The following is a 135,354-nucleotide window of genomic DNA, read 5'->3' on the forward strand; positions in this document are numbered from 1 at the left end:
GAAGAATCCGAGGAACTTCAAATGGACTCTGTGGGTCAGTATTTTGCTTCACTGGTATTTGCCTGAGCACCTGCTATGATAAGATACATTTTCCATTTAATCTGGGCAATACTTCACCCACCTTCCGATCCATTTGTGCCTATAACTCCTGTCAGTTGCAAATTAAGGAAAAATATTACCCAGTGTCCAAAACAAGCTGCATGGCTGGCTCTAACTAATTTTCTAGTATGGTTTTATGCAAATGCACATTCTAAAGCATTGATTTAGCTAAACATTTGCACAGCCAACACTACTCCTGGCAATCATTGATATAATATTCGTTTCATATTTCCATGAAGTAAAGAAGTTATTTTACTTAACTACAGAGATTAAATGACTGGCTGACAGAAATGCAGTAATTTTGTGAAAATGCCAAGAACAGAACCCAGGTCTCCTGACTAACCCCACAAAACCATTCTTCTGGGCATAGTGCACTGCAGCTGCACGTTTCAAATGCAGAAGTTAATTACTCTCATTTCTTATCCAATACAACCTAACTTTTCTTCAGAATTAAAACTAATATCGTGTCCTAATACAAGGTAACTTTCTCATTGTTGAATTCAATTATTTTATTTCAGGTGTTTTGTTGTTTGAGGTTTTTTTAATAAATCAGAACACCATGGCATACCTTATATTGGTTGAATGTATGGCATATATATGTTGATTATCATCATTAAACTTTAGTGCTAACAGCCGTACCAGCTTCCCAGATAGTTTCCTCCCTGTTCTTACCATTACCTGCTGTCATGAAATGAACCGACTAGAAGAGGCTCTGATACATGCAATCTGTGGTTAGACCATGGGTTTTGAATCAGAAGTACATTTAAGGACCACAGGTAGAGAAGTCCACAAATACCAAGTTATCTATCCCAATCCAATAAATGTGGAGTATGAGGCTGCAAAAATCAGGACCTGTACACTCAAGGAGACTGATGTCTGGAGAACTACAGTCATCAGCACACAGCTGGATAACAATGTCAGCATTTTCCTGTAACTGAATCAGAAACAGCAAGGGTCCTGCTGTTATATAGGAAGATTTCCATGGCATCTATTTTTTTTCATTTCTGCTCAGCTAAAAACTCAGATTTCATACACCTTTTCACTAAAAGCCTCCTAGTACAATTCAGATCTATGACTAACATGTTAAATTATAACTAATGATTTTGATCTTTGCTTTCTCCAAAAGAAATTATCTAATTATTCAGAAAGCTCTGAATAATTATCATGTACAAGCCAGGCCTTAACACCTTAAATTAAGGTATCTGATATCTGGACAACAATTAAAATTTCTTGGTACATGAAATAATTTGTTAGTTTTCAGACATTAGCATGTCTTCTCTTTAATGCATTCTTTCAGCATCTTAAGCTTGCATATATAAAAATATTTAAATCACCTCAATACGTTCTTCCTGTATATGAACATTACATAGCTGCAGAAGTTACATTTGCTTTAGTTTTCAATCTGAATAAAGACAAGCCAACTGGTTATGATCTTTTCCTCCTGGTTCATTTACCAAATCCTTTTAAAAGACAGAAAGCAAACACACAAAGCTGGCAATGAATATGAAGCTTCTTCTCCCCTAAGCCCGATTAAAGGAAGTCATTCTGAAGTTAATGTCAATGGAAATATCATGGAAACATGACTGCTTGTGATATTTCCAATGGAAATACCAAACAAAGAACTATCCAAATACTACTTTCCTGTAAATATCATAAGGATATTTGCTGCTCAGCTCAGAGGTAGGAGGATAAAATGGAAAAGAGGAAGAACAGAGCAGAAAAAGGAAAGCGAAGTAGGAAAACCAAGCTGTGGCAGAGAGCATTTTGAGGATACAAATGTACAGAAGCAGAAAAAGTTCTCAGGGACTCGCAGTGAACTTTAAAGGATGGATAAGATTTAGAACTACATAGGAAATTAGTGAAAAGGAGGCAAGTAGAGAAGACTGAACTATTAGAGTAGCAGCTGGAAAATCATGCTTCCCAAAGAGAAAAATACATTGCTGCTTCTGGGATGGAAAGAACAGAAGTAGTGGATGAAAGTAAAAGATTAGAGTATACAATCAGATTTGAAAATGTAACTGTCACTTCAAAATTCATTCAGTTAAGAGGACTATTAAAATACAGTTTGAATTAACAGAAATGTGTATTGCTAACGTGCATTAATGTGGATAAATGGTAATGTAAGAATGGTCTTTAAAAACATTTCAACAGTTTCCTGCTGCTTAAATTAACAACTTCAAGAACATGGTTCTTTTCCAGCTTTTAATAAATTATTTCCTTCAGCAGATGACTTGACATGTAATCTTTAACTTTACAGACACTTATCACGGGAATATTAACCCAGTTCTAGTGTCAATCAAGCTATCACTAACAAGTTGTGCCTACCTGAACCGGTGGTATAGTCTATCTCCACAATTGCAGCAAAGCCATGGAACAGTAAGTGGCAAAACACTGTGGATCTTAGTTATCCAACTTATTCCTTTTCTATTTCGTATCTACTCGTCCAAAGAATAGGATGATTCTAAAATAGCAGATGATAGCAAAAGTGGGCAAACCAACTACTTCAACACTTATTTCAATATCTAGTAGCACATTTTAAAAGTTTAGCTTTCACTTTAATGCCCAGTTTGTCTCTAGGATATTTAGCAATCTTACAGTGATTTGAATAATTCCCTATTTTTGCTGTTCACCTGTTTTGCTATTCATACACCTAGAAACAGCAATAACAGTATGAAACTGATTTGAGTACTGAGTTTATGGCCACATCTAAAGAGTGGCTCTCATAATATTTGAACTTTCAGAATGTACTACCTTAATTTTAAATCTATTTCTGGAGCCATTTTCAAAATCCAATATTAATGATGGATTAAATTTCTACAGGTATTCATTGCAAAACCTTGGCAAAAATATTCCATAACCCTGTGTCAGTTTTAAAGTAGCAAACATGATCAGAGGTAGCCGCACATCAGCTTGGAAGAAATTGGACCCTCAGCCACACTGCCTAACATTTTCTTGTTTGAATTAAAGTACGGATTTCCAACTCCCCTTGGAACAGGAAGTCTGAAAAATAAAAATCCCTACAATTCTCATAATTTATTAACAATCATGATATTAAGAGAACAGTTTGCTGAAACTGTGCTATTTGTTGATTCCATTCACGACCTGAACTTCCTTTCATCTTTTCCTAAAGTTTAGAGGGTGAAGGACCAAGATCTTGGGTGATCAAAGCTTCCCCAAAAATACTAGAAAATAAGACTTAATAACAGTCAAAGACATCGTACGTCTTCATTTTCCATCCATATCTGAATTAGAAACTCATCTGGACAAGACGGAAAAATCCTCCATGTCTGTTCTTGTGTTCTTCACATACTTGCTGAGAAGTGGCAAATGATATGAAGTTAAAACCTGTCAAAAATAGTTTTTCTAATGAAAGAGTAACAGAGCAGAGGCTTGCCAAGGTGAGGAATCATAATTTACATAGACACTGTTTTTTTAAAAATTAATTTATTCATGGTTACTCTTGTGGGGTTTTTTTTAGTTCATAATTGCCATGAGCATTAACAACCTCAATCTCAATCTGGGAGTCTACTGCAGAAGATAATATTTTAAAATATTAGAATAAAGAAAACAGTGGTGTTTATGGAGTTTCATTGCTTTGCCTACTATTTTGCCAGGATGTAAAATCTCTGATACATAGAAAATTAAAAGCAAGAGACTATGACACTGAGAGGGATAAGACATACTGGGAACTGGCGTAAGAATGAGAGGTAAGAAGATACCTTTTAAAGCTCTTCAGAAGTTATATGTATTTACACACACACACCCCTGATATGCATACATGTATAATCTTTACATATGTCACTAATTCAAACCAGTATATACACATTTTACTATTTTCATGCATGCATATTTTTTAAGTATATATATAAAAGTAATTTTCTTGTCAGTGTTTTCTTGTTAATGTAAATATATTGCAACACTTATCTTGATACATCATCCGGGTAAATCATCCCAGAAGCCAAAATATATTAATGAGAGAAGAGAGAATGTACAGCCCAAACGCTTGTTGTTTTTCTTAGTCCATCCTACACATGATAAAAATAGCAATGGGCATCTTTAGATGCATATTTAAAAGCTGCATTTTCAGCTCCTGTACAGAAACAAGACAACATATGAAGAACTGTGGTTATCATTTAATTTATTTTGACATTAATCCTTTCCAGATTATTAATGTTGTATTTTTCACTACTATTATGTAGGTGTATAAGAATTTATAAAAACTTTTTGTATGTAAAAAAAAAAAAAAAAGCTGTAGAGTGAGAAAAAATCACATTCACAAATGAAAATTATTGGTATTCAACTGCTGTAAAAAAATAAACTGAACACTTAACCAATTTTGTAGCATGGGTTAATAGTGCAGAACTGTGCACAAATTGCATGGGAAGGATTTAGACATTTCAGAATCCTTCTGATTGCGTACGTAGTGCAAAATGCATTCCAAACACTATTGATAAAGAATAAAGCTTTACATAGTACAACGAATGCTCACAAGTTACTGAACAAATGTTTATAATAACTTATATTTAACTGATAAATAATTATTCATATTACAATTCCTCCTGGATGTCTCACACACATGCAAAAAAGTCCTGCAACCAAGGCCAGAAACTCTAAAAGATCATGTGGAAAAATGTGGAGAAAGAAAGCAGAAAGAACATTTCACAAAACATGCTATAACCAGAACTGAGAAGAGCTACGTCTTCAGGCTGCCAGTTGCAAGCACCATCAGAGAATTCTGCCTCCCAGCTGCTAACACAGTAGGCGATACTTGTCTTTGTTTCTTGACAAAATTAAATCCAAGTTAATACAATTACAAAATAAATATACATTACGTATTAAATACATATATAAAATAAATCCACAACACAGATTAAATATAAATTAAATCTTATGCTCATTTCCAACCTCACACTATGCCAAAACAGTGGTTAAGACCTTCCTGCCCTTTAAATGCATTCAAGTACATAATATCTTCAAAAGGATTTCATTTATCATGCTGAGATGAAAAAAAAAAAATTACCTAAATTATAGTCTTTGGTGTTTTCTCTGTATAGTTGTCTGCACCAAGTTGAGAATATAAACCAGCTACAAAACAGCTCAGAGGTGCACAATCGTCTTTAGGATTCATACAGCATAAGTGGTTTATTGATCCTCATGTTACGAGATACCATTTAAGACAGAAGTCATCCCATTTTCAAGTACATACTTTACTAGTTCAATAAATGTTTCTATACTTTCATGATCAGATTGCATAAAGTAGTAGCCACTTTTCCATATACCTTGAGGACTGAGATTCATATCCATTGATTGAACTGCCTGTTTCATTGATTCAGTCAAATTTTCTAATAAAAAAAGACATGCTTATTGTCCTGATTGAAATGTGGAGTGTAATAATATAATTCACTTGGTTTGGCATATATTATCAATGTCTTTCTATTGCTCAAACCGCAATAATGCACTGCCAAATTAGCATTTGCTACTGCAAATTCAGCTGCTATTTTCTCAATAAGGACAGGTTTAATGACAAGCTCTAAGAAAGCCCAGGCAACTACTGGAGATTCATCAGTTCAGCATAAGCATCTTGGCACATAAATCCTTCTGGAGTGTGGCTCTGACTGCCAGTTCAGAGTTCGCACCTAGCTTAAGGTACCGGGCTTTTCTCCTCATTACTACTTATATGGCTCAGCAAAGAAATTAATTCCTTTTTTTGACTAAGTTCACCAGGGTTTTTTTCACATTATACCCATAATTAGGTACATCTGCTAGTACATCACACAGTTCTCCCTTTAATCAAATAACTCACAGTCCTGCCTTTATTTACTACCTGCCCAAACAGACTATATGTACACAGATACATATGCACCCAACCCCAGAACTGCTCTGAGATTTCTAAATTCTTAAAGTTCAGCTGCATGATAAGATGGCATTTTCATATTAAGGGGACAAAAACTATTCTGTAAGCCACAATTCAGCTCTCCCTACTGTAGAAATTGACATGAACAGATGGAATCACATCCATTTTCCCACTTTCATCAACACTGTCAAATAAATTTAAGACATGAATAGTTAATAGAATAAGTAGTTGAGCTGACAGCACATCTAATAAATCAACCAGGTATCAGCTGTTTTGCGAAAATCAACAGCTTGACTGGAATAGCAACAAAGATAAAACTTGACAAGTAAAAGCCTTAAAATGAACAGCTGATTGAAAAAAAAAAAAATACCCAGCAAGGCAAGAAAGATCGGAACATAGCTGTTCAACTCTGCAAAGCAAACAACTACCTTAGTTATGAATTATTTGATTACTTGTGACTTAAAAACAGCTTCAAAATAAGCTTCATTATTTTATCCTGAGGCTTGCATGGTAAATAGGAATGGTCTGGTTGACAATATCTTTAAATACCTGTGATTTCTATTAAGCATTCATAATAACCACATGGGCATAACCTTTCTAGGAAAAATAAACTGCTAACTGAAAATAATAAAGCTACAAAAATGAGAGAGGCACACACCTACATCACGCAAAAGTTATTATGTGATGTGGTCACACATACCATTCTTTGAACAAGAATGCACCTGCATTCATTCCTGATAAAGCACAGAAATGAAGCAAATGGCTACTTACATTCAAGACTAGACACAGTTGATCACAATGGAGATGCAAGTCGATAACAATAATGGAATTCTAAACCTGAAGCTTTCCTTAAGCAGTTCTATTTTCTGGATTGAGGTGTTCAGGAAAGGTGACATGATTGTAAAATTACCTTTCAGTCAGTCTCCAAATACCTAGAATTTAAAAGTCTGAGACCCATAGTAAAAACCTACCATTTTTTTAGCATTACCTTCAAATTACACCAGGGCTGCTTCTCCATATTGTCTTGCAGTGCAAATGTGAAAAGGTTTGCACCAGAACATATTAAACAAGAGATAAGAACAATAGTCCTTTAGAAATGGAGATACTAGGAATCTGGGTGGCTCTTCATTAAAGTCAGAAATTAATTGCTCTAGTGAAATTCATCCTCTAAGAAACCACGTAAAAAGACAAAAACCCACCAACTACCTTTTGCCTTTATCATACACCACTGGTGGTGTTTCCCAGCTGGTTATCCAGTGACACATCCAGACAGCACAAATCTGGCAGAATCCAATCCTCCATTCAGCCCAACGTGACATTCAGAAGGGAATGTGAATCTCTCCAATTCCTGCATTTAAGGAAACAAGTTTTACTTTAGTCCAAGTCTGTCACAAACCAATAAAACTTTACCAAACAGTACTATTGTCTAACTGAAATATGGAAATATAATCCAAGACTAGCTTGTGACTAGACAAATAAGTTTACAGCCAAGTCATAAACTGTAGGTCAGCAAGTAGCCCAAATCTCTAACATACTTCTCTGGCTTTAAACATTCTACAAAACAAAACAGAAAAACAGCTTTGGGCCCATGACCCTTTCCAGTATTTCTAGAAGTATGCTGTCTTCTCTGTTACCTATTGGGGGCAATTTAGAATTAGCCACAGTTGTCCCAATAGACACTTAAAATCAGGAGACTGACCAAACAGAGATGAAAAACTGCAACATATTTTCATTCTGTCCAAGACATTCCATTATTAGCATTACAAATGTGCAAAAATTTTTAGACAAAACAGAACACTGAAAGCAGAAATTCATAAAAAAGATATCTTGGAGATGTTCTGGTCACTTAATCTTACCAAAAGCTGACACTCACTCCCACATTATTTCCATGTTACTTCCACATGTAAGAGATCAAGGTAAGAAGAGATGACAGATCACAAGAAGAACTCACATAAAAATTAATTAATTTTCCACATTTTTTTTAATCTATAGCTCTACAAAGTCTACCAGGTCTAACCAATTCTCAAACAAGACGGAAAAAATAAAGCTGACAAGGTTAATGAGAAAATTTAAAATATATATACAGAACACCATTACGAAGAAAGAATTACACCGTGTTGGAAAGTCAAGCAAGAGTAAGTTGCAGATACACATGTACTAGAATTAAATCAGCATTTAATCCTTTAGCAGCAAAACAGCAGTGAGCACATACTGTTGTTTCTAAAAAGAAATGGTGCTTTAAATTGAATGTCCCAAAATCTAAAAAAGGAAAAAATTCAGTACCAAAACATTTGACTGGTGCCAAGACCATCCTGTAATACTTGTTGCTCTACTATATAGCTGAGGAATTTGTTGTGTGATGGTAAGAAGGGGGTTAAACTACCAGAAGTTTAAATGTGCCATGAAGCACATCTCATTTAAGTGAAGATTTCAAGTTCAGGTCTAACTTTGTAATCCTCAAGAGAATCACAGCCTCCAGTTTCATTGCTTCCTCACGACATTAGTTTCATGGCCTTCTGCGTTCTGAGGCAGGAATGGTACTTTCTGGGTTTTAGAGCACATTGTAGAAAAATGAAATAAAGAAGTAGAAAGAACAAACTGTTCTGGATAATCTGTCCTGCCACATATTACCCTATTGCCTTCAGCAGGAGAAAAAAAAAAAAAAAAAAAAAAGAAAAGAAAAAAAAATCTCAAACAAACAACAACAACAGAAAACCCAAACAACCAAAACACATACCAACCATATTTTTTTTTATTTTATTTTTTTTTAGTCTTTTGGAGTAAGAAGCCCAATATGGTTGCACTTGACTGTGGTGTTCCCAGGATTACATCACGTAAAGAGCAGCAATCAGTCCACAATGTCTGTGACTTTTGAGTTTGCCTTTACTTTCTCAGAAACGAATGTACGTACAAAAGCAGTAAGCGCATCACTTAAAGGCTCAAATAAGAGGACCTGGATCTCAGTGCAAAGAGAGCCCATCTCACTTTCACAGCATTCAGAAAGTCAGCTTGGACTCTGCATTTTTATTTATTTTTTTTTAAACACAAATAGAAACCATGTTAAGTGTGACTCACAGGTCATAATCAGATTGTAATCACAGTAATGAACATATTATATTTCTTCTTACATGGCTAGTAATCATTGTACCAAAATATATGCATACATACAACTCGCAGCAAATTCAACTACACTATCTAATCAAGGGAAATAAAAATCAAGAGCCCTGCATACCAAATATATACCAATATATACATGATTTTATATTTTATTTTCTCTACCTTAAAACATGTCCTTAGTAGTTCCTACACAAGCTAGCACTTACTCACAGACAAGCTGTTGTTTTATGACAACAGCCAGCTGTGTTAAGTGAACACCTACAGGTTTTCAGAATCAGTGCCTGCAAGGTAGACCACACACAAAAAAAATCACCTTTTCTGTCTAGCAGCTCAAAATACATTGAAGGTGTTAGAAAAATAATAAATAAAAATCTATAAGCTACACACAACTGAATAGTAAAAGACAGTTTAGCTCAGCAAAAAAAAAAAGCTACTGAAAACAGCATAGGCCCCTGAAGATATGTAACACTGAAGTACATTCTCCTTGTGGAGCTGTAAGCATTTGAGAGCTATTTACATCTTAAAATTAAAAGCAAAAGGAGTCAATGAAACAGAAGGCAGACAGCCAATCTGCCAGTAAACTCCCATTTGTAAAAAAACAAACAACAACAAAACATTAAAAAAAACCCCACAAACCACACCAATTTGGATTTCCAGCTACAATACATGCAAAGTTCACAACAGTTCCAAAATCAACCTAACACATCATTTTCTTCAGGTAACTTAAGTAGAAAAGGAACTTGACTTCCTTTTGTAGTTAATGATTTAGCAATATTAAACCCACTAAAGCATTCTTAGCAACATTTTGCTGTCAGTAAGCACGTTAGGTCAAACTGAGTCATTTGGGATCCCATCTTCATCATACTTGCTTTCTGATCAAGCCAGTGGACCCTTGCAGATCTACTTGCTTGCTCACAAAAACTCACTTCAGACAAACTCTACATGAATTCAAAAGCTGCTAGATTCAAAGGTTCCCTTCTCTAGAACCTGCCATTAACCATACAGGAAATGTTTTACCTTTCTTCTTTTTTTAATGCTTATTTTCCTAAGACAGTTGGGAGATATAAAATGTAGATGGGGTTTATATTCATGTATTCCCCAAGTTCACTCATTTGTGTGTCAAGAACCTTGATTTAATTTCATCTTGAAATTGATGCTGGCTTCTTTTTGTACTAATAAAAAAAAAAATCTCTTATTCCAACATTTCAGTGTTGCTGATGACCAAAAAATACACCATCAAGGTACCAATTTAATGAAGCCCTTCTTATATACCATAAAGATGGTGGAACTGACAAGGCTACATAATTAGCAAGCTGTACCTTCACATACTTGTTGCCTGAAGAAGAAACTAAAAACCTGTGATATCTCTCCACATATCAGCAGTCCTTTCACCAGTACAAGTAAGGTCCCAACTTGCATACTGATTCATATTATGTAAATGAATTTATAGATAAAAAAGAAAAATACCTATTCTGATGCAAATCACACTCAACACATAAGCAGCGGGAGCAACTGAAGCCTAAATGCCTCTTCTGTTTTTTTCACAGGAAAAAAAAAAAAAGTTAGGGAAAAGCTGTTTGAGTGTCCTCACTGATGTTGACACGGAACCATGAGAAATTTGAAAGAAAAAACTCAAACCAAACCAAACATTTAGTATTTGCTTTAGTCTCTGCTTGTTTAATATCAATATGACAGCAAGCAGCTGCCCCTCATTATGATCACCAAGGTTTGCTGCATATTACCTGCTGTAAGTGTACAACAATAATAGCTACTTTGGTCATCGTTATTACTGCTTTTAATAGAACAGTACTTCAGTGATGCCATCTGAAGATATGAACAGCTATCTTCCCCATCCCCAGCTCTCATTTACAATAGAATGAATGAGGTTAAAATGCATGTGGGCACTGCTGCTGAGGAGGGAATCACAGCCACAGTGTTCCCAAAGTAATTCCTTACTGCTGGGTACTGTGTAGAACTCCATCAGTATCAAACCAGCTACTGGAGCCTCAATTATAAGCTAAAGACACCGCCTCTCTTTCCTGACCTCTGCAGAAGTTCAGCTAAAGTAAAAGAACAGTTTGAACCTAAATGAGGTGGAAGAAAAATACAGGCCCCCAAAATGCATCTTTCATACATTCATTTCAAGCAACAAAAGAAAATTTTAGTAAATAATTCAGTAAATATTACTGAACACACAATTATTTTTTTTGAAGTGGCAACTCAGTAAAAGAAATCACTAGTAGTAGGGAAGCAGCCCAGTATTGCTCTGATGAGAGCTGTGCCAAAGCACAGATGGTGTTATAAACTTTCCAGATATAGAGTGTGGGTTATTTTTGCCATTTTGCACCTGCATATTTCCTTCCTAAAAATCCTGCAGAAGAGCAAAAAAACTCACAGCTTGCTCCTCATGCAAAAAACCCTCTCTTAATATTAGTCTCCCCCTCCATCCACTCTGCCCGTTATATCTACAGAGGCAGAACAAGCTATGAAAAATCAAGCACACTATGTTTACTAGCTGAGCCACAAAAGCAAATTATCTTTTCTTCCTGGCTCTAGGTGTCAAGCCAACGGCACAGGAACCCAGCAGCATAGGGCTGCCCTTGCCTGGCAGACAGCTTAGGATGGGGTAGGCAGGACAGCAGCCTGGTTACGTGTCAGGAGGGAAAATCCAAAGGAAAATTCTAGGAAGCTTGGAGCGCTGGAAACTGCTAGAGCATCTTTGAGTATGTTGACACCACTCAATGCAATGCCACGCAACAGTAGCAGCAGTTAGAGCTGAAAGACAAATTCAGGTGCAGGAGGCAGTTTACGCAGAGGAGAGAAGCACTCTGCTACAGGCAATATACTACCCTGCGTTTTGCAGAACTGGTGCACTCCTAACCAGTATTACATGTCATTGCTACCTACCCGGACACATTTACTGACTACACCAAGCCTACCAGAGAGGAGAAAAACAGCCCACAAAGACTTAGTCCTCATGTACACCACGACCGCTTGCATTGGTCAGGCGAAGCAAAAGGCTCCGATTTCCTCACTCCTTTCCCTGCATGCTGACACCTCTGAGTTATTGACTCATCCCAGGTGATGGAACTTCCAATAGTAGGAGCTTGATTTCATTTCTAATTCCTTGTGCACACATAAACTTCGTCTAGCCAATATAAGCGAGTATATGCCAGGACAAACTCCTGTGAGGACATCTTCAATTTTAGTCTAATTTAATGGATTATTACATTTTAAGCTAACAATGTTCCTAGCTGATTTACACTAACTTGAAATAAACTTAGTTTATGCTGAAATAAGAGTGGCTGTGCAGCCTATTGGCCTCGTTTAATGAAACGGATTTTAAATTACATCTTAATTTAAAAAGGTACAGTAATGCATATAAACAAGCCCTAAGTGATGCTTTGAATACAAAGATAAAAAGAATGAATATAAAAAGCTACGTGCATTGCTAGATAGTACATCTCAGCTTCTCAAAGCCCAGCTCTGAAGAGCTCAACATCAAATGTGACCTGGTAGTTAGTCAAGAAGAGTAAACTTAGAATAAGAAACAAATTAATTAATCTTAATTTCTATGTGGATTGCCTTTAAATTATGCAAATTCAAAGACTCAGTATTTCTCCAAAACTCAGTCAAAAACAGGAAGGGCACATACATGAGACTACATATATTTGCTCCAGTGTGGCATGGGGGAAGCTGTCAAATTCATCACCGTGAGCTTTGTTCTGAGTTTAATCTGAGATACCATCAATTTTGTACTGGAAAGCAATCAGAGAATAGAAGCAAGAGAGACTGGGATTGTGTGTTTACTCTGTAGGTAAAAGTTCTGAAATTCTGTCTTTTAATTGTTTGGGGTTTGGACCAAAGGAAAAAAAAAAAGAAAAAAAAAGGAAAACTGTAAAAGTAGGGTTGATAGTTATGCATATAAAATAAACAGAATATTAACTACTTTGGCTCAGTTTACTTAACTTATGCTGTGTTTCAAACAAGAGAAGCTGGTTATTAGCCATTTCTGGAATCTTTATGTCCCCCAAGATTTAGTTCATTATGCTGAAATAGAGCGCAAATAAAATATAATAAGGAGAAAATGATGGTATAAAACATCGTGCTGTACTTGGGAGAAGTAAGACTAGCTTTATCTTTCTTCTGCAATGCATGTGCCGTTTTCTTCTTAGAATGGGTTCATATATAATTTTAAGAGTTTAGAAATAAAGCTTTCCATTTTACTATCTGTTTAATGTCAGCTGCTCACTATTTCATGGTAGGCATTCTGACACTGTAATATTGCAAGACAAGATACTCCTACTACCTTCCTAGTTTAGTCAAAAGTGGTGATCACAGACCTTAAGGTTGACCTCAGACTTTGAGAGCTAATTGTTTTCTTTCTTTATACATTTTGACTCTAAATGAATACAAGTTTTTAAACAACAAATAAAATAATAAGAAAAAAAAAACACACACAAAAAAACCCCAAACTTGCTCCTCCTTTCCACAGATACATAAGAAATGCTCATTCTTGTTCTCTCATGTCCATGTTTGGGCAAAAGTATGCAGATACAGGGTATGACATTTTCATCTTTCACAGCTAAGGGCAGGTCTTGTAACACTATAAGGAATAGCTAATTAAAACAGATGAAGACTTACCCCTAGATACAGTCCATACCAGTTAAAAAAAAAAATAAATCATAATTGTATTATATTTGTGACTCTTGGGAAAACTGAACTGCATTAAATTATATTAAGATGGTCAATTAATATACGTTAGATGTGAGTCTCAGAGAAGAACAAATACCACAGCAAACTACAGTCACCCTGTTTCTTTACTGAAGTCTCCCACTGCTCCACTGCACTAATCCAGGTTTATGGCTGCTTTGCATCACCGGAGCAGCACAAAGTAGCCAGAGCATATCAATGAATATGGCCTAATACATTTAGCAGAATGTTCTTGGGGTTTCTTAACCTGTTTTGGTGCCTGAAGAAGGGACTGTGAAACTCAGCAGTGTATTCATCGAACACACAACAATTTGGATTAAAACTAGGTAACACAGCAGGCAAAACTTATTAACCTAAATTCTTTAGCACTATCAACCCAGGTGTTATCACAGACAATTTTGCTCATTCTTTATCAGGCTTCCCCCCGCCCCCCGCCCCCCCCCCCCCCCCCCCCCCCAATTCTCTAGTTCTAATTTGGTACATGATTATAGATAATCATTACTGACATCTAGCATCACAGGACACACTGAAATCCAGACCACCTGTTTTCCACATAACTTCCAACATCCTATACCTCAGATACCAAAAATAAATAGGACCGTCTGTTCTCCAAAATAAGGATGGCCTCGAAGCACTGAAAAACAACTGGTTATTTTGCAATGCAGCTCTCCATTATCACCTATATATAGGTTCTTCTACACATTCAGAAGCCCACCCCTAAGCACCCAGCTCCCCATAAACTCTGCCCGAGTTCAGAGAGAAATGAAATTCCGATTCTTTTGGAGAACTCCCTGGAGGAAGGTGAAAGGCCAAGTTCAAAGAACACTGAACACACAGGTGTGGGGGGTGCCTGCACACACTCCCACATTTAACTCCTGTGAACAGCACCAAGGCCCTCACAGAGTAAAGCAGAAAGGGCCTCTTACCCCTAAAAGAACCCAAAGTGAGGAGCCCAAAGTGCTGTGCCCTTCCAGATAGCTACTTTTAACCGGTGCTTTGTCCAGGCTGGGCCTTTAGAAGGTCTGACCCTCAAAACCGGTAACAACTTGGAAATGTAGTTGGTACAGCAAATCACTTCTGGAAAAAAAAAAAAAAATATAACCATCTTTTCACCCCACTCCACACTGGTTATACCACAGAAAAGGGCTGCTGCTATATAGACATAGTGCGAGCCTCTCCTTGATGCAGGAGAAAGGCACACCTGCAGATCACCTTCCAAAGGCCTTTCGCGAACTGCAGTTGAAGTAGAAAGTAGGAGATCTCTGTGCATGGCCACTAAGGCAGCCCCTTGTTAAGGAAGGCAAGCCCTCAAGGCTCAGCCAAGCGGGCAGCCCTTCCAGCCCTTCCTGACACCGGCCACCAGCCCCCTCAGGAGGGAAAAGGCCGTGGCGGGAAGAGGCACGCAGAGCGGCCTGAGGCTGCGTGCTGGGCAGGGCACCATGGCGGCGGTCACCTCAGGCCTCCCATCTCAGCTCTACACCCTTTCACAGGCTGGAGCTCTAAAAGCACGGAATTTCACCCAGAAAACGCTGACAACAGAGCAGCGGACAGAAACCTACTGTTGTGTTTGCAACTGGGGACCCATTCCACGTTTACCGTCTTCACATCTAAACTGTTACTTGCATTTCCTAAATTGTTGAGGCCAGTAAAACTTGGTCTGAGACAATTTGTTTTTACTGTTCGGCTTCCATTATTTATATTTGATGGCTGCATATTTGTTATTTCTGCTGTTGCTGAGGTGACAAACATTTTGAGGAGGAAAATAATTAGGGCAGGAGGTAAATCACCTTCCTAGCATGTTCTCTGAGTAAAAGTTAAAGCTGATTCCTGTTGAAAAGCTGACATACTCTGCAGTTTAATCTTGAAACAGATCCAGCAAGGTAAAACAGTGTCAGAAGTTCAAGGGCTTGAGCTGTAGCCAAGAAAAAGGAAAGCCAGCCAAGGTGCTACACAAGAACATACACAGTCTGTGAATAAAAGCAGTATCTGTCCTTTCATCTGAGCAGAGCTGAGGAGAAGCAGGTAAAAAAAAAAAATCCCACTAGCTATGTGACTTAGCCAAGGCATAGCAGAGCGTAAAACATCATGCAAAAAAAGTACTAAATTTCTGTCTTCCTGAAGAGGTCTGAATTTAAACATTTGAATATTTTACATACAAACAATATTACCCAATGCTCAAGACACCAAAACCAGGAGCCAAACATTTAAGTGCTGAAACCAGCTACAATTTATAGAAATTGTTTACTCTGGAAATTCAGCATAGGACTCCCCTAGGGAGACCTGGGATGTCTAGTTCTGTCTTCCCAAAACTCCAGCATCTGTCAAGATGTCTTTACACACAGTTCTCAGTAGGATGATTTATGCCACTTTTATCAGAATATCATCAGGAATTGCAAAAGCTGAGTCAGTTCACAGCTGCAGACAGCCAGAGAGACAACCTCTCTCTTGTTGCTATAGCTAGCAACAGAAGATGAAGGAAAGCCATGTAAAGCTGGAAAGTACAAATTTTTTTCTAGAGCTGTAAGACCATATTAACAACAAAGTAATGAGAACGTTGCAAGTGGTATGGCTTCGGGCCCAAAGTATGGTTTAAGTCATAGACTGTAGCAGTATGAGACCACTCTACCAAATGACCTAAGTACATAGCCTCAAGAGATCATTGGAAACATGTGAATTACCACAACCATTGCCTCTCTAAACTGGCTTCTTTGCTTTCTTTGACAAGTTTTTTTTGCTTTTCTCAATAGAAGAAAAAAACAACTAAAATATTCAGTTCTGTACTATTTGCAACCCAGGATTTCTTCTGTGCTCTCCAACGGTGAGATAGTGAAGGATACTACTGTTATTCTTGTAAGATACCAAAGGTGGTGAACTCTCAATTTTTTTACCTAAGTGACTCTCCTTCTAGTTCCATCTTGTTCAAGAGAACTTTTGCAGCATCACAGAGCCCTGCTGAATCCACTAAGGTTCTGGAGTAGGAACACTGAATTTGATTTGAATAGTGCATTCCCATGCACTGCTATATACTTGGTAACAATGATAGATATTTCCTTTGGTAAGAAGAAAAAAGTAGAATGAGGTTGGGAAAAACAACCAAAAGAAAACCTAGCTTACTATTCTTATATAAAAGATATATGTAAGATTTTTAAAGAGCAGCACAGAAGACTTAAAATTTCTAGTTCAAAAATCTGTGCATATAAAAAAAAAATAATCACACATTGATCGATCTAGGGCCTTTCATTTATCATAACAAGTTTGGAGTAAGCCTTAAAAATGCTTTACAAATGCATATTTTGGAAATAAGTTCCTCACACAACTACAAGAGATTACAATGCATGGCACATTTAAAAATATAGCCCACTGTCTTCACTGAAAATAATTCTCAGATGTTTGTTTAGAGGTAAGGCATTATCCAAAAGACTTTCAATGGGGAAAAGATGAACATCAGCAACATTGTTAAAGATAAAAATAGACCATGTTAATGGATAAACAAATAGAGTACCTTGGGGTTTTTTGTTGTTTCTTTAATTTTGGCTTATTTGGAATAACTGTGGAGATGAATTTAGGTTTCAATTAATTATCATCTGCTCGTAAAGAAGCTAAAGAAGTCTTTGATCTTAAAGAAGTCTTTCTATTCCAAGTCAAAGACGTGCACAATAAGAAAACAAAGTACATAAAATCGTGCTGTATCTTGTTAGTAACACATGAAAGGTATGAAATCAACAAGCCATGGTTTCATTGTACGGCACATGACAGAGCCAAGATTAGACAGCTGGTCTGCCTAGGCATGCGGCTAAAATGAATCACAGCCACAATATTCACCAGAGACAGCCACAGTCCAGTTTTTAGACAACAGTTTTAATCTTCCCATCTCATGCAAATCTGACCTGACTGCCAGTCTCAAGGCTGAAATTTAGGGCCCTGGTAATGCATTATGCATTGCTATACATTAAATTCCTGTCCCCGTTTCAGTTGAAGGCAGCATCTAAACAGCAAATATTAATGTACATTCCTTTATCTCTGAAAATAATAGGATCAAACTGGCTGTACGCAGCTAAATGTGCAAAGAATAGTTCCAGGTCAATTGTGTATGACTTGTTTCACTCCTAAGCAGGATTTTCCTATAAATCTAAATCAACATAGTTGCAATTGTTCTTTTAATTGCCAGCATTCATCAGCCTTCTGGTCAAAAATCCACAAGGCAACAACTTGTCTCCATTTATGATTACCATCCTTTCCTTGCATGTGTTTTTCTCTAAACTAGCAGAACAAATAACTGTGTGTAGGGTTAAGAGATTAGCTCTTCAAGCAGTTATACTTTAGCGAAAAACAAAGCCACCAAGCTAGAAAAACATTAAGTCAGAAGAGTATATTTAGTTCAGGCAATCACTTATAAACCATTTTATGTTTTAAAGTCTTTTCTTTTGCTAAGAGACACTGTGTAAATGAAACTGCTTCAGATCTAAGACTGGTTGTTATATTTCTGGTCTGAGATTTCCTGGGCATAAATATATGCAGAAGAAGAGAGCACAGCTGCTCTGTACCATGCAGTAAATCCAGCACTTCAGAGATACATTGGATTTGCTGTATATGCACAAATTAACTATGAGTCTTATGCTTTCTTGAACAGCCAGAACTCCTGTAACTCAGAGACAGTCTGCACAAGCGTGGCAGACACATCCAAGATTTCTATAGCTGAACAGGTCACTTAACAGCTACTGCAAAGCAGCTATGAAGGATCAGATTGCTTCATGCCGAACACCCAGACAAACACAGAGTATCCTCAGAGCATCCATCTGAACAACAAGAATGATTCCTCAGGCCATTTTTGAATGACATTTGGAAGAACAGAATAAAAAAAAAATAATAAAAAAAAGACTTCTAAGGGTAGGACAAACCCAGGAACACCAGTTACACAAACAATCCAGTTCAAGTGATTGACAGAAGCTGAACGCAAACCTAAGCTACAATAGCAAAGATGGATCAAATAAGATTTATTTTCATAACAGGAAAGGTCCTCTTTTGGTTTATGTCCCCATGCATTTACTTGGATAGCAAGAGACAGGGAAAGATACCCATATGATTTTTAAAATTAGAAATAACAGTCAAAAAAGCCAAAAAGATTAATAGAGGTTGGCATTACTGCAGGATGGCATCCCTTATTAATCTGTTTCATCACAGCATTTTATATAGCAAGTGGGAAAAAAAAGGTGCTAAGAGGAAGTTAAATCAGTGGGTCATATTACCAAAAATTCATCCATGGAATATTTCAAAAATTTAGGAAAAACAAACACATGAAAAAAACAAATCCAGATTCAAAAAGCTCACCCATCAGAAAACTGTGAGATGCAAAACGAAACACTGCTTTAAGCTGCTGTAACTGTGCTCCTTCAAGTTCTTAAGGCCTTGGTCCTTCATAGAATGCATTACCTTGCTTTCTTTGCTTGCAAAGTCTAAAACAGTAGATAAAATGATGTGGTCATTACTGTTCCTCACTACATCACTCTTTGTTCTGTTTCAAGAACTTTTCATAATCTGTACATGATAAATTGTCTACAGACTATCCAGGAGTTCAGACAACACTAGATGGTGGTGTGATGCACTGCTTTTTTTTGATTGCAGACTGATTCATTCTTTTGGGGAAGTCATAATGAATTTTCATTTTGATAGACTGCTGTTGAAATAGTTGGGATGGCTTGTTTAAGAAAAAAAAAAAAAACAAACACAACAACCAACACACACACAGAGAGAGAGATTTAACTCTGCATTCTCCTATTTCTTTAAATGCTACTTTGATTATATTCACTCTGTCCTCAATTGGGTATGGTACCCTTAGGTAATTGATTTACAACTGCAAGATGCGAAATTATACTCTTTCTCTTATATTTCCCCATCCTTTAAAAGTTTTCTATACCATAAGAATTACCACTGATATTTTCTAAAATTTGAAAGAGGGGAAAAAGTATGGTTAAAAGTTTTGCTTCAAATTTTTATTTTTATGACAAAGACCTGAAAATAAACAAGAAAAAGAAACCTTGCTATGAAAAAAGAATGCCTTGATGAATATACCTAATTTTTATAAATGTAGATAGAAGACTTTGGGGATGGGTTTTGAGTTCCAAGATTCGCAATACTGTGGATCCTGGGGCTTTCTGCAATAGGAACCATCTACACAAAGCTGCCACACCTCCCCATATATTTCATCTCTAAGGAAACACAGCACTTGCAAAAGATATAGCTGGAGAAACTTACTGCTGCCATCAGAGCTATACACTAGGGGAGAAACAAAAGAGTGCAAAGGTGCAGAGCGCCACTGCAATGGATGGCCAACCTCTTGGCCTTGAAACTGTTACGGACATCAGCTATCCCAATATATGAAGATGGTCTTCATACCATCTACAGAAAGATCTCCTAAAAAGGAGCAGTGTACAGCAAAACTATGTTTCATCCCCTATCCTTCCCAGATCATCTATTCAAATCTGTTTGATGTAGAAAAAAAAATATTTAAAAAGATCTACCATTACTTTGTGGTCACTCTTATGTGACACTGAAGGAGCAAATTAACTTTTTAAAGGTCAGTTTTAGCTACTCATAGTCATGAAAATTTCCATGAAATAGTTCATGGAAATTTAAATATCATTGTAGTAAAAACTTTAATTTGAAGTAGCTTACTAACATTTTTCTCTTTCTAAAGACTTAAAGAAGGTGAAAAGTTTCATTTGATTAGTTTTTGAGAAGTTTATTTGCATGTGTTCTACTTTCTTCTTGAACAAGAAGAATCTTAAGTTTCCATGACTGTCAGGCCATTTTAATGAGTTGAAGAAAGTGTTTTCTTATAAATTATTCATCTCCTTCCTCTCCTGTTTTTTATTTTCCTCTCTTCTTGGTATATTATATTAATATTCTATATCCTCTACAACAAAAATCCTTACTTCAAAATTACCACATTTGACTTTTCCACCAAAAAACATATAATAAATGAAATGCTGTACAGAATCCTGCCTGCAATTTCAATGCATTGTATACAATTTCATCCTTTTTCATCTGTCTTCTTTTTTACTTTTTTTTTTTTTTTTATCTGGTGGGAAGATTAAGTAAAAAGAAGGCATGAGGGAGGGATCAGAGATTCTGAGATTGATAAAATAGCCCTGGGAGCGCAAAGGTTCAGAAAACTGCTAGTAGTCTTGTCTGCAGCACTAGCTAACGCCACATGCTTCAAGTGAAATATCTAATATTGTCAATAACCATAAAGGATCTGGCTAGTATAGAAAGAAAAATCACTGAACCTGTCTAATGATCTATTTATATCCTGAAGCATGAGAACTAATAGTCTGGTAATTTTATTCCAGCTAGTGAAACAGCAGACTGTATTCTTATACTCATGACAAATGAGTTTACCCCACCAGTGATTCAGATGGTCATTGGGACAAACAGAGATGAAGTAGTCTTAGCCAACAATAAACGACTCCGTTGCTTTTGGCTAAGTAGAACAGACTTTTAAAAACATGTTTCCTTCATTATACTAGCTATTATAAAGACCATCACAGATAGTGACGTCTTAACACAAAATAAGCAGCTTAACAATTTCAGTAAACATTAATGCTACTTATAAGTCATTCAAAAACATTCATGACTATCAAACATATATTGTAAAGGTTACACTTTACAGGAAAGCGATCACACAACTCCCAGAAGGAGATGCTGAGCTGAATTACTCAGAAACTTATCTTGGTTCCTTGAAATTATCAGAAGGTGCCTAAAGCTAGTAATTAGTACTTAGATTTCAACATCTTCGCTTCTCTCCCACTATGAAGATTATTGTGTCCTGTTCTTTCTGGGGATTTATACTCATTTATATTCTAGGGCTCATCTCTTAAGAGAAACAACCCCAGCATGAAGGAACAATGAGTAGAGGCTACACACTGAGAAGGGTCTTAGAATTCACTAGTAAACCACAAAGCAACTAAGATCCACAAGTGCCAAAAGGTCAGACAGACAAAAAAACCAAGGAGTAAGTCTTAGACATGTTCCAGAATTGAGGAAAAGATATAATCAATAGAAATGTCAAATCCTGTAAATCGATTTGCTATGACAGTGCTTGAGGCTCGAGGATGGGGCATGGGAAGGAAAGAAGCAGCTGAAGCTCCCAAGAGTGCACACACTGTATATTAGACACATACAAGACAATGGAGTGATAAAATTTGTACAAAGAGAAGAAGTCATCTAACAAAAAACCCACAAGAACATAATGATAGCAAAATGCACATTAAACCAACATCCTATGAGGAGTAGTTTCATTTATTGTCAGGCTACCACAGGTACAGCCCCCACAAAGTACCAGTATCTGGAGCAAGTCACTATGCAAGTCCCCTTAATATAAAAAGTTCAGATTTTATCACAGTATTACTACCTGGAGCAGCTTAAAGTAGTTAAAATGTATGTTGTACTCTCAGCTTACCACACAGGAGCACATAAAACTGCAGAAAAGTTGTCCATAGTTTTATGAGCTTACCTTTATCAGGCTATCTGTGCATCTTAGCAAAATGATTATAAAAGTATTACTCTAATTCCATTTCCATCAATAACAGTAGATCGTTAAAGTTACAGAAAGGCTGGGAGACAGCTCCTCTGAAAGCAGGGACTTCTGTTCCCAAGCGTGACTGTCACGTCTTCTGAAAATATTCCATTTCAAACTAACGTAAACCAGCAGACTTTATGCCAATGCATTTAAAAGACTCCATCCTATGCAAATAAAAGCTCCACTTCTATGCCCCGGCTGAGGTAGTAAATCTATTTCTATTAAACAGATTGAATTTCTTTCGATTGTTCACCGAAAAATTGTGGGTTTTTTCTTCTCCATTCACTTCACACTTTTTTTTTTTCCTTCCAGAAGCGGACAAAGACCTTTCCTTAGATTTTCCACAGCATATACAATCCCTGATTCTTAACATTTAATTTCCCAGTTTGCTAATAAGAGCCCAAATGCCTACTTGAGACAATCTCCTACAGTCAGACAATCAGAGCTGTTCTACTTTCTTCTGAGCTTCACACAGCTTCTCTATTTAATTAACTTCAAGTGCTGTATTCTCCAAGGAAGCGGAGGGAGAGTTTATTAGGAGGTGTGGTATAAATTACATAGTAATTTGAACAGAGTGGAAATGCAAGACAGTTTGTGTGCAAGAAATCTTTCTTTAACGTACCTACTCCTTGAGTGGCTAAAGGCCAGAACTGGGTTTCCAGCTCTTGTTTACAGCCACATGGCAGCATGATACCTCAGCAACTCTAGCTATTTGTTCCATTAGGTATGCACACAAAGGCAGGCTCCCAAAGGCTTTGTACAGACTTTTAGAGCTTAAATCAAAACTACCATCCAAAAAACCGCCATTCTCAGTCGTTGCCTAGGTGAGAAACTCACAGAATCTCCCCTTTTGCCTGAAAGCTTGTAAAGTTGCATCTGAAGGATCCAGCCCTTAGGATCCAGATACACAAATCCCAAGCCTCTAATTAAGCAGAGGGCCTCTTAACACCCTTGAGACCCCAATCTATTAAACATGCTCCAAGAACAGCTAATAGACAAGAACAACTGTATTGGCTTTAAACGATTGGCAGAGTATGACTTCTACACTATTAGATAATAGCTTAATAATTAGAACAGCCCTCCAAGGAAGTGAAAAAAGGTCAATACAGTCTTCTTCCAAAAAGGATTCAAGACCACATCATTCACTGATGATGACAATTGAGCATCCTGTAGAGTAGGCTATTGTCAAAGAATGAAGAGGAAAGCAAATCTTTTTGCAAAATCATACAGAAGTAACGCACCGCAAGGAAAGAGTGTCAAATTCACAATGATGCTGCAAGCTTTGTGATTATGACACCCTGCCAGAAGGTGGAATGGTGACCCTAGGTCTGCTCTCATTACCCGTTTTATACATCTTACGCTACACAAGCATTGGGTTAAGGCAGAAAACTCACACGAATTCTTTTTGAAAGTTACAACTAAAACTACAGCTTCCAACACAGCTACGCCTTTACCGCCGGAGTACCACCAACTCATTCCTTCGGAAATGTGAATTTATACTTAGGCTGAAGTACTTACTGGCTGTAAGAGGCAGGTTCAAGGCACCACCTTCAACCATACTTTAAAATAGTAAATCCTGTTCAACACTTCTTTAAGAAACTACATAAGCACACACAGTCTAAGCAGAGAGAGCAAGTAATACACACAAAGGGGAGCCAAGCAAAGTTTACATCTTGAATAGCTACAAAAAGCAACACCATCAAATCCATATATACTAATAACTTATTGTTCTATCAGCAATCAGTTAAGTAGAAACACAAAAACGTTTGCAAAATAATATGGCTATATTCTGGTGCAAGTGGAAAATCTTCATGAATTCCATTTTATTCACAAGATTAATTTTAACTGTCAGTATTAACATGATGACAAAATGTAAATTATTTGGGAAGCCTTTCTCAATCGCCACATAATTATAATGGGGGATAATTCTCTTGCATCACGTTCATTATTAGAAAGAATAAGTAAATAAATCTATAAAATAATTTATTCTGTTAGTTGCTGGGAAACCTCATTGTTGATATGACAACCATGGCACAGTAAACCAGATTACAGCTTGCTTCTGATCTGTGTATATTCTACATTTTCATTAAGGGAAGTGTTTTCTATCTGCTATGCTATAGTGACACCTACAGAAAAAAAAAATGTTTAAAATGGGAGACCTGGGAAGGAATTGGATAAGAAACAATTTTTAAGTGCTGCATAACCACACTTTTGTATGCATGCAAAATGTATTGTTTAAAATCCAACAAGGAAGTTTTCGAATACTATGTGCCAGTCTCTTAGGACCCAATTTATAAATGTTTTCATAGCAGTCATGTCAGAAAATCATGCTAATAGCAAGTTTCCAAGCAAAGTTGGTTATTATAATTGCTGAATATATGTTGCTAACATTTCTTCAGAGGCATTAATTTTTGCAGTTTTCAAAGGATCAGTACCTTTTTCCCTGTAGTGCTGCTGAATTTACAAAGAGGAGCATCTTCAGAATCTCCTATTGATTTTGTATTGTTGCATTAATGTTGTACAATGTATTTTCTCTTGAAAATGCACTCAAGACTTTGTGTCTGCTTTTGCAGAAGGAAGGAATGTTCCTTTTTTCCAGGTGTCCTTTCCTCTAATAACTCAAAGTCAAATGCTTTAGGAAGTTATGCCACATCTTTTGAGGTTGACATCTTCAACATCAGAAGCCATTTTCAGTACTCAATTTCACTTTAGTATCATATTCTTGAATACTCAAAGCCTGACACTTTAAACACAATTTCCATTTTCAACAAAAATCTGGCAATACAACCTCCTCTTTCTTCTGCTCTCTTCCCAGTGGGCCTTAACACTTTTAGATAGTATAGTTAATGAAGAGTTAAATGGCAGCATGACATCAAAAGCTTCTATGAAGAGGTCTATTTCTTTGAAGGATAGAAAATCTTGAAACAATTTAAATAATACCATCGTCACATTTCCCAATATAAAATTACAAGTAGTCTATTTTAAAATTAGTATAATTTTCCTGGAGAGGAAATTCAGTACCAAGGACAGTACTAAGCTTCTGTGACAGACATGCAATATCCAGAATAGTCCTGTTTTTTTAAGAACTAGAAAACACATGTCCCTAAATAGGTAAGATTATAAGATACAATGTGTTAACAAATACCACTTTGGCATATCCATCAGACAAACAGATTCTGCTAGTCAGAAAGAAAAAGATGTTAGTGATATGCAACCTCAGCATGACAGAAATCTTGCATGGGCTCAGAGATTCACATGACGAGGGATAACAGTGAATAAACCACACTCTAGAGGTACGACAGATCAAGGAATCCATTTCATTGACTTTTCCAGCATTCTCGCTTAATAGAGGCATCCTGGGTGTAAGCATATTTTGCTTTTTAGTTAATAACAGTTCCACAACCAGAAGGGAAAGACTGTGTCAGGTTTTTTCTCCCCCATGTTCAAGGATATAATCAGCCAAGACTTAAACACCTGGACTTGAGCCTAAATATAACACAACAAACAGCTCTTGCAGTTGCCTTTATTCAGTCCTATTCATTTAACCTATTCCTTTAGGATAAAATGGATATTTTTGGAGTTTTCTTAATTAGCTTGACCTCAAGTTGTGCCTGTCCTAGACATATGTAATTGCTAAATTGTACAGATGACATTTATTTGCACAGAGCAGCCACTCTCATTAATCTGAGTAGACCATAAGGATACTAAGCAGTGCTTGATACTAGTCTTAGGGCTGCAATCTTTCCAGGCTGGCAGCAGCAGGTCTCTGCAGAGTTCCCAGTGAGTCTCGAAATAAACATAAATAGCCACAAAAAAAGTTACCATCCATAAAACGTTGCTTTATCACTCCCCACACTTAAATGTTTATTCAAACTCACAGATGGTCTTTTCTAAATCAAATGATAAATGAAAAGAAACAATAAGGAAGAAGGCTACCCCTATAAGAGATAAGGGTTACTTCCTACCTCACTCCCTACCCAAACTGAAATGGAAAAGTTGGAACATATAAGCAAGACGCACAGATGTTTTTGACAGAGACAGACACTGCCTGTGAAGGACAGGCAAGGACTTTTTGCTGTGTATAGCAAGAGTTAAAACCAACTCCATTATCTCCTTCCTTAGAAAGCTCCTCACATTCCACCTACATTAAATTGCTCCCTGACTTAAGTAATCATCTCTTTCAAGCCCTTAAGCAATAATAACTGACTGGAGCTAGGGTGAGTGAAAACCAAATAACATCAGTATCAGTGGAGGTAGCACAGCAGAAGCAGAGGTATTTCTGATATCAGCAAGTGTATAAAACATTTGCAGTTTAGAAAGGAAGGAGTCCTTTTACATATTACAGAGACACTGCAGCTAAAATATTAAAAACTTGAGTGTTGCCCTAGGCATCCTAAAGTTTGTTGTACGACATAATTCATTTCAACAATTCTCTCAGACATGGAAAGCAAAATTAAATAAATAAAAAATATCAAGTCAGGCAAACGTGTTCTTGTGGAATCCAAATCCGCAGTTCAACCAAAGTGACAGCTCTCATCTAGACCCCTGTTCTGATTATCTCTGCTTTTCCCATGGTGGCAGCAGCAGCAGCTTTTGGAGCCGGTGTTGTGCCATGGCAAGCTTCTGCCCTAGCACAGGGAATGAAATAGCTCCTCCCTTCTACAGCTATTTGCTGGTGTTGCCCCTTATATCCCCCATATTTGAAAGCCCTATGTCATCTGTCTGGTCATATCTCTTCATGCAGCTGTATCATGGTATTTATAAAGAACTGTATCGCTGTAGTTAATGCAGTCAAATGTCTGAGTGGATGCTTGCATATTTTAAAGCACTGGTGTCACCAAGTGTCCACCATGCATCAGATAGTATTGTCTCTGTCATTGCATTTTTCATTTACTTCAGTATCTAAAGAGCTGTGACTGCTTTTGGATCAAAAACAAGGGCTGCCTCGAGGCCCCTGCTTTGCAGCTCAACTCTCATAAAAGTATTGCTGCTTTAGTTTCCATTATCCTTTCTGACTGCTTTAATTTTGCATGCATTTTATGCTGGTGAAGTGTCAGTTATTAGGTTTCCTCCTCTCCTAATCCTTTTCTGTAGCCAGGAGAAAAAGTTGGTGTAGTATTTTCAAACAGTATCCTGCAGGAAGGCTAAAATAAAAAGTAGAAAGTCTGTTCCCAGCTGTCTCACCTAGGTCTTTTGTAGCACCTTTTAAATTGATCACATCTGGGTCTGTTTACAGCAGTTTAGCATGTTATGCACCAGGAAATGAGAGCTTACACAGCATCAGTCTCATGCCTCTGCTGTAAAATGAGCTTTTCCCTTATTTTGGTTTGGCTCCTTCTGCTCTTCATTGTGAGGCTTTGGACTGTGGATACCTGGAAAGGGCTGATCACACCTGTGGCAGCCAAAATATTAGCACCTCTAGACAACGGCATCATTTCATCTTTCCTCAAAGCAATTCATCTTGGTGGCTTTGTTCACTAAAAGGGCTTTCAGGTTTCACTTTCTGACTGAGGTGAATTTTTGTGTCAGAGGAGTATTTCAACCAGTTCTGCCTCTTTTTATCATTCAAGATAGGAATAAGCTTGTTTAATTCAGTTCACATTCTTTCTTTTATTTCATTTTCTTTTCACAAATCAGAGTCTCAAGTTCCATCTCAACATTCAAAATACACTATAAAAATATGCAGCACTGATCTAAAGAAAACACACATAAAAATTCCCCCTCTATATTTAAGTGCTCCTAAACAGTAATTCCATTCCAGGAAAGTCCAAGCAGAGCTTTTAACCTCTCCTTTATATGCTGCCTGTACATAAACACAACATCAACCACCTCACAGACAGGACAACAGTGCACAGGATTAAGTGTAGAATTTCAACTTCTGCTATAACACCACCTTCAAAGTTTAATTTTCTCAGTAGTTCTGTTTTCTCAGAGACCTCACTATCACTTCACTACCATATCTGAATACATGGATTGAGACACTTTCAAGAAGTGTTAGACCAAGACAACTACTGAGGGACATCTGTTTCAAAAGCTTCTGAAAATCCCACTCCAAGGGCCCTCTGAAATCCACCATTTATATTACACATGGAAGCAGATGCATAGTAACACAGTGCAAAGAGACTGTGACATGTGATCCCATTAGCCACATAGAACATATTGCACAGAATTCAATATTATATATTGGACATAAACCTTCTCAGCTTTCAGAAGGCAAATGTCACACACCATACGCCTCAACGGGCCAAACTGGAAGCCTTACAAATCATCTACAGACAGATGTGTTTGGTGCTGAAAGGAGTCAAAAACTTACACACAAATGAAGAATATTTTTTGCCACCAGTGCAACAAGTAAGCTCAGTAGAGTTGAGTCCAGGAAGAACCTGATAAAGCAAGCTATTCAAATGAAAATATGCCATCCCACCAAGGGAGGAAGGAGAAATGTCTGTAGTATCTCAGATAACCTCTCTCTACCTACTGCTCTTACACAGTTTCAGTCAACCTTAGCCAAACACTGAGCAAGCAAAAGTAGTTGAATAGTTTGAATCTGATCAAAAAGCAAGAGAGCGCACTGCATCACAGGCATACTGACAGCATTATTACTCCAGGGACTTGGATAGCAACCGAAGAAATCAAAACCAATAGTGTAAATATTTTAGCTGAAGATCAGGACACCTGGACCACATTACAGGTGAGAACCGACCTCACAAAAAATTGGAACCAGTAAAACCAATGTTTAAATTATTAAAACCAGAAAACAATATTAATAACATTAGCAAAAGCTAAGGACTGTTTCATTTTAGTGTCTAAAAGACTAGTCAGTCAGGTTACGTTACTTTTAATTTTGCATGCAATGGGACATAACTCCACCTTCACAGGAGATGAAAGTAGCAAAGACGACAGCATGAAAGGCAATTTTCCTTCTAAAACAGAGCGCAGCAGTCATTCTACAAGCCTACTGAAAGCCTTATCTAAAAAGAAATCAAGATTCAGTAACTCCAAATCTCTGAATTAAGCACCCAGCTGTTGCAACAGGCCCGAGATCGTGAGCTAGTCCAAGGGAATCATCCTTCACAGACAAATGAGTGCTCTCAAGATTAAAAAATAAAAATAAAAGGTTTGCAGGTGGCCAGCAGTAAACGGGATATAAATCACATTACAGAATTGTCAAATGCAATATTAACTGGTCTTTATCCAATAGTAGAAGATGATTCTCTCCACAGTTATGTTTGCTTAGGAAATTACAGAAATCACATCCCTGAAAAATACAGACATTCTTTATTATCTATTGAATGGTTTTAGATTTGCAACATAATACAGCCTCAGAAAGTAATGTAAGCTAAACCACTCCTTTAGCCTAGGCACAGAGTGTTTCCAGTTTCTGAACTACTGGTAAAATGTTATTCATCCTTGCATGAAGTTGAACACTGGATAGTGACAAAATCACTTAGATTCCATTTAGCCACTTAAAGGTCTTTGTCACATGCTACAGCAGACCATTCTTCTGTAGTTAATTTTCTTAATTTAGGTACATTTTTACTTTAGCACCTGTCTTAAAACCCCAATATTTAAAGCATCTGATTTGAATAAGCATCAAGCTTTATTGGAGGAATAGAACTGAGAAACTATACACCAAGTTTCCCCAAAATTTACCAACTTCTGTTGATGTGAGCTTCATTCTTTCTCAAACTGTGCCATTATATATTCTTAACACTTCCTTGATGCTTTGTAGCATAATTTTCCATAAGCAGCTTTGATCAAAAGCATCCAAAAGTTTTCTTCTAGCTCTGCCAAATGCCAGACTACGCATCTATGTAATAAATTAGGAATTTTATGAGCATTATACAGTCAGTCTTCATGGAAACTCAAACTCATTCGCTTCATCATGTGGATGGCTGCATTAAACCTCTTCTAAACCATATAACTACGTTACTAAGCAGTGTACTAACATACTTCCAATACCAAACATAGCTGTGTTCATGAAAAGGTGAATTAGTCATATGCTACTATGACGACCAAGGGGAATCTCCTGAGAGTCTTATCTTTGATCAGTTTAGCAAAGTACTGTCTTTTGGGTCTTAATTGCTGCCTCTCATTAGATACAATGGATTGAAAGAAAAGCACTAATGGAGAGAAAAGAACCATCTAAACTAAAAATGCTATTTAAAAAATGGACAAATAAATTAAATAAAGTCAAAGTTAACCTGGAAGAGAGGTGAATGTTCCAACCTGACCCTTAGAGCAGTGAGGTTCTGGAAGTAGCTCCCAAACATGGTATCAACAGCAAAAACCAACCAACCAATAAGAAAAAGAGGGGAAAAAAAGTTGTATTTTGCCTGCAAAATAAGAGTTAGACTTGCTGATATGGGACCGCTTCTTCTAGGACCTCTAATGGAGAAATTTTTTCCTGGAGTGAGTAGGAAGGGAATTTGAATCCTCCTTTTAGAATCACATCAACAGTACCACTGCATACTGAATGATGTACCATAACTAGCATCTACATAGAGAATTACATGTGTGGCAGCTTGACCGCCATTCAGCTAACATTTTCAAGGAACTATAGACAATGTTTTTCCCCAACTGGCAAATGTAAAACTCATCCATGACGTTGACTAAAGTTTCTTCCCACCCACAGACAGTAATTTATTTATCAATATTCTATTTCCTCTGTCATACAATCATTTATGCAAGCTTCCACAGTTAGTTTTGATTAGAATATTCTGAGTCACTTTGTATTTACTTCCTTTTCCAGATCATATTTGTTATAGTTCAGGCCTTGCAATTGTCCACCACAAGAAAAAATACAAACCTGTCTTTCAGTTCCCCCCTTTTTTTTTTTTAAACAAGTTACAAATGCATAAAAAAACTGCTTTTTAATTAAATGCTTGTTCAATTTCCTAAAAGGTTTCTTATAATTTTTAAGAGGCTTTTTGGAAAAATCTATGCACAACATGTAAATTATGCCACCCACATCAACATACTTGTCAACTTCTCTAAGGAACTATGATCTTCCAGGTACTGTTTATCTTCATAAAAGTTACAGTGATAATTCTCCAACATATGCTTATCCATTCCTCTGACTAGCTTACTTTTTTCTTATGCTGTACTAATAAATCAGACTTATTTGTCTTTGAATTCAGCTACACACTGGAACACTAAAAAGGCTAGTGTAATAGTTACTCCCTGCTATTCCTTCTGCACTGAGGCAGATTTAAGTGGTACACCACAGCAGCAGTCTGGTAATTTCACATTTTAATTCCCTTAGAAGTAGTGGGTGAAGACCATCTGGTCTTCGTGAAGTGTTACTGCTCAATTTATTGATTTGTTTCAAAACCTGAGGATTGCTAAAGAGTTGTGTTGCAAAGGTCAATTCAGCTCAACAAACCCTACAAAAAACTCACATCTTGCAATATCATTTATCTAGAAAAACTCAACTACAGGTGTGGCACATTTTTTTCTGCAAGACATACATCATTTGCTGTCTTTCCAGCTAGGTTAAGTGAGGTAGGTAACATAAGAGAACTTGACTGAAGTCATAATACTAAAGCTGCTATACATTCCACAATCTTTCTACAAATCATTTGCCTTTATTAGGTCATATACACTGCTTCTATACACACACACACTGAAAACATATGAACATAAGGTTAAGCATCTATAAATAATATTGCTGCTCTTGCAATACATAATCTTTCCCTTTTAAATCTGGTTTGCCTATGAAAAAAATGAAACAGTTCCTTAGTTTCACCATCATATACACACACCGTATGCATTCATGCAATTAAACCTTCTTTCTTTCTCTTCCCTTGTCATTCCCTTCCCTAATTCCCTCATCTTCTAATAAATAACCTGGAACTCAAGCTGATTTTAATAAGGCTTTGTCTACCAGATGCTACTTTTATAATAACCCTATTTAGGTAAAGCATTCTCATTTCACTGAAAGGTACACATCTTCCAAAGTTAGAATTCATACAGAAGAACTTTGTTGCATGCTTCTTGTGGAAGCTTTTAGTTCTTGACTTTCATACACACAAAAGCATAGCAATTGATTATTTTGGTTTCCTGAGCTGAGATCTATCCAAAGTGTTTAGAAGGCACTCGCAACAGCCCTGCTGAGGGCTGCCTACCGAGGAGGAACACTGATGAACAAAACAAAGGCTGAAGCCAGAGAGCCTGCTGAGGAACAGAGGCCAAGGCACTTCCTAACAGTAGGGAATCAAGAAAAAGATCAGGAGAACCTTCGCTTGACTGCAGCAATGGTTGGAGTGGAGGAAGTAGTCGGGTGGGGGAAGAAGCCTGGATACATCAGTCCTGCAGCCCAGAAATCTCTGTAGCAAGTGCCCAAAACAGAAAACTTACTGTAAAAGACCAACTCCACTGTGCAAATCAGCCACATCTTTTTCTTGTCTCTTCTCTTCTCCCCTCCAGTTTGTTCTTTACCAGCTGCAATTGGAAGGAAAAGATGAGATTAAAGGCAAGAACCAGGGTTTGAGGAACAAGCAGTAGATGCCTCCTATAACTGAAGAGAAAGGAAAAGGAGAAGGAATTGCAAATGTTTACACAATAAGGGTTTATTTGCTTTACCTTGCAACATATTGCATCTTGATTAAGATCCACTACTGGGACAAAAGGGGGCAAGGGCAGCAGGAGAATACGAACAGAAAGCACAAGAGAATGTGGGAGGAAAGTGGGCTAGCTGTCTAACAGTGTTCAACACCCACAATACTTTGCATAGAAGGTTTTGGAAATAGTTTATTCAGAAACCTGGATAAAACTTCGGCTGTTTACTGTCAAAAAGGATTACTGAAAAAGTCATTTCTAATAAAAAAATAATTTCACTAAACAAAACAAATAAAAGCAGCTACAACATTCCTCAGTTATCTTTTATATAACATGAACCCAAGAATGGAACAGCTGCCACATTTGGCTGACAATTTGGTTGACATTTTGACACATTATTCAAATTCAGAGCATTTTTCTTCTTTCTGAAGCAAATAGATTTTGCTTTAAATAGCCCATTTCATGCAGTGATACTTGCAGGCACAAATCCTTGGTTGTCATTCATGAAAAAAACGTTTAACTGATTTGTAAATTATGAGTGACTTTTAAAAGCACAGAGAGATTTTCACATTATAAGACAACAGAATTTTAATCAAAAAGAAGAGTCAAATATAGAACAGAGATCACCAAAAGGAGACCTTATGCTCATTTCTTAATTAAGAACAAACAGCAACAGCACACATCAGGATACTTAGCACATTTCAGCACACTTTTCATCAAGTGCCTACTGAACTCCTGGACACAGCCGCTGACATGTTACACTCCATGAAGGAAGTGGGCACCAGCCATACGACTTAAGCTCTGCAACATGAGCAACATTTGTAGAAAGATCCTGTAGAAAACATGAAAACATGAAAGCTCTGTCAGAGAATTCACTCATCTCCAACTTAGCTCACTGTACAGAAAACAAATGCTGCCAGTAATATGCATACTTCTCTGTTATGTTATTCCTCTCAGAAATTTTTCTAAGTGTGTCAGTTTATTCCATTTGGTTTCTTAAGTTTGTGCCTATATCCATGCTTAACCTCTCATTTTGACTCAAAACCTGTTGTGCAATAACATCAAATCTTTCTGTGCTGTTGAAAGTCACTCAAAATTAACAAATCAAATATTTTCACATGAAAAAAAGCCCATGTCTAGCCTCACAAGGCTTAGCTCCCTTTTCTTACATTCACACAGAGACATTTTAAGAGATGCTAAAACATCTTTAAAAGGCATTAACTTAAGGCCTGTTAACCTTTGTGGAAGCTGAGAGACTTTCAGTACAGAGGCACACATCAAACTAGCATGGGCAATGATGATGGTAATAGAACTGGGGGCTCCCAAGACAAAAGCAACAAATGTGCTCATCTCTTCTGGCTTTTCAAAGATGATTAAATACCTCTCTTGGAGGAAGAATGCAAAGGAGTGGCCATTAGGGCTTCAGAGGTTTTCCATTGGAGCTCTGCCTCTTCCCAGTAGATTTTTCCTGGACAGGACACCCGGCCCTAGACATCTTCCCTCACTAGATGAACTGCTATTAAACGTTACTGCACTTACTTTGTTGTTTTCTTGCTTTCCAGAATACACAGCAGAAAGCAGTAACAGAGTTTTAACACCAAGCAGGAAAAATACTGCATTACTCTGACAGTGAATTTCCTATGCCTTGGCAGACTACTTTACACTGTTAATACCTTGGAGTGGCCCATAACTTTTGCTATATGTTTTAAATTGATTAGCTTCCTAGGCTGATTTGGCTTCTGAGACAAGTTTTGACAACATGCTGAGAGTACAGCTGTCTGGGCAAGTTATCTGCAACTAATGAAACTCTACAGTTATTTCTTTTTTCTGATATTTGACTAAATGAAAAAAGGCTTTTGTTAAGTAGTAGGCATTCCATTTTGTTTAAAAAACTGTCAGGAAATAAACCTCATCATTCTTCAGCTGCCTTGTTAAATGTAGATGCCATACAAAGCAGTAATGATAAACACCCTGCAGACAGATCTAAGTTCTGCAAGTGAAAAACAAACCCCACTGCTCTGAAACAGTTTGTGTAGTGTGATTTTTTATTTTTTTTTTAAGCATACACAATACTCCCTACATGCTGTGCTATAAGCCATGGTCCTAGTATGGCTACACAATCTTCAGTTCTGCAGCTTTACACTGTAGGAACACTGTAAATACAAGAGACAATGTAGAAGTTGAACATCGTAGCTTTTAAAGTTTCAGCATAAATGCTTCAGGGAAGTGGAAGGAAAATGGTTTACTTTAAGATTATTGGGATATTACACACTTAAGTTATATAAGCTAACTCATAATCTTTCCTGGAATTACATTGCCAAATATATTCAGGTAGAAAAATTAACATGTGAAATATTCCCTGGAAAGCTATTTTGACTTTCAGAACAGAGTCATCTCATGCAGCATGAGAAATGTTACTTGGTGATGCTTATCTAAGAAAGTTAAGCAAGTTTTAATTTGTACTGCAGAAATGAACTGCATATAACTATAAAACACTGCCTTTTGAAGTGTTGTAAGTCATAAATGTCTGTTAAATTATGAAAAGATACTTCATGTTCTCAGTGCAATATAGAAAAAAATACAGGGTAATCATCACTTTTCTGTATTGGTTTTTGATTAAGTGAACAGCATTTGAAACTGTAAACTCTTCAGAACAGTAATCTCCTTGTTCTTTCAAGCAGTCTGTAAAACACCAGGACAATTTCCAGTGCCCTTTAATAAAATTTACATGGTTAATTAATGAAATTTTCCATGAAAAAAGGTTTCTGCCAACAAGGCCTAAAAAAGTTCCTAGTAAAACTAAAGCTAACACAGCACCAATGAATTCATAACTATGAATTTTATTTACCATTATTGCTAGTTACTCTGTCTTAGCTTTGGCCTGGCTAATAACGTCATGGTGACCCAGTTCTTAAACCTTCAGCCTACTCAAAAATTTAATGATCTAACCAGTTCTTCTACAGACAGCAGAAAACGTCTGTAAAAAATGTAAACCAGAAATAATATTCCACACAAAGCAGGTTATTGTCTCTAGTCATACTGCATTTCTTACAAACAGAGCAAATTCTAACCTATTTAATTTAACAATGTTTTTCTGTATTGGCTATGAAGCTTTCCAGCTTGAAAACTGAAAAAATCTCATTAGCTTGCTTAATATCTGCATTGACATTTTAGTTCAGTGCTGTTCTACCATCAAAATGGAAGTGGTTTGGGTTTTTTTCCCCCATTCCTATCTCAAACCCATACAAGGCATGCAATTTCAAAGCATTCAACAGCAAGTAGTTTGAAAAGGGAAATAGAGCCACATGAAGGTCACTGAGGATTGTTTATGTCCAGTTTTAGTTTTCCCACTCTTGGCTACATCACAAGGAGGAAAGACTGATTTATAACCGAGCTCTTATTAAATACTATACCTTTCTGTATGGGAAATACTACTTTACCTACAGCCAAGCTAAAGATTTTATTTCCTTCCACATTAATCCTGGAAGCACTGCAAATAAGCACAAGAAATTTAGACAGCAGAATGTGAGAACTTCTTCACTGTTGCTTTTAGCACCTACTGTGACAATACCTACTAGTGATGAAATTTTGCATGTCTGGAGAATTATTTTAGAAGTCATAGAATAGCTTTAAATAAAAAAGATGGACAGAGGTTTATAAAAACTGGGTAACCTAGAAAGATTTTAATGGTTAGAAGTGAAGCCATTCACCTAGTCACACTGGGCACAGAATATGTTCTCTGTACCAGAACATTTTTTTGAAAATTATTTCCTTAGCTCTATATTTCTCAGACAGTTTATTAACCTGAACCCTGTCTCCTACACCTGAGAAAGTTCACAGCAGTTGAAAGCCTTTGGAAATTAGTTCCAGGAGCTCTTCTCTTAAGAAAGAGCACATGGGGGTACAGCTCTTGACACTCCAAGCCCCAATTTCCAGGCAATGCTGTACATGAGGTTGACTGATTAGGGTGAAAGCAGATGAAGTCCAGTATGCAGCAGCTAATGCAGGCAGTAGAGTCCATTACAGTGATGCATAAAGATACCGCATTATGTCGTACGTTTTATACAATGGATTCCAAAGTCATTTAAACAGTGAAAGCAAAAATGTGACTAAGAACATTATGTGCTTTTTCACTGGCAAGACTCCCACAGACTTTATTAAGAACAGATAGGCTGTCCCTAGATGTTCTTAAGATTTCATCATTCAAAATTAAGCCATTTGCATAATCTGTGCTGAAAGGGAAGCCAGAATATTCTCTTCTTTTTACCAATGGTAGTGAAAAGTAATCAGAGTCCTTATCTCTTTTCCTGTTTTGACCTTCTCCAAAAAAGATACACAATAAAACCAACCTGCCATCTTATAAATGCACACAAGCTCTCAAAGTCACCTTTAAAAATGGAAAAATTAGAAAGAAAGAAAAAAATGGGGAGATGAGCGGGAGAGGAGAGGTTCTGTCTATAACTGTAGCTCTTTCTATTTGAAAATCTGTCATCTGTTCTCTCGCTCCTTTCTGGCCTGCTTCTCAGGTCCAACCTTTCTGAAGCACAGGCCATCTCACCTACAAAGAACGCTGCATAGCAGAAAAAGGCTTTCACCTTCGTTAACATGTTTTAGGTCTGTTCTCACAGATATACTAATGAGGCAGGGGGGGAGCAGAAAAACACCCAAGAAACAGTGTAAGAACAGCTTAGCCACGAAAGAAATAATCTGTGAAAGCTTAATGATTGGAATTAAAGAGGACAGATGATATGGTACCTCTTTGCCTCAGAAGTTTCTGGGATTTTTAAAAAATGTTCTTCGTTCTTTCTGTTGCGTAGCTGGCATTCTAATTGTGATCATAAAAGCTATTTTACAGCACTTTAACAGCTAAATGCAAATAACGCCAAGAACAGTAGCTGTGTTTAAAGCAACATATAATTGCTCTAATTGATAATTTAATAGTAATTCTAATGTAATATAGCAAATAGGAAAATAAAATATAATAGTGGAGAAAGCGTATATGTATTTGGCGAGCTACAGTAGCCAGACAGAAATGATGCAACTTAGCATTATTTTTTCAGGATGTTTCATCGTACGTTAAGAAAAGTGCTCATATTTTTCCAACAGAGACACATCCAATTAACTTTTCATCAGGTTTCCCTGTAAAAATGATTCAACCTTACGATAAAAAAAAGGAAAATGCTTTGTCCAGGGCTCTGGTGCAGAAAAAGCATAGTTTGTGTACACTACATCATGGGCAACTATATTTGTAAAAAGATTAGACACTACCACAGATGAGCTCTCTCAGCCTCAACCGCGAATCTGTACCATCACCAGGTCATAGTGACACAGGCTCAAGGACTGTTTCCTTCCAGGTCCTGTGGTCTTGGCCTCCTTCACTTTATTATTTCCCATTGTTGTGGGAAGTCTGAGCACAGAGCACAGCGAGCACAGGCACAAAGCAAGGAAATACAGTTTCTGCAGAGAAATACATCAGTACACAGAACAGAGGTTTAGATTCAAAGAACCATTTAAGGGCTACAAATACCTCTTCCCCAACAGATACTTGGACTGATTTCATTCAAAAGCTCTAATAAAGGTTGTCCTACACTTTCTCCAATTCCTGTTTCTTATCATGTAGGTTTCCAAATTAGACAGGCACCCTCCTTTAAAACAGGCATTATTAGTCTTCCAGTTAGTTGAGAAACTGAATCTGTCCGAGCAACATAACTAGAGAAATACTTTGCCACCTTTTTTTCTCCCCTCAAAGTAGTCTTCTAGGAAGAAAAACTGCAAAGTTGAAAGCCATACTGGCATGTATTCCATGGTTCAGCAGAAGAATATAGATATTTTTTTATTCCTCTGTCCTACTCATTTCCTTATCACATCAAGTTCATCCTACAGAATGGATTGCCCAATGTACAGCCATTTATGGTTATAAACAGAATCTTAAGTCAGTCTAAGCATAATTCCCAATTCACAAGGATCACCTCTGCATCTTTATGCAACTATTTATTTAAGAGTTCCTGCATCCACTGCCATTATTTTATGGTACAGAAAAACTTACGAGAGCAGAAAACCATGGAAGGTCTCTCTCTCCCAAGGGACTAAGGAGTTCCTGTAGCAAGGAATTTTCAACCTTAGACAGATCTATAGTAAATATAACACATGAAAGACTCACACCAAAGTAAAAGAAATTGATGGGCTTCTATTTTTCCTTGCAAAATAGTTTTTAGAAAGAAACACTGCCAAAAACCCCCCACAAAATCCTAAAAATTATGTTTCTGTTCTTCAATATATTAATACTAGGTAATTTTTATGATATTAGGTTCAAAAAAAATGTTTTATGTACACATCAGACCAAATCCTGAAGGATTTGCCAAGCGGTTTTTGTTGGGGTTTGTTCTTTTTTTTCCCTCCAGACTTTTTAGTTAAGCTAGTATATGGAATCTAATTTTAGCCTACCAAGGTTTCACACTTGCTACTGCAAACTCTGCCTTATTAGCTACCACTCAGAAGAGAACCTGAAATGATCTGTTGATACAGACTCCAAAACCCGAGCCTGTGCAAGCACCATTTTTGACTGAAGTAAAACAAAACCACTGGAAAAGATACTCTGCTGAATATTTATTCCTTAGTATCTCGGTTCTATTTCCTTTGGAAATCAGCATTTGAAATCCTTCTGTTTTACTAAAATCAAAGATAGCTTTCTTGGAGGGTCTTTACAATCCTCAATATATAGAAAATTAGGTTTGGTTTTTTGAAGCTTCCATTTCTTGTGCTTGTTAACTGATCTGTAATATTAACATAAAGTGGATTATCATGTTTTCCTCCCTTACAAAAAGCATAAGCATATTCAACAGCCTAATTAATCCTAATCAAATAGAAAGTCACGGAACACTTCTCTTGACCAGTATAATTCAGAAATGCCCTTGTCTAGATGGCTTGCAATTTGCAGACTTCATTTTTCAAACGAAAAAGACAGATGCATTTTTCTCTGATCTAAAGGGTCTGGGTAAATTAAAACTAATTAGGTTTATGTATTTCTGATAATTGAATGAGATGCACGTAAGCTATATTATGATGGAGAAAAGAACAACTCTTAATTTTTATAAATGAGATGCAGCAAAAGACAGCATCTTAAAATCTATTAAAGGTTAGAATCAAGCAGCAAAACAGAGCTCTGCTTTATTAGAGGGAGTCTTAAGAGTATGTACCAGAGTCCTTTACGGTACCACCCCAAGCAGAGTCACGAACAGTGTTTTCAATGTAATTCATTCATTGCCAGAACTGATCAAAATGAAACATGAACAGGAAAGTCTCAATTCTCACTTTCAAATCTTAACACAGTCTTGTGTGTACAGCCGACTACATCAGCAGAAGTAGAAAGCACTTCATGGGATAAGTGCCCATCCTATACAGAGAAAAAAAACTCAAACAACAAAACCCAAACCCAGTTAGACATTATCAGGCAGCCAGCCAAATGGCAGCCAATTAAAATATTTCAAGGACTTCCAGGTAAGTGCTTTAGAAATAAGTATTCAACTGAAGTTAACAGCTGTTAAGTTTGTCTGTATCTTGAGAACAAGGCACACTCATGGCACACTCATTTTACACTGCAAATTTGCTCGTTAGTGGTCATGGAAACACAGCTGTTTCCTGATAAGCAACTACAGAGATGCACATGAGAACCTGGCCTGGCAACACAGCACCCTGGATGGACAGTGCCAGTCTGATGCTGCTCTGCTACAGACTCTGTGACCTTCCCTGAAATGCACTAAGATACCTAGAGGAAGATAAGGGGAATAGAAGTCTTGGAATTATAGCACTTGGGAATAACACAAATTTCAACATGATTCCTTTATCATTATGCTGGATCCTTCTCTTATGGCAAGCTGGAAGAAGAACTGATATTTAAAACATCAAGATACAGAAACTGACTTAATATTTGGCAATTTGCTACCAGGTAGATTTACCTGTCAAAGCCATCCACTGGTGCCAGGCAATTTGGTAGGTACACAGAGAAAGGTAATTTCAGGAGAACAGCATGAGCTCCAGTTGCACCATCACTTTGGGGTATAAGAAAAAAAGAAATACTGGCGGGTAGGAAAGAATTCTATGATGAACTGGGACTAGGACTAGTGAATCTCAGAATCTCAGTATATGGGTCGTCTCCCTATCAGAGATAGGCAGAAGATCTCTGTGAAGCACAAGGGTTCCTCCAAGCACATAGAAACACCTGATTATTGCCAGATTAACCCTCACTGTTTAGATCAGCAATGCTCTGACATGTAAACTGCACAAGTCTGCTGCTCTGGTACAGGTCATAAAGCTTGACAACGGACAGAAGATTCTTACCAGGTTTTCATCCTTAAATTATTCCACGCTCTTGTACTAAATATGTTTGCAACAATTTTCTGAGCAGAGGAGTGGTGGAGTCAGATTTTTTCCCTGGGTCTCACACCAAGCTCTTAAGAAAAAAAGAAAAAAAAAAAATGGGGTGAAAAAAGCTGAGAGCATTGGAATACTAATGTTTAAACATCACACACAAAAATCATGCCTCATGTATTTTCTTTAGCTGAAAGGACAGAAAGGAAACTTTTGTTCCCAAGATAACAAAGAAACCCTCAAAATCTAGCCAGTAATCCAGTCTTTGCCAGGTTCACCCATTCTGGTACTGATAACCACCAAAACCAGTAAGTCCACCTGCCCACCAAACAGCCTTTTACACCAACGTATGTTATACTGACAGTTGTTGGAAAAGAGAAAACGGCCACATTCAAAAAGGCAAAAAAACCAGAGACAGGCCTGTAGAGTCTGCCAGACTACTGAAAAGTAGGCTGTCCACATGAATCCTTGAATACTTTAACATACAATGAAGGTGACATCCTCTTTCAAAATCCAAACTGATTTCCAAGTTAATTCATAGGATTTTTGTTTTATAAAATCACATTACCAAAAAATGTACACAAAAAGATGCATAGACTCACCCTAGAAGGTAAAAATAAAAACAAACCAGTCTTCCACTTTTTCTCTCCTTCTTTTCTCTTTCTCTAAATGGGCAGAAAAGATCATTTTCCTGTGCAAAACCCTTGACACTTGGGTTTAGCTCTAGCCATCCCTAGAACAAGCACAGGAGCAAATTAAAAAAAAAAAAAAACAAAAAACAACCCAACATAACCATTTGGACACTGTATTTGTATCAAGGCAATAAATGTAGAGAAGTACATTAAACCAGATCCATAATCATAAGCAGCAAGCTTTCAACACTAGGTTTGTTCTATTTGCAACAAAAACCAAACAATAAATGTCACAGAACTGCATCAGTTGAGGTGCTTTCTTTGGTCTTCTGGTTAAGATAAGAACTGATATCCTATAGGGGAAAAAAAAATTAAACACAAGACAGACATGTTCAAGTGTGTCAAACCTAGGAATACCAAACCAAAATGCATTTAAATGATCACTGACTAACCAAAAAGATTACTACTACATTGAAGGAAGCTCATTTTCAACCCTAAGTTTGTTATAAGTATTATCAGAAGCATTTTTTTCTTTCAAGAAAAAGAGAAGGCAGGGGAAAGCTGTTAAAAATGAGGTGTTTAAAACAGTCAGTGACTTTCTAGTTACCTCCAACAAGCACAAACACAAAAGATTAACCTGGCTGCTGAGGGCTCTAGGCATACACTACAACAGCACTTGCTTCATCAGTTTTCTAGTTAAAAAGGGCTGGGAACAGCATGGAAGCAGTCAGCCTATCTGCACAAAGGGAAATGAGTGTAATAAAAATATTTGGAAAAATAACTCAGAAAGAAAAGGTTATAATCATAACAGAAAAGCACTGGCCTTAATCTACGAAGGAGAACACCTGCTTTCTGACTTTATTCTTAGAATTTCTGGCAAAGAGCTACTGTAATAAAACATCAATATATGGTAAACTCCATAAAGAAAACTGAAGTGGAAAATATGCCCTCACCTTAAAGACAAGAAATGAGGCAGGAAATCAAATCAATGGCCTGTTCAGCCTGACGGCTCTAGTTTTTTATGAATTAGGGCTACTGAAGTACTTTTTCCTGTACAAGTGTTGAAAAGATTACTGAGATGTCTAACACGAGCGCATAATTGATGGTGGGGACAGACGACAAATGCGTACTACATTAGAGTCCTACGGCGTGGGGAGAATACAAACAAGTGCATGTTTAATTGTCAGGAGCTAAATAATACATCGGAATGTTTCCACTCATACATTAATAAAGGTCACTCACCACCTCTGAACACAGAGCCACAAGGTTTTCAAGATGAATACTCTAAGAAGTCTTTAAACATTTGAGGCTATAAACAAAAATAATTACTTAAAACTATCTACATTTCCTAATTAACTAATTTAGTGATGGAAATCGTGACCTTTAATAAAAGGCCTCTGACATGAAGTTTCATAACTTACTGATCACTGTTGCTGTCGTAAAAAACAACCAAAGTAGACACATAAACCTTTCATTAAATATAAAATGGGCAACAACATGGTTAAAAGTATGTACAGTGTTTCTCTCTGAACTTCATCTTCTATAAACTCCTGATTTAAAGCAGTTATGAGAGAACTGTGGAACACAGATGGAAGATGTAAAGCTTCTCTTTCCGTATGAAAGTTTGGTGAACAACAATAAGCATTACAGTCCTGTCAGGTTATTCACCTATAAATGGGTAGGAATAATTGTCAGACAAAAGCTTTTAATTAATTCCACTTTCAAAATTACCCAACACAAGTTTTTGTGACTGCAATCTGATACACTCTTTTTGATTAAAAACGAGGGGCATGTGGAGAGCTTTTAAGTTGCTTTGAAAAGCATCTTAAAAACCACTGTGGAGGAAACTAGTACGAGAAGGAAAAGATCCGTTCATCACATTAAAATAGAATATGATGAAAGAATAAAACATTAAAGAAAGTTGAAGCTTGAGGCTATGTCTGAGAATCCTAAAGATATTACCAAAAGACACTACTTAAATCATTTCCAAACTGTAACTTCCTTCCACCTCCATAGAAAACTATTGAACTACTGGGTACAATTAAGCACCTCCTCAAAAAGAGAGCAGAAGGCCACCAAACCCTCTTTACATTAGAGTACCGTGTCAGCATGTAACAGCCAAGTGACTTTTTACAGAAGTTATATTAATTGCATTTAACCTTACATTAACTGGGAAAGGGAGAAAAGGAGGAAGAAACCTTTTTATAGGCCACAGATGCAGCAAGTTCAGAAGTACAGTTAAGGCCTCACCCTGATCAGAGAAATTAAAATGGTTTGGTGAAATTAAAACCACCCAAGATCATCTTTTAACTGTATTTCCTCTTTGTTCTCTTAATCTTTAAAGGCCCATAAGATAACAACCTACAGTACAGCTGATTGGCGTGCTGAACATAGATCATTCTGAATTGGCATGTTGGAACAGCGGAAGTAGTACAGTGCAGAAAGGACGGACTTCCCATCGATGCTGAGCAGAGGGAGCAAAGTTTACTGCCAGTATATGCTACATCCTTAAATGAAGAAGAAAGGAGTCTAGCAGGAGAAGTAAAATATACTGTATCAAACTGTTAATTTCTATTCTGAAAGGCAAAAGCCCCTTACTGGTAAAATATATAATAAGGAGTAAAGTATACTAGACCTATCATGCTTTCTACCATGCATCTCATCACATAAACTTGGCCATATTGAGATCCCCAATTTAAGAACACTCCATTAACACCCCTTGCACATTACCTTCCAGCTTGGTAATGTAAAACTGCATTTGGAGACATAAAAATCAATCTTCGGGCAAGGAACCTTATATTAAATAAAATTTGATGAAAAAAAATCTTAAAACATAATAGCACAAGACCAGTTTTCTTTTATTCTGTTGATTCTTCATACTAATAAAAGTCAAAATCAAGAGGGTTTTAAGAATTTTTATTGACAGTTTTACAAAATAATCCTTAATAGATAATATCTTGAGCAGCACTCAAGACACCTCTTCGTCTGCTTCTTGGTTTTGTTCGATATGCAAAGATAAAAATTGCATTAAGTTCTTTGCATGTTCACTGTAATGCAAGAACCTGTTGCTTATCCTCCAGAATTTCTTCCTCATCATCCATTTGGCTTTCATCCCAGCCCCTTGAAAAAAAACATAGCACAGTGATTTTCAGCAGCTCAAATTCCTCAAGCTACTCCGCTTTAAGCCTTAGTGACATATGTTCACATACATAGCACTAAAAGGCATGAAAACAGCTTTTGCCATATATTTTGCAAGTATACATACAGCTACTCTATTCACTTTTCCCCCAGTTTTTGTCACATACATTGTCAACTCTTAAACAAGCAGGAAGTAAACAACATTGTCACTATTGCGACATTAATGGAGAAATCCCTAATCCTAGAACAGGTAAGCTAGGAAAGTAGGTCTCATATGTACTATCTGCACTACTTAAAAATATTGTTTAGTTTTCTACTGACCTGCAATTTCAATATTATGAACACTGTAAAAAAAGCCAACCAACCAGAAATCTCTGAATTAGCTGTATTCACATAGCACCTAGCTAACCTCACAGTGTCTCACTGATCCTTACTAATTATGAGAACATATTTAGAAACCAAAGGCATACAGAATTTTGTGGAACTTCCTTGATTCCAGTCATCTCCTTAGTCTCCAAGGCAATAGGACAGTTAAACATTGAGTTAAATGTTATCGGCTCACCTGCTCACAACTCCTCTTTTTCAAGGTACCTTTCAACCAAAAGAACTTTGATGTTTTAAGAGATGTGCTTTATAGATCTCAGTGACGTATATTAACAAAAGCTAATGCATTAAAAAGAAACATAAGCCCAAAATTTATGGCTTGGAGTCTCAGCAACAAAATATATCACTTAATCTGAGCTGCCTGAGACTACTGGCTTGGAACACCTAGGTACACAGTAAGTCACGCTAACATTTGCAATCAGCATTGTAAAGTGCAGTCACAAAGTCAAGACAGTTTGTATTTCAGTTTTGGCAAGATGTTTGGCACATCAAGCATTTTACAATACCACAAAAACAATCTCAGCACGTTTAATTTACCTAAGAGTATCAAATATGCTGTGGTCTTTTACCTCCAGGTTTTTATGGAAATCTGTAGTATTTCTACATATCTTCTCTGAGTGTCTGTGGAAGGAGGTTACATCTTCAGAAGTTAAGCTGTAATGTTTTTCAGGACCTGAAAAATTTTAGGTCATTTCAGGAACAAATCTAAACAACAAAAAAATAAAGCAGTATCTACAATATCATTTTTAAAGAATTTCACAATATCAACAAAAACTTGCCATGAAAGTCTCAAAACAACTCTAGCTGATGAGGGATGTTATGACAAGCCCTCAGATAAGTTATGACTTTTTATTTCACGGTTCCTGTATCATTATAAGCAATGGAGAGGATTTGCTTTAAGATGTTTATGCCAGTGCAATATGAAACCTTATATATAGGGCCCACTAATACTTCTGCAACCTCAAGATAGAGTAGCAAATGTAGCACTCGGGTAGCTGACTAACGATAGTATGTATTTAAATGAAGTAACAGCATACATCCCACATTCATTAATACAAAAAGATCATACCCTAGGGTCACAGTCTATGCTGCTTAAAGGCACACATGCAAGTATGTTACTGTTTTCCCAGCTAGCCAGAAGTTCACAGCAGAGACATTTAAGTGAAACAAAGCGCAACAAAGCCTGTGAAGGGTCTGGAGAACAAATCTTATGAGAAGTGGCTGTGGGAATTGGGGGCATTTAGCCTGGAGAAAAGGAGGCTCGGGGGGACTTTATTGCTCTCTACAGCTGCCTGGAAGGAGGCTTTAGGCAGGTGGGCGTCGGTGTCTTCCCCTAAATAACTAGCAACAGGACAAGAGAAAACAGGCTCAAGCTACACCAGGGGAGGTTTAGATTGGATATTAGGAAACATTTCTTCACTGAAAGCGTGGTCAAGTATTGGAACAGGCTGCACAGAGAAGTGGTGGAATCATTGTCCCTGGAGGTGTTGATGCGGTGCTTAGGGACATGGTTTAGTGGTGGGCTTGGCAGTGTTGGGTTAGTGGTTGGACTTGATGATCTCAAAGGTCTTTTCCAACTTAAATGATTCTATGAAAAGCATGCCAAGGAAGCGGAATGAAAAAGGGAGAGAAAGAATGGGGCAGCTGAACAATAATCTCTCTCCCTATTCTTCTCTGAGCATATTTATCATGGATTTCATTCCTCAAGCACTGACAAGAGAAACTCTTCCGAAAACACATGGGTTCTGAAGAGTGCGTATATATTAAGAGACAGCTGTCCTGAAATGTGGTATTTGGAAGCCTCAGAAAGGCTGTATAAGAGCTGTTTGAAAAAATACAGCAAAACCTAAAGGTATAAACATTTTAAAAGATAGAATGCTCTAGGATCATAGCCAGGACCTGCCAATACAAAAGCACCATAGCAACTCATAAGGGACGGACCGTGGTACAGCCTAAGGGATGCAGTCTATCAAGGCTGCTTATGGCACAAAGTGTCTTAGGCACTTGACCTGTCTCCTTGTTGAGATGGAACAGAAGCATCCCAATCATTTTTCTTTTCTTGTATTCAAAGAACAAAACCAGAATTCACTCAATTCTGTTCAACCATAACCAACTGACCTTGCCTGCCTGCCACCTCCCCCACGCTCAAAAAACAAGGAGATGGCTTAGAAAGACAGAGGAAAGGAGGCTGAGTCAACCCCAGAATGAGAGGTACTCTGCCTTATTAGTGGCAGTTCTCATCAGGACAGATTTATAAAATTTCCCATCCGTCTTTCCCCCTTCTTGCTACCCTTGCAGCAAATCACATCTAGCTTTTAACAATATCTGGGGTGTTCATTAGTAAATATACAAGGAAAGGATACCTATTTAAAAGAAACACATGATCTGAAATAGTAACCTAGCACATCCTGCAGATTTCTGCAACAAAGTGGAAGAGGTAAAAACAACCTAGAAGTTCCATGAAACAGTTCGCTTCTACTAAATTACAGGTAGGTTAAAGTCCAATTGAATGGAAATAAATCACTGTTCAAACACAGAACTCTTGCATTTTCAAGTAGTTTAGTACATTCTTGCACCAAAATCAGTTAGATCTGAGAAGGTAAATGGAATAGCTACTTGTTTTCATTATGCTACTTGCAAACATGAAGCAGGGGGGAAGCAGTATTGCCCCTACCTGTGTAAGTTAGTAATTCTTTTTCCAGAGTAAGTAGGGCTTCTTGGTCAGCAACATATTCCCAAAGACACTCATCTTGTTTAGTCACATCAGCGCACTTTCGTTTTGGCGTCGCAGTATTAAGTGTCAACATATGCGTAGGTGAACTCTTTGGTCTTGGTTGAGTGTTTGTTGTACAATTTCCAGTCAGTTTAGAATGTAGCATATTTGTTGACCAAGGTCTTCTAGAATCATTCCCTGAAGTAACAGAAAAGGTCACAACTTCTAGTAATTCAAGATTTCACACAAAAAAAGAGTATTTGATTTCGGCTCATTGATGACACTAATTAAATTATGAATTGATCTGAACAGATTATTAATTTTGCTTAAGATTTTAGATTATTAAATGTTAATAAAGTAGTTATAATTGTATTTGAAAGTAGCACCTCATACTTCAGGGGCATCTTTCAGAAAAAGAAGATAATTTAAATATTACATGTAATGACAAAGATTTTGGGGGATGAGAGAGACTAAAAATGTGTGCAGAAAGCTTAAAACTTTGGTTCTCTCTTTATTTAATTTAAGGTAACAGGAAAAAAATATAGACACTTTCAAATATTTTCTGGGATCCAAAACTGACAGCTTCAATTCCTGCACATAGCATTTTTAAAATTAAAATGCCAAATTGGTTGCTTAAAATGAGAGAAATAATCTAAGCTACATTACTTGAATGGAGACAGTTGAAACAGAGAAAAGTAACTAAAAAGCACAGATGTAGCTGTGCATTACTTGTTTCCTTCTTTCTTATAGTTCATGTAATAAGACTTATTTCAGAGGCATGAAGAAATCTTTCATTAGATCAAAGCCATACCGTACTGGATGCCGCAAAACACACAGCAATACATAATCTTGTTCTAGACAGTTTACTATCTAAATATTCAAGCTAAGAGGGGAGTAATGGGGTAGAAACTAAGCACAATAAAAAGCATTATTAGTGAACAGCTGGAAGAGATAATTTTCAACTCAAAGGCCATTCTTATGGAAACAACGCCATTATACCCAAAATACCAATACATAGATGAAGATATAAAAATCACCTAAACTCAAGATAATCATCCCAGACAGCACCTCTACGTTTTACACAAGAAAAATTAAACTATAGTAGGACCTCAAAGTTGTCACTATCCTTACCTGGGTATGGCCTCCACGGTACCATCAAAGGAGAAATTCTATTTTGAGCCTCCATAGGTTTATTCAACTGACTTTCTAAGACACCTTGAACTATAGTCTCATCAGCATACTCACTTAAGCTCCTTTCAGTAATCCACCTTCCATTTCCTGAAATTTAAAAGTATTAGAGGAAATTATTTGCAGGTTTTGTGTTAATATGCATTTCCTGTTACTATAATTTGCTGCATTTAATGTGTGTGATGTAAAGAAGTCTTGCAACAAGCTTTCTACACAATGAAAAAAAAAATCATATATAACACACTAACAAGCTTAAATTCAAGTTGTATACTTGATTAAATTAATATTCATGTTCACCAATCAGATGTTGTTTCATATACACCATTAAAAGCAATAGGAACCTACTGGAATCACGCTTTCAGGGGCCACAGAGAAGCATATAAATTTATGGCACTATATTTATGTGATTTACTTCACGGTAGCATGTTTATCCTTTCAGAGCACCAGTTGTGTGTGTTGGCATGACTGTTACCCCAAAGTGACTTCTAGAACTAAGCTAGACCAAAGTTACATGAAGAGAAGGATATCTTACAGCAACAGCGATAAATATGTCTATTGATTGAGGAATTTATTTGTACACCATTACCTGAAAATGTTATACGACTGTCCACGGAGCTAGAGTTAGCACACAGTGAAGAACGTGCTTCAGAAATTACTTGTTTAGGGTTTGTACCCACAGCAAAGAAACCTTCAAGTCCTCGATACCGTGTAGAAACGGATTTCTGTCTTTTGGCTACATCCTGTAACTTGAATAAAACACAAAGATATTATAAACAGGAAAAGAAACAGGCAACTTCATAAGTTGCCCTTGCAAGTTATAATTATAAAATGCCCACTTAATAAAATATGGAATGATTCTGATAGCCTGGTGGAATACATATTCATAAGGATGCTGGTATAAACTTCAATTGCTAATGTTGTGGCAGTTTGAGTCTATTCTACTGTGGACATGAAAAGCAGTTTTTCTTTGTTTTCACTTATCTTTGTGTACACCAGCTAAAGTACTGTTTAACAATGCCTCGAAATCAAATGTCCCAACCTCCTCTATGATTTTTTTTGCTTTCAATTTTATCTTCAGCAAAAGAACATTTGAATAATTTAGGTTAGATTGACTGACAATCAGTCAAGAGGTGAAGTGACCTTGATAATAAAGTGGGAAGAGCTGCCTTCTCCCCAACACACCTTTTTTGTGTATCTGAGACTAGTTTGTTCTTTCTTTTGCTTTTTTTGAACATTAGCAGAAGACTGACAATACAAAGTGGAAAGCACAGAGGCCTTCAACCCCTACATATGAAATATGGTAGGCAGTGCTAAATCTCTGATTAAAACTATATTCTTGATTGTTTTGGGGTGCAGTTTCTGGAGGAGAATGGGGAAAAAGGGTGGAGTATTTAATGGTAAACATTATCTCAGCTGATTCAGGAACACTGTATGTTGCCTCATGCTAAACAGGTAAAGTAGATTAAGCAACATAATTTATCTATTTAGCAATCAAAGATATAATATTTTACCGCTGAAGATGACGTAGTTACAGGCAAAACCAAACTCTGACTATTGCAGACACTACCCAGTTCTTGTGAATCTTTATTGGTTTGCTGCAGTTGTGCCTCAGGCAGATATTTATTGCTCATTAGTTCAGCAGGGTTAGAGATCTCAGGTAGTTCACAGGAGCCAAGTGATCTTCTCATAGTCTTTAGTTCAATGCTCTCCTTTTGCAACGTGTTTCTTTCAAGATGACTGCAGGCAACCATTTTTTCTACAAAACAAAATCGTGAAAAGAGGAATTTTTTTTTTTAAAATGGAAATAAATATGAATTACAACCTGCAAGCCTATTATATTTTCTTCATGAACTTCATATATGAAACCTCCATTTCAGTTACCCTTAAGCCATAAAATTAAAAATTAGAAGAGTTGACTTCCATTAGCTTCCTGTCTGATACCCAGAAATGTCAACATACATAGACTAGACTTACCAGGTAGCAGTACCAGTTTCTTATCTAACACATATCCTGTACATCATTGTCCTATGAAAACATTAAATTTTGATAATAATCTTAACACGTTTCCAACTACTACTTCAGGCTAATGTAGGGGTTTTTTACATTTACAATGCTATAATTTAACCAGAGCCAGTGTAAGAACAGTAATACCAGCAATTTCATAAAATTTCCTTAAAAGCAGTATAATGGTTTGAAATATACTATCAGGCTGTGAATGACTCTGCAAGCTGTTTTTCTTTGTTTATACAAGACATAGCCATTTAATTTTTTTATCCTGTGCCCAAAGAAGTACACAAATCACATCATATTAGTCAGTTCTTGTTTGCTTTTTCACATTTGAAGACTTAAATAAGCAGTTTCTTGAAGTAAGCACAATAAGAACAAGTGCTACAGTCTGAAGTGCTGGAGCAATTGTTCAGTACTTGCAAGAAAAAAATTAATTACCCTTATGTTCTAAATATTTCTTAATATTAAAAAGTAACAATATATTCTGCACAGCTTTAGGACGCAGAGTAAGATCTTTAGGACTCCTTAAGCCACAAAATAAAGCTGCTAAACTTTCATGGTGATTTTACTGACATGCAACCAGCACTGGAATACTCATTCAGAAATTATGATCTTTCATGTAGAACAGGTAATCATTTATACAGTTTCTCAACCTATCCACATAAAAGCATTTTTCCACATAAAAAGGACATATGCCGTACATTAAATCTAATATACTACAGAAAAACTGATTGTAAGACCGCTCCATCTGCTTATAACGGGTTTGTGTTCAGTATAAAACTCATTGAGGCAGTCTCTTCCTCAAATTGGACTCACAGCTGTGAGATTACTGTCACAAAGTATGGCTATCATTTCAAAATAGTTTGCACAGTCCATCGAATTGTTGTCAAGAGACCTGCATAGCTCAGGGAATGGTATATAATTTAATGACTTTTCATCATTTTTTTTCAATTATCATAGTTGACCACTCCATCCTGTATGAGAATGATAAAACTGCATACGCTGAAGCATATTGTACAAGTAACTTTCAAAATTTACCTTGAGAAATTTCTTCAGAAGAAACAGGGTTTCTGTCAAGAGGAAAAGGTAAAAACATTGAGCGTCAGTGGAAGTTAAACAACAAGATTACTTTCTCATTACGCCTACAGTTTCTTTTGGCAAAAGTGTTGGTACTGTGTTGTTCTGATCTGCAACTGCTGAACCACTTTGAAAGAGAGGAAGGAGGAAAGACCAGAAGATTACTACATAACAAAACAGATCACATCTAAACATAAATAAATTTTGGGAGATCAGAAGAATTGCACATGTATCATTAATTATTAGGACTCTTAGTTTTGCCTGGTATTACAAGATTAGTCAAGCAAGAGTATCTTAAAAGTACACAACACGGACCAATTACAGACTTGCCTGTATGCTAGTCCCTGCTCCCACTGGGATAAGAACGTACAAAAGAGAAATTCTATTTGTAATTCACGACATACATATATAAAGAAATGTATCTTACATGGTTCAATATTGGAGCAATCATGCAAACAAAATAAATTTCAAAGTGATGGCTCTCTAGTTACAGGAAATAAATATACCTTGGTGGCTCACTGACAAAGTCAAAGACACAAACTTACTATTCACTAACTTTAAAGTCATGTTGTATGCCTGTTAACTGCCAAACTGTTCTTAGAATGTCTTACAACCTAGTCATCAAATCACTAGGTCATTCAAATTAAAACTTTCAAGGACAAAAAACAGCAAACACAGACAGGATTCTTGGAAGAAAAGCAAAGGAAGGGAAAGCAGTTAAAGCAGGGTTGTGATACTGGCACAACCTACGTCTTGCACCACAGACAGGATTTCTATCTTACCATGCCTTAAAGCAATTTACAATTTACAGTCAAGGATTCTCCCCTTTCATATGAAGTCTGACTGTCTGCAAATAAAAGCAACTGTTTCTTAGGAATGTAACTAAATCACAGGATAGGATTATTCCCTTCTCTCTCCCAAGTAATCTCTACTTTTCTGATACCTTCCACACTGCTTGAGTGGTTCAGTTTTTCCTTGCTTATTCATTCCCATAGCCCCAGCTTCCATTACCAAAAAGTCAGATGATTCTTCCAAGTCCTTGCCATAAGACTAATTACAAAAACAAAACAAAAACATATTCAACAATAGATTGAAATTATATTAAAAAAAAACCAACCAACATTGACTCAAGTGATTAAAGACCCGTAGATTTCATTTTTGTATAATTTCTGTATAGTAAGGGTCCCTTAACACAACAGGTAAAAATTGCAGGAAACTTTTGGAAAGATAAATTTTCCACATTTGTATGGAAAAGATAGACAATGTGCCAATGCTTTTTTTTTATTAGAAATTATTTAATTGTTGATATGTTAAACATTTGAAGTGGAAACATTTAAACAAATCACTGCAGATCACTTTGAAGATTTATGAAGCCCTTTATTAAATACTTACATCATCAAGGAATTCAATTTTCAAAGAGGACTCTGAACTTTCAGAAATGGCGTTGGGTACTTCCTCTCTAAAAACAGATGTCCAGTATCTCCTGACCTCTTCAGCTATGACATATAATTCATTAGATGCATTTCACTTTTTCCTGTTCAAGATACACTTATAAAAATGCAAACTTTTAATTTATTACAAAGTACCATAAATTTGTTATTTCCTTAAGCAGAAATTGCTGAAGTGTGTAACTGTTCAGTAAACACAGCAAAAAAAATCCCAACAACCCAAGTATTTAATAGTTAGATTCAATAAACAGAAATCTATTACACCTGTTAAGTCATCAACACCATCATCATCTCCTCCTCCTCCTGCAACAGCAGCCTGATGTACACTCAGTGTTTGCACAGGCCTTAAATCTTTAATGCAACTACCAGAAATTCGATCAACAGGAGTTCTAAAAAAGGAGAAGAAATCAATTTTAAATAGTCATCATCTTTTAATATATATCACACCACAGTCATTAAAAAAAAAAAAAAGCCACACTACTTTGTGCAGCAGTATTAACTGCTGCTGAAAAGCAGCAACTCCTTAATTTCACTGAGATGACCTCACACCTCAGGGACTAACAAAACAACTCTGTAGTGTTTATAAAAGTATCCTGAAGATTGTACTTCCTTTTCTCTATAAAAGCCCTGTAGCAAACGCCCCAAAATCAAGCAACTAACTAAATTACCAGTCTTCAAATTCTACAATAAATTAATAGTAAAAGAGAATCCCTCCAAATACTCCCTGTTCAGTTATTTGAAATATTAAGTCATCAAGTCTGGTTATAATGGTTGTTTTATGAAAATAAAGCACCCTGTACACAGTCACCTTAACTTCTGATAACATACCTAATATTTTAAGTTTCAATGGAATTTTTGTTAATGCTATTAAGTATTTCTTTCATTAGTAACAACAACTTCAACAATACCTTCTGTATTTCTTAAGCAAGAGTTTCTCCATGTAGCTCAGGCCATCCTTCTTGAATTCAATTTGAATAGGTTCCTTCATAACAGTAAGATTGGCCTGTACCTCACAAATTCCCACAGATTCTATTGGAATTATTTAAAAAAAATTAAAAAAAAATGTATGCAGCTATTCAGGTTTATAAACTTGCTGTTTAGCATTTTGAATGAACGTCACACTAGTGGTCTATGCCTGGTTAAGTCTTTGCATAATTCCAAATTTACATGGCCAGTGGTATTATATTTACACAACACAGTCAGTAGTGGGGATAGCCACTAAAAACTCACATATTACAGCCTCCTACATAAAGGAAAATTACCACATCGGAGGCAGGGGGAGCGGGCAGGGGAGAGCAATCCATGACTCCAGAGATAAAAATCCCACCATATCAGAGGAAAGAAGGAAAAAATAATAAAAATTTAAAAGTCAGCATAATATTTTTAATACAAAAATACACAACGACTGAACATCATTCATGGACTAATACTTCAACTGATTGCATCTTTTCACTGGGACAAAGAAGTGAGAGCCTGTGGAAGGCAAGCAGAAAGTGCACTTTGCTACAACATAGGAAATCCTGAGCCATGCACATTCCTTGACTCTGTTGAAAGCTGCAACTTCATGCTTGAGGATTCCAGTTCATATTAAAGTCTCATGTGAGAAACAATGCCATAAAAAGGTACAGGGACACAAGCTAAACAATCTGGGCAATGCCACAGTTCTTCATAAGAATTGGGATAAATACTAATCTGCACATTATTAAAAAAAAACTTCAGAGGTTGTTAATTTATAAAGGAACACAGAGAGAAAACGTACAAAGAAACATTTGCTATTCTAACAGAACATCTACCTTCACAATCAAAAATCTGCTAACTCACCAAAATGTTTTCTAATGTTTTTAAAATGCCATTAAAACAGAACAAGTCGTACCTGATAGGACCTCACTGGCACACAGTTGTTCTCCTTCCCTCCACTGAAGCAAAGCTTCCTGAAAAGACTTTGCAGATTCCTCCTCATTAAACGTTCCATTTAGTAATAATCCTTTGTCCTGAATTTCAAGGTCTGTACAGTTTGATTCTGAGGACAGTTCCTAAACCAGTTCCACAACATAATTAATACAGCACATATGATAATAATCCTCTCCCCAGCTACAGACAACAGCAACAACATTTTCAGTATCAGCTATGGAAATGCAGCTCCCTATTTTCTAGGCTTAGTCTTGCTAGCTACCCTGTTAATTGAGATCACTCAGTTTTTATGTGGTCTTGCTCACTGCTGAATTACAATGCTCTATCAAAAATCAAATAAGGTACACAAAAATGTTTGTATAAGCATACAAAAAAACCCATTTAACTTAAATGCTTGTAGTAGGCAGAAAGCAGTAGCCATGGACAGTCCACATCCTATGTGATCGGATGGCTATTATATCAGACATGAACAGGGGTCAGTGGGCTGTGCAAGTCTGATAGCCTGATCCCTTCCTTGGCACACTCAGAAAAACTTAAGGCCACTTTACCTAAGATGTCCTAAACAATAAAAAGAATACTTTTTCCTGCACTGTACAGTACCTCAGCACTACCTACTGACACCAGCAGAGATGAAAGCTTGTCTAATATGACCTGATGCTTTCTATCTATTTTCTTCTGCTCATGATTAATTTTCAATTCATTCAGATTTACTTCCTTGATGAAGTCATCAACAACTTCCAATTTTCCAGCATGTACACTGGCTTCTGTCTGTTATTGAAACATTATGAAACCATTAATTTATTATAAACCTACTCAAACTTTCCATCAAACAGCATATTTAAAGCAGGTAGGTAACCACATATTGAAGAGTAATGGTGACATAAACACATAATCATTTCAATAATCAACAGTGTGCAAATGTGTGAGAAAAAATTCAACAATCTGAATATTCCATTAGGTACCACACAGGACAGCCCAAGTGAGGCATTTCATGCAGCACGTATCATTTAAATTTATGAGCTATGTACTTTATTAATGAAGTTCTGCTTACTGAAGCTCTTCAGTAGACAGAAGCACATCTGTAGAGGTCGTCAACAACAGGAAAATGTTCATTTAGGGGACTAATTGAAATACCAATTCACACAAAAAAAATAGCCCAGGAAAGTCCAAATTACAATGAACTAGAAGAATTTGACTGAAAATAGCTACAGAAGGAGGGTAAGTTTCACTCACACTGGGACTTTACTGCTTCGCAAACTTTATTAGAACAGAGAAAATTGCTGCAGAAATGTAATATGAAGATTTTGATTACCAACTCTTGATTGATTCTCAAGCAAAAATAATAAATGTTTTATATTCATCCTTCCCCTATGCCCCCCTCCCTATGCACAGAAGGAAAGATCCTTTGTCTATAAAATCCTCAAGTAAGACACATTCTTACCATGAAAGTACAAGAGCAGAAAAGGTACAGGCAGAAAGTGTAATCAAAGTCAAACATGTCAAGCAGCCATTGCAAAAGTAGAACGTACTCACATCTCCTCCTTTCCACCTACTCTACACTCTAATCAACACAGAGACTTTGCAGTTGCTGGTTGCACATTAAGTGGTATTTGTGACTTGCCAGTACACAGGGCAACTGCCCGCTGCAAACAGTGGTTACTGTTTCCCTTCGGCAGCCTTCCGCCAATTCTTACATTGCAATGCAGGATGCGTAAGGTTCAAAGTTTACCACATGAACATGCGTGCTTTGCCTTTTTCCTCAATCCTAATAGGCCACAGTCATCCACAATTGACAGCAATTCTGCTTTCCCCCGCAACATCACCAGCATGCTGCTAACACACGTGGAGATCACAGAAGCATACACTTAAAGAGGGGAATTTCTCTCTGTAACTGCCCTTCTCCTTGGCTCGTTCTGTTTCCTACAGCACATACATTCAAAAGTACATAGCTAAAGATTGGGTTTTCTTTTGCACCACATGAAAAAATAATCTTAAGCTTACAGCAGAAGTCACATTCCTTTGAAGGAGGTAATTTAATTGATGCAGCTTGATACATCTGCTCTCTTTCAGCATGCATACTTGCGTTATGTATAGCTCTTTTTGGTACTCTGGCACACGGTACATAGTAGCAGATCAATATTTGAAAGGCTCACCCTGCTGTGTTATTTGTATAAACATGAACATCCTCATTGAGATTTTGCTCAGTCACGTCAAAATACTTAAGCAAGAACTGCAAAACTGATTTTAGAGAATACTTGCAAAGCTTATTTGTTCCAGCCTCGTATTAACCCTCCCAGCATCTGAATTCAGACACAATTTTTTCCCTACTTCAGTGTCTAACCAACCTAAACTGGTTAGGCATCAAAAACATCTACTCACAAAGCAGCAGGCAGGAAGGGGGTAGGAAAGAGTGCAAGGCAAAAGCAACATGACCCATCAAGAAAGCTGGAAAGCACTTCTCTGGATTCTCACAACTAGTGTGATTGCCTGGAAATTTTCTGGTGCATATTTTCTCTAAAAACAGCCTTTCCTCCTCACTCAGACAGCTAAAACTATTTTGAGAATTACATAACCTCACTTGGTCTGTAATATCCTTCTCCCTTTGAAAATGTGGAATTACAGCTACTGTTTTCTATTCCAAATGCAAAAGACATCTTTTGCACCCCTCTACTCCCTGCACCCTTTCGTCAGCTCCCTTTATTAATAGAGGCAGTTTCTAATTAGTTTCAGGGCAGGACTGGAGTAAAGAGGGAAGATGAAAAGGCAGGAAGGGGGAAGGACAGAGAGAATCATGACAACTAAGGTGGAATTCTCCTGACACAGACGGAGTGATCACAGCACTCCATGATTCTCTGTTTAAATCCTTGTACTCTTCCACTGAAATGCTGTATAATCTTTAATCCCCACAAATAAACTTGCAACATCTCAACCTAGTTTGTTTACCACCAAAAATGAGATAAGTGGCTTATCGCTTTAAAAAAAAAAAAAAAAAAAGATAACACATTACAGATGTCAAGACTTATCATGGTTATCTTACTACTGCCATCACCCAGTTTTCAGTTCTGCGTTTAAAAGATCTGCTACACTCTTAAAAAAATATATATCCTACACAGTCTGCATTTAGATGCATGTGGTGAAAAATTTTTATATCCGTGCAAAACAGCTCATGCAAAAACTTTTATACCCACTGCAGAACTCAGGATAGCACATCATCACAAAAAGATTATTTATTGCTGGCTTTTTGTTACTCACAGGATGGCATTTCCTTCTGTAACTGCCTTAAATTCTCACCTGAAGTTTTTCCATCAGATGTTGTAATCTTTCTACTAACATACTGTAAGCAAGGATCATTTTGGCAAGGATGTATTTATCAGACCAACAGCTTTAACAATTTACTGCATTAATAAAAGGACTGTATTTCTGGGAAGAAAGAATGAGATCATCAAATAAATTTTAGCAGGATAACAGAACGGCATACCCACTGACATCCTCAAAAAGTAAAACCTGCCTTCATGAAATCATGAAAATTTTGGTAGAACCAAAATAGTTAAATCAACTTACACTCAGTCAAGACCCTATCTACATTTTCTATGTTTATGTTAGCTTGCATTCTCACCATAAAGTAACTTTGATTCTTTGTAATCGTAACACTGAAATAAGAATCCAAACATTTTTTCATAAACTATTCCTGACATGGCGTCTCTTTGATTCATTAAATACAGCTACAAAACAGTCATCATTAACACAGGAATGAAAGAAAATGAAAACAAGCATAATAATACAAATTCAAAAAGGTATTAAATAAGTAAATAGTACCGTTCATCAAAATCAAATTTAGAACAACAGTAAGAGAACGAAAACAGTGGGTTTGTCCAAAAGATAAAATCAAAAATAATGTACGATTTGGTCCATAAAGGAGTTGTTACAACCCATTTATGAAATGCAATCAAATATTATGCATAAGAAATTTAAGTTTGTTACAATTAAGTGTTATACAATAATTCTAGGAGGAAACTTTACTACTGTAATTATAAAAGTATATTTTTTTTATTGTTCCATAAGACATACGCAACAAAGCCGTATGTTAGAAGCTGAGTATTACTGTGCTGAATATTAAAATTACACACAACTTAAGTCTCCACTGTACTGTATAACATTTTACTTTCATCACACTTCACTCCTTTGGGACTGGAATCCAAGTATGAAAGAATCAGGAATGCCAGAAGTGGCATCTGACACAATTATAAGTAGGAATTCAGAGTTTCAAGGTTCCTTATAACTGTATTTAAAATACACGCAACAGATTGTTAAATATACTCACACGGGTATATAATAGTCTTTGACTAATGAACAAAGACCTTTGACCATTTTTAGTACTTACAACCTATTTTTTTTCTAAACTGCCTGACATCCAACAATTTGGAAAAGTTTCAAATAGACCAGTAAGAGTATCTCAAAGAGCCTGTGTAAAAACCTCCTGAGCCAGCAATTCGCCACCTATTTCCAATCACATAACACTACCGTTGGTTCAATGGAACTCAGTTTTCCCGAGGCATGCATAACTATAAAATCCATCAAGGTGCAAGGAAAGACAGCGTGATTATTCCCTGCCCCCCTTAAGTATTGCAACAAACCAGCTACGCTATTTGCTTCTACCAAAATTCTTTTAACTGAACAACTTTCCACTGAATAAGAAAGTCACACGGGAGAGCCTGAAAGCAATCCCTTTGAAACATGAGCAGTGCCAAAACAACTCGTCCTTATCCAGCGGTTGCCCTAATCTTACAAGCGCTGTTGGTGAGCCGGGTCCAGTGGTGAAGCACTCGGGAGCACAGCCGCACCGAAAGCGCGGGGGGGCTGGGGGGGCATTAAGGCAAAAGCCAGCCGTAGTCCGATGCAGCACCGCAGCAGCGATGCCTGGCGCGCAGCCCCGCGCAGAAGCCGGGCAGCAGAGGGAGCGCAGCAGTGAGACAAGCGCGCCGAGAGGCGGCAGCAGCCGGCGGGGGCGCAGCGCGGCCTGCGGGGGCACAGCGCCGCCTGGCGGGGAGTCCGGGCACTGCAGCAGCGGCGCCCCCCCGGCCGGGTCAGCCGGCCCGCCCCTCCCTGACAGGTAGCCCCCCGGGGGGGGGGGGAGGGGAGCTGCCCCGGGGGGCGCTGCTCAGCCGGCTGCACAGAGTTCTTAACGTCTTCGTCACTGCGGCTTCGGCAGAACAAGCGACCGGCTCATCCAAAAGCCGGGATTGACGGTACAGGTGGGATTCGCACGTTAAAAACTCGCAGGGGGAAAGAAAAATAAAATAACATGAAATACAAATCAAACGGCACAGTTTGCACTGCTGGGGATGTTCGCCTTTGCTGCACACGGGGCATTAATTTGTAACTTAGTGTTAATGAAATTGAAATTGAGGGGGGCAGGGCAAGAAAAAAACCCAACACAATAAACTGACAAAACAAACATCACGGTGGCTTTGATGTTGGATAATTCTAACAGAAATTTAAAATCCACAGGTATTTTTTTCTTAAGGAAAACCATTCAAAAGACACACACAAATAAAATACACGTTCCTTTTAGTTTGAGTGTTAGCAGCTCCAACTGATTTAATTTGCCATAAAAGCAACACAAATACACTGTGGCGTGCATTACAAAGCAGCGAGAGTGTTCAGGAATTTTCCCAGAGAGGTGCTACTTTTGGAAAAATAAAAATGGTATTTCTTATTCAACAATGGAACTACTCTATTTGCACAAGTTACTTCAAAAATCTAATAGTACGAGGCTACGTCACATTTTGGAGGCCAGGTTTCCAGTTTATACTTGGTAAAAGGCAAAAATCTACTTACTAAATATATAAAATCACTTATAAAATCACCTCCTATTTGATAATACTAATTTCCACTTTAACATAGCCTGCAAGTGACAGAGAGAAGTCAGAACTAAAAATGTGTCCTGGTGCTTATCAAGGTATTTAAAATTACAAAATATTCATGGGCCACTCAATTTTGCCCTATTTGCCTGTAACCATACATCTTCTTTCAATCCTACGGTAGTGTTCTTTAGTTAAGTAAGAGATCAGTCTCCTTCAGTCACATTCACGTGCTGGGCAGATTAATAAAAATACAGCTTAAAGAAACTCCCTGTTAAAGAACAGTTCTGATAACTGTTAAACAGCAGTTCTGATAACAGAATCGTTTAATCTGTTTCTTTGCCATTCAGGGACATCAGCATATAAAACCTCCCATCACCTTGTGCACCCTAAGTAGTTATCACACAGAGAAATCCTAGAAATAAAGTGGGTATCACCAAAATATTTCGGGAAACAGACAAGAAAAAACATGACTATGATTTCAAAACCAGAAAGATAAGATATGCAAATAAAGTAGGATCAAATTGATCTCAAATATTTAAGTAACTTTTTCCTCTAAGGTGCTGCACATCTAGTAGTTGCTACAGCACCTCAAGCTGACCATCTAAGAGAAGTCTTATTTTTCCCAGCAGAACAAACTGCAAAAAACTTCACCAGAAAAGCTAAAGCTAAAAGTTCAAATGAGCTCCTTGACTTCATAATTTCAAAGTATCAATACTGCCATCAAAATGATTCCTTTCTATGGAAGGTGCGGAGTCAGGTAGGACGACGACTTCCGCAGACTACCATAATACAGCTGCACGGTACAGAAAAGTTAACATCTGGAAAGGTAACATCATATTTAGACCTGCACCTATGTTTTCAGCATGCTTCCGTATATAGGTCTCTTCCATAAAGGAGCCTGGATGTGAGTTCCAGGTCACCTTGTCTGTGCAGAACACACATAGCTTATGACCTGGGCACACCCCAGGTAACTCATTTTACAACTTATTGCTCCATATAACATATGTATGTCTAGATACTGTCTATCTATAAAGCTCCTATACATACACATTATGTTCTGTTATAATTTTTCAGCCATTTACTTACCAGCTGCATGCCCTTAATTTCACATAGTTCACATGCTATCCCCTTCACTGCAGGTTTTTCAGGAGCTACAGCGTTTACCACTTCATGCTTAAAAGGTTCTTTCACTGGCTCGGGGGGGGGGGGGGGGGGGGGGGGGGAGGAAAAAAAGAAACAAAATAAACCCCATACAAACAACAACCAAAAAACCCCAACCACAGTACTCCAGTCTCTGATTTCTTTATTGCTTAATTATAGCAGCTTCCAGCAACCAGAACCTCTGCCAGAAGTTTGTGAGTTTTCATTTAGTTAACAAAGTTGTCTACCTGGAATCTGTTCCTTGAGTATTTGAAACTTCATTTTTCCCGAAGAAGCCTATATGGAAGAATATTTACATATATAAGGTGCTAATGAAAATGAATGAAATTAACTTTTACAGAATTCAAATAATAAAATTTCTAGGAAAACATCTAAGCATGTATTTAAAAAGAAAACTCTATGTGTTGCTCATGACAGCCATGAAATCTATGACCAGTTTCCCTCCCCATTCATGAAATGACATCATCCTTGTCTGCCCAGCCAGGTACGTGGTGTTTGCCACAAGCACAGACCTGCAGGACTTCCATAACCACCGTGACTTAAGCTCAAATGTCAAGCAGTGAAGTCTACTGCACATATGTTTACCTATAGTTTGTTACAGAGGGGAGGTGTTAGCTTGTTTTCCTTCTTCTCCTCATTACATGATCTACCACCCCAGTAACTAATAATTGTCAACATTTTTGCTCCTCAGTTTTTCCCCTGCAGATGGAGTCCACGCTGCATCCTCACTTCTGCCCCACTCCTATACAACTGCAGGCATTTTAATTTCACCCTTTTGAAAATTCTGCTCCATGCATCTTCTCCTTAGCCATCACAGCTGAAATCTGAAGTCTTTGAAGTAGTAACAGCTCTGACTTAACTTGTCTCAGAAAAGGGGAAAAAGAAAGAGGTGGGTGAAAAAAAAACTTTTCATTCTGATCCTCTCTTCCACTGACAGGCAAGTAGGCAATTTTATTGAAATTGAGTGTGTTGGCTGAGAAGACCTTCACACCCAACTGCTGCTGCTTCAAAAGACTTCAAATAGCAACTGCGATGGCTTGGTCTGAAGTTCTCAGTCTGTTTTTCTCTTCAGACTTATATAAGCTTTGTTTCAGCCAGTTTCAAATGGTCTCTCTTAATTAACAGCTCTCATTTCAGCATAGCATATGTAGCATGGCTTACACACACAAAAAAAAAAAAAAATCATAAAAGAAAGCCCTCTTTTTATGTCCCACCTGGTCCAATTTGCATGCCCCTCCAAACACATCAGTGTCTGCTAATGGAAAGAGGAAGTATCTCTTAGGCTGAATTAGTTTGGATTTGGGGATCCCCTACAGACTTTTCATACTAATTCATGGAACAAGTAAACAACATAAGCTCCGTTATCGCAATTGGTATTTTAACAGCACTTGTGAATGTTATTTGATGATGCATACACCTAATGCTTGCTTCCATGATGTATAAAGCCTCAAGGACAAGAGCCTAAGCTATTAAAATGATGAATTTATTTTACCACAGAATGAAGTATTAAGACTAGGTTATTACAGTTGCAAGTGATAACACTCCCTACAAGGTCCAGTCTTCAGCTACTTACAAATTTGACTGACTTCTACCATTCCCATACGTCTGCCTTATCCTTAATATTTCTTGAGAGTTTGAGCAAAATTGCCCTAGGCATTTTCAAAAGAAAATAAGGGGAAAATACCCCGCTGTGTACAGATTAAAATGAAAACAAATTTTTCAATGATTTAGCAGGAAAGTTCTACATCCCTCCATTTAGGTCTGAGCAAGGACATCATAGAACAAAAGTCAATTGACAAACTTAATCCACATTTTAAAACACGCAGAAGCACTGGGACCAGTGCTGTTCAACCTATTTGTCAGCAACATGGACAGTGGGATCAAGCATACCCTCAGCAGTTTGCTGCCGACACCAAGCTGTGTGGTGTGGTCAGCGCACTGGAGGGAAGGGATGCCCTGCAGAGGGGCATTGACAGGCTGGAGAGGTGGGCCTGCACAAACCTCATAAATTAGACACTTGCAATATTAAATCTGTAGACAAAATGATAATTTGCTATCTATTACAATGAAAAAGCAACAGATCACCAAACAGATCCTGATGTTCCTCCAGCTCAATGGAACCATAAGTGTGGCATGGAAAAATAAACAATCAGAAATTTTACTCAGAAGGTGCTTAACCCTTTATTTTTACAGTATTTACAATTCCCATGTTACATAGTATAAATCTAATTCTAAATCTCGGTTTGTTTTAAATAGCTTTACCTGAAAATACACTGATAGTATACACTGATAAGGTAGAAATATACCTTATTATTTTTTTCTTTGCTTTGTGACAGAACTCGGGCTTGGATGGTCATTGGTCCTGCCTGTCCGGATTTCCAGTGATAAGCACTTGATTTCCTATGAACCAAGAGCAAGAAAGAACTTACAAATTATGTCTTCTGTAAGCAAGAGAAGCACAAAGGCTTTCCTTCAGGTTTTCCAACGATAACAGAGTATCACAGTAACAAAATACTTGTCTATATAATCATAGGTTCCCCAAAACACAAACGCCTTCCACTGAAACCTGCTTCACATCTACTTTAGTAGTAGTAAATACATCAAAAGTATAAGAAAGTACTTTTCAGACCCTCAAATTGGCCTAAGTTTTTAAATGCAAGAAAATACCATCAATTCTCTAATGTTGGTTTTAGAAGAATAAAAAGTAATAGTACACTTTAGATAAGTCTTCATTGTCCCAATTTACTTTAAGGTATTCATCCAACACAGCTAAAATACAGCACCTTTTAATAAGCCAGGGACACACATTTCAATGAGCATCAGTCTAGATATTGACTACTATTATGAACATGGAAGACAGTGGGGAGATTAAAGAGTGATGTTCAGCTTTAGCATACTGCATAATGCACTACTTCATAATATTTAGCAGGTGTTCCAATGATTGATCTACTTTGTTTTACAGAAAACCAAACACAGAGTAAAACAAACTAAAGCCTACAAAACAAGCCGTAAGTAAAACATAGAGGAGGGAAGAGGGATGGTCTTCCCAACAGTGGTGCAAATGCCAGTGAATCCTGTCATTTGAACTCACCTTAACAACACTATCAGAGCTTACAGGTACAAGGCTGTGAGAACAATACAAGAACAAGAGCCAGGCACTATCTGGAAAACAGTGCCTCAACAGCTCCAGGAAAAGTCTACTAAGCTGCAAACAGCAGGCCCTTAGCATTACCAAGAGTAAGACACCAAAGTACCCAAAGCCCTTGTATCTCCAGTGTATCAGGCAGAAATGAAATGGAAGCAGATGTTGCAGAGATTTGCTAACATTCAGAGTGAGCCAATAACAGAGCTGAGAGATTTAGACTTCCACCCTAGCACTTGCTTCATTAAATTATGCCTACTTCCCAAGCCATGTTTTCCATCATACAGAAAATATCTTTCTGAGAAGCTACACAGATGCATGCAAAACAGGGTCAAAGCAGAATTAAGAACAGCATCCCCTTTAGAAACATCAGTAATAAGACTGAAATAGTGCAGGAGAAACTACTTTCTGTCTCCTGCTTTAAAACTAATATGAGAAATCCAGTTGGAATGGGAAAAGAGGAAATAAATGAGGAAAAGGGATCTCTGATGCTGAAGGAATATCTCTGCAAGGAAGGATTTATTAGTTTACTTAAAAAACAATAAACAAAAAAAAATTTAAATGCCACATGGGCGTTTAAAAATAAGAAAGTCTTAGAGTAGCAAGTTTATAATTGGGAAGAATGATTCAAGAAAGGAGACTGAACACTCTTGTGAATTCCAGACTTTGCAAGAGACGCTACCTGGGGTGAGGGGACGTGTGGACAGAGCATCTCATTGCATTCCTTTTTTTCAAACAGAAATTTAACCTACCTTCTCTCTTCTTTTTCTCTGCTCATCTTTAACTGTAGTTGCCGTAGTTTCTTCTCCATCTCTTCATTTTCTGTTTCTAACTGCACTTTCTCCAACTGCAATTCTCTGACAGTTCTGGAGGAGTTAAAGTAGTAAAATACTCATTAGAAATTACATGAAAGACAGCAGGGAATCTGAAGAAGTTTAAAGTGGCAAGAAAAAAAAAAGCTACAAAAATTGTCATTAAAGGCACATCACCCTTGTACCTCTCAGTAAGACTGAAAAAAATTCTGGAAAATTTAGGGCAGGTCAGGTCCAAACTCCTTGGCCCCAAGACTACCTCATTACAGAGGGGTATGCTGACAGTGATAAGGCTACTCCAATGTAAGCTTTAGACTAACCAATATAAAACTGATCCAATTGTGTCTGTATTCACAAAGGTTTGTTGCTTAATTATATTAAAATAAATTATCCCAGTGAATTCTTTAGCATTGCTTGTTTACAAAGTATATATGTTAAACATATAGACAGTTATAAGACCTATAACTTAGAAAGTAGATTAAAGCTTAAGAAAAGAAAGGCTTAAGAATAAAAGCACAGGGAAAAAACTAGGGAAAAAAAAAAACACATCATGATTCTTCTTGCTCTTACACAAATAAGCTCTTCTACTTAATGTTGCATTAAAACTTATTTAAAAAGATGAAAAAACCATCTCTATCACAATCAGATAAAATGCACTTACTTTGCTTTTAATCTCACTGAGGTTCCAGTTTTTGAGCCTGGAAGTACTACAAAATCATTGATGTCCATGATACACAGTATAACTTCTCCTAAAAAAGAGAATTTAAATGATCTACAGTTAGCAACCTGTTGAAATGGGAATTCAATTGAAATTAAAACAGTAAAAACTTGTTACAAATCCAAAAATATTAGTGTATAGAAGGAGAGAAATGGAGCACAGAACTTGTTATAAAGTGCCAATAAAATCCTAGAGCAATTCTAAATTAAATTTAACTGAAAGAAAAACTTTTTATTACATTTATGATACCAGGGAAAAAAATTTACTTGTCTTTCATTTGGGCAATTCCCTAAAGTTCAATGGAAGCAGTTTAATATTAAATAAAACACAGCTTTCTTGAATCAGACCTATAAAAAGCACAGAGAAGGAGAAAATTGTATCAATGGCTATGAAGTCAAACCATCTCAAATGATTTGGAAAGATAAATGCCTTTTGTCATATACAGATTGATACAAAAGAATACAGGAATTTGCAGAGCAGTTATTCCCCACTCTCAAAACTTCAAGACATTGGTATCTTAAAGACAAATTTTCCCCTATGTTGTGAAATACTCTTCCAACAAGCAAACCGATACAGCACAGAGTCCAAACTGAAATTTAACATCCATATCCTGCCCACACTAGAATGTCTACAGTGTAACTTGCACAGACTAAGCAGGCTGCTGGAAGAAACACGCCAACACTCAATTTCAACCACAGTGCCAAAACTGAACATTTACTTGTGTTGCTGGAATGCATATGGAAAATGAAAAAAGAAAAGATTACACTCCAGAGACTTACAGTTGACAGGACGTTTGGAAACTGTTCTTCCACTGTTGGCGATCAGATTCCAGCTGAAAGCAGGAGTTAACTAAAACGACGTCGAGAAGCTTAGTATTTTAAATACATCAAACGTATAACTGAGCTCAAGAGCAAAAGCTCAGCTGCCTGTTTGCACATAACCCTGAAAATTACCATTAATACAGCTAAAATGTGTCCAAATATCTCCATCCATAAGGCAAAACACCTGTCAACGGCACATTAGAAACAGTTAAAACATCTGGTGCCCCAGAATCTAAAAGCAATGCCATTTCAGTGCTGACAGAAACGTCAGATGTGTGTACAAAACACGCTTCTTACAGTGCCGGAAAAACCAAGCACTCCATTCTTAGCATTTTGAAACAATTATTCTTTTAGCACATTCCAAGATAAAACAAGATTCTATTAACTTCGAATAGAAGAAGGTTCTTCTATCGGTGAATGTGTGCTAGCAAGACTAGCACATCTAGACAGGCAGAGATAACAAACTGGTTTTGATGTAGCCCAAAGACTACTTAATAGTAAAACTGGAGGCAGATGACAGAAGCCAGCTTACTGAGCTCAAGGACGGAACGTAGTTAATTCATATAAATTATACAGGTTTTTAACATATTCCACAGAAAGCAAATATTTAAAGAGGTAACTTAAAAGTTGTGATAATATCAGAGTTAAAACCACCTACAAAGTTTCAGGAATGCAGTACTACTAAGGGCGGGGGGGCGGGGAGGGTGTTTGTGGAGTGTTGGGTTATAGGTAACGGGGAATATAGATAAGACAGTAGATAGATGGAAGGTGATCGAAAGCTCAACTGTTCTGAGCAAATATATCAATTAATGTAATAGCTATTTGAGCATAAACCTGTTTTTTACAAGAGCAGCCATTAAACACAAACATTAAGATTCAAAGTTAAACATGCCCCATTTGGGGAAATACCGTACCCTTAGCTTGGATGACATCCTTAAGAACCCATGAGATGGGCTGTCAGGACTGCCAGGGAAGTCCACCAAAGGCAAGGACTAATATGGCAAACCCGAACTCCGCAGAAACAAATTCTGTACTTGGAAGTGGACTTAAAATTTGAATACAGACAAGAGTTCCCTTTCTATGTGTGCTTTTTGTTTAATCAATCTCCTTTCTCTTTGTAATACACAAGACAGTTTTCCTGTGAGGCAAACAGTAAGTCAACTCATCAACATAAATAAATCAAGCATTAATTATCCACATCCTTTCTGCCTGCTCTTCTACACACACTACTACTCAAATTTCATCTTTCTAGCAGATTCCTCTGTGCCGCTAGTGGATATGCAGTGCAACTGAACAAGAAACAACAACAATGCACTCTTATTTCTGCTAAATGAAATTAAAGTCAACTTAATTTTAAAGCCTGCATACATAAAGGAACACAAATTCCATATACCCTATATGTCAGCTTAGCTCAAATTTCTTCCTAATCAATTTAAAGATAGCTTTATAACTTAAAGACAGCTGAAGATGTGCGCAGCTTATTTCAAACTATAGGAGTTTAACTAGAGCAGACTAAATTCCAACAGCTTTCTCACATCAATAAACCCATAAAATCCCAAGGGATACTACCATATATGTAATAGCTCACATCCAATTATCATAACCATGAACATGGATTTCATGCTAGACTGAGTCCTAGCCACTTACCAGTAACTCAAACCAAACAATTTCCTTTGAAGAATTCTTAGTGTAACGAAGGATTTGTCTATCATTGCTCTCCACCCATTTGCTGTTAATTGTGTCAACTAAGACTCTGAGACTTCTGCTGGTCCTTCCAAACATTTAATGTTTCACTAATTAGCAAAAAAAAAAAAAAAAAAAAAAAAAACACACCCAACCAAAAAAACCCACACCAAAAAACACCAATTGCCTTGTAAATCTGCACTTAACAGCTAGTTTAAATCCCGCATCTGGGTATGGTCATGTAATCTCAGTCTCTTGAGAGAAACTCACATTCTCCAGGCCCCAATACCTGTGACATCAGCCATTTCACAATTCACTTTCTATTTTTAAACAAATTATCCATTTCTATGTTTAATACCATACAACATATATAAAGTAATATCATGAAAACCAGATTAAAACATCTAAATCATGCTTTCCCTAAGATATTTACCCATACTTGGCAATTTTGTCACACATTGGAAAGATGTATCGTCCCAATGACACTGACCAGCCAACACCTATTTCTGCCAGTTGTGCATCTTCAGTCTAACCAAAAATTATGGTTTCAACTACATTCTGAGAAACTTCACACAAAAGATCGTAGCAGAATGGTCTCTGTCTTTCCATGCAGCATAGTTTAAAAAAAACAAACCAACCAAATAAACAAAAAACCTCAACCAACCAAAAAACCCAGTCACGTTGTCAAGTAAGTTTCAAGTAAGTTGCAGGAGAAACTCGCCTTACCATCCACATCGTATAGCTACAGTAACTGTCCTGCGAACTCCTGCAGAAGCATGGCCAGAAGTAAGCAGAGCAAGTACCGAAGCAGGTGGGGATACGGCCAGGTGAATCAACGGAGCAAAGCCAGTACTTGCCTTTAATGCTTCTATCAAACTCTAGGCTCTGCTAAGCAAGGCGCAAAGATTTCAGTCAGCGCAGACGACAGCTCTAGGAAAACACTGAGCAACGCACAAGGGCAGATGAGAAAAGATATTAGAAACCCCTTGCTGTCAAAGCAGCGGGCTTTGGTTTCTCTGTGTCGTGCCCGGTGGCTCTGTGTTTCAAGACATGAGCGGTGGGGATGAACGGAACTGCCGGGAACCGTAACCTGAGCCCAGAAAGCCGTAAGGGGCCGGGGGGTAAAGAGGGAAGCGTACGGGACGAAAACACTTCACAGCTGCAAGGGCGAGGGCGCTCCCAGGCAGAGTGTGGTGGCACCTACACCTGCCCCCAAACGCTCCCTCAGCGCTTCGGCACCGGCCTCGTGGCAGGCGGCAGCACCCGGGGGCGGCCCCGCTCAGGCGGGGGCCTTCGCCCCTGAGCGGACACCCCGCCACACCGGCGGGGCTCCCCGGGCCGCGGCCGCGCCACCCCCGCCCCAACGCAGGCCTAGGACATCCGCACCCGCGGTCCCGCCGGGCCCAGCGCCCCCCGGCCGCCGCCGCGGGCTCGCTCTCGGCCTCACCCCGCGGGGTCCCGGCCCCGGTCCCGGTTCCCCTCAGCGCCGCAGCCGCCGCCCGCCCCACCACCGCCGCGCGCCGTTGCCATGGCAGCGGCAGCGCGCTGCGTCACCGCCAGGGGGCCGGGCCGGCCGTGGGGGCTGAAGGCGAGTCCATTTGGCGCTGGGGGGGTGGGGTGTGGGAGAGACTATTCCGTGCGGCGGGAAGGGGTGAGGGCGTGCGGCGCTCGGCTCCTCTGCAAGTGCCGGCGAGGCCATGTTGGCATGCAGCTGAATACAGCCCCCGGGCCAGCACCTCCGCCTGTGAGCCACCTCTTTCAGTTGCCCCAGGGCTGCCCTGCCGGCTCCACCCCGGCAGATGTTTCCATGGTGGCCCAAAGAGCCCCACATGCCAGCCATGGCTGAAAAGGCACAAAGCCAGGCCCTCCTGGCTGCCGGCGCCCCACAGCTGGCAAGGCCTCTGGCTTTAAAGCTGACCACGAAGTCCCCTGGAACCGAGCAGGCCTGGTGCTGTGCTGCCACACACCCATCAGCAGCCAGCGGGCTGAGCGAGGCCCTCCGAGCACCCTGCAATCCTTATTGCCTCCACATGCTCCCGGCCCTGGGCTGCGGCCTCGAAGCCTGTCCTATCTGCACATTTTTTTCCCCACAAAACGTGCGAAGGCTTTTCAACAGTGAAAACAAAAATGTGGCCTGTGTTTTCACGCCAGTGTAAGGGGTAACACTTGTATGAATTGCAATCCTCACAGCAGAAGTGGCAGGGGATGCCCTGGGAGGGGAATTGCCTCAAATTTTATTGACTGTCCTCCCATACCAGCTGAGGTAGAACTGGTGGGATCCGTCTTTCAGCAGACAAACCCAGCTGGTATGTGGCTGTGTTGCAGAAGGCAGCCATATCCTCTCTCCCGCTGCTTCTGCTGCCCGTCTTCCCATCTCTTTTCAGCCTTTATTCCCAAAGCGGCTGGTGGGGCCGCCCCTCGCACCCTGGGCTCAGTGTTGGGCCCCTCAGCGCAGGAGGGACCCTGAGGGGCTGGAGCGCGTCCAGAGCCGGGCAGGGGCTGGGGCACCAGCCTGGCGGGGGGCGGCTGGGGGGGCTCAGCCTGCAGAAAAGGGGCTGGGGGGGATCTTACCGCTCTCTGCAGCTGCCTGGAAGGAGGCCGTAGGCAGGTGGGGGTCAGTATCTTCTCCCAGATAACTAGCAACAGGACCAGAGGAAACAGCCTCAAGTTGCACCAGGGGAGGTTTAGATTGGATATGAGGAAACATTTCTTCATGGAAAGGGTGGTCAAGCATTGGCACAGGCTGCCCAGGGAGGTGGTGGAATCGCCATCCCTGGAGGTGTTTAAAAAACACGTTGATGTGGTCCTTAGGGACATGGCTTAGTGGTGGGCTTGGCAGTGTTAACACGCGAGTTTGATGATCTCAAAGGTCTTTCCCAACCTAAATGATTCTATGATTCAAAACATGCCTTTGTGTCTGGGTTTTTCTATGTTTTCATTTAACTTAGTGTTTATTCAGAAATTTGTCTCTGGAGGAACCAATATACACTTCCTAGTGATTTAGTGCCATGTTTTAAGCAGCTAAAACTAGACCTAGCTGAGTGCAAGGAGGTTTTGAATAGCTTTTCATACAAGTTATCCCATTATCCACTGCTAATGCTAACATTTAGTTAATGCTTAGGACCCAGAGAGGTACAGAGCTTCCTTATGACATTTAATTTTCAGAAAAGCTCTATCCGTGCCCACCCTGTGAATAAGTGCAGTTGTAGATCTGTGCATCGCTTCTTGGCTATTCCAGCCCAGGTATTTATGTATCTGCCAATAAGCAGTACCTCCCATGCTGTACCCTCAAAGGATACCTAGAGTATGTGGCAGGATAATATTTTTTTGTTCAATCATATTTTTTTGGTTTATTTGCTTTGAGTCTAGTCCTTCCAATTTTGGTGGCTAGACCATTATTTATAACTGATGCTCCTTCAGGGGACAAAACAGTCTTTATAGAAAAGCTGGGATTTCAGGAAAAAGCACTCTGTTTATGATCCAAGCCAAGCTTTAATAAGTGCAAACTATTATCTGTTTGAAATTTATGCACTCTAAGCTGTATTTCATTTGGAAAATTTGCATTTGTCCCATATGTATTCAAGCTAGGAGGCACAAAATAATTTACACCGTTTTTTCTTGACTATATAATCTGTCTGGCAGTAATTTTCCTTCATCATCCTGGTTACAGTACAGTTTTCAAGATTTTACCCTGACAGGCAATTTGTGTTGAGAGCCTGTGGAAACACATATGGATTTTTTGATCTTTTGAAGGAACTGCATTTTGCATAATGTGTATGACTCTAAAAATGTGTCCTAATGCTCTCTTCTTTGAAACAAATTCGGAGTTGTTTTCTGTTCGACCAAAAATAAATTATTACCTGTTTTAACGAAATAATTCCAAAGATCATGCAAACTGGAGCCAGCTTAGGCTCCTTACCTGACAATAAACGAGTAGTTCCGAATAAAAAGTGATGTAAGCATCAGGAAAAAAATACTAGGTTTGTAAGAGGTTTACATGAGCCTCACCTTTAAAAACAACCAGTAGCTGAATACAGAGGAGGCTGTATCATCCTAAATCCCATCCTTCTGGAAGGTGTCTCCATCCTTTTGTCCCGTCTGTGTTGTGATAGAGCAGAGCAGCATCCACGGTGTAACTGTGCCATCAGCAACAGCCTATGTGTATTCTGGACCTTATTTGGAGTATTGTTTTGTAGCATTTAAACATCTTATTTCCTGTAGGAAAACCATGTTGTTGGCAGCCACATAAATACAGTTCTTCATATCACATATTCTACAATAATGCCTTACTGAAAGGCATTGCATATGGGATATTTACCTATTATCTTTAAAGAATGTAAAAGTAGTATGTTATTTTAGGTAAATTATGTCCTAATCATTGTTACAACACTCAAGACTACTTCTAACTACAAAGATTCCGCTAGGAAAAATGCAAGACTTTCTTTTTTGTTTATATGTAAGATAATTTTCTGCAGAAAAAACTGGCATTCAGCTTCCAAAACTTAAATGATTCACACTGACTTTGTGAGCTTTGGATCTCAGTACTTTAACTGGAAGAGTGTCAAAAGCCTGTTTTCTGTGAGGTTTGGACCATTAGATTTACATACATGGGAGATGAAGTAATGCAGAATTTGATGCTGGCATTCTGTACGTCACCGTATTTATAATTAGATTATTTAAGTTTCAGCCATTTTATGTTTTCTTTGGTGTTCAGTTCTGGGTTTGTTCCATTTACTTAGATTTGATTTTCATACCCATTAATTTCATATTTTTGCAATAAACTTTCACAAATGTAGATCACACAGAATAAAAAAGTACATGCCTGATTTCTCCCGGAGTCACTTCTCTTGAAAGTCAATATAGTTTATAAGGAAAAAACCAACTGAAATTCAACTAAAATCCAGCTGGTGGAGTTGTGCTATAAGTTATAAACCCTCTCTGCTTCTTAAGGCTATTCCTGTAGCCATTATCTACCTCTCTTCTCATACTGCTCTTGACAACAAGGGAAACCTGTTCTGTTAATTTTTTGGGTTTTGTCTATTCAGTCCATATTAAAATATTTTTAAACTGTTTTTTAAACTCTGTGTTTAAAGCTACAGTTAGAAGGAACACCTGGGCACAGAGGCAAGAACCTTACCGACTGACATTCAGGGTTTTGTACCAACCCACGTTGCTGCTTTGATTTGCAATCCTTTAAATTTGTTTCAAGCTTCAGTTTCAAACAAAATAAAGGGCTATTTATTCCTCTTGTGGAGTAATTGGAAGCAGCTTTTACTGTATCAGGACTTAGAAACTCTGAAACTCCGAAGATGTTTTTAAGTGGGTTTCCATTTTAATTTTAGGTCAGGTACATAGGACTTAGCCTGCTCATTGCAGAGGTGAAAGATGCGGAGCTGAAAGATGCATGGGGAGGTAAGGGGTCTGCTGAGTTCAGTGCCAGGCACTTTACAGCTAGATGAAAACCAGGCATTTGGCCATTCCTAGCCAGCTCCCTGCATCACCTTCCCCGGCCGCATTTCCATATCATTAGGCTCAGCCATTGAGATAGATGGCTGTTATACAGTTTGTGGCCTTCAGGCTAGATTTGGCCAATTTTACTCTCACCAGCCTCCTGCCATTCACAGAGGACAGGAGCTGCTGAGTGCGGCTGCATGCCAGTCCAGAGGGGTGGGCTGCCAGGGAAAGCTGCCAAAGGCAGTGAGAAAAGTCTTCAGAAAAGTCACTCTGCCCATCCTGCCTGCAGCTGTGCTGGGCTGTAGCACTAGTGTGCCTGCAGCGGAGCCTGACAGCTGGGGGACACTGCCTCCTGGGAAGGTGCGGTCCCAGACCCAAGATTTCAGGCTTCCTGAGGTCAGAGAGCTGTGAGTTATGTTAATACTGAAAATGAAGAAGGAACAGAAAGTATAATTCTGTTTTTTTCTCAGGCTGCCTTTGTTCCTTTTTCACAAATATTCATCACTTCAAATTCCACTTTCTAAAATCTCATAAACCCATATTTGCAGGAAATGAACTTCAAATTTGCTCTGGAACAGCTTGTTCTTATGACCAGGCAAGAAATGGAAGTAACGTCAATTTACTTACCTGACCATGCACTACTAATACACTTTCAATAAAAGCAGGGTATTTTTAGTCTTCAAGAGGAGACTGCATTGGTTATTAGTTGTGAATTATTTGCTCCCTTTTGTCATACAAGAACCTTGTTTTCCCTCCTCCTCCACCATTTTTGGCTGCAGATACATGTCTGGAATGAAAGCTACCAATTAATCAGCTGCGAAGCATGTTATGCTTTTAGTTACATCAGATCCCATTTAAGATGGTCTGAAGTATTAAAGCTATTTAAATGTAGGCCAGCCCTTGAGCAGCATAATCCCCTTTGCTTGATAGGAGAGGGCTGGTTAAGACTAACCCAAGCAGGAAGCATGTTCAAAGAAGATGGTGGTGGAAAACCTCCAGTTATCCACGATTACTTGACCCTTGTGGTCAGTGAGCTGAAGCTCGTGCTCAGTGTCATAAAATACTCCAGTGTTTCAGCCCATCATTCTGTAAATGAATGAGATCAAAGTCTATTACAAGTTTGGTTTCCTGTCAGAATTGTCCTCCACACTTCCCAGAACTCCACGGCTACATTGTCATGTGCAATAATTTTTTAGCATTCTTTATAAACAGGGATTTCCTTGCTCAGCCAGAGCTCCTTGTTTGATTAAAAACCATGGGCACAGCCTTGGGCTCAGCTAGGCATGTGCAGAAATGAACTCAAAACTGTGCACAGAGGAATGCACATCAGAGCATCACAGTTTGCCTGACAAAAAGAGATGCTGTTCACCTTGAGGAGTGGTGTGAAGGCTAGGTAATTAATTTGTGCTTACAAATGCCTCTAATAAAAAGCACTACTGCCTTTATTGGCCCCACTTCACCCAAATTCAACCAAAAGTATCAAAAAATGGAGCCAAGTTTCAAGTTTTTTGTGAGACCAAGTGAATTCCAGGTTTCATTACCAAGTTTCAGGCAGCTCTATAATCTGCAGCCTACACATCTGAAGGTAAAGCAGGCTGATACCTACAAAGAAAAGCACTTTGCAGTAATAAATGGAAGGGATTATCTTCAGTGCTCCCAGTGAATACGGCTGCTGGATAGTGTTTTATTTGTTCACTTTGTAAAGATAAAAAAAATGAACTTGTCTTAAGCCATTCAGGTTTAAGACAGGCTTTATCTCCCTGGTTGGAGGGAAAGATTAGCACTTATTAGAGCCTAATCTTAATCATATCCATTTAAAAATAGGGCTTCAAATTGTCTAAAATATTTAAACATGATGAAATGGAAAGACTTAAGACAGCTGAAGTCTTAAGAGGGAAAAAAAAATCAAAAACCTGAAGATTTATCTACAAAGATTAAAGTGGCTTTCATGGCAAAGCCCTAAGAAAAGAAAATAAAAGATCAGAAGAAAGAAAACAGCAGCTTTGCTAGTGTCTGTGCAAGGCAAATGAAGTTATAGATGTACTAAAATGGCTTAAGAAATTATAAAGACTTAATGATGTAGTTGCTGTTTCATAGCCAAAGACAACACAACTGTTTTCCTTTGTCTAACCATTCGTTTGTTTAGACAGTCTTTGCTTTTCATGTGAAAGGGTATTAAAGCATTCAGGTGTATTCAAATATTAAAAAAAGAAATGGCACTTTTTCCCAAACTGTAGGAAAGAGAAAACCTAACTTCTTGTTCATGTGCAGATGTTACAGTGGAGAAGCAAGAGAGAGTTACTGATCACAGGGTGAGGCCAGGTGGCAAGCCTTGCCTTGAGACCTTCCACTCTTTAGCCCTTTGAAATTTCCACCTCTGTCCAGGATGATCCTTCCCGTTTGCTCAAAAGCTTCACCATCGTAACTGAAAGTGGACCCTCTGAGGAGCACGGATACAAAAGGCCTTTTCTTGCAGGTTTTCCAGTAGAGCTGGTGCGAAAAGCAGGATGGTGAGATAAGCGCGGTGCTGTCCATTGTTGAGAGGGGCTTGCTGTCCGGTTTAGTGCCAGCAATGGCTTTTTCCAGGTGTGTGCATCATGAGATGTAGCCATCGAGGCCAAAGATTACCATGTCAGTACTGTATTCAAACAGATGGACAGCATTTTTTTTTTGGGTAGACAGGGAATTGGCAGTTGGGTTTTTACAAAAGGATAGGCTGAATTTGGTTTGCTCCTTCTTCCCCCCCCCCCCAGGTACTGATCTATAATAACACATTTTTTAATGCCCACGGTTATATAGCTGGGAGCCCAAACTCACCTTGCACCCATTCTTCCCTTCCTCAGATCCACAGCACTGCTTTTCTTATCTGATATCCAAAGTCTCTCAATGCTGCTTTTCACAGAGCCATTTGTAAGACTGTTGCTGCCTTTTCATGACTTACCATTAATAAAGGTCTCATATAGGTCTTAGCTGTCTTGAGGCAGCATTTACCTAAACTGAACTGAACAATTCTGATGTTTGAAGTGGTCAATAACCTTTTCCTTCAAATTTCACAACTGCAGCATCTCAGTTTTTCTCTGTTCTGGAATGAGAAAAAAGCAGGCATCAGGAGATAGTACGTCTTAGTATGTCTAAGATTATTTTTGTTTACAATAACGTGCATGAACTTCCTAGAAAGACTGAAGCTAAGAAATCCTCCGCTGAACTTTATATATTGATATTCACTTGATATGGTTAGTGAGTGCACCTCAGTTTTGCAATTTATTTCTGTAATAGCTTTGTAGAGCTTCTTCAAAGCCTTGCCGAGGTATTTCTATGTCATTATCAATATTTTCTTCAAAAATTCAATACGAGAAAGAGTAAAGGGGCAGTTAATACGTGAATAATGATTAGCCTTAACTGCAATACCAAATTATTTCTCACAGCCCTGCTAGAAATAGTTCAGCTATTTCACAAGTATATAAAAAATGAAAGAATAAGACACAAAAAGGATTGCAGATCACATTCAAGTTTTACAGCCAGAATGGCAACATACCATCTTTTAAAGAACTTTCCCTGAAATTGCTTAAATATATGAGGAAATACTGCTTATTTAGCACATCTGTAGGGGAAAGAGAGAGAGATGCTTCTCAAGAGAAGGCAGCTTTTAATATAATCATTAAAATAATTCCATCTAGCAAAAGTTTGCAGTTTTGGTTTTGCTAGGCTTTGCAAGACTGTAGTCTTGCCAACTTTCACTAGACTTCTACTGTTCATTTGTTCCAGCTCCTATATATTTAGTAGACTACATGCAAAATGTGATAAGGTGGTTTGGTCTGCTCCTATTAAAATCCTTCCATTGCTAAACCACTGCAATGGCCTATCGAAATAAGAAAAATCAAAAGCTCATATCCTATTTTTCTGGGCTTGTAGGGGTATCAGCTCTTACAAGCACCTTCATATTGCTATCATTTCTGAGTTGCTGAATAACTTTTAATAAGCTGTACAGAAAGCACTGTGATCAACAGACAAACGTTGCTGGAGTCATTGACATTGAATTCAGTGCTAAGTGGGTCAGAAAAGATGATGGAAAAACACCGATTTGTGCATCATCAAAGTCTTTGTTATGTTAAAAAAAGAACTCCCTTGATTCCAGTGTTTAAGTGCTGGGAAACTTTCCATTATAAAAGATCTTTGCAACTTTTCCAGTTCTGTAATTAATTCTTGAATTGTTTGCAGCAGGCCTTCAGCATTCAGAAAGTCTGGAGTAATTATTTTTATTAGTTCGGGACAAGTTTGCAAGATGCAAACTTTGGAAAGATTTCTCCAACAATTTAATAACAGATCTGCTTAGCTCCCTTTAGGGATCGCTAGAGCGGTATCTGTGTCTCTAGATAAGCTGTCTAAAGGCAGTGCACAATGGATGGGAGAGGAAAGTGTCTCCGGAAGCTGATCTAAAGCAGTGATTGTGCAAATTCTTTCATTCTATGTGAGAATTTTTTTCTTGTTCTCATTTTAAGAACTGCAACTGCAAATATATCCACCTCTGAAGTACTCTGCTCCATATCCCTCCTAAAAAGGAGGAAACTTTGTCCCTTCATCATCTCAATCAAAGAGGTCTCAAATGAACATTTTTTGACCTCCCAGCAGACCCTCCTTTGCATAATTAGCAATTTAGATAGAAATATCCTTGGCTCTGATAATGAATATGAGATTACACCGATGAACTTCAAAAAGAGATGGGGTTTGGGTCCCAGTTCTGTTAGGCGATTGTGAACAGCAAGCTAATCAGCTGGGACACCTCTGAGCAGAAACTGAACTGTGATGCTTCGGGAACTTTAGTCTCGGTATCAACGATCTACTCTCCATGGGTTTGCATTGTGATTTTGGACTCGGGTGTCTCACTTCTGCCTGAATACTGCTAGGGACGCCAGAGATCTTTACCACATAGATTTCTTGCTGTGCTTTTCACAGAAAACTATTTACAAAATGCTGTAATTGCATGTAATCATGGTAAGCACTGGTACCCTACAAAGAAGCCCGCTCTCCAAATAAAATCCTAGTAGAATCCAAAGTACTTACTGTCTCATAACTACATAAGGGTGTGGCTGCTACAATATAGGTGTTGGCTGCTAGCTACATCTCTGTTAAAATTACAACCTTGGTCATGACTCCACCGGAATTTTAGATGAAGCAATTAGCATATGCGAGGTATTTGGCTATAAACAAGGATGTCTTTATAAAGTAAATATTGCAGTCTAGTTATTGGATCATTACCGAGGAAAGACAAGACAGAATATGTATCAGGAAATTGCTGACAATACCACAAATAAAGAAGAAAAAGATTCAAGTTGTGTCTAAAAACATTCAACAAATAAACAAGTAAGCACAAAACAGATGTTGTAGTAAAAACAAAAGAAGAAAAAAAAAAAGGGGGGAAAAAGCTTCACTGTAGAACAACTTCACTGGAGTCCTTTTTTGCCCCCAAAAGCAATAGAAATTAATCATATCTGCTGGCATGCCAGAGTTGCAGGCTAAAACATTAGTCCTGCAAGTAAATACAAGGGCAGATCTCACTGTTGGAAAATTCATGTAAAAATCATTCCAGCAGAGGAATAAGATCAGACATTTTCTTCCAATTCCAGCAAGCTGACAAAAGAAAGAATTAGATATCAAGTCACAGTGTGCATGAATTAATCAATCTGGATTTCAAATACATCTCCGTGATAGTTTTATTAAGATAAACAGACAATTAATGCATGGGCAAAGAATAAGCTGCTAGAGAAACAGATTTTTTATTCTGAAATTTAAGTTTTCTCTCTCATTTTTGTAACACTTAATGACTAGAACTGGTACTTAGGAACAAGATTGTAAGTTCAGAAAATTACACCTTATTCTTTTACGTGATTATTGCACATCTTTTCCACTTTGTGATATTTTTCAGCATTCCCAATAACGCATGAAGCCTACACAATCAAAGGAAAGGAAAATTTACTTAATGCTAATCATTACTGTGAACGTTGTTTTTTCGTCAGTTACTAAATGTCCTTGGCATTAGAAGATACCATAGTGAAATGTAATGTCACAGAACATTAACAATCTCATCTTCCTTACCAGTTAAGCTGAACTTACCTGCACTTATTACTTGAACATCAAAAATCTAAACACATAATGTGTATTATGGTCAAACTACTATTGCACATCTCTCGAGCTGATACAAAGTTAACTGCTTTTGTCTACATGTTGAGGCTTATTCAGCATTTGTTCAATAGAGAGCTACTACTTAAGGTACAATTACTGATCCTACATTCTTCGTAGAGCTCCTTGCTTTCAGAGACCTACATAATTCTCTAAATGCCTGTCATTATCTGAGAATCTCCATAATTCATTTCTGAAGATATTCAAATAAAAAAACCTGTGTAATCATCAAAAACAGGAATTTATCTTCTTTTTATGGCATCCATTTGCATATCCTACAAATAATCTGCCATTGATTCAAACTCATAGTCTAAGAAGTATGTTAGTTTTCACATCATAAAAATGGTAGACTTTTTTTTCATTAAAGGCATATTGTTAAAAATGGTAGTGTGAAAGAGTGTGGGGAATTTCTTGTCTCCCCCTTAGCACCCATTTCCTGATTGCCATCATATGGTACTGTAATAAAATCCCAAAAATGCTGCCTTACAGTAATGAAACGAAGAAATGAAAAGTGATTGCTATTCCCCAGTTCAGCAGTGCCAAGCACTCCTGCAGTAGCTGTAAGGGACTGAACTGTCTCTGGATGAAGAACAAGGAAAGCTGGGATAAGAAATTAGGATTCTTTCTGAAAAATATTCCAGTATAAATCCTTGTTTGTTTTAATGCTTCATTTTATTCAGAGACAGTGAAAAATCTTGGCAGAAGGACTGCTGTGAGAAGGAAGAGAAGCTGAAGATGGGTTAAAACTGATACAATAAATAACCTAATAGGCTTCTGCTGTATTCTAAAATAGGAATCTATGGCTTGTTCTTTGTTAAGAGAAAGTCACTTTCTCTACTGAATGAAGAAATAACTTTTATTTTTGCCTTTTTAAAATCAACTACCCAAAATCTACCTTTGGGTCATGAAGAACAGGCTGCATTTCTCTCTGGCAAGTTGGAAGCACGGTCAAGACTCAGAATCTGGTAGCACAGGCCACTGTCCCATCGCTCGTGCTTTGTAGTTCACTGTGCAGCAAAGACCAGTGGCACATCTTAGTAAATGCTTTATCAAATCACAAGTTGAAGAGAACCAAAAATTCTAAGGGGAAAACCTGCCTCAGTCTTTATATGGATGCTGTGTAACATGCATTTTCTTTAAGGACATAGCACAAATAATCATTGATAGGAACGGGCTTGAAATAGCATATAGTTTTAACTTCTTCCACTCGAGACATGGCATTTTGTCTTAAAACCTATGCACAGGGCATATTGTGACTATATTCTCTTTTAGCTGTAGTTATTACTTCCCCTGTAGACATTTGACAAATGGAAGACTTAAAAATGACCCATTTACGTGACAATGGATATGCTCATCAGCAGTGGTTTACCACTGAAAATGTGATGGTTCTGAATTAAAATTCGATGCTGGCAAACTCCATCATAAAAATAAAGTCAGGTTATCTCCAATTCCCTCTTAGCATCCTTGCTAGATGTAGTAAATCACTTTTTCTGCTTAACAAGTTGACAAGCAGCTTAAGGACCAGAAAACTAGTGCAGAAATTAACTTAAAAACCAAATTAACATTCCCAAGGTGTAACACAAAAGCAGTGCCAACTGTCAGGGCCCAGCAGTCCTGGGTTTACTGGTTCTGTGCAGTGAAGGACTCCTCCAATTCTTTGCTCCCAGCCTGCAATATTCAGAAGTCAAGCAAGCAGGGCTCTCGGTATGCCCAGAGCAGGGGTTCAGCAGCATCCCTCCAGTGGGATGGGTGCCAAAGAGGCCAGGAGGAACCAGATCTTCTGCTTGCCAAAACCAGTGGAAAAATTCCTATTAAACTGAGAAGCAAGATAAGAGCTTGATACCATGAACATCCTCATAACTTTTTTTATGTTAAGCCTTCAATTTTTACATTGTGAAAAACAACAAAAGATAACGAAAGTACAATACCAAAAATATATTATTTAACTGAAGACTTATTTCTGCTTCTTCCTCCTGAATTTCCATAAGCCAGTCTCAAATCAGCTGAACTATAACACATTTTTTCTATCGCTTCTACAGCTGTACCTTATGCAGAAGTGTTAAGATGAAGCTGGACTCCCCTTTTGTGGCTGTTGCAAAATCTGATACTTCTCGTGATTGTCAGAAAAATGGCTAGAATAAAGGCAAAAAGGTATGTCTAGTAATTTATGATAAGGTAATAGCGAAGTCTTGATATATGTGGAGAATCCTATTTATATTAAAATACCAGTTTTCATTCTCTGGGAAAAATGCCACATTGAAACTTCAGTGAGGGAGAGCTCTTTCCTACTAAAGCTGCTTATGAGCAGACTCTGTGCTGACACTGCTTCACAACTCACCAGAACAAGCCTAACCAGAGCACAGTCTGCACTCAGAATGATTATTTTTAACTATTATTTGCCCGGAAGAAGAGTTGTAACACAATTTGCAAACATTTCCTATGAAAAAATTGCACCAGCATCAGCCATTATCTTTTGAATAAGATCAAACTCTAAAAGTAGGTACCACATGGAGTCTGTCTGCAGGGGTCCGTCACTCCTATCAGAAGGAAAAATTTGTTTGTGCGAGCCAAAGTGTTGATATGCGTGAAAGTAATTTGTGTTCATGGCAAGAATCTGTGATACATGGCAGTACGTATCCTTTTGCAGAAGTAGATTATTACTTTTGTGTTAGTAGCACACCATCCTTCAGAGTTTAAAACCCTTTTATATATAGTCAAAGACAATTTCCCTGCTAAGAGTCAAATACCAGGTTGCAGTGACGGCCAGGTGCATCGTTAGAAGTCATTTACAAGACAGGGGCATTTGCTTGGTGAGTACCCAATATCACAACTCCTTAAGCTTTAGGAAATATCATTCTGTATAACAGTATTAAGAAATGCTTCTGATGGCTGAGAATCTAAAGAAGATCACGGATGTTTTCAGAGCAGCTTAGCAGCTTTCCTGTCCTTTACAGATTAGCTGTTCATGTGAACAGGCTATGGTGGTGCTGACTTCCAGTTCCACTGAGCAAAGTCTTGAGTCTGTCATGCATCACAAATTCATTGTAAAACAAACATTTAGGACATAGGGGAAAGTGGAGACTACTGGCAAAAAATGATTCTGCAAAAGCTGTAGAGAATTTACCATCTGTTTTGTTTTCTATCCAGGTACTTCTGGGCTCTGAGCAAGCTTTTCTGTCTTGGAAATTCACCAGTTTTATAGCCATCTGAAAAATTCCTCGTTGCTATGGCAATACATTTCTTTCATGACGAAGACTTCTTGAAGGTAGAGGACATTGGCAAAATTAGATGTAAATCTTTTTTTTTTTTTTTTTTTTTTTTTGATGGTGTGACAGACAAAAGCGCCTGGAGTGGGGAGAATTCCTCACCCCCAAAACAAACATTAGCATCATCTTCGTTTGAACAACTTGAAGCAGCTGTGTAACGGCACTGTTAGCCACCCACACAAAACCGCATCCATAATCCCCTGAAACTCACGGTAGGTACCACCGATGCTGCTCTGTGAATGAGTTGCAATGTTCTGAATGTTGCCTTTACGCCTGGAGGTCTGCTGTAATGAAACAGAAGGTTGAGAGAGATCACTGATAATCTCCCCTTCCAAACAGCCTGTTAGTGCAATCTTTGTAAAGGTGATAGGTAAGGAAATTAGATGTCTGTGAAAACTGGCAACATCCTTCTCAAGTTCACACAGAAGAGGACGCCTTGTCACTTTATGGCAAACCACAGCAGGTGGAAGCTACCTGCAGATACAGGTGAAGTAACAAAGGCTGAAGAGCGTGTAAAAAGGACATGGTAGCAAAGCTCTTTTTCCCCCTTTGGTCTTTTGTGTATCTCTGCCTGCATACCAACACACCTCCGGCTAAAAGCCCCCCAGATCTGACCCTCAAGATGAGCAGCACAACAGAAAGACAGACATGATAATGCTTCCTATCCTGCTCCCCACTCAGAGCCCTCCTATAAATACAATCTGATGGCTACTGAAGCTGCTATCGACCCTGCTTATGTGGAGTGGAACATAAAATGAAGCCACCCCTGCAGCATTAAGACCTAATCTATCCCTCTGCAACTCAGACATGTGCAGTGATTTACAACCAAGTTCATTCCGCCCCTAAAATGCACTTAACATCACAAACAGGCTCAGGGACTACTCAAAAAAATTAAAACACCGCACAGCATAAGCATGGCAAATCTGTCTGTTAACCTGATGAGTTTCTTCAAAGGGTAATGCTGAATAAAACACATTTAAAAATGAAAATGTGAAAAAAAGCAATTTAAAGATAGCGTACCAATGAGATCTTTTGGTCCTCCAATAAACTCATGCCAGGAGCTGAAAATATAAAGTGTTTGACTGATTGCTTTTTGGTGTGGGTAGCACATTAAGAGATACAGGTGATTTTTAACTCACATGTGTGCTTTTGCTGTCATTCTTGAGAGTACTCATATTTTGAAATCTTCAACTTATTGACTATATATTTGATTCTAATATTTTTGAAGCCTGAATCGACCGCAGTTCCAAAGCATCTCTACTGATGTCACCAGCATTACAGCTAAACTGCTTTATGCCAGTCAATCAGTCATTCAGTTTATTACAGCCTATTTTATCCTCTCTTAAGTTCCTTACTCATCTTCCTCTGTTCTTCCGATGGTGTTGTTTTTATGACCTTTGCAGGATATGAAATTCGTTTAGTGTTGCGGCCACCCACTGTCAGTGCTCTGCTTGTACCACGTTGTATGAACAGGCAGCCTGAAAAGAGACCTTTCTGCCAGTGACTGACTCCAGGACACTTGGCAGCAGTCAGAGATGGTGTTTGATGCAATATGTCTGTTTACGTATTTCTAATGGTGAGGGAAACAAATTGTAATAGCTAGTAATCACTTACCTGAATGAATAGACCTTTGGTTGATGAATACACGATAAAAGCCAGGTTCTTCTTGGTAAGTTAAATTTTTTGAAAGTCTAGGAATGGCTCTGGTAGGAAACAGTGGTTCAAAGCAGCATTAAATACGCTGCAGGCTTTTTATTCTAAGTGCAAATCAGTGGCTGTACTTGTTAAGATTGTATTAGAAAGATAAAAAGTAATTAAAATAGACTTACTGCCTTTCTAAGTTTTGAGATGCAAATATGCCTGCTTTTAAAAACATGAATTCATTACTTCCATGCTGGTTGCACACATTTAAGAAGTATTAATAAAAACTGTAGAATTGCCTTTTGAAGTATTTTTTTTAATCTTTCATTGTCTGTCGTACTTTTCTGAAACGAGACAGTTGCAAATACTCATTAGGGAAGGCTGAGAAGAAAATGGAGCTACAGCCACTTTCTGGCACAGGACCAGAATCTGACACCAGCAATGTCTTGTAATAGTAATGTTTCATGCTCCCTCTAATGTTAGCGAGGAGGTCATGGGTAAAGTTTGTACACATAGTAACACCGGGTGTCAAAGCGTAACTGTGCATGCATGGCCACAAACCTGTCCTGGGGACCAAGTTCTTAGAGACGTTGGGGGTGGCTGCAGCCTCCCTGTGCAGGCTGGAATGGCACAAATGCAGCCCAGCGCTCAAGGACCAAGGTCTTCTCCAGCCATCGCCTGCCCGGTCCCACCGTCAGCAGGGCTGGAGCTGAAGGAGTTGATTTTGCCTGTATCGAAGGAAATGACAAAACTTCTCCCAAGATGTAGGATCAAGCTGTAGACAATGTGTATTTGATTCCAGATGCTTTTGGGTTTGTTTAACAGTGTATTCAACAGAGGTGTCAACACAATCAGCATGTCTCTGAAAGTCAGAGATGATCCTTTTGACAGGTAACTTCACCATACTGTTAAAGGAATCAATTTCTTTTAGAGTTATTTGCTACATTGATTTGTGGTTGTTACCAGGTGAAAAACACTTCACAATAATAACCTACTCCAATTGACGCCAGTAGCAGAGGGGGACCTATACCTTTGTTACACAGTATAGAGAACAGCGGATCAGGAGATACTCACCATCATCTCAAAGCTTGTTTGAAGTGCTTGTCCCTCCCCACTGCCCCATTTCAAGAACCAGAGCAGCACCAAAAAGGGTGAAGAGCCTGATGGAGATCCGCTGCCAGCTGCGGAGTGCTTGGCATCGCGGGGATGGAGCTAGTCTCCAAGCCAGGGACATCGCAGTAACAATGAGAACAGAGCTTTGGTATTAAGCACTTGTCATTATAGCATGGTTTATTGCACGTTTCCCCCTCCGAATGATTGAAACCAATTAAATTATTGAAACCAGGAAAGTGACTTATCTTCAAAGTACTACACTTGTCTGAGAAAATTAGATAAAACAGTGCTGACTTTTCTGAAGTTTTATTGCTCAGTGTCTTTAGCTCACATGTAAGGAGCTCATTTCCATCTTTTGGGAGTGTTTTCTCTGATCTGTAACAGGACTTTGTGTATATCAGCCTTCCAAAGTAAACTTCTGTATCTGAATGGATGTCAGACCTAATCACACGAAATTCCATGTAAGTGAAAGTTAAAATTCATATTTATGGCTTTCTTACAAGTATCATTTGGCTTAAGGTAGTATATTCCTTTGAATGCCCAGCTCACGGACATAGTGAAAATTGTTTCATAAATAAGAGAGGGTTTCTTCCCTCCTGAGAAACAAGTTTGATGATTGACTTGTTTCCCTGATTTGAGCAGCGGATGCTACGTACAGAAATGTTGTCTCACCCTTACACACAATCCCAAGCCTGTATGTTATTGTAATTATTGCAAAATACTCTCTTGCAAGTAGAGAGTGGTTCTTGTGGCAGGCAGGAACCTGGATTTTCAGTTACATAGTGCCTCCATCCAGTATTTTTAAGTCAAGATGACTAAAGGCACTGGTATAAATCTGACCTTAAGTGACATTTAAAGAATAAGATTTTTTTCACTGAAGCTTGGAAGCTTATGCCAAACTTTGCTTTAGAAATGCTAGTTTCAGGTACTGACTTAGAAGTACTTTTCAAAGGGATCACCAAAACACTCGCACCCTTCTCCTCCATTCCAAGAACTGCCACCGCATATTTGTTTTCTTTTATGGGAATCTTCTGTATCACTGGACAAGCACTAAACAAAGAAATAGGAAATCTTTCATGTGTTAGCCTAGAGTATAGACTTCCATCACGTTAGGGGGCTGAAGGCAGGGATTTTAAAAGCATCTCACTTCAGGTCTTTTGAGAATCCTCCACCAAACCCGTAACCCTGTTTATCACCTGCAGTGTCCTGAAGGCATCATCTGAAAAGGAATAAATCCAATGGGACTCTTCCCATTCACTTTAATGGGCTTTTGGATCAGTGCCCAAACATGTTAAGTCTCAGAGATAAATATATATTTAATTCAGTCAAGTTTTCCAAAACAGCTTCTGTTGAGATCAATAGTGAACTTATGGGTCTTCTGGGAGAAGAGATGAGGCTCCGCTCCTCAAAGCCTAAGCAAAAGTAACCTGGGTTTAGGCAGCGGTAATTCCAAACACAATTTAAAATATTTAACTATCTTCTATTAATAGCTGTCACTAACTACTGTTGCAACGCTGTCTCATGTGAATAGCCATCACTAATACATTAACTGTTCCAAAAAGCTGTTTAAAGGATTAACATGTACGACTGCCTGGAAAATGATATCACATGTGGCCACCGTTTGGATTTAAAGTAGGTTTGCCTTGAAAAATAAAGACTAAAATAAGGATACGGATAAGCTTATAACGAAAAACAGTTTGATTAATGCACCAAGGTCCAGAACAGGCGAGTGGCAGCTTTGTACCAAGAGGCTGCTGTCCCGAACCGGGCAGTGTTAGCTGGGCTGCCTTCGGTAAGAAATTAATGGAGGCAACAACATTTCAGTTTAATGGGATGACGAGACCTTAAGAAATACTCACTTTATCTCAATTTCCCTGCCAGTGTTATTTACCTTGCAGCCACTTCTGAAACAGAGTTCAGAGCTCTGTATTTGAAACCATTATATTACACAGGGTTCAGGACATTCTTGTCCTGTGTGGCTCCATGAGGAACTGCTGTCCCCTGCCCCTTTCCTTTCTTCCCACAGCAAAGGAAAGGAAATCAGTGGCAACTTCTGATCTTCCGTAGTCAGCGCAGGGGCTGCGATGCTGCAGTTCAGCCCAGCCTTTACCCAGGGCACACTGTGCAAATGCAAAGAACTTCCTCAATCTATCACTAGCTGAACAGGCACGTGTGAACAAAATGGCTTTAGCCTAAAAGCAATCTAGTCTAAACCAGAGCACTATTGTGACATTAAAAGCACTGGAAATACATGACAGAACATCTAGAAAGGTTTTAATCTGGATGAGTTTGAGATAAGGCTTTTGTCACTTAGAGGAGTCGTCACAAGCACCTTGGAACTCGGTAATGTATTATCCATTCTGGGTGTGCTGTATCTATACCAAAAATATTATTCGTGGCTGCTTCACAAACATTCATTGTCACTCTGCACCTTTTAAATTCAACCTTGCTCAAGCTTCACAGGAAGAGAATGCCACAGGTGCTGTTTTAGAAACTTCTGGGATTGACCAAAAAAGCTTTTCTGCAGATACTGGTGACACTAGTTTAAAGTGTCCATCTAGTTTAGAGTGTCGCCATCTCCTAGGAATAAAAGCAGGTGCTGTGGGAGGGCAGGAATCTTCTTTGTTCAAGAGTATAGAGATTTAATTTCAAGCCCCAAGGGCAGAAATAGTCGAGCCTAAGTCACTGGTAGAAGCAAAGCTCTCGCCCATTTGCACCTCAGACCTGCACAGCTCTGATCTGGGGCAGATGTGCAACAATTGCTTTCCATTTCGGGGAGGCAAGAAAGGGCATCGCTACAGCAGATCAATTTTTAAAAATTGGCCTCTGCTTGAAACTCCTCAGGTTTGAAATTAAGTTTAACTGATATGAAGAAGAAAACGTTTCATGTGAGCATCAGGCAGTCAAAAGGGAAAGTCCCCTCTGCTCCCGCTGTGCTGGCAGATACATCTTTCTGTCACCCTTCATAATAATCATCTCTGCCTTTTCACACCCTCTGGCTGTACAGTGGTCAGCCAAAGCCTGTCTCCTTCTACCCCGTAGTTAAAGACCTTCCTGTATCTTTGCCATACCACTTACAAACCTACATACATACTCGTTTCATTTCACTATGCTCTTTGTTTATTTTAATTATCTAAATTAGAAAGAGTGTTTCTCAGAGCAAGCATAATTTTTCACCCCTTAGAAAACATTAAGCATCTAATATGCGTGTAATTGAGGTCCTAAAGTCATTAAGGCAATAATACAGGACAGCTGTAAAAAATTAGCAGACAGAACATGTAAGATACGGTTCTGGAAAAACAAAACTAAAAAGAGCAACAAAAAACGAAAGTTCTATTGTTCAGTCTTTGCCTTAATTACTCAACTCTTCTCAGCTTGCTTTACTTCATGAAGTTGTCTGCTGATTCTTACACCCATGCTGCTAGGTGCTAAAATGGCTCTGACTGACTGACCACACACCTGATATTACCCATTATTTTGTTACTATGCAACTGTGTTCTTGTAGGAGGAGATTTTATTTACTTTGAATTTTACAAGATAGTGGAAAAAACAAGTTTTGACCTTGTAAACAACTACGTATTTGAGGTTTGTTTTTTTTTTTTTTACAAGCATACGAAAACCTGAACAGGCCTGCTGAATTCAGTGGGACTAATGCCTCAAATCTTTTCAGGATTTGGTCTGGCAAATTGCACGTGCAAATTATTCCACAACAGAATATTTTGCAGATTGACTTAAACTGGAGGATGAGCCAATATACTAACACTATTTTGCTAAGTTATGTAAATTGGTTGGAATAAAGTCCATTTTCTAGTGAGAAAATATTTTCCAGTGGAAATGATGAGACAAACACTGGACCACATACTGCAGAGAGCCGTATTTCCTGAGCAGAAGCTCCATCTGAGGCTGGAAACCAGCTCATTGTTTTCTTCCTATAATCTGACCTTGCTCCTTAGCGAACAGCAAAGATCCCAAGTGAGAAAGAATCAGGGCTCAAGTTTTCTGAAAAAGTACCTCTTAAAACATGTCGGTTTAGGCAAGCACTTGAATAGTCAATTACTTTCCCAAAATTTACCCAGAACAGTTATTAAGCTGGAAAATATAGGAAATTATATTGTCTACAGATATTTCTTGCCCTTCGGATTCAGAAAGGAGATTGGAGTAAAACAATGTCAGAATACTGAGTGGGTTTTTTTCATATCTGAAGAAACACAAAACATTTTTTTCATTTTTTAGTGCAAGGGAGAGTGAGTCACGATTGCCATGATTAATGTTTTGACACCACCTAACCTAATCAAGCATCCAGCTCAGCTGCTAATTGTCATTTCTGTATGGCTTCACAGATACAAAGGGATGTCTGGTAGAAGTGTGAGATCAAGTTCAGGGTCAATACTTACTTAATCTGAATTAATGAATGTTAAACCTTGGGGACAGCACATGTTTAGGAAGAAAATCTCTGCAAACAGCAGATTTTTGCCTGGCCTCACACTTGCATTTCCTTTTTTAGCGTTAGAACTGGAAACTCTTACAGAAAACCTTAAATTTGGAAGAGGATAAACAACCGACAAATAATTTCACTGGACCCAAACAATGTGGTTTAAATCAGACCTGGATTTGATCGATGGCATTTTAAAACACTCCAAGGACATCTGAATGCCTAGTAACTTCAGCTGGACTTCAGTCAGAGAAATGATTCAAAACAGACAGAAAACCCCCATAAAAATAACCTCATCGATTTCAGTTACTTTGATGAAAAACACAGGACAAGCTACAGAGATGGGATCCTAGTTAAGACCTAAGAGCTGTGTGAGGACAAAATCCCAAGTAATTGCTGAAAAAGTTGCCCCTAAGAAAAAAAGGGAGTGCCCTGTAAAAACGAATAGCATTTTCTCTCTGTATACGGCATCCTTTATACACACCTTCCTTTGTAACAGGAGGTTTATTTTTCTTCCAGCTTTGCCTGCTGCTTTTTTTTTCTTTTTATCTTGCCTCCACTGCACACTCGCTCACAGAGTTGCCTTGCTTTTTGTTCATGATCATGAATTTCTTTCGGGAATAGGCTCTTCTCATCAAATACAGCTTTCAAGGCTACAAAACAGGAGTGAATTCCACATCAAAATCAGTTATACACTTGGTGAGGTACACTGTGAAAATCAGGCTGCTGGAAGAAGGGGGGAAAAAGTATAAAAAATGAGGCAGGCCTCAAGCGCTATACTTCACAGAGAACACCACTGAATCTTCTGCTTCCAGTCCTGCTGCCAAGCTTAGATTTTGGGTGATTTTTCTCCCAGTTAGGGAGCCACGGCTCATTCAGGTCCTGAGGACCTCACTGAATCCATCTCTCCCTCGAACCCTTCGAGTTCATTGCCCAGGACTAACAGATCTGATGGACGACTGACGATCTCAGGGAACTTAATTCCTCCAGAACGGGGAAACAGATGGACTGGGTGGAGGAGAAAAAGCCTTTCTCTTGGTGAAGTACAGCAAGGTAACTTTGGTGCCTGTAAAAGAGCAGGGGATGCCCCCATTCCTGGGAAATCCTCAGCCAGAGCCAGTGCCCCGCTGGGCACTGGAGTCAAACCCTGTCAGCCTCAAGGGAGAAATCCCTGGGAACATGCCTTCACTGATGCTTGGATAACTGCTCATTATATTCGATTTCTTCCCTGCTTAAATCTCTGTATTAAAGGTTAGCTGGAAATCCTGCAGCAACCAAAGGGAGAGGCCTCCCTCCCTGTACGTGCTGCCCAGACCAAAACCCTTCCAGTGTTAAACCAAACTTTGCTTTTTACTTTTTGACAGAGGCAGTCAATCCCCTGTTCGACTCGGGGAGACTAGACTGGCTTTTTTTGCCTGTTTGTTTTTTCCTTCTCCAAATCTCCACTTTTTTAATTTGTTGTAACTTCTATCCTACCATTAAGGACTCAAAAAAAAAAATTTTAGAAAATCAAATTTTCTTGTTTCCACTGAAACAAGAGCATTAAAACTGTTCACTGAACGTCTGCATGACTGAGCAGGTTTACCCTGCTATTTACATATATACAGCAGGCTGATCTTCAGGGATTCCTCCATTCCCAGATTAAGGACAAGATTCTTTCTTCTCATGTGCATATATCCCTCCCGCTAAAGTCAGACTACTTCATGAATAAGAATTAAAGGGTATTCACTAAGCTGTTACTATGACACCTGATAGTATCTCATCTGAACAGTGTAGGTGGGAAGTCTGTACTAATTTCTTTGGGAAAGAGGCCTGAGGAATTAACTTGTTAAGAATTTCATACGCTCGTATATTGTTAACAAGATGATGAGCGTTAGCTCATCAGAACATGGATGAGCTGCAGAGATCAAAATTGCTGCAGCCACTTAAGCTGAAAGTTCACTTGCATTTAACAAGCTATAAATCCAGTATGGGAAGACTGAATTTTATTCCCAAGCGATTGTTAACACTGTAGAGACCATTAAAAAAATAAAATCAAAGGTACACAATACTCACGGAACCCTGCTCATTACTGCTTAGGCAGGAAACGATACCCTTTGCACAGAGTAAGAAACAAGAAGCAAAAAACTCGACAAGTTTTGGTCCAGACCGTGGAACCTCACCTTACAGCTATAATTACAGGTACTTAGCTCTTGGGAAAGCTACAGAAGTTTATCTATTGATTTCAGTAAGCTTAGGATGAAACTCACAATGATTTAAAGGATTAGAATTTTAAAGATGTAAGCTGCGTTTCAGGCTTCACTTAATTAAAAGGTACATTAAAAAAAAAAGCTAATTAATACATTATCAAGGCTTAATACTTAATTTCAGATACAAGAAAGCAATTTAAACACATGCATAAATGAGAACGGTCTTGACTAGGAATTGTTAAAGTTAGCTGTAAAAGGAATCTGATCCAAAAGGCAGCAGAGTGCTGCTCTCGGCTTTAATGAGCGATGGTTCAAAGCCTCCAACAACAAATGGGTGCAGGGTGCCCGCGCCTGCAGCACCACCGTTGCAAGAAAGATCTTCCTAATCAGCGTGCTTGAGGCAGGGCTGCATCCACAATACATTCAAAATACTCAGTGGCACAAACTGGACACCGGTGACAGAGGTTTGTATTAACAGCCCAGCTGCTCCCTCTCTATGTAGTGGTCACCGAAAGCCAAGCCCACTTAGAAATAAAATACAGATTTCCTAACAGCTGTGCTTATTTAGTTGGATAATGGCGGTATTCACACATGGTGATTACACTTCATTCACGTTTTGCTTTTAAAATTACCATTGCCCACACTATTTTTATGGCATTATTGATCATTTTCTCTCATTTTGAGCAACTCAGTAATGTGGCAGTGTGAGGCTTAGTCTTTTGCTTGACAAGGATGAGTTTGCATAGTTAAAATACTGGGGAAAGCTCTGAAATACTGGACTCGGCTATATTAAAAGCACAGTATTTTACACCTTGTCTTTCACAGGAAAAGCTGGAAGAGATGGGGAGAGACATGGAGCCAGAGGGGCACTGCTAATGAAATCCTTCCTGAGAAGTAACATCCCCCGGTTAGATGAAAACAGGCACCTGATTAAAAAAAAATGAAGTTCATACGACAATTAATTCAGCTTCAAAGTATTTAATTTCAAGATTGCACATCTGGCCTTGCTGAGTCAGCTGCAAAGTGTCTGACACAATCAGGTTCTGTCACCTCATTTCTCTCCCTGAGCTTAGCTACTGACCTTTGCTATCCATCTCGCCGAAAGCTGATAAGTGTCTCACACAGGAGCACCAAACACCGACCTTCAGACAGCTGATTTTTGTATCTGCAGACCACCATCACCTGAATGCTATAGCGCACATGGTTAGAAGTGTCATATATCCTTCACAGTGTGGTCCGATCATTAGCTGGTTTGTTCGGAGAGGTTTGCTACAGAAAAGGGAGAAACTGCAAAGCAAATTGCAAAGCCATCAGGAAGCCTCATCAAGCATGCAAGGCACTAATGAATGCACGAAGTCAACTTCTTTAATGAATCAAATTAAGCAGTTACACAAACCTTGCCACGAGCCAGCCTGACTTGAACAGTGGAAAGGTGTCTGAAGCAGGATGACACCTAGGTACCAAATACCTATTTTAAGGAGACTGATACCGCTGACAATCTATTGGGACTTTATTTGCTTGTTTAGTAGGAACACCTAAAGCAGAATGTTGTGTCTGAAGGTGCTTGTAAAGACAGGCTACTGAAGTAATTGGTTTTTTTCAGCCTCCTTTTTAGCACTACGTTTACTTTCAGAAAACTTCCAACTTTCTTCTGTTTCATCAAAAATTTCTCTTTAATGAGCAATTAAGCCATCACCAGGCACTTGCGTATTCAGCGTTGGTCAGGGAAAAGAGGAGCTGTCTGATGCTGCTCGGTTTTGACTGTAACTACGCTAAGGAGAAAATTATTTCTCAAGTCAGCTGAAGCAGCCTCTTGCCCAGCTTTCACTCTCCCATCTTCAGCCATTTGGCAGCTGAATGAAGCTTATGTTTCCCAAATGGACTGAGGGGAGCTGCTCATCTTGTTAAACATCATACCTGGGCAGCAATCATCTGGTACAATATCCAAATATCATTTCCCCTCATACCCTTGGATGTATTTTTTAAAAAATCTGTTCGCAGATAAAAATCCTTTTTCTTCGGTCAAACGCATTGAGAAGTCAGTATTTCAGACTCGTTTTTGCAATTAACCTGTAAAGCCCCATCCAGTGCCTGATGAAAGTAATTCTGATTTTTCCAATCACATTCAGTGGGTTATGGAACATGCCCTTACAAAGTAAAAAGTTGTTGAAATAGGATTATATGTCTTACTACTTACTTGAAGCCTCAAATCAGCTGCTAAGCAATAAATCTTGGAGTTCTCTATTACCTTCATCTCATTTTAGCACAGATGGTAAAAGCTAGTGACCTTTATTTTTTGCCTTTCTGAGCTGGGAGCTGGAGTAATGAGAATATAATGAAGGTCTACTTATTTTCCAACAGGCTAGGAAGACTCAGATTTTCAGAGCACCACTCTTCTGTCTTTTCCCTGAAGTATTTCTCAGGGAGAAGAACAAAGTCAGACTCACTGGTGCCATCAATCTCCTTGAGGGCTCCAGCGTTCAATGGCTTAAACATACCTTAAAAATACCTTAAAAATCCAGGTTTACTGGAAAACCAAATGCAATTGCGCTACTATGACAAGTTAGCTTTGCTCACTTAGTCTTCATAACGTTACTCCACCAGGCACGCAGTATAGCTACAGGCAAAAAGTGTTCTGGACCTCTAAACAGATGTGCAGGATAAAAACATGATTATTTGTTACTCCTTAAGACACAGTCAATTCTTCACTCTCTTTTAGGGGAAACAAAAAGTTGACTTTCTTTCCTAAAACCAACTTCCACTTCAGTTAAAAAGCTAAAACTCTGCCAGCTTTAGATGGGATCCTTCCCAAATGAGATGAATGCAGCTAGTACAGTAAGTGCTGGGAAACTGGGCAAGCCTCTTGAAGATAACTAATAGTGTTAATTACTACTTTGTTTTGTGAAAACACTGAGAAAAATTCAGGTGCTGTGTTTAATTTCTTGCTGAAATATTTAGATGTTAGAGTCCGTGGGAATCCGTCTGGGCCCCTATCAAAAGCAAAAATGTCTGGGGGAAAAAGAATGTGAAAACATCAGCTGAAATAAATCTGTATCTGCCCACAAGTCACATCACTCCTGGACTCGCCAAACACAGCAAACAACGCAAGTGTCTCCCTCAAGGTCAGGCTCGCAGGAGGAATCTGTACGTATTGATCCCGGGAGCAGTTATCCACCATTTGCTCACCGTTACCTACATTTAGCTGTTACACTCGCTGTCACCTTCTGTCTTTTTCTTAGCTACAGAACTAGGAGACTCATCTGTCTGAAAAGCACTTGGGGAGAATTATTTTTATATACATACATTTTATATATTTGTTTAAAATATTTTTTTATAGTTATAGATGTATATAAATATGGCACGAAGCAGACCTTTAGGGAAGAACGCAGAATAAAAGTTTCATTGCCTGCCAGCTAAGTAGTAAGCTTTAAACAGCCACAAGAACACTTAAGTAGTGCTTTGCTTTTAGGCAGATACCTTTTATAACACAGCTGAAGAAAAAGGTTTGAAACGATAACTATCCTTCAGCAGGCAGGCTTTTACTCTTTTGTTTTTTTCCATTCTGAAGAAGGAAGATTCAAAACCAACCTCAGAATATCCTGTGCTTAGGTACAAACATAACTAGGGAAATTATGTCAAAATAGCTGTTTACCACTTCACTGCTTCGTGTTGTTTTGGCATTTAAAAGTTTCTTTCCTCATGTTTCGTTGTTCTGGGGAAAAGTTCACGCTTTTTGCCTAACATATAAACAGAAAATCCAATCGGTAGCACGTACTCTGTCCTTACTCTGAAATGTCCCCGCCCCCCCCCCCCCCCCCCTTTCAGAAATAGCCGCTCTTTCCACAGCAGGATGGAAGGGGATGGGACATACCGATGTGTTTGCAGGTCTGTGCAGCTTGTTTCGACAAGCATAAGCAACAGAACTAGTTGTAGCAATTTCTGGTCAGATAAAAAGCCATTTCAGTCCAAGACAAAGTTTCTCCATGATTTTGGAGGGCTTCAGATCAGGTAAACAGCCTTTTGCAAATCCTGTGTGAACTGACCCAGTCGTACAAACACAAGCTAGATGTTTAGCAAGTGAGCCAGAAATTCAACTTACATAATAAGGCTCCTAATCATCTTTTTTAAATTAAATTTTAATTATGTAAAAATTAGCAACTGGTCCAAAGGTTTATACATTACCATAAATGTCTCCAAAAAAGAACACACTCCCAAGAAATGCCTCACATTGCTGCAGAATTGGAAACTAGGACATGTTGATGCGATCCCAGAGCAGTTTTTACTAAAAGCACTATTTCTGAGAAATCTGGCTCTAACAAAAGACAGAATCCCTCATGAGGCCACTTTTTAGTAAAATATTTACAAGAACACCCAAAAGCCAGTTTCTTTTTCATGTGCTTGTAAAAATGTACCAGAAGTGGAACAACTTGATCTATATATCCTTAGGCACTTCTAAAACGTGGAGAAAAAAAATCTCTGTCATTGCCTCCCTAAAGCCGTCTGCCAGGCACTCCTGGGGCTGGAAGGTGTTAGTTACCAGGGCTGGGAAGAGGTGAAAAATGGCAATGCCTCGGAAAGATGCAGACCTCAAAAAACAGCATTCATTTAGCAGTTTGCTGTTTTCCTATCAGAATAATAAAAACTTTGGTGTTAGGACCTGTTCAGGTCCGATTTCTATATGCCTTATAGAAAAAAATCTAGAAGGAATGCTCTGATATTATATTCTTGATTTAAAATATATTAAAAATGTTTTTCATTCGGTCTTTTTATCTGCTCTTCGGTCTTTAATAAATACTTTATCCTGTATAGAAGTGACCGCACATATAACATATAACAAAATTACCTTTGATTTTAATTCATTTTGCTGATTTGGATGGTATTGCTAAGATTAAATCTGCAACTATTATCTGAAAAGTATTTTCATGCTCTAAGTTTTTCAAGATTTTATGTTCAGAAAATTTAATGTAAGGAAGTATTTTAGTACAATTGCTTTTTACTTTGCCTGTATTTTGTATAGTACATGCTACAGATGGTTACTGAAGAATTGAATGCTTAGAAGCACACCAAAGAGACAAAGATTAATACATCATATTGTCAGCAGGACTAAATGTTATCTTTTGTAATAGCATCTAACAAATCTCACATCATCTCTGAGAAAACAGAGTCCATAAATGTAATAATAAAGCTATGTACACTATATTAGCATCATACTGTACCACCCCCTTTCCATTTGAAGGAGGCACTTCCCAGCACGTAGACAAGATGCGCTCAGCACATCTAGGCGATGCCGGGAAATTCCATTTGCTCTTTGCACATCACATGAGTGCATGTTCCTGACAGGAGGATGGGCAAAGCAAAGCATGAAAAACTCGAGGAAGCGCAGGAATTTACTTGAAATATAATTTCTGTTACGTTAAGAGATAAATGGTTCACATCAGAGACAACTTCAGTATTTTAACATAAAACCTTGAAGTCTTCTATCATTCTGCAAAAAATTGGGTCTGAATTGGCTTTTTATCCAATTTTGACATAATAGATCAAAGAATACCAGTGCATAAACCCCCACCTTTTATAAATTACTTACAAGCAAAATTACTGTGTACCCTCCATACCAAAACTAGGAGATTCCTCTTCAAGAAAAGGAGCTGCTTTTCTTTGCGTCTTCATCCTCATCAGCCTTTTTTCTTGTGTTTGTTTTTTGCAATATTCTTCCTGAGAAAGGCAAAAAAGTTTTCAATTTGCTGATTTTCTTCCTAAAAGTATGGAACAAAGAGTTGCTTGAAGCTTGAATAATTTCTTGCAGTCTTCAGATAAAATAGGTAGACTTTCCTATATATAAATATACCCATTGTCATCCTTTTCCCAAAAGAAAAAAAAAAAGACAAAGAAAGCAAGCACACATCTCCCCTGAGACATATGTAGAGCTGTAATATCTATTTCCACCATAGCTGTTCTTGGAAGTGTTGTTTTTAAAAGTCAGAATAACTACTGTACCATAGCTACTTTTTATTTATATTTCTTATTTCTTCCCAAGGACTGCCTAAAGAGGGAAAAGTTGTTCCTAAAATATTCAAGCTTTCCACAGAAAGAGCCAGTATAGCTGAAGAGGAGTGGGCTGGATGCCTTCTCACGGGGACCCAGGCAGCAGTCCTCGTTAAAAAAAAGAAAACACCCGGGTATCTGAACACAGACAGGAGGAGTCTGAAAGCTTCCTGAGGACCACTGCTTACTGCTTGTAATCCTGGCCCGGGAGGATTGATAGGAAAAGTCTCCTGCTAATCCCATTTTGCAGTGGGTGGGAATGGGAAATAGTTTTTCTTGAGCTGCCTGGAACACCCAGTAGAGTCGGTTAACGGACTCCCGTGGACTTCCCTCAATAGCTTAGACCTGAAGTTTGAAGCTTTGCTCCATTTTCCCCTTTGCTAAAAAGGAAAAAAACAACACTAAAGAAAAAAAAATAAAGCCACAAATAAAGCCGATTCTTTTGCACTTGTCTTATTGAATTGGAGAATAAATACAGAAAGTGGACAGACTTCCTTGTGCTCTGCCTATGTTGTCCGTACTTTCCCTTGCCTGACCTGTGAGCAGGTACCGACTCGCTTCATCAGTAGCTGTCAGGGATCCAGCCCCAGCACGGGCATCGCACCCTGCCACCAGCTGCCTCCCCCGGCTGCCGCTGCAAACGTCCGCGGGGAACAACATTTGCTCCGAGCTCCTAAAACACAAGTGCGGCCAAATGGGCAGGCGGAGAAATTTGACACTGCAGCAGCCTCTGTCCTGCACAAGCTCATTGTTCCAGTTTTAAATTTATTTTTAAATAGTGAATGGGACAAGCTTTCTGCAGCACGAGAAGCTCCATCCGAATATGGGAAAAAGCTTCCTTGCCTTGAGGGTGGCGGAGCGCTGGAGCAGGCTGCCCGGAGGGGCGGTGGGGTCTCCTTCGCTGGATCCACCTGGACTCTGTGCGACCTGCCCTAGGAGAGCCCAGGTGACCCCCGGAGGTCCCTTCCCACCCCAGCCACTCTGCCATTCTGTGAAATCTGCAAATAAATGTCATCCACAGGCAATACATAGTGCAGGCTGGTTGCTAGAAGCATTCATTTCCCTGAGCAATGCAAAATGCAACAGAGTTACAGTACAAATAATTGTTCTTTCTAAAGTTTAATCTTTATTTTCTATTCATGAATACTGTGATCCAAAGTAAATTTCTGCATTAAGTTTTCTTTCTAGTTTCATATATATAAAATATATTATATATATTTATATATAGTCAATATAGATTGAAAGTAACTGTTGAAACTGAATATAGATGAAGGGGAAATCAAGAGGAAGGGGAAAAACCGAAATCAATAGCCCTACGAACAGATTTCTTAGAACATCGTAAATAAACCCACAGCTTTTCAATTTGGTTTGTAGACATGTGATGCAGATTCAAAGAATGCCCAGTAGAAACTACAGAGAATACATTTTACATCCTGAAGACAGAAAACAGCTGAAGGTACCAGCAGAGACTATTTAAATTCCCTGTCAGTATCAGTTATGGTCAAATCATTTCACATAAACCCCGAAATGGATCCATAACAAGACTTAATGCTTTGTTGCTTGAAAAACTATTCCAACATGCAATTAAAAAGTCCAAGGTCTCTAATTGAACTGTTGGGTTTTTTAGGATGAGAAAATTAAAGATTGTTACATGCTTAATAAATCAGGGCCATTAATAACCTGCCTTTTCCCTAAATTTCACTTTATTCATTATAGAGAAATTGAGCGAAGCCAGTGTACAGAAAATACTTTGAAACACCTGTCAATGAAATATTCCTTCTACTGTCTAAAATGAAAAGCCTCACGATAGCTTGCTGAAATTGGTGTCGGTCATTAAAGTCGCCTGCAGACATTGTACGCTTTCTTGAAGTCCTTCAAGCACAACCACATTGCTGGTTTAGTCGCTGCGTATCTACAGGAGCTATTCCCAGCTTTTATCAAGGAGCTTGTGTTTGTAAATAGGCATTATAAAACCTCACAGCTAACTTTCCCAGTTTTTGCACTTAACTGCTTTATGAATCCCAATGTCTTTTGAAGAGAATTTGCACATTCATACAATTTTATTATAATGAGCTAAATTCTGCCATCCTTCATCGTGATAAAGAGAATCACATCCCGGAGATTAATCACTGAATTTCAGTAGAACCATTCATTGACTAACGATCAAACTCAACAAACAACGCGGCAGATGGTGGCCATATGAGATTTCTAGTGCCTTCTTTAATGAGCACAAAACACAGGCTCTACCTCATTTGCACATCCCAGCCACTACATCAATGAGTTGTCTACACACAAGCAGCTGTCTGAACAGAAAAAAGGTTGCCTAATTACTGGGCCAGATCCTCAGCTAACATCGATTCTCTGACTCTGCTGATCTAGAAGGAGCAAGGCCGATTTACATCACCTAAAGATTGGGTTCGTGACTCCTGGAGAGGGTCTTTGGGATTGCAGGAGCAGCAGCAGCAGCAGGCACATTTTCCAGGGAGCCCCGGGGCTCCAACAGCCAGCTCCCCAGCAGCATTGGCAATAGCTCTACACCAGGTTACTCAGGGTACTGGCAACAGCAGGAGGCTGAAGAATCGACCCCTAAAAGCTCAATAAGCTTATTGTTCCTTTGACATATCAGTGACATTCACAGCATCATAAGCCTTCCTCATCTAAAATATTTAGCTTTTCCGAAGCAGTCAAACAGATACGCATCCTAGCTGACATACACACGCAATAGATCACCAATGTATTTCTTACAGCCCTCCTGGGTACTGTCTGTGCCGAGACAACAGCATTCCCAGAAATGGGCATAAATACCTGTATTTATTTTCCCATCATACTGACTGGTGAGTTGGGGAGAGGGAGCCAGAATAAGAATCACATAGAGAAAATGGCTTGACAAACACTCTCAGCACACTTCCTTCAGCGGAGTACTTGACATTATTTCTCGTCTACTGTGCTACCGTTTAGAGTGGGCCATAATTATGGATTTCCAACTGGCATGATGATTATTATATATAAGACGTTAGTCTGTAAAGACTGTCAAACCAATGAAATGTTCAGGTTTTGAGTAGCCTCCAGGGTAGGGCTCTGCAAGACTCGGTTTCGTGAGCGGTTAGTGTTATTTATAGTCTAGAACTAAACAAGGCAGAAATTAAGGGAATGCTCCTCGTTGAAGGTAACGATATGAAAATGCTGATGTAGGTCTGTGACAGTAGACAGAAGCAATAGCCTTGAGAATATATTGGAAGTGTGGAGGTGAACAGCGAGCAGCACCTTGAGGCTGCTTTTTTGTCATTCTGAGGACAAACTTGTAAATAATTCCTCCCCCCCCCCCCTTCAATTATCAGTAATTTAGTAGCTCCCAGGTTATTATACGCCCAGGAAAATACAATACGTCACCTCCAGTTCTCAACAAAATCACCTGGAGAAGTTGTTTTTTCACCTAATGTGGACTGCAGAGGCGTTGGAGGACTAGAGCGGAGTTTAAGGTAGGCATTTTCCATACTGCTTTTCCAAATAACTTTTCCAGCACCAAGTTTAAATGAATCCACCAATCTTGAGCCAAACTTACAGAAAAAAGTAATAATTCTTACCAAACCTAATATAGACACGTGCTGTATGGAAGTTCACCTTAAAAAGTTAACAGAATTCCTTGTGTTCCTGTATGGGTGTAACACTGGTCACTAAAAACGTGCTTTTGATAAAGATCAGGCTATTAAAATACTGGTCAAGGTCTTCTAAGGAAGCAAGAAGGTCTGAAGGCCTTTGCTGTTCTGTGTATCGCTAATGCCTCCCCCACCCCCACCACTTAACAGCTGTCCCTGGAAGGGACGGGGCTTCGTGTCAGGTTCTTCTCTGAGCACCAACACAGCGCGTGTCACCTCGGGGTAACGCAGAGCTGTGGTGCCAACACGGAGCTCTGCACTACGAGCTTTACATTTGGGACCATCGCAGCAGCGCTCAGCCTGCCTGCCTGTAGACTCTGAACTACTTTCCCGCCCAGATTGATTCCTTCGGTCTCTGAGACGAGAGGATGGGAGAAGCGGGCGGGAGCGAAGCGTTTCTCACTGCCCCTATTAGGCTGGTAATAAGGTACATTCTCAAGGGCTTTCAGTCCTGCTTCCTTGAAGTCGAGGCACGAGCTTTGGCTCATGTCTTCTTTCAGTGCCTGTGTAATTGCCAATTCTATTAGCAAAAATTGGACTTGCAATCTTCACTATCAAAAAGCATCTAAATTAAAGGCTGAAATGCTTTACCTGCTATCTCTGCTACAACAAGCTCCAAAGGAACACACGCCATCTAAGCCAGTGAGTTATTTAAACAGCTAAAAGCATACCAATTCAAAGTGAAATCAATGAGGAATAAAGATTACATATAGCATTACATTTGAAATATTGTTAAATTCTTTTTGTGTGCACATTGTACTTTCATGCATGATGTGCCACACAGAAAAAGGTTGTTTTGATGCCTGTACGATGATATGCACCCAAGTGTCCTTTCAGTCCCTCCACTGTAAATCACACACATCCCTACACACCTCTGGGAGAAAAAAAGCTTGTATTTGAAAAAAACTTGTCCAGAGGTTTTTTTCCCAATATAAACATGCGTTTGTCCTTGACTCTCAAAATGATCCGGTATCGACACAGGCTGGGGGATGAAGGGATGGGGAGCAGCTCTGCCAAGGAGGACTCGGGGGTACTGGTGGATGAAAAACTGGACATGAGCCAGCTCTGTGCGCTTGCAGCCCAGAAAGCCAACCGTGCTCTGGGCTGCATCCCCAGCAGTGTGGCCAGCAGGTCGAGGGAGGGGATTGTCCTCCTCTGCTCTGCTCTCAAGAGACGCCCTGCAGCCCTGCGTCCAGCTCTGTGCCCCCAGCGTAAGGACACGGAGCTGCTGGAGCAAGTCCAGAGGAGCCCAGGAAGATGCTCGAGGGCTGGAGCCCCTCTGCTGTGCGGGCAGGCTGGGAGAGCTGGGGTTGCTCAGCCTGCAGAGGGGAAGGCTCTAGGGAGACCTTACAGCACCTTCCAGTACCTACAGGGACCTGTAAGAAAGATGGAGACAAACTTTTTACAAGGGCACGTTACAACAGGACAAGGGGCAATGGTTTTAAACTAAAAGAGGGTAGATTTAGACTAGATGTAAGGATGAAATTTACAATGAGGCTGGTGAGGCACTGGCCCAGGTTGCCCAGAGAGATGGTAGATGCCCTGTCCCTGGGAACATTTAAGGCTAGGTTGGACGGGGCTCTGAGCAACCCCATCTAGTTGACGATGTCCCTGCTCATGGCAGGGGGGTTGGACTAGATGGCCTTTAAAAGGTCCCTTCCAACCCAAACCATTCCCTGTTCCTATGATCTGATTTGGTCACATTGGGAAAGTAATACAGCTTGGCCACCAGCCAGCGTGGGGACAGAGCCAGCCTTGTGCAGTAACGAGGGCACGCTCCGGGCCGATCTATTAGGCAATAAACATTCTGCTATCTGTGACAGGAGTACATGGCAGTAAAATGCAGCACGGAGAGTATGATACTGGTATCAACCCCCCCTTCCCTTCTCCAGCTTGAACAGAAAATTGCTTTACGTTATTCAGGTAGAAGGCTGTAATTACCCTCATAAAAGATACACAAATAAACCAGTCACAAACAAATTAATCCAGTCACACCTTACTACTATGGAGAAGTGTTTTATCAGTATTGTCTTAAACATGATTATTATTTCTAATAGTTTGAACTGAATTTTGAACTGAGCTGCCATAAAAATGCTGTCTGCTGGCAAATCAAAGGATAAAACGGCAACCGCCACAAAAACGGCAACCACCACAAATAGGATTTCTCTGCCGGCACTGAACGCTGCACCCAGCTTGTGCAGCACCAGCCTTGCAGAGGATGTGTTCTCATCAGCAGACGTATCAGTGATATCGCCAACATCGCCGCTACAGTGACTCCAATAGATACATAATTGTATGAGTATCTCATAGCATCTGTTACCAACAAAGTACAGAGACAACCTAACCTCAAATGACACTCGGCTCTACAGCACGGGTACAGACCTACCACCTGAAGAAGCGGTGTTGATGCTTTTCCAGGGATTACTGTGCTTACACAGAATTGTGTGAAAGCCAAGGAAATTTAAATAGAGCATTTCACTGATAAATTTCTTTCTGTTTCTCTTTATTGATTGGAAAGAGACAAACTAAAGCAGATAGAAAAATTTGTATCTCCCCAAGGAATTATAATAGCAAGATTATGCAGGATACGGGTGGACATGCCAAAATTACAATCGGAGAAAAACAATAGCTGCCTGTACCTATAGTAATTTAATAAGACTTTGCCAGATAGAAAGTGGTGGTGGAAATAATCAGTAACAATAATATTGTTTTTAATTTTCCCATTTGCTTTTAGGGAGAAAAAAAAGACCAGTCAGTCAAGTGATCCCAGCTGAGAAATAATAGTCTCGATAGCCTGGGAGGAAGAAAATGAGACTGTCACCAAAACAGAGGCCTCTAGTCCTGTCTAACGCACAGACTACAAACAGGATTTACTCTGCCTGCAACATTTTGCATAGTACAGCTGTGTTTTATCGTCTACAGATTCACAGTGCCTTTCTGCTCACCATGCCAGATAAAACTCGTCTTTATTTAAAACAATCAAAGCTGTATCTACAATTGAAAGAAACAACAACTCATTGAAAAGACACCATAGAAAATAAAACAAACTCCATCGCTCTAATCAGAGCCTTAAGCGCCTGCGCAAAAGCCACTTGCCACACACCAATATGTGCTTTTCCTGGGTTGATATTCATTCATTTACAGTCTGGCTTCTACAGATTAAAATAACTTTTCAGAAGATGCAGTTTGGGAAATATTGGTGATACATGTCATTTTAAATGCAATATAATTCCTGCAGCAAGAATGTATATTGACAGTAATTTCAGGTAAGATGTATTTGCCATTAAACCTGGAATGCACTTCACCCGCGGTTATTCCAACTATGCATACATCACGGCAGGAATTTATTTCAAAGGTGTTGCATACATTTGTTTTATGTAAGTTGGATTCAGGGAGGCTTCACCTTCACGTTTTATTTACAAGACATGAAAACTGAAATAAGGAATCCCCTTGCTATAGCATCCCCGCTGGGAGCACCTGACCCCAGCTTAAGGACAGAGACTTAAATCTCTGACTCTTCTTAAAATTTGGACTTCCCCTAGCTTATTCTTTGAGAAGACCGCCATTGTACCTGCTTTTTTCTTTTTATAACTATTTCAAGTAGGGCTATGGGTTTGTAATGCTGCTTTTGAAAAAGTCGAAATGGAAGACAGGTATAGTAAATTGAAGACCTAAGAGACCTAATGTTCTAAGACAGAACTTTTGTACTTAGACAAGTCCTAATGTAGCATTAAGAGAAGCCTCTTTTCCAGGAAATGCATATTATTACTACTGTTTAGTAGGGCTTCCCACTTCTCTGAAGTAACCTTCCTCGAGAGCACTTCTTATTAGACAAAGCCAAGAGTATAATTCACATTAATCTCAGCATCAGCGTCCCAGATAATGGGGAAAGGAGAAGGGTGAGAAAGATCAAGCTCGTGCAAGACTGAGATCAAGGCAGCCAGAACATAACATTTAAAAGAGTTTGCCATTATATTAAGCAGTTTCTGCCTGCGAGGTACCACCAGATGCCAGATATACTTTGAGGTGGTACATTGGATTTAGACCGCTGTATTTCCTGCCGCTACACAGCGTACGTCCAACTCTCAGCGAGTTCGTGACTGAAGTCAGTCCTTTCATCCAACCCCCAGGATAAACAAGCTACATGATGTGTTTGGAACCAAATGTAATGACTTTCTGAAGCATCACCGGGAAAGCTGAGCAACAGCACGGTGTAGCGAGCAAGCACCGCGCTGGGAACCAGGCGGCGGATTCCTCAGGCAGCTCAGTTGCTCAGTCGGTGCGTTGCTTCTATTAAGCTAGTGCTCGCTCCGCCACCACCCTTCGCTCTGCAGCACCATGAATTCTCTGCGTATGGATTTTCTGCTAACATCTCCCTGATGTATAGGATGGGGTTCAGTACAGAGCTAGCAAATGAAATGGCATGTGTCAGAGCTGGCCCCCTCTGAAGAGATCAGTTTGGTCAGGAAGTTGGGGAGGGTTTAATGTGCGTTCAGGTTAATACAGCGCTAGACACTAGCCAGTTTGTTGTGAAGCTGGTTTTTTCACCTGGAACGTATATGCTAAGGTCCAAGACCGAAGCCTCCTTAGTTCATGCAGTGGTTTCCAATGTGACCAGATGTTTGAGAGCTTTACAAACCTGTTTAATCGTTATCACCTTTTAACCCACCACCATTTAAGTGCACACTGCCAGTGTAGAAACTAGCAGGTTATGATCGTAAGCAACATAGCTCCCATTTCAAAATCTCAATCTGGAGATGACAAATGTATTAACCAGTTGATGACACGTCTCTCTGACTGAGGAGTACTCCAACTAAACGTCCTGCTTTGGTTTTCAAGCGTCTGACATGACACTAGGCATGGTACGTTAGAGATGCTGCTAGAAAGCTGCGCTAAAGGGCAGCAAAACCCACTGAGGTCAGATCCTCGTTATGATTCTGATACAGCCTCTCTCATTTAGCCAACTGGAAATAATCGAGTCAGAAAAGCTGGGTTTCTACCATATGTTGCACAGTCCTTGAAGCAAGGATTATACGACATGGTCCGTGTATATATCTAGGGTTTTAGGTGAGTGATGAAATCAAATTCCATTTTCCCAACAGCATTATGGCTTCAACATCTTTCTTAGCAAGGCGGCGGAAAACAATAAGCTGTTGTTTTGACATTTTATATCAGTATGGGTAAAAGTGTGAGACAAGCCAATACCTTGAAAGGCTAAAGGAGAGGAATGAGCTTTCCTACACCTTTACGGTTCCACTTGTGTTCCCGGTGAACAGCCTCATCTCCCTTGCATCCAGCGCCACAGTGCTAGAACTCAGCATCCCCATGACAACCAGTAAATGGTTTGATTTTCTGCCCACTGTCAGTCAGCAAGAAGACAACAGTAGATGCTGTGTTTGAGCTAATTACCTAGGGGAAAGCAGAAACCGTGATGAAATACAAAGTCTTGCTATATACATCATTAAAATAATCTCATACATATGTGCTCTGAACTTAGAACACACTAGAATCTGAAATGCAAATCACAGAGCAGTTGACACCGATTCTTACTTTCTACCCCTCCCCCCCCCCCCTCCCCCCTTTTTCAATTATTTAAAAAGATTTCTGCTCCCACACTATTAAAGCTCCCAGGAAGACACAGACTCGCTCCCTGGGAGTCATCAGCCGGGGGAAGCGGGGCAGCACCACGCATACGGCCACGTGCCACTTCCAGCTCGGGAGGCACATCTGACAGAGGCTGTTCGGTGGTGAGGCGGATTGGCCTTATTTCTTTCGAAGAACTGACACCCTCAGTAATAAATCACCAACCCCTGGGAAGTGAAATTCAAGGAGACTGTGAAGACAGCAGCTGTACGTTAGCATTCATCAGGAAGCTCAGATTTACAAGTTAGGAGAAATTTCATTTAAAATCCACTGTGATTGTTTCTTTTCTGTTTTGGTCAGTGGGCGTGAACTCGCTCAAAGGTAACTCTGCTGTCATTTGCTGTAAACTTAGGTCAGAGTCACACCTCGCCTTACTTCAATCCAAAGTCAAGAAATCACCTTGCAGTGCCATCAGAAAGGGTCATTTTTAATTGTACTATCACAGTTAGAATCCTATTTTTAGGACTGTCAGGCACTTGATACTTAGGAGGCATCGTAGTGAATCCTCTACACGTCACCTCATGCCTGAGCCACTGTTTGTGTGAAGATGCTTCGTACTCGCTCATTGTTATTTTCATCTCACCAGTAAAACAGCCACACTGTACTGTCCACTGCAAAAACAACTCGGGAATTTTTCCTGGAAGCAAATGCATAACACCTTCCAAATTCTTTCCTCAAAGTTTCTCACTAGTTCTGACATTTTAAAAGACAACTTTAAAAAGTGCATTGTGAAGAAACACAACCCAAACCTAAGAAAATATCCTGGGTTTTGCAGCCAGCGCATGCAACTTAACCGCAGTAACTCTACAGCATAAAATGTTTGATCTGAATACTTAGGGCATAAACATCATACTAGTCTAGCAACTGCTCAAAATTATCAAAAATACTTTCTTGTATACTTGTAAAAAAATCCCATTGAAGTGAGGCAGGGCGAAGCTGCCCTTTACGTTTATTTGAGAAGCCAATATAATTCATACCTACCAAATTACAAAGACTGCTTCTGCCCTTAAAAACTTCTCAAGCAGAGCAAAAACTAAATTCTGATTATAACCAAATTTCCTTTTAACGCAAATGTTGGCATTTTCTTGTGCATTCTAAGCTCGCTGCTGATTATTGAAGGATACTGAGAGGGTACGGTACAGATTGCTCAGAAAGGAAAGGAGGAGGAAAAAAGAGATTATAATGTATATTAAAAAATCATGCACTTTCTCAAAAACATGCTGGAAACATTAAAGAAAAAAAACAGATCATGGGAGCTATCATGACTCACAGCAGATCACTAATCTCAGGTTTTATATGTACATAGAGAGATATATACATATATGTAATGCTTTCTAAGCAACTAACAGAATCAAGATGACTGACAAGTATGATCACACAAACATGAAAGGACAAAACCAAAATAAAATATTAAAAAATAATTTAAAAAGATTCCCAAGGCACACACTACAGTGAAAAGCCACTTGCCAGAGTCATAAAGAGGAATAAGAGGAAAACCAGGGGAAAGTGTTGGTTCATTAGAGAGAGTAAGGTATCAGCAATGCCAAGAAGGCCAAGGTGCCCAATGCATTACTTAATTAGTCTTATTAAAGGTGTCAAGCAGGTAGTTAACACCAATGACAGAAGGGTAAGAGCTCTCTTCGAAATAGGTCAGATCATAATCGGACAAGACGGATGTTTTCAAAGTGTGAGCAGTGAACCTCGAAATCTTCTCATTGAGGAATCATGGAAAAAAGCACGATAGCAGGAAACCGAAAAAGGCAGTTGTTCTCCCTGTCTGCTAGAAGGGGCAGAAAAAAGATGAGAAAAGAAAAACATGACAGCATTACTTCCATCCCCCCAAAAAAAAGAAAAAAAAAAAAAGTCAGGAATAATATAATCACATTAGTGGTAAGCAGCAAAGGGTACCACGAGGTGAGCAGCAGCATCACTCACTCGTCAAGGACAAAGCACATCTCATCTCCCTTCACTGCAGCACAACAGAAAGAAGCAGTTCATTTCATACATCTTAATTTTAGGCAGGCATTCTCCTAATTAGTTGTCAAGATGAAACTATTGTAAGAGAGAAGCAAAGCAGGTGGAGCGGGCGGGTGGGCTGCGTGGCTGTGCCGGCAGTGGGCAGGGGTCCTGCTCCCTTCCACCACCCCACCCACCAGCTGGCTGATGGAAAGGATCCAGTGACACGGATCTGGGAGGTACAACCTGCCAGTGGGGACAGAGTCAGAAACCATGATAATTTCAGCTGTTACTCTTTTACAAAACCCAGAAGTTAAGGATATATTTACATATCTGCAGCACTTGTGAAGCGTTAGAACTGGTAAGGCTTCCCCTGCAATCAGGTCCAGTGCTGGAGAGAGGTCCACGGGGAAGATCTGGATCAAGGAGAGCAACAAGGCATAGGTATGCGATTATTTTAGCACAGAGGGAACGGAGGAAAGACATGGTAACGATCCCAGTTACCTGGAGGCTGGTGCACTGTGAGAAGGGAATCGCTGTCCGTGACCACGGGAGGAGAGGCAAGCATTGGGGACCTCGAACTGCTTTTTAAAAGCTTTTTTTTTTTTTTTTTTTTTTTTTTTTCTTTTTTCCCTCCCAGGACAACATAAGTCTAGAATGAATTATTTGAGGAATTAATGAAGACTCCATTACTAGAAGTTTTTAATATGTTAGAACAACTTTTAATGGCACAGGGCTGCCTCCCGAGACCCCGCTTCTCCTCCGTGGCCAGCATCCAGCAGGCAGAGGCTCATGATCAACTCATCCAGGGTAATTTAAACAAGGAGCATGAGGGAGAAGTTCCTATCGAGTGATAAAGAAAAAAATATATTATGAGAAGTGACATGAAGACGCATAAGCTCTGTTACTATGTCACAATTGTCAGACAAAAGGCACACCAGACCCAGAAACGCGCTTGTACCCCAAAATGAGAGAAATTCAGAAAGGTGGGGAAATTGGTTCAGGGTGGGACAGTTATGGTTACAGCTCCAGACAACTTCTAGAAATTGAAGTTTCATGATTGATCTTGCAAGATTTGATTACCAAAGCAGTAAAATTCAAGGGTTCCTTGACAAACAAGCATTTCACAGTGAAGCTGGCAAACCGGTTATTTCCATGTACACTTACCTATTCGAGCTTACCCCGGGCCACTGTGGGAGCAGTTCAGGGTATGATCACTCGGGATGGTGAAAGCATTAAATTTAACATCAAATTCTATGTCTTGCATCCCAGCTTTTGCAAAGACTAGTTTTCTGGATGAGAGGTTATAAGAGGGTTTTTTTCCCCCCCTTTAAGCAATTTCAGATAGCTATTTTTATTAATACATTTACTAGTAATTGCAAACAATTTTCAGTGTATAGTTGCATAGTTAAATCTCGCCTTTTAAAGCGGGCAGAGGATATCCTAACTGCATCATTCAGCTTTTGCTGTACATGCCGGTGGAAACCGAGCACATGGCCCAGCTTCGGCTGACCCTCTGCACATGGTGGCACTGTTCCAGTACGATAAAAAGTGGATTATTATATAAAACAATTCTGTATCTATCAGTGGGTGATATTGAACAAGCCAGACTCAATAGACATACTTACTGGAAGGCAGGTGCTGCTCAGCTCAAGAAAATCGGCATCTAAAATTGAATGAGCGGAAGACTTAACAGCAGAGGGGGAAAATAAAACACAGCACAGGAGATGTCAAAGGCTCATACACAAGCATAAGTGAAGATGCACATTTACAGCCCAGAAAACACGATTTTCACAGGTACCTGCCCTAGATGTACTTATCAACTTCACACCCAGGCATGGCTCCAGATACTAAAAAGCAAAACTAGCTTTAGTAATAAAAAGCACAAGCCACAGCGCAAGAAGTTAGGTTTAAATCTAGACACTAACTACTCTAAATATCTAAGGGAAATAAATCTGTGATCTAGATCACATCCATTTATAGCCGTGAGACAGATTTGTTCTATGGAAGAGGCTGATTCATCTAAACAGACTACCAGACTTGTATTTTAAGCTTTTCTGAGATTATTCTGTTCTCCTTCACATGAGTATTACTTTCATTACAAGCTTTCTTGAAGAAATGTTTAAATCAGAAAAATGCACTAAAAATGCAACGCTTCATGTTAAATCCATGACGCTCACTGCAGCCAGAATTAGCTGTAGTATTAGCATGCACTCCCAAATCACCGTGCAGCAACTTCTTATTTTGTTCCTCTGAGCCAGTAGTTCTGTGAAGTGCTGTATGCAGGAATCAGAGCGAGACTGACGGATGGTCCACAGCAAGCAAAACATTTCTAACCACCAATAACCACCATTTTCCCCCAACTTCAAACAGGGAATTTTCCAAATTTTAAATGTAGGCTTAATTATCACTCTTAACAGAAATCCCAGACTATCTGAGGAGTAGCTGTTCCCATTTGGCCAGGGCATGATTTTTTTCCATGAGTTCGGTATACAGTGATATTTTGCAATCCTGACGGAAAAAGTACCCTTTCTCCTGTCCACGGGTATCAACTTCTTCAGTACTCCTGTTTTACACATGCTAAATACGCAGTATGAAGCCCAAAGAAGCATATATTCCAAAAAGATTGAGATAAGGATCCGTCCGCTCAGCCCAGCACTGACACAGGTCTCCAAGTCAAGGGTGGCCCAGTGCTGCCGCACTGGCATCGCCTCCTCGGCAGCGCTTTGTATCCCAGATTACTGTCTGTGCTTCAGGTATTTAACTTTTCGGTGTTACATCAGCACAAATTGATCATCCAAATTCCAGCATTGATCTAACTCTTGAATACCACTACCAAAAAACTGGGTTTGTCCCTAAAATAAAAGCATCCAAGTGCTGCTGCTGTCTTATGGGGTTTAGTCATCCTCTCCTTTTGATTCCGATTCTGTGGCTCACAGAGCCTTCAATTTCAACAGCTAAACTGAAAACATATGTACCTTGAAAACAGTGTTCCTCTTGCTAAGTAACACTTTATTAATAACAAAATTAATTTTATACTTAATAGTCCAAATCTCTTTGAAGTCTTAAACAGAAAACATACAGGAGTTGGTCCATTGCCCAGGGAACATCTGCTACTGCAAAGATAAATGCATACACGTATTTTGTGGCATTCGGGCAGCAAAGGAAGGACTCTTAGTCAGTTATAAATGGAAGAGGACTTGCCCTGGCAAAATCCAACAGCCATAGTTGAAAACCAGCTAGGACACCAGTGCTGAAGACTCAGATTTTTCAGTAACTCCTTCAGCCATCGCATGGAGTTAGGGTTACCTGCCACAGCCGAAAAGGGATGAAAATCCTCCCCTTCAGTAGCCCGTTGCCCCCAATGTCAAGACCAAGTCCTGTGTCTCCTCCTGACCTGCTCAAACACTGACTTAGTGCGTACACGTGTGGCTATAAGGTCTGGCAGAAGGTTGTCGTTACCTCTTCTGGCTCCAAGCCTGCACCACTGTGTTTCTGCTACGGCGTGATGCATCTACACTGAGCTCGAGACAATTTTCTGCTTACGTGTGGGCAACTGGCATTTTGATTCAGCTTCCTGAGACAGGAAAAAAACAAATCAAATACTGATCATGCCTTCGGAGCCTGATCCAAATACAAGCTACACTTGAAGATGATAGATTTCAGGTGCACCAGAAACTATTTGAGAAAGACAACTCGGCAGACAATTTACCAGCATAAGCTCCAACAATTCTAAAGCTGTTTTAGCACAGAGTTACAGGTAACCAAAAAAAAAAAATAAAAAATTGTACATGGATAATTGCTAACCATGCAGGCACCTACGAAGAGATTGCATTAGTGTCCCCATTAATGAAACAGTCAAGTAACTTCTCGAAAACAGAGTTCCAAATAATCTTAACTTCTCTTAAAGCTTTAGAGGCATATGTTTGTTCCTTTAACCTGAAAACACTCTGTCCGTAGGGAAAGGATTCTGAATTGCGCTTTCAGATAGGTGGGCACATATAGATGGCTTTGACAGTAAACTAGATCACTGGCTGTTTTTCTTTGGGGTTTGTGGGGTTTTGTTTTTTTTTTTCTTTTGTAATCAGATCGTGGTACTGCTGCCATGCTATAAACATTCATTTGCACCAAACAAAGTGAGGAAAAAAATTTCACAATACCCCGTATCAGAACACAATATGCTCTAAGGTTTGCATCTCAAGCAGTAGATAAAGGATGCTGTTCGGGCTGAGCTCAAGAAGACGTTATCAGAGGCGTTCCCCTGTATAGCAACCGTGGCTCTTCATTGAGATGCAGGTAGTGCCTCGATACCAAAGACTGCAGTGCATCATTAAAGTACTGTGAAGACAAACAACACTCATGCTGCATACCAAGTGGTATTACATTTAACTGAATCATTTTAGTATGAATACATCCAGGTCTGCCACCGCGAGCCACTTGTGTAAAACGTGCCGGCAGAAACGGATCTGCACTAATTACGTTTCATGCATATTTCAGAATTAACCTCAGGGATAGGGAAAGGTGGCGATGAAGAGGAATTTTATAACCAAGTTCGTTTGCAATTGGCAGCCACACCAAGGCTAGCTATCTCAGAGATAACCCTAGAACACCTCAGATGAGGAGTTTTATTTCTATTACGGTTGTTTCACTGAAGACACATGAAGATTTTGTGTCTCTTTGAAACACCGAACCTTTACCAAACCCTAAACCCCTTTCGAATCTGAAAGGCTGGAGGACTTCAGCTAGTGTGCACTAGTTCCACTAAAATTCAGGAGAAGCAGAGTAGCCATATTTCTCTCCAGGGAGTGTCACAAAACATCACAATTGGGCTACATCAGTATGAGATAATTTCCTATCCAAAGTAAAGGGTCGTGTTTCTTTTCATCCCTCTGAACTTTCTCTTCCATTTTCCTTGGAAATCTCTTCCAAGGACACACTTAGAAGCTTATTTCCGCGCCCCCCCCCCCCCCCCCCCCCCCAGCCCCGGAAAATGCAGAAAGGTCGGTTTGCCTTTTTCCTTTACCTGTTTCAAGACTGAATTGCACAGGACACAGCTAACAGCTTACCCACTGCCTCCGACCCTTCTGCTCATTTCCTCCTCTGTTTCCAGTAACAGCTAAATGGCCATCTACGAGCTTCACTGAAATAGAGAGAAGAATGGGATTTCAGATCTCTAGGAACAAGCCGGCAATCTTCTGGATGCACAGCTGATGCTGAATGCCCCAGATCCTCAACACCTGTGAACATAATAGAGAAATCACCAATTATCTCCAGTATTTGCTTCAGAACAGGATTCAGAAATTGATAGCTTGCACTGCAGAAGGTCTGCCTTGCTTATTGTTTTCCTCATTTGCCACTAAACACATTTTGGTTTGCTTTTATAAAGAGTTGTCAACCACCGTTTCCCATTATTATTTGTTTTGTATCAATAGCCAGGGCCCTGTTGTCCTATTACTCATGGCACGATGCACCACACGTTCCAGTGATCCCCTGCTCCTACCGCGGCGCCTTGCGCATCCCTTTACTGAAGACGTTACGTTGGTCGTTTGGAGCTGCCGAGAGGTTTGTGACCCGCGATACACATGGCTACGTGGGGGCAGCGGGGACACCCGAAACAAAACACCTCATGCAGAGGCACCTGCGGGAGCAGGGGGATCATCCCGGTGACCCCAGCGAGCCCTTCCAGCCATTTAACCTTGGGACACGGTCTTTGTCTAGACAGGCTTAGGTGCTGCGTGATCGAAGGTGGGGGGGAAGAGCTAACAGGTGATTTATCCAAGGTCACAGAAGATAAAGGCAGGGTTTACCATCGGCCCCATTCCCGATCTCAGTGCAATGTCTCAGCTAATAAATCACGCTCATTTTCTTTTCCACAGTTTGTGCCTTTCTCATTTGATGTGTCTGCACTGAAACGTATTTGGTTTATAATCAGGCGAACAAGAGGAAGCAAAGCCATTATGTCTAAAATTTCTTGCTTTTGCACACAGAAAGAAATCCGAATTATCAGAGAAAGGCTGAACCATCAGCATTGGCAGACCTATGTTTTGCAAAGGTCTCCGAAGGCCTGGAAATATGATACATGAGCTCTGCAGCCAGGAACACTGGCTGGGAAGGGACATGGGAAAAATCTCCCATGGCATTGTACGGGGGCTGGTGCGAGACACCAGTGGCTGAGACTGAGATACCGTGGTCTGTTGTGGACAGAAAAGAAGCAGCAATTTCCTAACCAATATTCACTTGGTATATTGTAAAGGACTTTTAATAAGTCTGAGGCAGTAACTGCTGCAGATCATATAAACGGTCTGTTCTGCAGGGATGAGACGGGGTCCATGATCTGTAGCATCCCTGAACACACAACATCCAGCTGCCAGACAGGAGTAACCAAACGCAGGCACGTCATCGACATGCAGGCTCCTTCAGATGGGGTTTGCCATGCACCTTCCCCAGATCGTTTCTGCAAGATGCCATCCAGAAGAGGCAGCAAAGATTTTAATTAATGAACTATTCCATTTCTCAGAAAACGGGCAGATGACATCCTTGATATATTCACTTAAAATCTTAATATTCATTAGTGGCAAACACACACAAATATTTTTTCTTTCAATTCCATCTTCAATTACCTGAAATTTCACCAAACTTATTTTCCAAATAAAATCTTTGCTTTTTGCATGCTGATTTGTTTTTTGAAATCACAGCCACCATTTAACTGATGCAATAATTCACTCTGACAGGTAATATGCATACAGGTACAAGAAATATTGGTACAATACAAAATGAGAGCCATCAGAATAAATCACAGTAAATTAGTAGAGAGAATTAATTTAAAAAAAATTAGCATAACAATTAAGATGAGTGGAGAGTGGAAAGCAAGAGCATAAACTCCTTGGGCAAGTCTGAAACACATAACTCTAAATCACACCCTGTTCACACCCTCTCCCTCTCTCCACACCAGCACTAGTATATTAACAACTCTACTTGCACTTAAAAGAAAAGCATTTAATGAAGAACTATATGCAACTACGGAAAAAAAAAAAATTCAAGAAATTGATTCATACAGAACTAGGCACATAATTAAAAATATTGAACTTCACCTGGAGAAGGATACCAAGACCATTAAAGAAGCTCCCCACGTTATGATGAACTGCATTGAGTTTGGATAAGTCCCAGGCCGTTGGATCCTGCAGATGCCCAGAGCTCATGCTTCAGTTCAAGACTGCTCACGTGCTTAAGTGAGCTCCTGGGGGCCGGCCGGGGCTCTCGGCACACGTTAGGTGGCTCTGTGGAGAGCAAGGACACAGACCTGACAACATGCTGGATAACGTACATTTAATCCTGTGAGGTACTCAACGGCATGAGCCCATAGGGGCTCCTTAATCCTGCGAGGTACTCAGCAGCATCAACCCTTAGGGGCTCAGCGCTGTAGGAGATCCTCTGTTTCAGAACGGACCAAGACAAGAATCCGCTGGGGTGGAACACACTGCACTGCTGTGTGGCGTAGATCACTTACATAGCTGGGGTCCGTATAGAAAGAGCGAACGACTGAACTGCTACTTCCAGACCGTTGCCATTCCTTTCTAAATACAGCTCTGAAGCGATTTCTCCTAAATGGTTCCAATTTTGCCCATGCAACTAGGCTATTCTTCACGCAGTGAAGCAGAACTAGTATCCGATGTTTACAATATACACTAATTATTCTTCCACAAACCCACAGTTGCGCTACAGCATGATGATGACAGGACCAAAGCGTGTAACTACCTGAGAAATTCCCATGTTGTTTTTCCTAGTTAAAACCCAAATGGGTTCTTAACTTTTGCTCTGTAGTCCATACAGAAAGACAAATGAGGAAGTTTAAAGCCCGTTTGTCGCTCGAGGACTTGAATCTGCGAGGTTGTAAGTGGCTTTTATGAGAAGTTGTGTTTCACAAGCCCGGTAATTTGCAGTTTGTTACAAAGACATAAACTCATTTCTGACTAAATTGTATTATAAGTCATGCTCCTCAGAGAATGTCTGACTAAAAGGTGATGTTCAAGTAATTTCCATAACATCAAACTATTTGACAAATTAAAAACTTCTTAGAGGGGAAAACTGGGGAAAAGGAGCAGGCTGAGACGGAACGAATCTCTTTATGGTGTGCTCAAAAAGGGAAAGCTCAGCTATTGCTCTGAAAACTGCATTGCTAAATCTGTTTTAAAAAACACAGCATTTGATTTTCAGCTGTTTGACAGCGACTGACTTAGACATTCTGAGAAAGTGTCTTTCAGCAGCATCCAGATCCTCAGCGGACCCTTCCCAGGGAGCAGACCCCTGGCAGGCACGGACACCCCCACAGCACCGCCGCGGCCGGGGAGTTCCATCGCACAGGGATCTGGCCCCCAAAGTTATAATAAGCAAGATGAAAAACCAATTCTCACATCCTAAGGATGGAACCTGCATGTGCTCCGGCAATCAGAACTGTTCGCTGCAATAATGTCACATTCTGAGGGGAAGGATCATTTGATCATTTGAGAAAAAAAACCTAATGTTGCAGCCTCCCTCCTAAGAAGAGCTAGCTGATCATTCGTACAAGGAAAGTAAAACAGCGAAGAAAATAACTCATACCTGCCAAAAACAGAATTGAGAAGGAAAAAAAAAAAAAAAATGTTATGTCAATTTTGAAATTTCAAATCAGGACAAGGTAGTTTTTTGTTTGTTTTTTTTTTGTTTGTTTGTTTGTTTTTTTGTTTTTTTATCAAGGTAGTTGCACCACCTGCAGCACAGAGATCCCAGCTTATTAACAATCCCTGCCTGGCAGGTCATTCCGTTTCAGTATCACCACTGTGGCGATTCTCCTTAATGAGACAGAGGGGGTTTGTTATGAGAGGCTGAAAGACCTAACTGTGCACAACTTGGGTATGTGACAAATAAGGGGGTGACAAAGTGCGAGAGTCATTGAAGGCAGACAACATAAATAGAAAAAAACCTGCCTAGCGTAGTGCAATGATTATAAATGTGAGGAATGGTATGCAGCAAGGATGAGGGTAATTTATCCTGAATATTAGAAAAAGCTCTAACAGTGAGACCGAATTCACGTTCTGTGCTGTCAAGGGAATGCACTAAATGACATGAAAGGGTTTTTTCCCTCCTGTAATTTCCATCATCTTATGATTCAGTGATCTATCTCCTTCCCACCTGTGCATTTCATTCTGGTCAGGCATAGCTACAGTACTAGAACAAACCTCCAAAGCCAGTGGGTTGAAACCTCTGATGTTCTGAGCAATATAAAGTCTTTCCAGAAATTCAATAAGCTCTCACTTAAATGCACAAATGCCAGTTGGATATTTTCTTATTGTTTGATAGTTTGTATTTTCTTCTTACATCTCCCACCAGACAGCTGCGCTAAAAGGAGCTGCCCTAACGATAATTGCATACCTAAATCATTCAAGGCCAATTTATAGATGTCGTTGTGCCAGTACTGTTCTTTCACCAGGACTACATTTCTCCCACACCTTTTTTTTTTTACCCTAAAACATAAAGGAATTCCATCACAACCTCCCTCAGCCTAGAAAGACTTACCAAAAAACTTTAGGTTTGCAAAAACCCAAACACTCTCTGCAAAAGATTATGACACGTAAAATGAGGAGGCTGCCTTCTCATTTACTCAGCGAGAGGCATTTCATCTAAATGGAATTAAAAGTTAGAATTTTTATCAAAATAGTTATGCAAATATGTTTAAAGCATTAGTATCTCCAAATGCTAGAATGACCGCACATGGATCATAAGCTTTATAACCAAACCTCGCACGGAGCAGTGCTCCTGTACCAGTGCTCTCGTACAGTCTGCACCAAAAACCTCCTTGCTGGAAGCTGGTTTGCAGAAGCCAATCTATTCACTTACAAAAACATCGGCTGTAGAGGAGCCACCACAAAGACAAAATATTGCATTCAGTAACTCACATTTCCTTCCAACAAAATGGATCATACAGAAACTTTAATTGGTTACTGGTTATTGTACTATCAACTGGTAGTAGCATGTCTGACTGCTACAGGCATCTGCTCTAATCTCTTCTCAGTTGACCCCTTTTCACCCTGGAGACTCCAAAACCGCACAAAAATCACTACAGTATGGCTTCTGTTGCTCACAAATATAAAACTGTATTTACCAAAGAAACACATCAGCTGTATTTGGAGCTGTATACATGCCACCAGTTCTTAGGATCCCAAATTATCTTGTATATATATTTTATATATTATATATATATATTAAATAACCCATCTGTAGTTTTTAAAGTTCAGCACAAAATAAAGCACATTCAGCTAATAATTCTCATCAGCCTTGTCTTTAAATGTAGAGAGTGAGCTCTGAAGTCGACACAGAAGCGTTCAGGGTCAGAAGACCAGTCCTGATCTCATCATAAATATGGAAAGGCTGTGCCAACAGGTAATAACGATACCATAAGATCAGTACTTGGAGGGGAAGAAAAGGCACATATATATTTTGAACTTTAGACATAACTGATGGTTCTGAAGACTTCCCCAACACTCAGGGATGAGTTTATTCCCCTGTAAGGGATGAAGCGTATATGCCACCACTTGCTATAATATACAACTGGAATGACAAGAGTGAATTTCATACATTCCATTTAGCTAGGGGGAAAAAAAAAAAAAAAAAAAAAAGGTAATTCCTTTTCATTTCCCTGGGGAATATACAGTGGTATTGCCTTCTCTGTGGGAGAGTCACTCTGCTGAAACTCTGAAAGGTGCAGATTAATTGCAGTTCTAATTGGAGGGTGTGTGTGTGTGTGTGTGTGTAGTGGTGTATTTTTGAGCTTCAAACAGTTGCGACCACGGACTTATTTCAGGTGACTTACTGAATACTGGTACGATTTTTGGGTTGCTGAGCTCAACCTCATCTGGTGAAATTGGCTGGAAGCTTCTGTATCTTATTAGCAATCTCCTAAGCAATTATCTTCACCTCCATTTAATCAGTTATCCTTTACTAGCAAACAGTATTTCTTTGCTTTGGGCAGGGCTAAGGGGAGGGCCGTGGAGAACAAAGTTAGGAATACAACCCCATCTCTTCATGCCAAATTCCTGTCTATACTAGTAAATGCTCTTTCATTTTTATGTTAAATAAAAATGAGAAAAAAAGTGAAATTCAGTTTCATAATATTTGTGTAAAGAAACCACAACTAACTCTTACCAATTTTACGGATATATTCTTACTGCTGTTTCTGCTAGTCTGTATTTTACATTATCATGATAGCCTAGACTGTAAATGATACATTTGAAGAATAACTTATTTCACTCGTGAGAAGGAAGACCTCTGCTTTATGAAATATAAATATATCCTGATTTTCTGAGGTGCTAAGCAAGGCACACTAAATGCTTTGGCCAGCAGGACAGAAAGAGCAGAGATAGAATAATGCACATTGTGTCTCGGTGGCTGAAACCTTAAGTCAAAAGGAAACAAAACAATTTTTCTCATCAGGATGTATAAAGAATCTTCAAGCTGAATCACAAGCTTTCTTCTACTAGGAATGTGTTAATTCAGACAATGCCTAAAAATTAAATTTCTAAACGTAACATTTTTTTAAAAAGGGTAACACACTTTCTTTTGCAAATGTTGAGCTAAGTAATCTTGGTTTATTTTTTTTTTAAATAATATTACCCCCATATACACACTTTCATTTTACTAGTTAAGTACAAACTTTGATCGATTTTTACAGCTAGCTTCAATCAGTCAAAAGTGGCACTTTTTACTCCAAAATAGTTTTGTGGTTGAGGAAGCTCACTTAGCTTTACACAAGAATGGAGCTTCTGTACATCCATTCAATGTATCATCTCACACTTCAGGTGACAACCCCCTTCCAAGCAATTTACAGTTGATAAGGCCTCTACAGAACGATAAAGGGATTTGCCAATGTCTTACACCTCTGTAGTACATCATATACATACATATACAGAATGAGTTTACACTGTCTGGGTGCTTCAGCATTTACACTGATAGGACCACCAGCACTATCCCTAGCCGGCTGCAGCCAAATTATTCACTTAGAAAATAAGGAAAACCCAATCTTTCCCCCCGCCACACACATGCACACCAAAAATCAATAAAAAAAAGAAACCACAATATTCAGGGAAGGTGAGAAGCGAATTCCTGGTCCAAACCAGTGACCAGCAAAAGCACATGACTGATACAGTGCAAATATTTGCGTGGAAAGCAGTCGCTAAATAGCCTTTAACCCTCTTTCCTCACGTATAGTTAAGCCTCAGGTATTTATAGACTTTATCTAATTTCCTGTCCTCAGACTCTCCCACTCAGTTACACAATGTCTTCCAAGAACTCAAATTCCACCGTAAGGCCATTTAGGTTCTTCCTTAGCAGGTGTTCAGAAAAACACACAACTTCTTCCTCAAATCAGGAGGAAACCCCACTTGTAGTAGCCAACACAACTGCAGTCATCATACAGTCATCATGATTCCTTCGTACAGTCACATCAGCTCCTAGCTGGTACAATTCTCTTTTTATCTATCCTAAATTTTTAAGTAGAGATTTATAATCTCTCTTCTGACCTTGATTAGATTTTAAACAAGCCAAACCCTTAATCTCTCTTCACAAAAAGATTAATCAATTCCCTTGATCTTCTTAACCGCACTTCTCTGGTTCCGTTTCCACTCAAGGCAACCTTTCTGAACGGAGGTAGCCAGAACCACACATAAGCTTCTCTCAAGTCATCTTACTGCTGTCTATTACAATTATAAAATACCCCCCTGACTTTGAAAGCGTTGGGGATGCTTCATCTACTCTGATCCAGGACAATAATCATGGGATGCTTTCTCATGGCTCTCACACAGGTGACCACAATTGTTCTTCAATCAAGACATACCCCTGGGATATTCTACATGTAACCCATCTGCCTAGACTGAGATATCACAAAAAATCTGCCTCTTTTCCAGCATGGGACTCTCAAGATGTCATCTTCAGTTTTACCAGTGGTCAGGCTGCTTAGAAGTGTTACTCTGTAGTAAAGAGGAAAATAAATAGTAATTGTTGGTTACTACATGCATACTACATCAAGGAAGTACAGGGCAATGACTTCCCAAGATCTGCACCAGTGTCATTTTTTATTTTCAATACATACAGTACTGAAGCCTTGATTAGGCAAACCCAAACTTGGCGTATTGTAAGCACATATTTACCCACAAAGACAGTATGTGCCAAAACATCTTCAGAGCTGGGTCTGTAAGTCTAACCTACAAGGGTGCTTAATGTACAAATATTTTCTCCTACCCCTTCTGACACCACCATCCTCCTCTGACTTTCCTGTTTTTCCATTCCATACTACTTTGGCCAACTTGCCTCAATTACACAATGTAATTTTTAAATTAATTTGGACAGCAGAATTGCTGCCATCTCCTGCAAATAGCCTCTGAAGCAAAAGATTAGCTATATTGTTGTAACACAGCCGCTTTGCCCAGCTCTCCACTGCTGTCACCCTGGTATCAGCACGTAATGAGTGCTAGCCAGGGGTTAGGAAGAGGCAGAGTCTATGACCACGCTATGGCTTGAAGTCAAAGGTCAGCCTGTTTCCCACCACTGCCACCTTACATCAAGGGATTTTAAAAATTATTATTATTAAAGCTATATTACTTTTGTGTGTTTTTCCTGTGACATTCTGTTCTAACACTCTTTATCACTAAAATCAGACAATAGGATTTATTCCCCTTGCAGGGGCAGGCTGGTTTATAAAGTGCCGTAATTCAATCATCTGGACAAAAGAAACCTAGTTTCTACTTACATTATTCCAGTCATCTTTGGCAAAAACTCTTTCCTTTCCTGTCCTGTGAGTCATACCATTTTGAACTCCAAGTTCTTTCACCCCTAATTTGTCTCGCATCTCTGCGAAAGACGAAGCACAACAAGACTCCACTCTGAACTGACAGCCTTCAGCGTTGCAATACAATAAATAATGCCGTATGTCTGGAGTAAGTTTGAAATAACACCACTTAGGAATATTTTTTTCATAAAGATTAAGGGCTCCTACTGTGTTCTTAAAACAGAAAAGATGCTAAAGACAACATTTGGTTCAAGCTCTCAATCTTTAGAAAAAAGATGAAGCTCAGAAATCCCACCTATGGCAGAAATAAACCCTATTTAACCACACAGGGAGGGTGAGCAAGCCCCCCTTTTCAGTTCCTGTTCTTCTCTTGGGCAAAAGGCAGCTGGAGCACTACACAGCAGCCCCAGAAGCCTTGCACCTGGAATAAAGCAGCCACCTAGGCCAGCATGGTCTCTGAGGAGGACGCGTGTTGGGGCACCACCCGATGCCACTGCTCGCAGCCAGGAGAGGAAGGGCACGCGGGCAGCGGCCACGGGTGGCCACAAGCTGTCCACATCACGCCACGGCTCACCGAACAGCACCGAGCTGCAGGGGCCCGTGGATCGGTTCCAGCTGGCACCTCTGCAGGTCCTGCGGTGAGGAATGAGCAATTCCAGATACTTCAGCATTTTCCTGCTCCGGGAGAAAACACACAGTAGATATTTTAATGAGATAGCAAAGATGTGCACCTTCCACACAACCATTTTCTAAAAATTATGACTGTTATCCCCCAGTATTTGCTTCTCTGATATTCTTCCGGCAATATAATCCATGTAGAAAATTATCCATACTCTTTAGCTGAAAGGTACTGACTTATTTATTTTACCTCAATTCTAAAATATTTAGAGGATACCACCTAGTTTTTGAATGTTCCCGTACTCTAAGTGATGTGCCTTTGCTCACGTTAAAATGTTTCTCATTCTGAAGACTATGTAGCACTCTAAAATGTGACAGACTCATTGGCCTGCAAATCTTTCCTTTATGCTTGGGAAATTTTATTATTATTGCAGTAATGTAGTGGAAATCAGGGCCCCGTTGTGTGTACTCCTTCGATAATGAACAGGGAACCGACGCAGGGAGAAATTAAGCACATGGATCGAGGTCAGGCAAAGGTTAGGATCGCTGGAACGACGGCTACCGTCAGAGGTGAGGCCACCCTGGCTCCCTCGAGCCTTTGTCATCATGTCAAAACCGCGCAGGAACTAGAGACAAAACAACCGACTGACTGCTTTTAAGAAAAAGGGACTGCTTAGATGCCAGCCATACAGCAGAAATACGAGAAAAATGAGACAAATGGATGCACAAGTCCAGTATAGATTCAATACCCGTGGCCTCGCATCCCTGTCCTTCCAGGCTCTGTCCCAGCTAGTACTTCTTCACGCCAGAACAGGCATGAATTCAAGCTGCCCGCCAGGTCGAAGGGATGCTGGCCAGCAGCTCACAGCAGACATCTCCAGTTCTGTCATGTGTAGCATAATAAGATCTGACTTCATTCATTTAAAGTAGGAAATAAATCTTGTGGTGCCACTAATTTTCTGGCAGTGTCCAGGAAAAAAATGTTTGATTTTTGTCATGGAGAAGAGTTAAAAATGGGGACTGGTTATTCAGTGGGTGGTTAAAAGATATTAAAGGGGGTTTATATTTATTTTTCAAGTGCCACACCGATGGCAGTTCTGACTTGGGTATTGCATATTGTAGCACAAAGGAGGGATTTTTCACAGTAAGCAAACTCTTCTAACAGCGATCCATGGCAAAAGGAAACAGAATCCTCCGTGCACCTGCAGATGATACTGAATTTGATTTTCCTTTTCAATTTACATGATGCTCTACACATTGGGAAAGAGTTGATACACTTTGAATACACTTATACAGCATTTGCAAAACACTTAGCTTCATTAACTACAAGCATACCAACACTATGTTTAAGCTAGGAAGCAATTCTCGTGAGGTCATGAAGGAGCAATAGCAGGAGTTAGTCATGCTAAAGCCAGTGCAGATTTTTCCTTCCTTTCCTTCCCAACACTTTCCTACAGAAACAGGCTTCCAACTCTGCCACGTCTGGGAATCTTTTAATACTGACAAGGGCAGTTCTCAGGAATAATGTTCCAGTGTGACACTTTTTATAAAGAAAGTTTCAATCCTTGTGTTAATACTTAATTATGGAATTTCAGACGTTGCCTTTCCAGTTTTCAAGTTGCATTCTTGATAGCATGAATTAGTTTGTCCAACTCTGAGTTCTTTCACAAAGATGCATTACCAGAAAAGCAGCCTTTTACTGCAGAGACTGCAAGACAGGGAATTTTAGGTGTATCATCTGGGAGAGGCGCAGTGTGTGTGTTGGCTTTGTAAATTCTAATAGCTCAGTGACAAAATGCATTAAAAAAAATCATCCCTTTGGTTTCTGTTGGTAATTCAGCTACAAAAATCTGAGATATGCAGCAGCTTTTACAACTCCTTTGCTTCACGGGAAGGAGAAAGATTTCAGCAAACAGCAACAGTCTTGTGACTGATCCAAAACAAAACCACCCAAAACATGTAAAATCCCTACACATTAAGCTATGTCACTTATGATCGCATTATGATATATGACACTGTAATCGACAATAGCGTATGTATAGATGTATACCATATACACTCTACCAACAGTACAGTTAAAGGCAATTAGAAGAGAAGCAGTGTCATCCCAACAACCCGTAAGCATACCCAGCATATATAACTAAAAATTTTATCCAGCTTCCACCGTGGGGAGCAGCCACACGTTCACGAATTCAGATGGAAACATCTTTAGACGTTATTTAAAGGTGCAACTAACTTGTAATCATCAGCCCCTGACCCCCCAAACACCTCACGAGACCAACACTCACAACTTGGAATAGTTTTCAGGGGTCAAGAAAACAAATGTCAAGGCCAAGTTTTTCATTCATTTCTACCACATCTTTCTCCAAATAGCTTTTTGGAAATATTGAAGTGACGAGAAGTTTTGCCTGCAAGGCACAGAAGTAGCAGAAGGTACAGTTTTTGAATTAGCTTTTAAGAAGTCAGAAACCCCACAAAGCTGCCAACTCCTAAAATTTAGTTCCAGGTAATTGATTCAGAGAGACAGTCAGTCTTGAGATGAACAGAAGCACCAGCAGTTTGCAGCTGGACCATTCCCCTAGTAAAATCCATCTACTTCAGGCATTTTTGATGATGAACTTTTCCACTTGTTCCTAAAGTTAGGCTCAAAGGACAGTGACTAATAGCTTGGAGAACTGAAACTGGAGCTTGCAGTCTGAATGCACAAAATGAAGCCCAGTGACTGCTGCTATGAAAATAAATGGCAGTGTGTAGGTGTACCTTGTACAAATGAACTCCATCCATTTTAAGCAGCCTCAAAGGCTACAGGAGCAGAAGAAGCTGGAAACAAATCAAAAGCCTGTGCTCAAAGTTATTCCCCTGAGTTAAGGCTGTTGCTTTGTGTAATGGCTGTGGGCAGGGCAGGGACCCAAGCGCACTCTCTAGCCCACCTGCCCTCAACCCCTAGACCCAGGGACCACAGGAGCTTGCTCTAAACACAAGAGCTGTAACGAGAGCAAAATTTACAGCCTGTAGATATAAAGAATGATTTTGTACCAAAATCATTAAATAAACAGTGAGGAAGGTTTGGCACCAGATTCTTCTTACATTTTAGGGCTGCAACATACATAATGTGGAAGAAGATGCAGTAGCTGCTCGCTGCCTGTTTCAAGAATTGAGTTAATAAAGTAACATCAGCTCAGACGGGGGGGGGCTGTTGGGGGTGTGTGTGTGTGTGTCCGTGTGTCCCAGTAAAGAGCGTTAAGAACATCAAGTATGTCCTGCTGGGCTCAGCGTCCTTGCAAATGCAGCACTGGTACAAGGTTACACATCACACTTGACACCTCAGTAAATGAGAATTGGCGAAACGGCAGGTTTGATCTCCAATTATTCCAGTGCGTCAGCCTTGCTGTTTAATTTGCGTCTAACAGACATAATTACAATAGGTCTTTTTTTTGCATCTCAGCTGTATTTTTTTTATGCATTACTCTGCTAATGCAAGCTGCTTCCTTATATTGGCAGAGAATTACAGAAGCATTATTGCATGTTCATGAGAAACAGCTCCAGACATAAAGAGGTCAACAGGTTGAACTTCACTTATTTAGGCATCATCAGCAGTTGTTACTGCTTGTAGTTCGTGATAAAAGTGTCTCTCCTTACGCTGGCAAGAAAAAAATATACTCAACTTTTACGTCTTGGTAATGCAGACATTTGTATTCTCTTTTAGAAAGAACAGCTCAGTTCTCATTCAAGTATTTCTCACAGAAAACACTGGCTTGCACACAGCCTTACTGTGAAATGTTTGCTTTGGTTTTTGTATTTAAAATTGTGTAAAAAATGCAGGTAGAACTCAGCTCTAGTTATGTTTTCCTTTGCCCCTTAAACTTTGTAATTCTTACTGAATAGAAATAGATAGGATTTTTTCTCCCATTACCTGCAGCAGCCAAGGCTCTTTGTGATGCTTCAGAGAAACCTCCATTAAATTTGAGTTTGACAAGACTCCCATCAGCAGCACAGCACCCTAAATACTAGTGCTGGGCTAACTGATCATCATTTGTCTACAACTGTAGCATCGCATGTGTGGACGGGAATTTTACTTAAGATACAGCTATTGCAGAGACTGTCTAGATTCCGAGGAAGCTTACAGCTAGGATTGAGTTTTGCTTCTTAACCTTCCTAGGCAATATTTATTATCCCTACTGAGTTACATCCTTGATTGGAACTCTTGATCACCCATTCCAAACCACTTAAGAAAATTCTGTTCGTCATTCATTAAGCAGATGTAGAAAACCACACAAAATTATTAATACCACATGGCTATGCAAACAGCAGTGAAAAATGGTTACCACGTTTTCCTCAACAAGCAAGGCAAAATCCTTCCAATTAATATTTTAATTAGAAAATTCACTTACCATGAAACTGTCCTGCATTTTCTTAAGGTTGTAACTCAGTCTCCTTTCAAATTCTTCCACAGCATTTTTCACTGTGGCTTTATCAGAGATTAGACACCCAGCAGCAAAAAGAGAGTTTAAGTGAATTATACTTGTCGCTTACACTTTGTTCTCTTTACTTTAAAACTTCAGGCACTCAGGCTTCTATTTCACCCATCACTTGTCCTTGGAGACTAATGCAGCTTGGGGGGGTGTGGGGGGGTGTGGAAGCTATTACCTTCTGTGAAAAGTCTAGTAGTTAACAATTATGAAATAATAAAGTGTCAAAGACACGTCTAATTTAAATACAGCGTTTAAAACTTTTTAGGTTAGTGACATACTACAAAATATTCTCTAAAATAATTATATCCATCAGGTACAACGACCCCTTTGACAGTAATACCGACTGCAAATCCACAAACATTTCTACAGCATATTCGAGTGTGCATTAGAAATCTGCAATTGAAAATCTGTTTTGCTTACCTTGTCACCAACAATAGAATTACAGCACTAAGAAACACATTTCCTTCTTGAATTCACTTAGAAAGTAGAACACTTTTGTCTCTAGGGCGAGAAGAGCATAACATTCACAACACTCAGTCTTTCGCTTCCTCTCAGTGCTCACAAGTGTCATAGTCCCTGACAGTCCCTACAAAAACAACGAAACTTCCCTCCACAGCCGCCTTTGGCTACAGCTTAGAAAAACCGAAGAAGCACCTATGAATCTTTAATAGCAAGAAACAAATTGCAAGGGAATAGCAATAGCAAAGTCTAACCAAGGACAAATTTTCCGACAAAACCAATCTTTACCCAACAATGCACGTTTTCTGGAATGGTGGAATCCTAAATTGCAAATTCTTACTACATATGCTGCCAGGTGAAGTCTTACTGAGCTAAAAGCTGTTTGACCTGTGGTAAGAAGCACTGCAAGATGGCAGAAAAGAGGAAGAGATTAAACCTTTTATCATATAATAGCATACTCTGATCATGTTCAGGTATCGTTATCACAATCCAAGCTTTTTAAGAGCGCAATGCAGGCACAAACAATTCTTGCACCTCAAATATTGCTGAGCTGCACTCCTCAGCCTTACAATGGGCATTAAAAAAGCCATGTACCGGACAGATCTTGCAAAAATAGTTGTGAAGATGACAGGCAATATATATTAAATTACAGGAGAATCACACCTTGTCACCTAGGAATCAATCCTGGCATAAATGCCTAGTGAAGAGCTTTTCTCCCCCATGCTACGCAAATCCTTGGCGTGACAACGTGCTGCTACGGACCCCGCAGCACACGTGTTCTCTTCCTGGGCTATTACAGCAGCCATGTCAGGACAGGGGTGAAGAAGGTGCAAAATAAGAAGTTATGAAGAAGCAGCTAATGCCATCCAGCAAACAACTGCTGTGCGTTGCACCCAGTCAAAAACATTTTGCATCGTCTCTGAGCTCAAGCACTAAGTCTACAGAATCATTACCAAACTGTGGGGCAGGAGAGGGGGACAGAGGTGCTAAGGGACATCACATCCACAGAAAAGTCTAGCTGAACCAAACCCCCCCCTCCTCTGCCAGGGAGACACCATCACGAATTAATTTTGTTGCAGAATTCAAGCTCTGCTCTTTTCAGAGAGGACCAAAATCTCGGGATTGTATCTCTAGGTGAAGCCCAAGATGGTATACAATTCATCCCAAAACTAAGTGAAAAAGAGGGAAGAAGAAGAACTGCTTGTGGACAAGGTCAGTGAATTCTTCATCATAAATTAAATTTATGCAGCATACTAAACTTCAGTGTGTGAAGGTGGTTTTTTTTTTTTCTTTCAGACTGTTTTAAAATGCCATCTAACAAGAGGAATGAGGACAAAGAAGCTGGCTTTAAAATAGAACTTGACAGATTTATGACCAACATTATATGGTACTTTCTAACTTCTGCGACAGAAAGCCAGACTTGATGACCCAGGAGCATCTTTCCAGTCCCTATTTTTTAGCACTAAGTTTGCTGCTCAGAAGTGGTTCTGCTCCTGAAGCACATCTCCTACTAGTCTCTTCTGAAAGTAAGACCTGCCCGGAAGAGTATGAGAAAATCCAGAATACTGGTGTGAAAAAAGACAAAGGGAACAAATGCACTGAATCATTATGCAAAGCTGGCAGAGTTCCCCCACCTCACAGGTAGAAACTGCCTATACTACCTTTTCCAGAAGGCACTGGTTAGTCCTGCAAGAAGATGAGCCAAGCTGAGCATGCAAAGCAACATTCCCAAGCAGAACAGCCAGTGCCTATTCCAAAGGGAAGTGATAATCGTTGCTGCACCAAATCCAGTTATTAGTATCGCACACATTGTTACATTTATTTTGTCTCCCTTTCGTAATGGAATAATCTGAAACTTAGATTTGTGGCAAACTGGTCTAGATAACCTTCTTTTCATTCCCCACCCAATACATAGTCTCTCTGTAAAGAGAGCAGGTAACACCTGTAGAATAAACAGGTCATGCTTCCTTTGACATACAGTGAAAGATCTGAAAAGAACATTAAGAAGGAACACTTCACAGGTAAACTAGGTAAGATCATGTGAAAAGATAATGGTCAATCCAGACATACGATCTCATCTTACTTGCCTTGGCAAATGTAAGTTCTGACACCAGAACACTGAAATTTCATACTTACCACTTTATGTCCACTCCAGACAAAGCTCAGATTCAGCTGGGCACCTGGCACATCTTACGGACTTGTCAACAGAACTTTTTACCAGTATTAAAACAAGAAGATTCTGACCAGAAATCACTCAATTAAGCTTTCCTTTGTTGCTTTATAGGCTGAGAAAGATCAAAACAACTGATTAAGACATTTCTTTGCTTCATTAACAAATATACAAAGTTTTATTTTGTTTATTAGATTGGTTTTCTCTATGTTAACATTAGCATATCAATTATAACCCACATTCACAGCAGAAATTTTCTAATAGCATTTTGCAACACTAATTGCTGTATTAGAAATCCTTAAGAGAAACTTATCTTTAGCTACTCAGGTAACTTGAATAGTAAAGTGCAAAACCACAATAACGTTTAACAGACATGCCCCAGCTCATACTCAGTGGAAAATAAAGTTTGTAAGACCACTAGATATGGATTCACTGCACACAAGAGAAGAGTATGACCTGAAGACATCCGTTTTCAAGTTTTCCCATTACCAGACATTGATTACAATTAGTATTTTTCCATTTCTTTTAAGGGTAACAACATGAAATCACAACAAAGTTACAAATAAAACAAAACATATTGGCCGGACTGCCTGAATCTTAGCCCTATAATTTGTACCCTTTACCCAATACAGCTCTTAGGAGGAAGTGATGGAACAGGAACAGTTCATTTCTTGATAGCCTCTTTGATTTTAAATCCAAGGAATCAATTAGCAAGACGTAACACTGTGTCTTATTTGGGACCCGTCATACATTTTTTTTTAATCTTAATCTTTTTTTAAGTATACCTGCAGACATAAACACAGCATCATTGAACTAACGATTGCCAACACTAGCTACTGTCCCTCTCAATCCAAGAAAACAAAAAAATCTCACAATTTTACTGTAATTAAGTCTAATTCGCAAAGTATAACCCAAGCTTTCATGTCTCTCGTTACAGCTACTGGTGCAGTCTCCCCAAGACACCAAGTACACTCTGACACAAATGAAGTATCAGAAACTCTTGGTGCCTTTCCCTTTCTTCTACCTGACTAGTTTGTATTCATTAAGCCCTTTGGTGCTAGAGCTTAATTTAACATCATCTGAAAGGTGACTGCTCAACCTTTTTACTAAGAGAATTCAAAGATGCAAATTAAATATTACTCTAATTTTGTCAGACTGCCTCCTTAGTAACTGCTAACATTGCTTCTCTTCTACCAGTTTCCAAGAAAAGACAGTTAAGCATGCCAAGCTTTAATAAATATCAAGAAGTTTTAGCTATGAATTGTATATGCATCCCTTTGTCATGTTACTAAGCTCAATTTGCTAATAAACATAAACCACCACTGTCAAAACAGAGAACTGCCTAAACAGCAAGCTTTAAGGACCATGTCTCGTTTATAGCTTCATGTAACCAAGAAATTCACAACATACATTTCCAAGAACTCACTTTTACATAATATTCTCCTTCACATTGTCATATTTCACTACAGTCAGCGCTTTCATCAAGGAAACATTTCCATGCAGATACACAGCAGAACGTCCAGCACTGTTTCGGAGGGCTGCAGGTAGCATTTTCCCCTTTCAGATCACTTAAGCAGAGAGCCAGAGTTGAGGACCTGGCTCTTGTACTCTGGATAAGGCACTTGCCCCACACGAGCAATACAGCACCAGGTCAGCGTGCAAGAAAAGTCTGGATGTACCTTTTCCTCCTCATTTATACCTAAAGAAGGAATAGTTCTCTAGCAATTGTGCTTTTTCAATCTGAAGTGATCCTCCTACAACAGCTTGTGCAGCTTTATAAATCGCTTCACTTCACATCCTCCCTTAAACTTACTAGTTATGGCCACGTAAGTATTTTGAAAACATTCAGAGGTTTACTCTATTTCAAAATAAACTCAAGGTGCACTTCAAAGGGGCATGGAAGATATCCATTAGAACTTGTGAAATATTACCATGAAATCACAGCGATAAAATTTGAATCTGTCCATCAGCAGTTCTTAACCAACTACACAGACAAGCTTTGACAATCCAGGTCTCGCGTGATTCCAGTCCCTGAAAAAAAAAAAGTTGCCTTATGGCATGCATAGTAGACATCACTAGCGCTACTGGAAGAGTTGTTATCTTCTCTCTTCCTCCCTCCCAAAAAGGTACCAATATAAAAACCCTAGTTACCTTAATATTTTAAACTCACACTGTGCTGCATATATCTAAAGTGAACCTCTGCTCCAAACCTGGGAATACTCTAGCAGTAAAAACGTATTAACTCACCACAAAAAGAAGATTA

The 135,354-nt window shown here is 39.2% G+C and overlaps 1 protein-coding gene and 1 long non-coding RNA gene across 5 annotated transcripts; both read right to left on the minus strand.

The window, feature by feature from the left end:
- Positions 1-44,800: 44,800 nt before the first annotated feature.
- On the minus strand, positions 44,801-71,505 carry ZBBX (zinc finger B-box domain containing). Of its 4 annotated transcripts, XM_056359169.1 has the most exons (19): positions 70,714-71,505; positions 68,263-68,332; positions 67,427-67,514; positions 66,706-66,819; positions 65,118-65,211; positions 63,039-63,087; positions 62,737-62,840; positions 55,749-55,908; positions 54,784-54,904; positions 54,140-54,264; positions 53,820-53,923; positions 53,371-53,477; positions 52,389-52,420; positions 50,855-51,099; positions 49,930-50,089; positions 49,287-49,433; positions 48,117-48,353; positions 45,980-46,115; positions 44,801-45,040 (listed from the first exon to the last, which is right to left on the minus strand). In XM_056359169.1, exons 3-19 carry the CDS (start codon positions 67,492-67,494, stop codon positions 44,965-44,967), a joined length of 2,079 nt encoding a protein of 692 aa, XP_056215144.1. In that variant the 5' UTR covers positions 67,495-67,514; positions 68,263-68,332; positions 70,714-71,505; the 3' UTR covers positions 44,801-44,964. The 4 variants fall into 4 exon arrangements, with proteins under 4 accessions (XP_056215144.1, XP_056215145.1, XP_056215146.1 ...); XM_056359170.1 differs by lacking the exon at positions 70,714-71,505 and having other exon boundaries at positions 49,930-50,083; positions 68,263-70,092; XM_056359171.1 differs by lacking the exon at positions 70,714-71,505 and having other exon boundaries at positions 46,012-46,115; positions 68,263-70,092.
- Positions 71,506-99,645: 28,140 nt separating this feature from the next.
- On the minus strand, positions 99,646-112,165 carry LOC130158407 (uncharacterized). Its single transcript, XR_008825283.1, has 3 exons — positions 112,061-112,165; positions 109,163-109,366; positions 99,646-99,971 (listed from the first exon to the last, which is right to left on the minus strand). It is a non-coding gene; the product is annotated as an uncharacterized LOC130158407 (long non-coding RNA).
- Between the last annotated feature and the right edge of the window lie 23,189 nt (positions 112,166-135,354).

This window comes from Falco biarmicus, chromosome 13 (assembly GCF_023638135.1).
Source record: "Falco biarmicus isolate bFalBia1 chromosome 13, bFalBia1.pri, whole genome shotgun sequence".
NCBI lineage: Eukaryota > Metazoa > Chordata > Aves > Falconiformes > Falconidae > Falco > Falco biarmicus.

Bases quoted from the DNA above. Each gene is read 5' to 3' on its own strand.
- ZBBX (XM_056359169.1), bottom strand. From the start codon at position 67,494: ATGGACATCAATGATTTTGTAGTACTTCCAGGCTCAAAAACTGGAACC. The intron at 63,088-65,117 runs GTATATTTCTAC...TCTTCCATATAG, and splicing joins GCAAAGAAAAAAATAATAAG to GCTTCTTCGGGAAAAATGAA. The intron at 48,354-49,286 runs GTAAGGATAGTG...CTGTTACTTCAG, and splicing joins ACCGTGGAGGCCATACCCAG to GGAATGATTCTAGAAGACCT.